This window comes from Colossoma macropomum, unplaced genomic scaffold (genome assembly GCF_904425465.1).
Source record: "Colossoma macropomum unplaced genomic scaffold, Colossoma_macropomum, whole genome shotgun sequence".
In the NCBI taxonomy this organism is placed as follows: Eukaryota; Metazoa; Chordata; class Actinopteri; order Characiformes; family Serrasalmidae; genus Colossoma; species Colossoma macropomum.
In genome coordinates this window covers 18,152,466-18,296,644 of record NW_023494795.1, presented here as the reverse complement: position 1 = coordinate 18,296,644, position 144,179 = coordinate 18,152,466, and the positions used below count along the sequence as shown (strand labels likewise).

General features: G+C 38.7%; 5 protein-coding genes across 9 annotated transcripts in view; 1 reads left to right on the top strand and 4 right to left on the bottom strand.

The window, feature by feature from the left end:
- ppp1r13bb (protein phosphatase 1, regulatory subunit 13Bb) overlaps positions 1-11,107 on the bottom strand; it is a 59,868-nt gene extending 48,761 nt beyond the window's left edge. For all 3 annotated transcript variants that reach the window (XM_036581706.1, XM_036581708.1, XM_036581707.1), the window contains exons 1-2: positions 10,835-11,107; positions 10,033-10,150 (exon numbers count right to left, since the gene is read on the bottom strand). In XM_036581706.1, the coding sequence (XP_036437599.1) occupies positions 10,033-10,041 (9 nt within the window). In that variant the 5' untranslated portion in view covers positions 10,042-10,150; positions 10,835-11,107. The remainder of the gene's footprint in view (positions 1-10,032; positions 10,151-10,834) is intronic.
- A 2,465-nt stretch (positions 11,108-13,572) lies between these two features.
- atp5mpl (ATP synthase membrane subunit 6.8PL) lies at positions 13,573-17,076 on the bottom strand. Its single transcript, XM_036581710.1, has 4 exons — positions 16,973-17,076; positions 15,547-15,670; positions 15,410-15,430; positions 13,573-13,719 (listed from the first exon to the last, which is right to left on the bottom strand). The coding sequence occupies exons 2-4, from the start codon at positions 15,668-15,670 to the stop codon at positions 13,706-13,708; spliced, it is 159 nt and encodes a 52-aa protein (XP_036437603.1). The 5' UTR covers positions 16,973-17,076; the 3' UTR covers positions 13,573-13,705.
- A 3,100-nt stretch (positions 17,077-20,176) lies between these two features.
- Positions 20,177-23,289, bottom strand: rd3l (retinal degeneration 3 like). Its single transcript, XM_036582711.1, has 3 exons — positions 23,173-23,289; positions 21,871-22,179; positions 20,177-20,593 (listed from the first exon to the last, which is right to left on the bottom strand). Exons 1-3 carry the CDS (start codon positions 23,214-23,216, stop codon positions 20,221-20,223), a joined length of 726 nt encoding a protein of 241 aa, XP_036438604.1. The 5' UTR covers positions 23,217-23,289; the 3' UTR covers positions 20,177-20,220.
- A 15,026-nt stretch (positions 23,290-38,315) lies between these two features.
- rtn1b (reticulon 1b) lies at positions 38,316-96,193 on the bottom strand. 2 transcript variants are annotated; one of them, XM_036581704.1, is made up of 9 exons: positions 95,739-96,193; positions 67,195-67,926; positions 64,249-65,091; positions 40,684-40,891; positions 40,399-40,537; positions 40,209-40,278; positions 40,070-40,116; positions 39,492-39,550; positions 38,316-39,374 (listed from the first exon to the last, which is right to left on the bottom strand). In XM_036581704.1, exons 1-9 carry the CDS (start codon positions 95,953-95,955, stop codon positions 39,332-39,334), a joined length of 2,358 nt encoding a protein of 785 aa, XP_036437597.1. In that variant the 5' UTR covers positions 95,956-96,193; the 3' UTR covers positions 38,316-39,331. The 2 variants fall into 2 exon arrangements, with proteins under 2 accessions (XP_036437597.1, XP_036437598.1); XM_036581705.1 differs by lacking the exons at positions 64,249-65,091; positions 67,195-67,926; positions 95,739-96,193 and adding an exon at positions 51,198-51,396.
- A 16,325-nt stretch (positions 96,194-112,518) lies between these two features.
- ppm1ab (protein phosphatase, Mg2+/Mn2+ dependent, 1Ab) lies at positions 112,519-123,151 on the top strand. Of its 2 annotated transcripts, XM_036581702.1 has the most exons (6): positions 112,519-112,953; positions 113,514-114,398; positions 114,704-114,821; positions 119,415-119,526; positions 120,536-120,593; positions 122,058-123,151. In XM_036581702.1, exons 2-6 carry the CDS (start codon positions 113,529-113,531, stop codon positions 122,103-122,105), a joined length of 1,206 nt encoding a protein of 401 aa, XP_036437595.1. In that variant the 5' UTR covers positions 112,519-112,953; positions 113,514-113,528; the 3' UTR covers positions 122,106-123,151. The 2 variants fall into 2 exon arrangements, with proteins under 2 accessions (XP_036437595.1, XP_036437596.1); XM_036581703.1 differs by lacking the exon at positions 119,415-119,526.
- The last annotated feature ends 21,028 nt before the right edge of the window (positions 123,152-144,179 follow it).

Below are 144,179 nucleotides of genomic sequence, written 5' to 3'. Positions count from 1 at the left end.
AAAAAAAGAAGACATACAGGTAAACAAACATCACTAAAGATTTAAAAAAAATAAAAAAATAAAAAAAATCAACTGAATACTGAACTTTAACCAAAACTCTACTAAGGCTGAAAAGTGCAGAGAAAAAGCAGGGTCAAAAATCACAGAGCTCTTTTTCACATGATTTATGAATGATGCATGGTTTCTTGTTCAGATGTCATGGTGAAACAAGAAGCCTTATCTTGAAGAGACAGATTTTAATAATGTATGCCAAAGTAGATTCAGAAGCTAAAATGTTTCTTTTTTGGGCATCATCTGTCTCTTACATGTCCAGTCTAAGTAACTCCCTACTAGCCTTGAGTCCATAATCAATATTATCAAATATCATGATAATTTATATAATTGCTACTCATGTAACTATGACACTGTGACACTGCGATGGAAGAACTGTAACAATGTGCATCATGGAGAACGGGCACTATTTTGCATAAATTTGCACTTGTATTAATTATGCATTTGAAAGCAACTGCACTGAGTTAGCCCCTTCTGTGGCCAAAAACAGCCTCCACTCTTCAGGGAAGGCTTTCCACAAGATTTTGGAGTGTCTGCGGGAATTTGTGCCTTTTCAGTTAAAAGACCATTTCAGAGGTCAGGCACCAGTTGGATGAGAGGGCCTAGCTCACAATCAACATTCCAATTCATCAATTCAAACCGTGTCTTTAAGGACATTGCTTTGTGTACAAGGGCACAGCCAAGGAAAGGGCCCTTCTCAAACCGCTGTCACAAAGTTGTAAGCATATAATTGTAAAAAAGTTTTTTTGTATGCTTTATAACATGAGCATTAGCCTTCACTGGAATTAAGGAGCCTAGTCCAAACCCTGATAACCAGCCCCACTCCAATCGTGGTCTCCAGGCATCCACCAAACACAGATCTGTCCATCAGACTGCCAGATATTGATGCATGGTTCATCACTCCAGAGTCCAGTGATGGCATGCTTTACAACTCTCTAGCCAACAACAGGCACTGCGCATAGTGATCTTAGGCTTGTGTGCAGCTCAGTGAGTGATGCAACAGAGGATGTGATTTTTTTACACACTTCAGCAACTGTATGATCTACATCTTCATGGCTGAGCTGTTGTTGCTCCTAGATGCCTCCATTTCACAATAATAGCACTTTGATCATATAATATAATAGCACAGTTGACCAGGGCAGATCTAGTAGGACAACAATTTCACGAGCTGACTTGTGACCAATGCAACATCTTATGACAGCGACAACATGTTTAAACTCAGCTCTTTAATATGACCACTTCTACTGCAAATGTTTGTCTATGAACATTGCATGGCTATGTGCTTGATTTTATACAGCTGTTAGCAACAAATGTGGCTAAAACACAAACTCAATAATTAGAAGTGGTGTCCACATACTTTTGGCCATATAGTGTTACAACAGTGCACTCCAGAATGTTCATTATTAAGCTGTGCAACATGATTTGTCATTTTTTTTTTTCAAATTTTGTTTAAAATACTGTGAGCATATCGAATCATGAAGCAAGTACCAAGAAAGGAACTGAACCATGGGCAGAGTATATTGTAACCCCCTAAGTCAGGGCAGACATTATGCAAATTACTATTATTTAATTCTCTTTTATGTGCCAGAATATGGGTATTGTTGTTAATTATTAAGTAATAACAGAAGCTAAATTATTAAGTAATTACACAAGCTAGCCCAGGTGGTAACCGTATGGCAATTATATTACCACCAGGGAAAACGCAAGCTATGTGGTAAGATGTATGTAATGCTCACATGTGGTACTCTGTATCCCAATAAGGATCACTATGATGTCATTTATCATGATAATTCTGCAGACAATAATAATTTATCTAAATTTACATTATCACCCAAGCTTACTCTCTACACAAAAAAGGGTAAAAGATGAACTTGACTAAAAATATTATTTAACTTTCTGGATATTGCGGTGCATGATTAAGAACTGAGTAAGCAGACATGTTATGGCACTATAACTAAGCTTTGTAATGGGTTAAGAAGCCAGCTCATAATACCTAAATCAGTGTGTACACTCCTAACGCTGATGAAAACACACTTGAAAGTCATCACTAAATATAATGTAATCACACCTGCATATTAGCAGATCATCTTACCTTCTGTGACTGAACGAAGCGCCTACTTTAACCAGTCTTGTCTATGCCTGTCAGTCATGATGTGTTTTTCACTCAAGTGTTTCACACAAAGTTGTGAACTTACTGTAAGTTTCTAATTATCCACAGAGTGCTCTTGGCTTTCACTGGAGCAAAAAACCTTAGTCAACAGGAGTTCTGGAAACCTGAACCAAGCTAAACATTTACAGGCACCATTTGCCCAAAACGTTTTCTGCCTGGCTAGAAGCTCTGCACCCTGAGAAGAACTGAAAATTACTCACAGCAGTTGGAAAGTGGTGCCAATGACTGGAGCAGTTTGGCCATACTAATGCTCTGAACTGGCACCGAATTTCCATGATGTCCTGCCAAGAGTTACACCACAAGCTGTCACTGCTAGAATGTCTTAGCTACTGTGAAACAGTCTACGTTAAAGTGTATGTATACATACGCTTAGTTTAAAAAATAAAAATACAAAAATACATATCAAAACTATAAACACAATGGGCCTCATTCACCAACCGTTCTTAAGAAATAAAAATTCTTCTTAAAACTCACTCAAGTCATTTTTACATTTTCTTATTTGAGATTGGTTCTTGGGTAATATTAGAATCCACACACACACACACACACACACACACACACACACACACACACACACACACATACTCAGGAGCACAAAGGTGCAAACAATTCTGCAGTTCATGAATCTGACTTTTTCTTAGGACCTTTCTTGAGAAAAAAATTTAAGAAAAAAAACTAGGAAGACTTGGTTTTTGTTGAGAATTTCACAAAGCATTACAGTAAATCTGATTAAAGTCCATTTAACGATATCATGCTCATCTTCTCATACAAAAAATGCACAGATGCCAACATCCAACACTACCTGATACCACCTGACCTGAGCTTAGTGTACTCAACGACTTGAGCAGGCAGTAAACAAGGGTCTGCTTGCACTGCAAAGTACTGCTGACACCATGGCAGTGGGACACAAGTTGTTGGTCACTTTTAATATTCCTGCCTTGGTATATTCCCACCAGACATAGACTGATTAATTTTAGCCTGTTGTTAAGCACAATCACTTCCCCAAAACACGTGTGGATACACGTAGGCTAGCAAAACGGAAGCAAATTGTAGTACCAAGGTTCGCATGTGTTGACTTTACTCTGACTGAATAGAATTGCGAGGTATAAAAGGTTAATGCGTTGACTTTTAAAATTATCTTTGTAAAATAGGCTGTAGAGAGGCCATATTGTCCTACCATGTTTAGAGGATATTCAACTACAGTTCAACCAGTCAACTGGACAAAAAGACTCTAACAAGACGCAAAACTATACTAGTGAGCTCCTCGGAATAGCCCCAGATGTGATTCTTGCTGTTGCGTTACAGAGGTTGTTGTTGAAGGACACAGATGAGTAGCATGGGATCAAAACTACCAAATGTACTTTACTTACAGCTGTACAGAAGACCTTGCATCTCTATGTTCTCTTTGTGATGAAACATTCAGTTGGTTAGTGTTCTTTAAGTACTGACAATATCCACAGCAAGAAGAGAAAAGCATACTGTGACATAATGTGAAGCAATTTATCACAATATTGTAAATTTGCCCATCCTTTCCCTTAGCCTTACTGTTTTAAAAAAATCACAAGTTAATATCCTTTTTTGTTCTACATCCATCTACATCTTCTAACTACAACACTCAGCATGCCATACGCAAATGTTACTAGAACCTTTGCATAGTACGTACCCCACATGCATTAAACAAATAAAAATGTGACTACAAAGATATATAACCAGCAGAGAGTAGTTCTAGCCTTTAAACAAATAAATCTTGCTCTAGAGTAGGGGTGTAAAACTATCTTCCTTCCAGGCCACAGCTATTCAGAGTTTAGCACTCTGCCTTATTAAGCACACCTGATCCAACTCATCAGTTAATTAGCAAGATGTTCATGAGATGAAAAAAGAAAAAAATGCTAATCTCTGTGGAGCTGTGGCCCAAAAGGAATTCAGTTGGACACCCTTGCTCTAAAAACTCAGGAGAAGGCGAGTAGGTACATATACATTTCATTTTGGATAGAATGCCCTTTTAACCCTTGAAGGATAAGCTTGATAAACCATAAGGTCCTTTGCACTAAAAACAAAAAAAAGTCTCTAAAAAGCACAAAGTTAAATCTTCCTGAGCTCATCCACTTTCTTTATTAAAAGGTTTTTTTATTTTTATGAGAGCCAGCATTCATATTTGAGGAGCTACTCAATTCCAAGGTTGACAATTCTGAAGGATGCATTAAGGAAGATGAATGAATTTGTAATGAGGCCAGTGAAGAAGGCTGGGGGCAACAAGAACTTTTGAGTAACTGTTAAAACTAATGGTTGCATATTTGGGACTGGAACCAGCACAAAGTTTTGTAAAACAGCAATAACTTCAGCATGTGAATAGTCAGTTCTTCACGTTAATGGAATCTCAGTTTATTTGTGACAGAACCTTCTATTGGGAAGTTAAAACATCTCTGTTTAAGAACATCAAACGACATCAAACAAATACATTTTATAGCTACATAAAGCTATTTCCCATCAATATTGCTTTGAATGTACTGCTGAAAAAAAGGGAAAGAGATGCCAAAATTAGCCTGTTAGCTTGTTTCTAAGTCAATGGCCATATCAGGCACACAGTAACAGTTCTGCCCAAACTCTTCTTTATCTTTTCAAGATGTAATCTGTCGCAGCTACATCCTGGAAAGTTATCAGCGAAATGGTGAGTATGCCTTCGCCAAAGTCCCCCAACAACAGCGTGTTAGTCAGCGCACTCTTTCCTCAGCTCTCTATTGGCTGGATGAGTCACACGCAAACAGACGAGGAGAAGGGGAAGGGGTGCGCTCTTCAGCTGACTGGCTGTGTGACACTGATGGCACTGTAGTGCTGCAGGGCACAAGCCATAGCACTGTGCCATGTACACTGAACATTTTGACAGCCTGGTCATGTGTCCCTAACTCAAGCTCATTGGTTGTTCAATGCACTTCTGCAAACTTCATTGGCTGCTCTGAGGTCAAGAGGAGATATCATGAGAATGACACGGCTTCAACGGACGGATGGAGCGTTCCAGACAGATAGTGCATCTAAATTCAAAAACAAAAATCAGACAAGACTAATGCCTAAACAGATTACAAGGCATGACTAAGCATTCAAACTCAGTCTTTAAAAAAACATGGACGTGCACAACATACAATTTTAAAGACTTAGAAGGAAACAGATCTAGCATGCCTGTAGATCAACAAACACTAAAACAAATATCATGAGGGTAATTTGATTAAACTCAATTACAAAAATCTATTAAAATGATCTCCATGAATCTGTCCCTCTTGCAGCAAAAAATATCTTAACAGGCAATCATTTATTTGCTCTTTTGCCTCAGTGTTTTTAAAAGAATTCTTCCTCTTTATCTTTTTCCAATATTATACTTTTGAATCTTTGAAAGGCTATTCATAGTTGGCAAAGATTTAATTTAGTACATTTGTATTATTTAGTCTTTTTTAAAAAACTTGTTTACTTAATCGTCAAAATAAATGCTAATCCAGGTATATATATAGTAAAAATTACAACATTTTACAATTATGTCAAACAGTCCTTGATCCTGATTGGTGAAATTATGAATTGCAATTAAGAGACTGTGCATCGCTGTGCAGCATGTTCACTGCAAATCATCAGCGTTTCTCTGGGGTGTACAGTGACTGAACTCTGTAGAACGGAGCATGGACACAGCCTCAATCACAATCAATACTAATTAAACCAGGCACCTCTTGCATGACACTGCCATATCAGATACCATATCAATACACAGAACTCTTGGGCAAATATGCGCATGCACAAAGAGCCACAAATACAACAACAGAATGCCACAAAACACTACTACAAAACCAATGGCACAAGAGAGGCGTTTCTGAGAAAGTGCTTTCCATCACATGAATAGCAGTATTGTCACTGTCTCAATCATGCACACTGAGGTTACTTAAAGTTCTTAACAACAAAACTTTCTGCACTTTTGATTTTCTTCAAAATGTACCCGATTTTTCTACCCTGCATCTTAGATACCAAGGTTAAATGCTGAAACACAGCTGTCATCTACTTAAAACTAACTAAAAGAGGTCTCTCTCTTGCCTTTAATCAAAAGTTAAGAATAGCAATTACACAATACCTGAGAAATCTGGTTTATTTCATAAACATAACACCATTCTAGTGCAGTAGTAGTTACAGATGGTCTTAACGTCCTGTAAAATTACACACTATACACAATAGGAATCTATACACAAGCCGGCTACACTTTTGGTCAAAACCAGTTTCACAGTCAGGTCATAAACATATCCCATACACCCTCACCTGGGGCTCGTCTCACAAAGCACATTCAGCTTGGACAGAGTTCCTGACTAACCTCACAATAGGCCTGTCAACTATTACATAACAGCCTGATTGCAATTATTTAAGCTCCCTGCAAAAATGTTCCCAGCGGTTAGCTTTCACAATCACAAATGTTTACATCTGAGCAAACAGAGAACGAATTGGGTGCATTTTCATTCATTGGGTTGAATATAGGCAGATATATGAAAACAGAAAAAAATATTCAGTGCTTTATTAATACTATATTAACTTTCACACTGTATTCTGCCTACAAGTGACTTACAATATGCATATTTTACTTGTTTTCTATACAGTTTAATAAATATCAGGCAATATGCTATATTTTTATTGGCAAAATTAAACTATTTGAATCTTTCTGGGTTAAACTACATAAAAACTGGGAAGTCTGATGATGTAATTTTTTCCATATTAACATTTTGTTACAAAGTTTTGTGGTACTACACTTGGTATTAAAGTGAAAATTCTAGTATCATGACAATCCTAGTTAGACAGTGCTTCTGTTTAATCGCCACCACTGGGCCCATTTAACTGATCTGCTGGATTTACCCCCGGTGGTTATTAACTGGCACTGCAGGTCTGTGGAGTAAACATCACTTATCGGCTAGTCTTGCTGGCACTCTGTCAGCTACTTGTTAAGAGATTCCACAGCATCGCTGGAAAAGAGCTTTACTATTGTAAAGTTTCAGAGAATCAGTACAACACTGTACACATACAGCGATTAAGACAAAAAGGTGTGGTAAAGGTTTTCCTCCTTTTGAGTCAGCCCTGCATGTTATGCATTTAATCTGAGATTCAAACAACAATGCATGTGTGCAAATACTACACTCAAGCTTCCAAGCATGCATGTACATTCCTTGCTTTTTCTAAACAAATAGCTGGTAGGCAATTCATACAGTATGTAGGTATTTCCCATCATGCACTTCTGCAATCCCAGCACGAGACAGCAATCTAGGTCATGCTGAATGGCTGCTGTGATGAAGCTTCCATTGAGGCCTTTATCAGGGACTGACCTAGAAAGACCTTTGCCATGCAGGGCAGCTGATTGTGGGAAGGCAGCCACTGGGTCAATCACACTTTGATCAGTAAGGCTCAGAGTTATAATAACCAGTTTGTTCTAAAACAGCATAAAATTACACTACGGAAGACTGATATCTGCTTCACTATGTTTAGAAACCTGTGCAAGTATCAGTATCACATAGTTTCAACACAAAAGTGGCTGTGTGAGATAAACCTATAGCAGCGGTGCACAAAATTGAAAATGGGTAGATTTTTTGCATGAAAATTATTGGCAACCGGCAAATTCTCACACAACATGCCCTTTACTCACAATATGCAAAAATTAAGGCATTACATTCATTCAAAGGGAGATAAAATTAATGTTAAAAATCAATGTTTTTAGAAAGCTGACTGTCCGGCATGAAGCTTACCATCATGATTCTCTCATATCTTTGCACACAAAAGAATAAAACAAACAGGTCCTAAAATACTACAGACTTCAGAGAGCAGTGAAGTGTGATAACAATTACAACACCATAACCGTTTTCTACACAAATTCTACACAAAGTTCACAGACACTTTCCTTAGGTTATCCAGAATGAATACAATGTGGACATCTGCACGTGTGTCAGTTAGTGGACCTGCTCTCTCAGTAGGAGGTTGTAAGACATCCAGAGCTGACCCCAAGTTGAACCCCACCACACCAACATTCTCCTTCTCTCACTCCATATGGCTCTCCTTTAATGACAAGCCAGACAAAGAAAATCTTGTTGCTGTAATTACACTCAAAAAAGCATCTCTCAGCTAAACGTCCTCCACTCAGTAAAGCAACAGAATACATAGGTTTGGTCTCTGCACATAGGGAACAAAGGTTTTAGCTTCACTGACGCCTCTTTTCTGGAAACACTTTACACTAGATGTTGAAACACTGCTGTGGGGATTTGATTGCACTCAGCCATAAGAGTATTAGTGAGGTCTGGTACTGATGTTGGATGATTAGTTCTTGAACACCTCTCCAACTCAGACCTCAGGTATGGACTCCTATAGAATATTTATACGGAAAAGGAAATGTGTGATCAGCTATGTGCCTTTAAATCTCTTTGTTTTCCTTCAATTAGGCAGACAGGAGATAAGCCACACATCTGAGTGGCGCCTCAGCACTAGGCTATAAAGATTAGGTTAGATAACTGTTCCAGGTTTAGCCGGGGATTATAACCGACTGGTCAGTCCAGGCCAATTAAGCCTGCTCCACAGTCCTGTAGGTAAAACATCTCCTTCATGTATATCCTATAAGTAGGCTACAAGAATAGGTTTAGGATCAAGATTAGTGTCAAAATCCACTCTACAATAATATAAAAGCTCTGGAAGAATTCACCAAGGTTAATGTTTAATGCATACAGATTCCATCTGAGTTAATGTATGACCTCACATCAATTCACCTGTCTGCACCTGAAAATGCCAGCAGTTCCATTAAGGATGCTAAAAACATTTCATGCCTCCTTCATACCATATTTTTTTCCGGCATGATAATACCCAAGAATTGAATACATATGCTTTCTTTATTACAGCCTCAAAACAAATACAAAACAGACAATCATATACGACACTGAGTTTCCAATTTACACTACTATATATTTATTTACACTACATATTTGAAAGCTGTCAAATATTTCACATAGTTTTTAAAGATAAATTAAATGAAAACAGAAATCTTAATCAAATCTAAAGTCATGGCTCCAATTTGCCTCCACACTGAACCACTCTGTTCACTCTGCAAGTTCCAATATAATATTCCAACAAGTTTTTCTCTGAACAGTTCTGTCCACATTACACATTAATAGTCTCAATGATTCTTGACCTAGGATCGCTAAAATTATCCACTCATTCAGCATAAGACAACACATACCACGTCCCACTCTAATCATAAGTATCATAAAACTAATTACTGTCATTAGTGTCAGGGTGGAGGAAGGGGCGTCTCTTTATCTTGAGGTCAACAGGAGTTTCTTTTGCTAGGACAGTTAATAGCTTAAATGCACAGGACTGTGAACAGAAAAACAGTGGTCTGTTTTAGGTGGAGACATTTTTCAATGACTTAATGACCTGCTGTGGACTTGCGCAGGGGGGCAGTCTAGCGTAAATCTGAGATAATCTTCTTTCAAGACAAGGCTTTCTCTTCTTTAATCTCTTTCTGAAAGAAGAAAGCAAAGGGGAGGATATCACACCTTGAAACCACTAAAGCACATGCTTCCTTTGAGTCTCCAGTCTCCATTAACAAAAGCAATGGTTCATACACTGCTAGCCTCGGAAGAGACTGTGGCAAATCACTGCCAACTGTTTCCCTTTCACACATCACTATGGGCTGAACACTTGATACTGCCAGTTAAAAAAGGCTCGGAGATTTTAAATACGTCCCCTACTGTGTCACAAATAAACACACACACACATATTCATGTGGCAACGCAGGTTAAGAGAGTATTTATACTTACTGGCATCATTTTTCCAAGCGTCAGAGTAACATCAGGACTTTTAAAACTGCTTTGCTTTTACGTTCCTCCTCAACCCCTCTCACTTGCACAAGTCCAACCAGAGATCATCGGGGTTCCTCTAGAAAACAGAAAGAAACAGCTTTTACTGAGATTCAAAACGCTTGCGTGACCACACGCTGCAGCTAAAACTGCGAATGAAGTGGACTGAGCCGCTAGTAAGCAAAGTGGGCCACTGGTCAACTTGGGCATTATAAGGTTAGCCAGGTGCTGTTAACCGTTTACCAACTAGATAAGACATACACCTCACCGCTTGTAAAAAATAAATAAAAAAATAACAGGAGCTTAGCTGCAGAGCAATCACAGATAGCTAGCCTTGTTAAGCCGTTAGACAGAATTTAATAAGCGACGTAAACTAACGTTATCCAGCTATTCCACAACACAGCAGTAACTTACCTTAGGGTAACCTAGCTAACGCCGTGGCCCTGCTTCCTTAGCCAACTACCATTAGCTTGCTAGTTCGATTTAAACCGGCAACGTCGACCTAAACTGACTTTTACAACAGAGGATAACCCAAAACACTCAACTACTTGCGCATTCAAACAAAAAAATTTGAAATTATATCTAACCTACAGAGCATAGCTTTGCTCGACAGGAGCGATGTAACGTTAGCTCAGCAGACCTTTTTGGCTAGCAAGCGCAATAGGCAGTGTACTGTAACCTGAACAAAACAGCTACGGAGCTGTTCATACAAATAAACTAATAGAACCACACAATGTCAAATTAAATTTCTGTTTCTACTTACAAGTCACTCGAGGACACCTGCAGGAATCCTCTTAACCGTAAACCTCGTATCCTTGGTCTGTGACGGCACGGAAAAACACATACAAACGTATTGCTTGGCTTGATAGCAGGGAGAAATCTCGAAGGCTACTAGCAGCAGGCTAACCACCAGCTAGCCAACCCGTTCGCCAGCAAACCAGCGGACCTTGCCTGGATAACCGAAACGGACTACACTGTCACTGCCTTTGGTCTACTAGAATTATGTCTTCTAAAAGAACAACGACGACGCGAGATACGAAATTTGCTTTATCCAACGGAATAGCATGGGAGCCGCAGAAGCAAACACAGCACACTCCCGTTTGTTGGTGTAGTAAAATGATGTCACGACACGTCTGCATGGAATGCCAGGAATGTGTGGCGCTCAGATTAAACCATCCTAAGGATTAACTTAATTCACAACTATTACTCCTTCAATCCATATATTACATCTGTAAACACACTATAACTTTAAGCTTTGTGAGAAATACGGTTGTAGAGAAATGTGATTGCATGTAGCTACTTAACAACACTTACTTTCTCACTCATACAAGCGACGAGCTCATGTCATTTGGACAGTGGCACGTTTTTCTGTTGTACCGACTTTAATTCGGCAGTAAATAAAGTGAACAATTACAGATACACAGGATACATTGGTAGCCGCCGTAACACAATCATTTATTTACAGAATTAACAAAAAAGTACATGCTGTGTTGAACAAACGACCCTCACACAGCCTTAGCTGGTCTTTGTCGTGAAGCAGATCCCTCTGACAATCGTGAGGGGTGATCTGAAAGGAGGCTGCTTAACCAAGAAAAGCAATCAGTCATTGGTCTCTACTCTACATTTCCAAAAGTGTGAGCATCTAATTTCAAAACCACTTGCATTAGTAGGGAGCTTGCTGCTATAAACAGCCTCCACTTTTCTGGAAAGGTAGATTTTGGAACGTGGCTATATGGGGAATACAGCCACAAGGTTGAGTTAGACCTCTTAAGTCTGTAGTGCTGTGGCCTGCCAGGACTGGAGTCTGACACATGCTCTAGAACAGGAGTGTCCAGTCTTAAATGAAAAAAGGCCGGTCTGCAGGTTGTTATTTCAACAAAGGAGGAGTGCATGCGATCAATTGTTTGAAAACTTGAGACCAAGATTTAAGCAATCAGGTGTGCTACTGCAGAACTCTGGTCCTGGAGGGCCAGTGTCCAGCACAGTTTGGTAGTTTCCCTATTCAAAAATACCCAATAAACATGGCAATTAACTGGTGAGTGTAATCAAATGCATTTGAGCAGGTAAATCTGCAAAATGTGCTGGACACTGGCCCTCCAGGAACGAATCTGTGCACCCCTGCTCTAGAATGTCACTGTATGCTGCAGCATTAGGTTTTATCATCACCGGAAAGGGGAAAAATATTTGAGGCAGGAAGCATTTACTCCAGTAAACCCAGAATTGTCTACCACTTGGTGAAGCATGCTTCATCTCCAGTGTACATGCTTCCATTGGTCCAGATTCCAGCAGTGATGTTTTACACCACTCCAGCTGATGCGTGGCATTGACTACAGGAAACCCAAGTCTTTCCTCCAGTGGTAGTTTGGAAATTGGGAGTGAGTGTTTCAAAAGAGGAAAGACAATTTTACATGCTATAAGTCCTTCAACAATCGACAGTCCCATTTTGTAAGCCTGAGTGGGCTACGGTTTCAGTTTTTGCTTTAGATGTTTCCACTTCACAAGAACACTTACAATTGAAGCAGTTCTAACAGGGCAGAAATTTGGCAAACTGTCATTGTATCATGTTGTAAGTCACTGAAGTCACTGAACTCTTCAGTATAACCCATTCTACACCCAGCATTTGTCTGTAGAAACTGCATGGTGGAATGCTTCATTTTAGGCACGTTAGTGATAAGCATGGCTGTAGTAACCAAACCCACAAATCAGAAAGGGTGCACAGACTTTTTGCCATGTTGTGTATTTGACTCTGCCCCAGCGTACTCAATCAGTTATTATGAAGCCTCCATTTGCTACAACTCACAGAATTTAAACTTGTTATAGTGCATAGGTGGAAAAACTCTGTAAGAACAAACTACAAAATGGGAAAATTAAATATTCAAAGATGCACCATAAGAGTGCTTGTTTAAAAAAATGCATGGAGGTTTATTACCTTCCAATTATCCACTCTGTGATTTAATGAATGGACTGGCTTGCTGGTTGTGTACTGTTAAATCACAGTAAGCTTCATGTAAACTTTTAAATTAACATTAGTTATCTGATTCATCAGAGTGAAACAAAGTATGTGCCAGTAAGAAGTACACACGATTCCAGTCTTCAAACAACTATCTGAAGTGTGCTACTATGTGATTGGAATGATAAAACGCAATAAAAAAAATAAAAAAAATCTGTATTTTGGTAAAAAGTTTATCCAACACTGACAAAAGCCATATACTTCAATGTATTAAGGTTATAGATTTTTAAGCACACTATCCTAAAAGCCTGTCTCAGCAGGTATACAGAATTAGGTTTTTGCAATTGTACATTTTTCTTAATTATTCTCAAATACTCATGTCAGACTCCATATTTTAGTACCAGAACTAACAATTAACACCTATTTAGGTACAGGCAAACAACATTTTATACATAATACAACTGTAATACCTCTAGTCTTCCCTGATTAGAACAATAAATCACAGGTTTCCCTGCATGGCAAAATGAAAAGAACACAGACATTCCACATTGTCCATTAGGTGATCCAAACAGAGCATTTTATTAATTTCACAGAAACATACACAAACATCCTGGTGCCAGTGAAGCTCTTCTGGGAGAGATTTACACAGGTATGGGGCAATGGCGACATCATGTGGTGGTCCGATCAGTGTGCAGGTTCTATGGGAATTAAAAAGAATTTTTTTTTAGCCTTTATCAAACTACCTACAGAAGCAACTATGTATTATTGCTGAGGAAATAAGTAAGCTTGTAATTAATTCACTGTTGAACCCAAACCCTCTTACATCACAAAGAGACACTGCTTAGCTGTATGGAGCATAGACTGATTAAAATATTTCCCGAAGTTGTTAGGTTACATCAGCTGCATTTACTCCCCAGTGTACACGTAGATGTGATTAATCTTGGTCAGTCAAACCATATACTTGCTCTGTATTGCTAGCAGCTGAAATATTATTGTAAAATTTATTGTAAATGCAATAAGGATGATTTTTCTAAGCTCAAAAGTCTTCTTTGATCTCAGTTATGCCTGAGTTCACAATCGTATAACTGAAAATGCCAACTACAATAATGCATGTTTTTTCTGCCTGTGGTGTAGGCATTTTTCTATATTCTTATAGTCTTATAGAGACTACTCTATAATTTAGGAAGTATTATTGTGGCAAGAAGGTACTGTGAAAACCTGCCTTTCTTATAACCAAGACATCAAGCACCACATCAACAATGGTTGATGTACGGCAATAAACCTAAGCTGCTCCTAGAATTCCAAGAATTACTAATGAAGCTAAGCTAAGTAGCTATGCATCACAATAGCAGAAAAACACTGAATTATACAAGTATGCAGGTATCTCGCATACAAGTACTAATCTGCTGAAGATATTGGGTATTTGCTTTTACAAATCAAGTAGTGTCAGGGAACGAATTCCATTTCCTCAAATGTTAAAACTATCCAAACACTGTATAAAATTATTTTACATCGCAACCCTCTCATCAAATGGCAGAATTCACATCACACTGAAGACATTTATGCTACAAGTGACTACATTTTGTCATACATGGGTACAACAAGACTAAAACTATGTAAACGAACCCCCACTGCTTCTGTATAATCTGGTTCATAAATACATAAAGGCATTCATGTCATAAACTATAATTACTTTCTTCCTCCAAATGCAGGTGAGCTTTTTTTTTTTAATAAGTTTGCTACTATGATTTCAATTATGTTTTGCCACAATAATGTGTCTTTAAATGACGTGAGGTTTCTGGAAAACTGTATGAACTCTCACCCAAAACACATTCTTTCTAAATCGATTTTAAATCACATTAATGCGCTAAGGAGGGTCTAGTTTGCAAAAGTTATTTCTTGGCAAACTGTTCAAGGGACACATTTATGAATTCCTCACTACTATCAATTTTAAGCTCCCTATTAAGACGTAGTTAAATTACTAAACAACATCTAATCAGATCAGATAAAATATCATCAGAATGTGTACAATTAAGGGAGAAAAAAAAGGTACTCTTTAGGCTAGTGGTCAGCTGATAGAGGAGCAAGTGAGCTTGCCTCTCTATCAGCTGCAAATGATTAATTGGTGACAAATATGGTAAACACTTTTTAGGAGACTGTATAGAAGACGAAATCAAGGGCAAAACTGCAGACCTTCCCAAGGTTACAAAACCAACCACTGCACAGTGTTTTAAGTGGTCTTTGAAGTTCACTGAGTGAGCGACTGCTGGTGCCAAACAGTTACCCAACACAAAATATAAAATAAAATAAACTAGGGAAGCCTTATGTACTTTTATTACTGGTTTGCCAAAAACACTTATTTATTAAAATACAGAACGTAATACTTACTGGACTTCACTGCTTTCTTTCCTACAGAAAAAAACAAAACAAAACAATCATTACAGGTAGAAATAAAATTATGACTAGGGTCAACTTGGCAGAATGAAAATGACAAAACTATTCTTCTCACAATATAAATTACTGACCTCCATAGGAGACTTTGTAGTAAAGGTAAGTCATGATTCCTACACCAACCCACAACTCCTGGTATGCCTTGGAGTAGTAAGGCCCTAGCTTCGTCCACCAGCCAGCAAATACACCACCTGCCATCTAGTGACCAGTAGAGACAGTTGTAGAAAGTGATCAGAAAGAAATCTACAGCAGCTTCTGCTCTCTGTAAATGACCAATCAGTATGAGATACGAAGTTAAAGCAAAAGCAACATCTGGAGGACACTTCTGAGATTAATGTGTGTGTATAGTGTGGAGACGGCATAATGCCACTTTTTCCTTTACCAATACCAGTACTTAAACTTTAGCGCACAAAGCAGATATTTTTGCATTATACTCTACAGAATTTTAAAATGAGTTATATTTGACGCATTTCACTTAAGATGAGCATCGACAAATAGGCTATCATGATAAATCTACACAAATACTCCACTAACCCCACAGAAATAAATACACATCTAACATGACATTTCATGGTGTGAATGTGCTCTACTGGGCCTAGATTTGTTGCAGGACTGGATCAAATTCATTAATTTGTTCCCTCAGATAGCTGGTCCAGCATTTTCTGCTGATATCAGCCCGATACTGATACCCAGATAAACTTACTATAGTACAGTGCCACACGATCATTATACAAGACACAAAAGTGCAGTGTCTGTAAACTGGTGACCAGTTCTAGTTAGTGAGTAATACTGTGTAGCACTTGATATTTTCATTATTCTCTTTATTATCATGTAATATTTAATATTGGTAGCTAATGAAATTTCAATGAAAATGGTAATTAAAATGTTCTTCAGTAATAGACGGATCAGCTCTCTTTGAAGAGACTCTGGCTAAGGTGACAGGGGGTAAACACTTAATTTTAGCAATGTGGGCTACATCGCTGAAACAACAAAAATATTTTTGAAACAAAATGCGTTTAAGCCTGTTATTTGGTGGTAGAAGAATAAGCTGCATATAGCTAAAGTGTCTATTTAACCTTTGTAGCTTAATTCTTAAAGCTACACAACGACTGCTGAAGGACGAAAACCATGTAACGTTAACATAGCTTAGCAGTTCGTTGCCAACAAAACCACAGAAAGGCCAACTGAACAGCCTTTTCACAGTAAAACGCCCGAGTGTACTGGACTAAACTGTTGGTTTTCCGCAATGACAAGAGTCAAATAAACGGTGTCTTCAGACTGAAGTTACTCTGTCTATCGTGTGTTAGTAACAAACATCCCCTCCGCTCACTCGGTCCACTGAGTTAGCATTAGCTCGCTAAGGCCTCGACTGAGTAAGAACTGTTAAAGACAAGGTTTAATCCAGACACAACAGCTTCACTCATTTCAAATGTTTAAGGCATTCTGAGGAAAATGTAATGCACTGTGAATTAATTTCGAGACTGAACTGCAGCGACTCACCTCTAATGTGTGTGTTAATCGCTGTGCTCTGCCCGAGAAGGTCACTGTTCACCGCCGACTGCTGTGAGCCGAAAGATGCACTGGAAGAGCAAAGTGGCGTTCCGGTTAACCGAGCTCAGAAACGCCAAAATAAAAGTTCGCATTAGAAAATTGCAAAATCAATAACGTCTTTGCAATGAACAGCGGGGTCGCACACATTTTATTACACAGTTCATTAGCTGTCTCTTACGTACGAAAACATTTTATTTCTATTTTTGGAGAAAATGTTGTGTAGTTTTCCACAATTGATGAAATTTCTTACTGAGCCACAAGATGGCGGTGTTTACTGAGATTAAACAAAATCTGAGATTAAGAACGATGTATGTCATGCATGTAAGAATAGAATTTGTTCATGTAACAATTTACTAAATAAATTTAAGCACATAATTAAAATTTCTCCAAATTAAACTTCTCTTTTGAATAATCATGTTAAAAAAAATCTTACTAGTGCGATGAAATCTAATGTAAGATAATTCCTATTAGTAAAATGGACGTTTAGAATTTGACTTTTTGCATTTCAGATTTATTTATTTATATATTTACTTTTACTTGTATTAATGTAATATTATCTGCTCAAAATCAAGAAACTTTGGATTAAAAACTGAAACGGTTTACCAGAGAAAACATTAAGGGTGGGGGAACTGAGGGTCAGACAGCAGGGGTCCAGCACAATTTGGTGTTTTCCCTGCTCTGACACTCCACCTAACCTTTGAATCAGGTGTATTTGAACAAGGATATCACCGAACTGTGCAGGAATCCGGCCCACCAGGTTGGTAACAGTAAAAAGGGCAGCATCATTTTCTTGAATAAAAATGATCAAATAGTCTGTATTATGTGTGGTTTCCTCTATAACTAAAACCAGAACCTTTACTATAACCAAAAATGCATGTAATTAGATAGTCTCACACTACTACCAGCGTTTCTTATCCTTGTCCTGGAGACTCACTGTTCTACACATTTTCAACTATTCCCTGCCTCAACACACCTGATCCAACTAATGAAGTGCTTGATAACCGGTTGGTGAGCTGGATCCGGTGTGCTGAGGCAAGAAATAGTTGAATCTCTGCAGGGCATTGAGTCTCCAAGAGTCTGATTAAGAAACGCCACACTGTGCTAATAAATCTGCTTTCCACTTTTTCACTTGTCAAACTGTGGTTCTTCATAGCTTTATATTCAATGAGTCTGACCAAATTATTTTTTGCGCTTTATTTAAATTATCCGATAATTCAGTCAAGGCATCAAAAATGGTAAACACAAGCTTGAAGAATTACAAAATGCATATAGCATTTGCTGAATAGTAGCAGTGTTTGGTCTACGTTCATTCATTTACAATAAAACAGACAATTTATTAGACAAAAAAATGACAAGTGACTAAGAGTGGGCTTTTGAGTAGCAGTCTACAGTATTTTGCTAGTACAAAAAAGCACACTCTGTTTGGGCCTGCTGGTGTTCCACAATAAAAGAAGAAGGTCCCATGGCTCTTTAGCATTGCCTGGACATCCTTGTTGTCCTATGCATTCTTAATTTGCAATTCTAGACCTCCTGTAGATATAATTATAGCCCACCTATCCTCTACACAAAAGGGACAGGTATAACCATTGGTGTACACACATGACAGTATTCTGTGAACTACAAAGCTTGCTAAATAATTCTTGGGTTGCATGCAGAGAGGAAGATCTACTGAGGCATAAACAGAGCTGTGCTCTTCTTTGCCTGCAGGCTAATCTCTGCTCTCTAATCCAGAAACATAACTGTAAACAAGGCAGATTAAGCAGGGCTATTGTGTGCTCATGTTTGTGTTGCTCACAGTTTTCTCCCCCCATCCACACCAAGTTCCTGCTCTTTGGGATGCATGTGTACATTTATGCATATAGAGACCGAACTCTCATTTCTCAAGAAAATATTTGACATAAAGTACTGTGCAAATGTCAGAGGCCATGCACCTTTCATTTATTTAGTTTCCAGTCAAAATAGTCATTAAGTGCAAGTTATTAAGGACATATTTCTGAGGAGATTAAGTACAAATAATTAATTTGCATAAGCAGTTTTCAGGAGGAGTTTCGAACATTGAAGTATTAAAAGATATGGAGAAAATCGAACTTCTGACAACTGTGTGAGACCCAGTGGACCACCAAAACTCACCATCAGATAAATCTTTCATCTTCAAGAGAAAATCAAGCTCCACTCTTGCTTCAGATCTGAAAAAATCCACAGGAGTTTCTGTCCATCCTTCCACTGTGAGAAGCCGATTCAATGCCATGGGGATGTGTAATATTTGCAAATCAAACATAGAGGTCACTAGTGTATGCAAAACAATGGACCGACCACCCCAGAGTCCAGATCTTAACATCACTCTATGTGTTTGGGATTACTTGGATTGTGAGAAGCAGAAAATGCAACCAACTTCTAAGACTGAACTTTGGAGATGTGGACAAATATCCTTGCATGTATCTTTGAAAAACTAAGTGCATGTTTCTCAAGAATGTAAGCTATAACAGGGGCAAGGGTTGACAAACAAAATATTAAAGAATGTGATATTGTTTGTAATCCAGCGTAATTTTCTGTTAAATACATGATTTCTGCTATTTTCCTGACATTGGGGAGAGTTAGGTATAGTGTAGTGGGCAACGCTCTCTGCCTTCTACACTGTAGACAGGGGTTCAATCCACAGCCTGGGCTAGAACCCTAAGCTATTTCAATAAGATTCCTTGGGCAAGACTCCTAAAAGTACTTCTGCCTACCTGTATAAAATGATCAAATTGTAAGTTGCTCTGGATAAGAGTGTCTGCCAATGCTGCAATATGAATCATTTTCTGAGAAATGAAATAAATGAAGGGTGGTCTCTGACTTTTGCGTATACAAAGTCTTTGCAAAAGTTTCATTTAGTTTAAAAGTGGAATGTAATACAAAGCAACAAATTGGCTTCTGCATTTAATTAAATAGACTGTATTAATTTCAAATCTGTATATAAATCTTTCTTAGACCTTGGTCCAGTTCATAACCCTGTTTGGTGAGTCACTATGATCCATTACTGGAAAACCAGTTCCTAATATTTAAAAAACATACCCACGCCTCGCTCTTGTTTGTACAATGACTCATACTACTGGCTTGCTCTCATTACTACAGTCCTGGGTGTGAGTCCAAGGGGTGATTGTGCACAGAGGAAGGACACAGTGGTCACTAGGGTTTCTCTGAGCTATTTATGCCCTTCACAGAGTGGTGCTGTAAGCTTCAGGGCAGTCGTAGGGCAAGGACTGGCAGTAGGGCAGACAGTCTCTTTGGACAGCGTAAGGGCAGGCGCTGCGCAAATGCCTGTCCACATAGCTGGAGATGGTGGGGATCTCCTCTCTATGCCTCTCCTGCCCTTCAGGTGAGGGTGTGGCAGAAGGCGATTTCCTCGAAGGTCGGGTGCTGCCATTGCTTTCTGCATGAGAAGGAGAAATGGGAAGTAGTGCTGGCGGGGGCAGAGGGAGCGGACGCCTGTACTCGTCCTGCCTTCTCAGGAAGTCCTTCAGCACCTGCTTGAAGATGCACACAAGCTCCCAGGGAAGGATGTCATTGTGAGCCAGAATCTCACGGAACCTTGAAATAACATTATTAAAAGAGTTAGTCAGATGTCTTTAATAACGATATGCTAAGGCAGGCCCATATTCTAAAATGTTTTCATGATCATTCTCAAGCCTCTTTTAGTCCCTTTCAGTTAATCAGACTGTTTTTATCACTTGTCTTTAAGACAGATATATGTAAATGACTACAGTTCTGATTGGCTTCCCGGTATTGAAAGAATTATACCAAAAATGTAAAATTAGATTCAGAATTGTTCATGGTGGTGGTGATGGGAACCAGACATCTGAACCATTTAATGCCTCTAAAAAATTCTTCACATAAAGGTAATTTATGAAATGGTTATAAAAAAAAAATTAACATTGTCTGATGTGTGAGACAGAGTGTTTTATGATAGTTTTGAGGTAAGATTTTGCCCCAAATTGTCTTTTTAAAAATCCATTCATGGTGGAGAGGTACATGCAACATAGTCCCCAAATAAAAGGCATACTTTCGGACCTACCACTGTTTACCACTATTTATTTATCAACATTATAAATAAAAACTCAGAAGGTACATGTAGGGTCACTGTTGGTTTTAGATAGTAAATAAAATGGCTGTATTTACGTTATGGTTATTGTGACCCCGGTTCCTATGACCACCACTGTAAAGAAATGTAAGTTGTTAGGTTTCTCTACAATGAACAATTTCACATTAAAACACTCTGAATGATATTGTTTAGATCCCAACTATTGAATTAGGCAGAATGTGGTGAAATCCCCCTTTAAAAATGTGGTGAAACACGAAACAAACTGGTAAGCTTAAACAGAAATCTACAGGGTTGTGGAAAAAAAATTGACCCCAGACACTGCTTTTGGTTATATGGATCATTTGGAAGGTTGAAATGATTCATTTGCACCCTGACAGCCAACAATAGCACATCATTCGAAAGCTGTGTTTTCCCCCACATCTTCTGCTCCAATAACTACAGAATGTCTGCAGTAACAACAGTAATTACTTTGGCTAAAGTGATGCACCCTGCATAGGCGGTCACATATGAATGTGTCCATAGCTGTGACATCACAACCATGATGAATTTTAAAACAGGCTGTTTGGCAGTTTAGCTCCCATATATACAGTGGGGAGTAAAAAGGACATTATATAATTTTACATCAAAGGTTACATCAAACTCCTCTATTTCAGCAAAAACAAGGAAAAGTCATTTTCCATAATACAGGCCCTTCAACTGTACTTATGTTGACATTCTGAGCTTATACACATAATACAGTTATTAACATGTGCACACACATGCGTACCTGGAGAGGACGGTAGCAGTGTGTGAGGGTGGGATGCGGGCACAGAGGCGCTCCAGCTGCCTGCACTCAGAGGCCGGCATCAGGGCGAGCAAGCTGGGCCGGGCGAGAGGGCGTCGGTAAGCCAGACTGCTGCTGTGGGAAAAGCGATGTTGCAGCTCTTCCTCCAAAGCCTGCTGCTCTCTTTGTTCTAACTGCCAGAGGAGCTCCTGCAGCAGCACACGGCCGGGGCCCCCGGGGGCCACACAGCTTGGCCCCTGCTCACCTTCCCCATAAGGCCACTTCATCCACGCCATGAAGGGCATGGTCAGGCTTACGAAGGACAAGAACATGAAACAACCTGATTTTAGAGATATTTAAAGCTCACTCTAATTTTTCGCCAAATGTTTGTACATAATTTGCTTGTTGGTGACCCGGCACTTATATCTAAAACAAAGTGATTGAGAAACTGCCACAACAGAGTAAAACTACAATTTTTATATATTTGTATTTGTTAATTCCACAAGTCTCTAGCGACCCAGAGATATGCTATTAAAAGTTTCACTTTTGCACTTTGCTTTTGCCTTAGGTCAGATATTCCAGTGTCTTTATAATGCCATGTCTGAAACGAATTCTATGTATGTAAATGAGTTCTGCATGCAATACAATACAACTCTTTCTCTTCTGTCACTGTTGGAGAACATAAATGGTGTCTATCCTGTCAATGTGCCTCTAGGTCATGGCTTTCAAGTGATCTAAATCTCGAGCTCCTCACAGGCTGGCGGTCATTTCTCATTAATGCTCCTCTACCTACTCCACCACATTCAGAGAAATTGGTTTTACATCCTCAGGATAGGCTTCTGAAGCGATTCCTCAAATGGAGAAAATAACTCCAGGTCGTTCAAATGTGCTTACATAAGTCTCAATAGCACTGAAGTGCATAAAGTACCTGTAGCAATCAGCTCAAATAGGAAACTCTAAAAATTTAGAGGAAAAGGCACTAGTTACTCCAGCATGGAACAGGATTCAGAGAGGGTGACATGCCAGCAGTGAGAGAGAGAGAGCAGGATGAGACATGAATCGAATGAGACAGGCAGAGACATGGAAAAAAAATACAAGCGAAAAGGTTATAGACAGGAACAGAAAAAAGGAAAAACGTTGACGTAAGTGAATGATGGAAATGTGGATGAAGATACAGGCGCTATGCAGTGTAACACAGTGGAAAATTAAGTAACCAAACGATTGAAAAGTCTCATGTTGTTAGCAATGCGCAGGGAAAGAATTATTGTGTAAGTCATAAGAGTAAGAATAATAAGATATGCTCACCTTGTTGAAGTGAGAGGGTGATGTCCATGATACCGTGACTCCATGTGGCAACCTGAAGATTGCCCCTGTTAGTCCTGGAGGAAGAACAAAAGAAAGCTGGACAGAAAGATGCAGCCGTGGAATAAAAGTGAGAGATGTATTAGAGAGATGTTAAGATAAAATAAGTAAGAGAGGCTGATATGGAAAGAAACAAAAACAAGGAATGGAAATGCTCAAAAGCAAGGAACAACTAAAGAGAGAGAGAGAGAGAGAGAGAGAGAGAGGGAGAGAGAACTGTGGATGGCAGTGCTGGGCAAAGTTGAGAGAGCACGAGTATGACTGCTTCTCCTGCCCACAGCAAACTGCCTTCTGTCTCTCTGCTCTGATAACCAGCCTCCCCTGACCCTGTTTCCACTCAGTCGCACACACACACACGCACACGCACACACAGGCATGCTAGCATACATGCGCATGCTCATACACACACATACACTCATGCACTTTTTGCATTATGTAATTAACCCACTGTAAATCTGTCCACATTTCTCTAATTGTATTTTAATGTCGAGAGTTATTAGTGTTGTGAGAGTTAAAGGAGTTCTGCTTTGTTGTTTCACTCATCAGAGCCGCCCTCAGTTCCCATGCGGCTAAGCCTGCCTCTGACTTACTCCGATTCTGCCTTAGACGGGCCAGACGCCTGTGCACCAAAGCAAAAGTCAATTGCGTAAGACAAAGCCAGAGCAATTTTTTAGCCAGAGAGATTATGCTGAATTATGTAAAGAATTCAAATAGTGTGTTAGCCTGCAAGGTGACCTACAGCCAGGAGGCTTTATGCTAACAAGAAAGAGAGACAGAAAGTGTTTTGAGCTCCAGGCCAAACAAAGACAAAACAGAACGACACTCTGAAGCAGGCCGACTAGCAGGCTATGAGGGAGCATGACTGAATAATCACTGCAGAATAACCAGAGAGCGAAAGAAAACAAGAAACGGGCTAAGGATGGATGTTTGTATGGCTTTCTATACTACACAAAATAAGCTACATAGTGCCCACATTTGCAGAAAACAACAGTATTGAAGAGTCCATATGCTAAATTCTTCTTGTTTTTTTATGTTTATGCATTTTGCAGACATTCTTATCTAAAGAAATTTATAATTTAAGCACACTCTTAGAAGTGAAGGTACCTTGCAGGTACATTTTCATTCATAAAGGTACAAACAATGTAAATGTACCCTCCAAGGTACCACAGCTGTTTTAAGGTCCAATTGTGTATCTTGAAAAAGTTTTTCCTAGTGGAGAAGAATATATTTGTATTTTTTCATTACCTCATGTTTTAAAACAAAACAATAACATAAAAAGCCTGGAGACGAGACGGGGTGTGTGGAGTCAATACACCTTAAAAAATACAATTTCAATGGATTATGGTACAATTATGTTCCCTGACTAAAGGTACTAAGATGTCCCCTTTGAGGGTGCTACCCCAGTGACAAGAAGGGCACTCCCCAAGTGACAGTTTCGTACCTTGTAACTGTCCCCAAGTGACAGTTTCGTACCTTGTTACCTTTCATGTAGCAGATAAAGGTAAATTTAATGTGTTAGGAATCTTGCACAAGGACACAGAACCTCAGTCTGCTGCTTGTGGCCCATATGGGGAGCCAATCTGTGACCTACAGCCCATTCACTACCAGTTTTAACATGACTTCACCATCTTGAGGGGCCGTTCTTTTCTTTATTAGCTCAAGTTTATTAGATGAGCCCTCAGAGAGTCAAAAGATTGAGCGAACATAAATGTCAACTGCAGCAAGAGAACTTGCCCAGAAATCACTGAGACCTGATACATTTTCCTTTTCAAATCCCCCAATAACGGCAGACAAATATTTTTATAAGCCATAGTGCTAAACTACTTTGAAATGCTTTAGATCACAAAGCTGTAACATTTGATCTGCATAGGCTTCAGGTTGCAAACCACTATATGTCTTAGACATGAATGCTCATACAGCTTCATCATTTTGCTCTATGGCTGGTTAGCTTGCTAAAAGCTACATGGCTAACAACAACAAACTGCGCCATGGTGTACATCAAGTTTATATTCAGGCAAAGCAATTGTTCACACATTTTATGCACGTTATGTTCACACACACATTTTCTAAGCCACTTATCCTTCTGGGTCGCGGGCTGGAGACTATCCCAGCAGCCATTGGGTGGAAGGCAGGATACCCCCAGGACAGGTCACCAGTCCATCGCAGGGCAGACAGACAGACACATTCGCATCTAGGGGCAATCTAGCATGTCCAATTGGCCTGACCACATGTCTTTGGACTGTGAGAGGAAACCCACACAGACACAGGGAGAACATGCAAACTCCACACAGAAAGGCCCTTCTTGCTGTGAGGCAACAGCACTACCCACTGCGCCACCGTGCTGCCCATACGTTATGTTCAAACTTCTCAAAAAAAAAACAAAAAAACTGGTTTGAATGAAAAAATTTGCATGGCTAGCCCTTTAGCTCACTGAGGCTGACCTGCTGAGGGGCAGTGTGCTTAATTTTCTCCTCTCTGTCCCTTCCTCTCCTTCTGCCATGAGTGACACACATCTAAGTGATGAGTCAAAGTTGGTGAGGGCATGTTCAAAAAAAAGTATTGAAAAGGGACCCTAGGCGTTTTTAGCACCACACTCTAACCAACTGAGCTAATTGAAGTGAGCTATTTTCCCCCCTGAGGTCTACTTATGACATCTAAATGGTTTTCTGTACCAAAAACAATCATAAATCTCTGTATGCAAGGGACAAGGCCAACAAACAGTATTTGCTGGCCATGACCTTTAGGCCCTCAGAAGGCACTGCATTAAAAACAGACATGATTCTGTAGTGGAAATCACTGCATGGGCTCAGAAAAACTTCTGAAAACACTGTCTATGAAAACAGCTTGGTGCTGCATCCACAAATGCTAATTAAAATTCCTAAACACAAAGAAGAAACCATGTATAAACAGAATTCAGAAACGCCGCTGCCTTCTCTGGGCCTGAGCTCATTTAAAATGGACTGGGGCGAAGTGGAAAAATGAGGTCCGGCGAATCAACATTTGAAATTCTTTTTAAAGAATAAAGACCACTCAGCTTGTTATTTGCACACAGTTCAAAAGCCAGCATCCATGATGGTATAGGGGTGCATTAGTGCACATGGCATGGGTGACTGGCACATCTGTGAAGGCACTATTAATGCTGAATGATATAGACGTGTTTTGGCAACATATGCTGCCATCCAGACGACATCTTTTTCAGGGAAGGCCTTGATTATTTCAACAAGACAATGTCAAACCACATTCTGCATGTATTACAGCAGCATTGCGTCATGTTAAAAGAGTCTGGGCGCTAAAACTGGCCTGCCTGCTGTCCAGACCTGTCACCACTGAAAACATGTGGCACATTATAAAATGAAAAATACAGAGCAGACCTTGAACTGTTGAGTAGCTGTGTCTCCTCAGTTCCCAAATGCTTACAGAGTGTTCTTAAAAGAAGAGGTGAAGAAACACAGTGGTAAACATGCCCCCGTCCCAACTTTTTTGGAACGTGTTGTTGGCATCAAATTCAAAATGGGCATATATTTTTCAAAAAACAATAAAATGTCTCGGCTTCAGCATTTGAGTTGTTGTCTTTGTACTATTTTCAACGAAATATAGGGTTGAAATGATTTGCACATCATTGGATTTTGCTTTTGTTTATGTTTTGCCCAGTGTCCCAACTTTTTTGGAAATGGGGTTGTACCATATTAACATGGTTTACCTGAATGCTCTCTAAAGAAATGAATTCAAAATGGACTGTTTTGCAGGTTAATTTAAGTATGGACTGGAGAATGCATTATTTTCAAACGTTGTTGCTCCAGGCTATAACAGTGTTCATGCAAAAATCATTCAGAGACAGAAAAGCCCCCTTGCAGAGAGCAGTTGGTGGCCATATGGAGGCCTTTGGGTGGCCTGCTGGCCCCTTAGTCCTGTGAGACTCGTAATCAGTGTATTGCACCTGGTGCTGGTTCTGTCAGAGATTGGGTCAGCCGTCAGACCTCTGTCCATTCCATATGAACCAAAACACTCTCTGTCCATCTGTGCATACATTGTAATCAATCAGGATGAGTGTAGATAACAGTTTAGATAAATGGTTGAGCAAAACTGGCAATGTTGTTCGAAATTTGTTCTTGACACTGTTGATTCAGCATCATGATTCAATTAAGGAATGCTGATAAAATGCCAAATAAATAAGATTAAACCAGGAACTAATAATGAATATTGAAAACCTAATCAAATGCCTGTCTATTCAGAGATGTTCTGCTTAAAGTACCTGGTAATATACAAATAATTTACAAGCATGTGCGTTTGTGTGTCTGCACAGCATGAATTGTAAATTATATAAACTATAATAAAGTTCTAATTGTAACTAGAACATTGTGTTTGGCTGGATGCTGAAGAGAATGTATGCAGTGAACATGAAGCACGATGCAGCTGACCTACTTAATCATGTCTTTTAGCACTGTTCCTGCATGTACTACATAAGTAAGCAGGCTAGCGATGTGTCATCCGTCCATTTCTATTCATCTATGTTCCAATCTCTTAATGAGAGAGAGAGAGAGAGAGAGAGAGAGAGAGAGAGAGAGAGAGGAGAGAGAGTGACGGAGAGAAAGAGAGAGAGTGAGAGAGAGAGAGAGAGAGAGAGTGAGAGAGAGAGAGAGAGAGAGAAATGGAGAGAGACTTTGTATGAGTTTTTTTTTCGTCCCACTTAAGCCTCTTTCACAGTTACCAAGTGAAGCATGTTAGTGAATTATCAAACCAGTAAGCAATTAGATAATTTTTAATGCTGTCCTAATTAAGACAAATGGGGGTCAAACTATGTGATTCAAACTGTTCTGTCATTCTTTGACCTCGAACTGCAGGCCACCTGTGAAGTCCTCTCTTTGTTTTTATTTCCATCCAATCTAAACATTCCATAATTTGCTTTTTTTACCCATTAAATCACTCAGGTGGATTTAGGACAATCAACACTTTGGTGATGTATTCTGGGCTGATAATAGTCTTTTCCTGGACTTGTTACCATTTTCACTGAAGAATCATTATTTCCAGGATGATTTTTTCCCCAGATCTGCGTTTAAGCTATGTCTAGTTGTGCCATTATTATTTTATAGCTATAAAGTGAGAATGTGGTTTGCACAATATTGGATTAACTATTTCATCTCCGGTTTGGATTATTTGGTTAAAGCGATAGTTCAGCAAAAATTAATTTTACCCAGTTTTTTCTTAACCCACATGTAGTCAATCAATCAAGACATGTTTGGTGTACTAGAGCTACAAAGCTAATGTAGCTCATGGAAGCTTCTAGCGAAGTCTGTTCACTCGGCGGCCATATTTGCAACTCCTGGCCTGGCAGCTACTTCCAGCCACACAGACCAGACTGCTATATCTTTGAATGGGTTGAGCACTAAACACTCGAAACTGAAGGTCAAATTACAGTTTCAAAAACATATTTGAAATTACTGGTAAAATCTGACAAAAACCTTCATAAATAGTTTGTAGCTTTTGGCTCAATAACACACGGGTTGTTCTGGCTACTGCACTTGTGCAGATCTCCACGATGAGGAGGAGGCTTAACCAGCAAGATGATTGGCTCAATTCATTGAAGCGTGGGACTTTCCCTGTAAACAGATGCCATGTTGAGCATTAAGAGCTATCCATTTATATTTCAACCAGTGACCGGTCTCCTCCCTTATAGCTTCTCAGCAGGGAGTTAGCATTGTGCAAACTGCGTGACTAAATCATTACACACTTATCTCAGACCACATGGAGTTGTTCAGTAATCTCAAATAAATTTGCTTATATGATTTCTGATACTATATGACATTCTGTTAAATCTATTAAAATGTACATAATTACACACATTACGATTGAACTTACAGTATACTGGACACCTTCCCCCAGGTACTCTAGCTCTATAAAAGCATGTATGTCACCATACTGACCTTTATGTTTCTGCAGAGCTCTGTCTTTCTGTGGGTTGGTCATTTATTAGAAGGTTTTATGTTTTTATCCCTTCATAAAAAAAAACAAACATGGCAGCTGAAGAGATGCTCACTGCTTTCACGACCAAATTAAACACTGTCTCTAAATTATCCTGTATGTATATCAAAAATGGTTTTTAAGTATGTCGTTTTAGAAGGTTCTTCTTGTGTATAGTTAAAAAAAGCAACAGTAGATATTTATTTGTACATACACAAATTTTGAGATAAGTTTAACATCCAGTAATCTGGACATTTGAAAGGAGACACATAAAATATACATAAAATAAAATAAAAATATTTATTATCGTCAGTGTAACAGCCCCCCCCATAAAAAAACACAAACACTTCCTGTGTTTACTGTATGCACAGTGACCAACAAAAAATGCTGAATATTTTTTAATTACCCAGTGTAGTTTGTCTGTGATGACACCCCCTTGAGCACCCCTCTTGGAGACTCATGAACATATGATGTTTCCAGCTTCTAAGCTGGGATCCTATTAACTGTTTTGAAGAGCAATCACAATTTGTGTTTTATCTATCCAAAAAAATCAAAACAAAACAAAACAAAACAAAACAACAGCAGGTCAGACCTGTCTGAACTGATGGTAGCACTTGATCTGCCATTATCCTAGAGGTTCACATACTTTTTGCATTAGTGACCTTGATTCTTTAAACCATTTGCTGTTTTTAGAAACTGTAATGTAAATCATGGTATGTGATGAGTTAAAAAGCTCCTTCTTTATTATTATGTTATGAAACTTATTTTTATCATTTGTATTTATTTTTATATTTATATTTTTATTTTTATATTTATGTTTTAGGATCCATTTCTGCAGAGGTCCAGGTAGTTCCAAGAGTTCAGAAACTTTTTCATGCAACTGTACATACAATAAATACAGGGAATGTTAAGTGTTTACTGTGTGTCTTGTTGTATTGGTGATAATAAATATGTTCAAAAATGTTTACTGGTCACTGAAAACTGTATGCATCAAAGTAAAAAAGTATTATGTTACTTAGTATGCAGCAGTGAAAATGTCTTTTACGTGTTAGCTCCATTAGCCTTGACTACATTTGGAGTAAAGGGAAAACTGTGTAAACTGGATTTTTTTACAGAACTGTCATTTTACCACAGCTACCATAATTTTAATATGGTGCTGGTAGAAATTTGTGAACATTTTTGGATTCTGTACATCTTTGCATTCATTTGACATGCTAGTAAAAAGTAACAATAAACTTAAAGCTACACATAACTGTATTGTGTCTGTGTGTTTTGTGTGTCTGTGTGTATTGTGTTTTAAATCCAGCGGGGGAAAATTAGAGTCAGGAGGTTCAGTCAACTGAATGAAAGTTAAGTGTGACTTTGGGTGATCCTGCCCTGCTTAAAAGACATCAACCTCTTCACTAAAGTCAAACAGATGTGTGAGCGCACACCATGCCTCGGTCAAAGGAGATTTCTGGGGATCTCAGATAAACAGCTGTTGATGCTCATCAGACTGGAAGAGGGTACAATCAGAATCAGAATCAAGCTTTATTGGCCAGGTATGCTTACACATACCTGGAATTTGGTTTTGGTTACAGGAGCTCACAGTGCACAGTATCAGACAGACATTTACATGTAGTGAATAAAATTAAATAAATATAAAATAAAATAGAATAAAATACAATAAAATTAAGTAAAATACAATACAAAAAAATAAAATAAAAACATGCATTCCTACCATCACTCACTCATGCATACACACACACACACACACACACACAGTCACACCTGTAACCTTTACATTGTGCAAAGTATGGGTCTGAAGCTAAAGTGCTGAGTGCAGCAGCAGTTAAAGGGTGTATAGTGACAAAGAAAGGGATCAATGAGGTGACAGTCAAATAAGTGGGGTAATATGGCAGGTAAGTTGTAGAAGTAAAGTAAAACAATTTCTGAAGAGTTTGAACTTCACCAACCCACCATTAGCCAGATAAACTACAAATGTAGAAAATTTAGTGGCACTATTACTCTTCCCAGCCCTGCGATGGACTGGCGACCTGTCCAGGGTGTATCCTGCCTTCCACCCAATGACTGCTGGGATTGGCTCCAGCTCCCCCCACGACCCAGAAGGAGAAGCGGCTTAGAAGATGTGTGTGTGTGTGTGTGTGTGTGTGTGCGTGTGTGTGTGTGTATTACTCTTCCCAGGAGTGGTCATCGAACCAAAAAAGTCATCCTGTTTAAAGTTTCCTAAAGACCGTCTGGATGAACCAGAGGACTAATGGAAGAATGTTATGTGAACAGACGAATCAACAATAAAACCTTCTGGATTGTATCAGGAAATTCTACAGGAGAATGTCAGGGCATCTGTCCATGAGCTGAAGCTCATCAGAAGGTGGGTCGTGCAGCAAGTAGTTGTAGAAGTAAAGTAAAAAGTAGTTGAAGTAAAAAAAATAAATTGCATTTTGAAATAGCTAGAGCTTAATCCAATAGATATGTTGTGGTAGGACCTAAAGTGTGGAGTTCTTACAAGAAAGTCCACAGACACGGTTCTTACAAGAAAGTCCACAGACACGGTTCTTACAAGAAAGTCCACAGACATCACTGAGTTGAAGCAGTTCTGTAAGTAGGAATGGGCCAAAATCTCTCCAAGTCAGTAAGCAGGACTGAGCAGTTACTTGACTGATATTTGGCTGTAGTCATTGCAGCTTAAGGGGGTCACACCAGTTACTAAAAGCACAGGTTCACATACTTTTTCCACCAAAAACATTTAATGCTGGATCACTTTGTTCAATAATACAATTAAAAAGTGTGTAAATATATGTGTTATTTGTTTTATTGTGTTGTCTTTATCCATTTTCATGACACTTAAGGTCACATTTATGCAGACATTCAGAGAATTCTAAAGAGTTCTAGCACCACTGTAGTTGCTCTCAGCGTTTGAGTCGTTTAATGATGTATGAAGCACTGAGCAGTAAATAAAACTGTGTCTTTGTCCTCGGTGCCCCTTTAAAATGGAATTATAATTCAGTAGTAAGTAAGACAAGTCTTCAAGCTCAAATGGATAATAGGTTTAAGTTGTTTTTCACGGAAGGTCTTCTCAGATCTGAATGTTTCTTTTACATGTAAAGGTTCTGACAGTGCCATCTCTTGGAAGCAGGCATTAGGGGTTTTATTCGACTGAAGAGTCACTCTTGTTCCCTGCGGGCAGCAGCGCTCTGGTGATATTTGCTCCCCTCTTCATTACACCCAAAGTGGCAGTCTTTGTGTGCGTATGTGTGATTCATCTCTCACTTCTCAGTGACTGGTGGACATTCTGGCTTGGCTCTGTCGCTCAGCGTCATATTGTTGAGGTCACAGTCTTGCACATCCTCAGGCCCAGACTTGTACAATATCACCATGACCTTCCATTCTACACTCACCACAAACGAAGAAACTAAGAAGGCGGGACTAAGTGGCAGTTTTAGGCCACGAGAATGATGGATGGTGATTTGGTTTCACTGGGCTGCAGGCTGCACCTAGCACTCTTTGCCATGACACACAACACACAGGCTTGCATTACGTTCTTGATTAATATCATCTTCGCTAATGTGAAAGGAATTGTTCTGTGAATCAAATCAAATGTACAACATTTACCTTTAATCTAAATGTAGTTGATTAGCCAAGCTATGTTTGATGCCTAAAGTTTGCTTCTTTTCTTTTGCACTGGAGCTACAAGGCTAACTTGGCTAATGAATCAGGCATGCAGTTTGCAGGGAATGAGAGTGGCTTGCATTTGTGTTCAAATTGTAGGTTAACAATGAGTTTGTGAGTTCAGACCATGCCTTCAACATGGTGCTATTATGAGGGAAGACTGACTGGGGGGTGAGGGGGGGGGTACTCTGAGATAGAAGGTGAGACACCCCAAACCACATATATGTGGCAGTTTAGATTCAGTTCATGTGGATATGTTGTAGTCGATATGGGACTCATGGAATATAAAGAGGAAGAAACGAACTGAAAATGGCCAGGACTGTCACTGGGTGAGAAATTAGTCTTTTCAGGAATGTCCCTGCACTCGCTGTCTCCTAGTGCAGGAGCTGTGGACGCAGCCTCTGCAGTCAGTCCACAGTCATCAGGCAGTGCAGACTATGGGGCTATGTGTGTTTATGTCTCTCTTTTTCTTTCCCTCCCACACGCACCCACCGTCACACACAGTCACTCTAATTATGGCTGTCATTCTGTTTGCCAGGGAGGGTGATGTCATTGCCAGTGGCAGGCCAGCAGTGCTGGGACAGTGATGATTTGGGACATTTGTGTAACAGCCTGAGTCGAACACTAGGGGGCCACGTTTACATTTACACAAAGAGTAGGACCTCAATTATTGCTATATCATCCTACTGTCCTTGGGGAGCACAGCCTTCACAGGCCTGCCTAAAAAAATGGGTAAATCTGCGTGTAAGTAGTGAAAACATGCAAGTCATCATCATCATCATCATCATCATCATCTAATAATAATAATAATAATAATAATAATATTAAACAACATGATGATGATTAATAAAAACAAAGACAAAACAACAACAACAATACTAATACTAATACTAATACTACTAATAATAAAGATAAATTATTGAATAAAATACTTGTCATGTGACCAACAGAGTTTTTTTAACCAATGGTAGCTATTTTGAGGTGTTCTGGAAATGTGCTCAAATCATTTGTATTACTTATAATAATACACATTGTAGGTGTTTAATATATATATCTAAAAAATATTAAAAAAAACAAAAATAAAAACTATATATATATATATATATATATATATATATATATATATATATATATATATATATATAGCATTCACAATAAACGGACCAACAGAAACACACTTGAATTAAAAGCTCCTTACATTTAAAGTTAAGAACATTTTGCCTCGTCCTGTAAAGTTACCATTTTGGAGATACATGTTTTTGGACAGGGATGTATTTGTTTCAGGTAATCTGTCCATCCTAATAAGCCCTTCATTGCTGAAATATAAACAGCTGAAGTAGTATAAGTGCGCACATCTTTAGAACAATACAAGCCAATTAAACGTGTTCTAATATGCAGATCTACCTTGTTCATCCGCATAGTGTTTGGCACCCCCTACAGGACAGCCTCTGTAATAGCATTAGAACGGAAATAAGGCCAGAGACGTGTTCTTTTGTTCTAGATGTAGGGTGTGTCAGACGAAGCAGCTGTCATCTGTCAGTCTTTTTGCTTTTGGCCGTCTGTGTCTAAGGCTCAGCTGACCTTTATACGCAGGTACAGCTGCGGCTCAGACGATCGGGCAGGCAGCCTGAGGCCCAGTGACCCACAGTGACTGTCTGTTCGTAAGGACAGTCCTGTTCTTCCTTCTGACTCTCAAACATCATTCCTGTGGTGAAACTTCGGCTGCCACGCGTTGTGTAGAAGGATCACGAATATGGTTGGACATTCCTGTGGCCTTTGCATAGTTGTACTGATGACCAAAGAAAACCTAATGAAAACTAGAATTATGCAGGGAATCTTACTAAAGGATCAACATTTTCATTAAAGGCGTTTCTGGAACTGCACAGGATTCTAGGACGCACAGCAGGCTGTAGTCAGCTACTTTCTATATAGATATCGATTTGCCTTCAGTCCAGCTCTCCGTTTTGCTGCAGCGATTGACCACCTCCAGCACCTCTGCCACACCCTTCTGTCTCAAATCAGGGCGCCATTTTTGTCCTTTTTCTTGATATTCCCTTTCTCCACCAGCAGAGGGAAACAGAAGCTCGACTGTAAGATGAGGCCAAAGGCTGAGGGAGGCTTCATGATTGTGAAGGTTTCATTTCCCTGAGCTTCTATTGTTCTCTTCTATAAGGAGACTGTAAACACACTATACTGATTATGACTAAAATTTATAAGTTAATAAGTTAAATTTATAACTAAATCAGAATTGGGATTCTAAGTGTGAATACAGATGTCATTTTAAGGAGGTTTTTTATGGTAACTTTGATGAAGACAAGCTTTATCTCTGGAAGACTTAAGTTCTGAAGTTCTGCAGTTTTGTGAAGATGCCTTAAGAGCTTGAGAACACATTCTTGAGTCATCTCTCGGGGTGAAAATAGGCAGCTTTGCTCAAAAGTTTCAAATTAAAATAAAACTCCAAACACCAGGATTGGCAGGAAAGGGCATGATTAATTTATTAAGATTAAGGCTTTCCAACAAACAAGTGTTAATCTGAGTTGGCCCAGGCAACAACTGACCAACCCACAAAAACCCATAATTTTACACTCTTTTCTGGGCAAGGAGGGCTCATCACCTGACTACTCATTGCCCCTCCCAAATATTTCATATCTTTTGATTTTCACACCATTATTTCCAAACCTTGGAACACAATTAATAATTATCTATAATATTATTATTAATATTATATAATAATAATAATAATAATATAATGAATAATATCTTCACTTATTATTAATACTCATTATTAATGCCATCATTTTTCTTATCTAAAATTCTACCATTATTTTAAAACCAAGAAGTAACTTAAATAATTACAGGCCAAGGCCACAATCAGTAAATAAGTATAAGTAAATTTTAATTACTTCATGTATCACTTTAATTCAATATGGTTACAACTAAGTCTCTCTACATATGTGCTTTTCTCCTTCAAAAGACATTTTTATATGAAATGAACAGGTTCTTCTCTGTGTGTGTGCCTCCCCCACTTGGGACACGCCACTGCAATTTGCAACACACTCAGGGTCACCCACAGGTGCACACACACACACACACACACACACACACACACACACACACACAGGGAGAAAGCTGCACATGAATTTAAAATGATTAGTGATGATTAAAATAATTTATTACTTTTAATTAGCCTGAAGAATCTTTCATGTTATCTATAATTTTTCCACACATCATTTTGGGGAAGAGTTTCAGGAAAAGAATTTAGATCTGGAAATGTTTGGTTTTGACACACCTTGCTCTAGTAACTGCAGGTCAGTAGGTTACTAGGACCAGGGACAGGAACCGACAGATGTTTAAACTATCAGGTGTATTAGGTTAGTTTTTCCCCTTTAGCCTTCTGTCTTTAAAGCTGACCATCTCCAGCCTCTTTGTTCAGCCTTATTAACTCTATAATGGAAGAGATACTACTTAACTACATTATCTGTATCTTTAAGGGTTACTGTGGAGCAGTCATTCTTAATCCTGGTACTACTATGCTGCACATTTTAGATCCCCTGCTCCCAGCACACCTGATGCAACTAATGATCTAATTTACAAGCCCTTCCCAAGGTGAACTGGGTGTATTAGAGTAGGGAAAATGCTACAGCATTCAGGGCAGTAGTTCCAGGATTGAGATCCACTGCTCTAGAGCATCCTTATCCACGAAGGACCGGTGTGGGTACAGATTTACAAGCAGGAGTACTCCTGGTTCCACTTGTTTAATCAGTTGTTGTCAGTCTTCAAACAACTGATTAGGTATAGAAGGTGTGCTCATGCTTGGGTGGAATGAATACCTGCAGCCACACTAGCCCTTTGCGGGTAAGAGCAGTGGACAGTAACCCTCCTCCTGGACACATGCAGACCACTTTTGTGAAGAGTTTGGTTTCAATCTGCACCTAACACTGATGCTTCTGATCCAGCCAGTAAAGGACTTCTGAAGATGTTTTTTTAGCTGGAGCGGGTGTGGCAGACTGTGGTTGGAACTAGACTCCGCAGGAAGGCAGATCTCCAGGACCAGCGTTGGTGACAGTCCCCCAGCTTTTGCCTTCCAAAGTGTGAGCTGCTTAGGTACAAGAGGACCATTTGAGAGAAGCTCTACGTTCACTTTCATTCATGGATTTCTGTCCAAAAATAAAGCCACACCTGAGCCGTTTTAGATCACTTTATGGCCCTGTCCTCCTCTAAAGAGACCGGACTCTGTCATTTGATCCACAGGCTGGTCAGTCACTTCATGACTTCAGAATAAACGTTTATCCATGACAGTGTGATAAAGCTGTGACTCAAAAGACTATATACTGATCAGCTATAATATTAAAACCACCTCTGTTTCTACACTCATTGTCCATTTGATCAGCTCCACTTACCATATAGATGCAGTTTGTAGCTCTACAATTAGACTGTAGTCCATCTGTTTCTCTGCTTACTTTGTAGTCCCCTTGTACCCTGTTCTTCAATGGTCAGGACCACCACAGAGCAGGTATTATTTGGGTGGCGGATCATTCTCAGCACTGCAGTAACACTGATGTGGTGGTGGTGTGTTAGTGTGTGTTGTGCTGGTATGAGTGGATCAGACACAGCAGTGCTGCTGGAGTTTTTAAACACCTCATTGTCACTGCTAGACTGAGAATAGTCCACCAATCAAAAATAACCACCCAACAGTGTCCTGTGACCACTGATGAAGGACTAGAGGATGATTAACACAAACTGGGCAGCAACAGATGAGCTACTGTCCCTGACTTTACATCTACAAGGTGGACCAACAAGGCAGGAGTGTCTAATCAAGTGAAGAATGAGTGGGCAGTGTTTAAAATCTCCAGTGGGTATGCGGAGCAAAGGATGGACTGCAGTCCATAATTGTAGAACTACAAAGTGCACATATATAGTAAGTGGAGCTTAAAATACAATACACATAGAAGCAAGGAGGTAGTTTTAATGTTTTGGCTAATTGGTGTATACTGTCAATGATTGGTGACCACTGCTCTAGAGTCTCTTAAGACTGATTATCTGGGTTTTTGGTTCCAAAAGGGAATATTTTGGGGATCTTGTGGAATCCTGGTGGGTTGAAGGACAAACTGCTCTACTGCCATGTCTGGCAGCTCCTGGAACAACACAGCATCCGCATCCGTGCCACCTGTTCCTGGCACGGTAGTGCCTACGTGTGGCATTGCAAGCTGAAAGTGGGCGCCATTCTTATGTATATATCGCCACTTTGAGCTATTAGACTAAAATTAGACTAAATTAGACCTATCAGTCCATTAAGTATGTTCTATTTCAATCCAATTCATTTTTCCTTCTTTGTCAGAATGGCATATGTAGTCATAGAATCTGAATGGCAAAATTTCAGTTATTTTTTGTTAGATACAACGAGAATGGACTAAAAGGTGGCTAAATGTGCCACTTATAAGAAAAGAACATAGACAATATACATTTAAGAACATTTATTTCCGCATTCAGTAATGAGTACATTTTAAGTGCAAATAGTTAAGAGTCCATGGCTAAGAAGAACTACACTCAACATAGTACAAAGATGGACAGAATCACCAAGCTGGCATTCGTTCGCTTTACGCTTCCTCCTCCTCCGTCTCTCTTGTTCGTGTGCATTTTACTTAAAAGAAGACTGACAACAGTACCTAAAACCATGAGTCTCTGAAATTCCTGTAACGAGTTATATATATATATATGTAAAAAAAAAAGAAACACACTACAAGTTAGTTTACCATACCTATTCAGAACATTGCTAAATATTTGCTCTTGTGCCACACAAAGAAGGTAAACCTCAGCAGGTCCACGCATCTAGCTGTTATTTAAGTAATATTGAAGTTTATATGTTTTCAGGTATATTGAGAGAAGAGAAGCCCCACCCGACGCCCCAGAGACAAAAAAGCTGCTTTTTTGACTTTTCTTGAAGAAGAAGAGACTATCACAGGAGAGCACTAAAGCTGAAGAGATCCTTTACACACTACAGAGAAACGTCTTCAGCATAGCTGAGAAAGCCAAGAACAAAGAAAACCAGAGGAAAAGAAGAAATGCATCAGCACTTAAGACTCTTGACTTCATGCACTTAATAAGCAACACAAAAAACACATTTTTTTTGTCTTTTTTTTGTTTGTTTTTTTGTTTCAACTTGTTCCTATATTTCATTGATTGTTTTTCTCACTAGAGCTTAGTGCTTGAGTGACAATGCGTTTTGCTTTTTTTTTCCTCTACGGTTACTGGGCAAGGGTGGGACTTCTGAACGGCTTGGCTGTTGCTCTAGACACCACAGTGTGCACAAAGTAGAACTATGCTCCAGTAACTTGTACATTTGCATGTGTATATGTGTGTGTGTGTGTGTGTGTGTGTGTGTGTTGGGGAACCCTCAGACCAACAGTAAGCTCTCCCTGTAATAAAGGAAGGGCTGGTCAGGGCCTCCTAGCGTTCTCCAGCTGCCCTTTAGGCTTTACTCAGCCTTTCGCTTGGCCCCGGGAATCTTCTCCTGGATCCTGTGGAATGCAACACACATGCACACCGTAAGATACAATGACCTTATGTAAGATATGCAAGATAAATATTTCTGGATGAATGTAATGACACAAGCAGAAAGAGCTGACAAGACTTACTTTCCCACTACTGAGTTTACTTGATTTCTTATTAGGCCCAAATACTGGTCAATCTGTGCCTAGACAAGAGAGAGGAAGATAAGGTTGATCTAGACAAGACAACCTAGAGGAACACCTGCAGTAAGAGGGGATGGGGTGGGGATATCGTTGTGTTTTTCTGAACACTGCACACAGTGTTTTTTAATGCCACATCTGGCTGGGCTTCTCCTTCTGACGCACAGCACTTTGTTCACAACAGATGTGCTTTTTGTTGTAGTTTACACCTACACATCATACAAAACCATGGTTTGTGGTTGGCCATTTTGCATGTAAGTTCAATGGACCCTTCCTGTCAGTAAGATAAAACCACAAAATGCACTAGACTTTTTGATGACAGGCTTGCAAGAGTAACAACCAATATGCCTTTCTATACATCTAATTGGTCAGGACAGCAAAAATGTTCATGGCATAGACCACTTGACTGCTTTGAGGTGAACTTTATTCTAACTAAGGTCATCTGGAGTGCCCTGCACAAAACCACAGAAAAGATCACAGTGTGATCCCCTTCTTTATATGGTGTAGTAATATCTGCCTCTTACCTGGTATTTCTCATAGACCACGGGCATGGAAAACATGGACACCACAGCTATTGAAAAGGATTGAAAATGTTCAGTTACACTAATAAATAATGCTGGCTTTTGTTAAGTGAATTAAAGTGAATATGAGTTGAGGTCTCACCCATGATGAGCAGAGTGAGGCCATTGAAGAGTGCTCCTACATAGGTCAACAGCCACATGAGCACTGCAAACTGAGCAATAAAAAAAATAATGTTAGCTAGTGCAAGCAGTGGACTCTCACTTTCCTGATGAGCATTCCTTCATACTGTTGATCTTCTCAGAGTAGACACTTATGGGCTAAGTATGGTTACCTTTAGTGAATCCACCAGGTCCTGCACAAGAAACAGTCGGCGAAGCTCCTTCAGAGTGCTGTTAATGTAGTGCTGGGTGTTCTCTGCATACTTCTGCATCTGATCATGGGACAGTGAAATCTCCATCTCCAGATATGACCTGCACAGGCACAAAAACAGTGTTTTCAATAGTACAAAAATGTATTGCAGATCAATGTATGAAATGATTCTAATATGAGGTTTAACCCATGTTAGGTTGTGCCCCATAATCCCCATATATGCAGACGTATGCCTAAGTGAGCTTACTTAAAGGGGTGTCCCTCATCAGTCTTCTGCACAGCCTGAAGCACAGACTTGTAGACTCTGAAGCTGATGGTGGCAGAGAGGGCAGCTAGGGCCAGGTAGGCTACTACACTGACCACACTGAACTGAGTCAGAGAGAAGAGCAACAGCAACACACTTCCAAACACCAATCCCGTCTGCTTCAGGTCTCGCCAGTACAACAGCGCCATCGCTACAGAGAGCGAGAGAGAGAGAGTAAGAGAGAAGGAGAGAGTGCGTACGTAAGTAAATCAGTGAATCAGCAACTTGCAAGCCCCCCAAAACTATAAGCGAATAAGCTCCATTGCTACACAGAGCAAGAGAGGGAAAGTAATCTCTACTGAATTTCCACAAATACTTCAGAATGACTCATATTATTTCTAGCAATTACATAATGTTTTGCCTGTCAGGTTCTTTACTGTAAGTCTTGTCTCATATTTGAGTCATGACAGCTCTCACTCTGCTGATTTAGATCAGTGGTCGTCAACCTCCTTCTGGATATCTATAACCTTACAGCTTTCACCTCTATCCTAACTCTTACACCCTTGATTCAGCGAATCAAGCTCTGTAGACAATAATTTGATGGATCAGGGTGGATTAGGCTTGTAGACTCTGCAGCCGAACAGGACGGTGGTAGATGTCAAGTAAAAAGGATGATAGCCTCAACCTCAGATGCTCTGTCCACAGATCTAAGATGGTCATAACTATCAGTTTCGTCAGTTACATTTTGATTGGCTATTAGCGTCAATACATATAGAATCATCATGTTTGTTTTATTTGAACTCACCAGGTATTGTCTTGATGCTCATATGTCATTGTTAACCCTTTAAAATCCCAGGCTTATGACATACTAAAGCTTATTATTCAGTAACTTTTTAGACTACAATGTAAACTAGCTGACTTATTCTTGGGTTATAGGAGTGTGCAGTAAACCTTTGGGCCTGTTGGTGGGCCTTGGCCATTTAAGGGGCTAATTTATAGCTGGAAACAATTGAGTTAAAATCTTGAAACACTGAATGGAAAATAGTCCAATTAGAATTTTTTCTCTGTGGTATCTAGTAAATACAGCCATGCAAGCGGTCCCATTGGTTAGGCCTTCAGGAGCTGAACTAAAGGCCTTACACATTAGATTAACCTCCAACACAATTAGGAACTGTCAGTGAAATCTACCAATCATGTTTTGATTTGCAAGAGGTGGCACTAAAGGCCTATTTATACCAAGTATTTTTTTTTTTTTTGCGATTTTGAACTAGTGGGACCTTCACACAAAGGCCTTTTCTTTAAACACAGGAAGAAGATGTTAAAGGAGGAGGAAATTACTTTGGGTAGTATCAACCAAGAAACATTTTTCTTTTGAGCAGCAACTAAGGTTCACGTGCTGAGTACAGTCCGATCCAAAAAAAAAAACATGGGGAGCTCCACTGCCTATTTCAAGATCTAAAGCTGTATTATGAGAGATTCCAAAGGTATTTTTGAATGTCAGTGGGGGAATTTATTGCACTGCTTCTACTCACTGCTCCTCTTATTAAAAGGGAGCAAACAAAGTACAGGGAGCCTTGTACGAAGTACATTTTCTTGGACTGCAACCATGACAATAGATGTCCTGATTGTTTAGCCCGATTTTTAACGCATCCGTACAATGCACCAAATTGCACATTTTCACAGCATTGCAGTCAATCAGTTTTGCCATTAATATGCATGCATTTAACTGAAAATCTCAACAGAAATTAGAACTATTGTAAACGTGTTTTTTGACCCAGTTTTAATTTCATGGTCTAAAATGAAGGCCTTGCTCTGAAAGTCACAGTTCACCACTAATGCATCAGAAAAAAAAAACCTTTACAAGCACTTGACTTCTCTGCAACAACAATGAGCCTTTACAATGAGAATGAAAAAAATATGACAGCATCACTCTTTAAATGTTATTCAAGAGTTTTCTTTGAAGCTTCTAGTAGCTAGTGAGATATCATCACAGATTTGCTGACATATACTGCTTCATTTTTACATTTTAAAGTTTTGTTGACAATCACCCTACATCACGCAAAAATAGCAGTTTGTGGTTGGTCATGTCACGCATCAATAAAAAATGGCCCATTCCTGTCAGAACAGGCATCTTTTGGCCACATTTAGCAGTAAAACCCGACAGACTCTGTCTGGCTTGCGTGACTACGGCTGGCAATCCCTAATCTAAATCATCTTTTGAGTCAGTTCTGCCATGACTTGACCATAAAACAGGAACTGCAGTAAAGAAACTGACAGTTTATGTATGTGCTACAAATAATATGAGTCAGTCTGGAGAATATGTTAAAATCCAAGCAGGGGGTAACTTTTTTATTTTCACCCTACTTCTCCATCTGTCTCTCCATTTTGTTTATCGCTCTCCCTCTCTTTGGCCTCTGCACATATTCCTCAGTCTCCCTTGGAGGAGCCTAATCCTCACCCAAGGGCAGCACGGTGGCCATGGCAACAGACTGGCACCAGGTACTCAGAACTGAAAGCTACCATGATTTAATTTGTGCAGTCCTATACGCCAAAAGTATAAAGATGCCTCTCTTTATTGTGAACCAAAATAAAATTCTCTATGTATTGTCAAAAATCCAAAAAATAGGTGTTCTTTTTTTATTGGCTGGGCAACTGTGAAAGTCATATTTGTAAATGTATCGGATTTCGGTGAAGTAATCAAATCAAATTGTGGTGAAATTTGAGATTTCATGATGCACTGAGCAATTTCCCAAAGAATCGTCATTCCTTTTGAGTTATGTTTCTGCTATGCCCTTTGGGTTGTGACATCATGCCTCAAAAAATGATACAGAAATCTCATGTTTGATATCATAGCACAAAGTTTCCAAATTAGACAGGCCTTTAAAGAAACTGAGGAGCGTAGATTAATAGAAAAAGCCAGCAATGTGGAGAGAAGGACCACGCCTTAACACACAGCACATTAATAGCTCCCCATATGGGCCTCACTTTGTTGTATCCCACTCCCATCCCAGTGTGCTCCCTTTTTCTTTGTTACTATTATGTCATCATGCAGCCTAAAGAACAAATCTGCCTATAGAGTAGAAACCGTGAAAATAGCATCCTATCAAAAATTCACCACATCATAATCAATACTCTGGTCAATAATGATCCATTAGTACTGATAACTATTTAGGCGCAGTAATGATTAAATCACAGCCACTGACCACACATTTCATATTCATTATCTACACACAGATCTGTGCCAATTTTCTGTCTCTTCTAGCCAGCTGAAAACTGGAGCATTATTTTGGGCGATGCTAAGCTACCGGCTAATACAGCTAATGCTCCAGAAACCTCCACAATGGCACCACCTGGGTTTGCACAAGCTTGTCGGGGTCCTTTGTGAGTATGTAACAACAGGGTGTGGTCAAGACCCCATTTTGCATTATGAACACAGACCTAGAGTATTTATTATGTATACAGGATGGGTTATTTTAGCCAATAATGACCTGAAACATGTTTCATTACAATTCATAAACATACACCCATGCACGTGACGTTCAGCTCATACTGTGCATGTCCGTCTTGTAGTACAATGCATGATGCACTGGGAGACAAATGCACATACATGTCAAAACCCATACATCCTCAATCCCAAACACCAATGGTTCTCCAATGTTCACAGCATTTCCCATAATTTCGCATTAAAGTGTGCATGGTAAAAATGTGCTGGTGAGGAGCCTCTCCTCTGAATGGCGCTCCGTCGCCACGGAAACGGGGGGAGGTGGGTGCAGTGGAGTGAGCGCTGATGCAGTTGCCATAGTGACCGCACTCCATCCCTCTCTCTCTCTCTCTCTCTGTCTCTCTCTCAGTCACACAGAAAGATCTGCCTGCCAGACGGAGTAACGAGGTGCTGATGAAGTGAGGGGGAAGGGAAGGATCAGGCAGAATGGAGGATAGAGAAGGGAAGCACAGGGATAGGGAACGAGGGCTGCCTTGACAAGCTAACATGCTAATGCAGCTCCCAATCAGTCAGACAGGGTGGCATCACTAAAACTCTCTTAGGGCATCACAACCACTGACAGTAAAGCTCCGAACTGTCAAAACCTGAACACAGAATTAGCTTATTACAGCTAATCTAGAGCAATTAAAAATGCCCCACATGAAAGACGAAAAGCATTAGTATGTATCCTGGTGCTGACGCTAATGAGGTGCTAAAGGACACAAAAGGTGAAGCAATTATAAAAAATGAGAGCTAAAGGCGAAGCTTTAAAGACTTCAACATTACACAACATAATAACCACAGAATAGAATATATGCATCCTCAGAAAACGTAATAAACTCTCAGCATCTCACATACGATAAAACTATGCAGGAAACAAGATCAGGACACACTGGTCTTTTGTATTAAAGTCTTTCCATGCTTATTCATAAAAACACACAACAATATGCACTAAAATTTCTCTAAATGCTCAGTTGACAGAACATTAAACTCTAGTCCGTTTGAAGCAGTTTAAACAGAAACTGTCCACATATGCTTCTATATATCATAACAGCTATCAGTACTGCAACTTGGAATCATAGCTGGAAGAGAGGACTGCACGCATGCATGCTATACACCTGATCTTCCACTAAAAACATTTCTAACTTTCTGTGTGTTGCTGTTCATGAAGCCAAATAAGTAGAGCACAGACAAATATCCTCATTTATGTTGCCAAATGGCAACAGCATAAACAATGGAACTGCAATTTGCAATGCATTCAGTGGGAGTAAACCAATACACTGCCACTGAACATTGCCTTATTCATTGTTCCAGCCATGTATATAACAACCATATATGCATAAACAGTTTAAGAATACAGAAAAGTATTTAAAATAATTCTATAGAAAACAAATATGTAAAATAACATACAATAATGCCTGTATAGTTGCAGAAATGACATATTGCAGTTTCATTGTTGCATGATGTTGCCAGATGGCAAAAATTATGGTTGATCAGTTTATATAAAACTGACATCTAAACTAGCTCACTGATGAAAAAAAAAAAATTGTAACTTAGCAGAGACTGTGTTTAAATCTTTTTCTTGAAATAGTTGTGTATAAACACGGAACTAGGCATACATACATTTTAAGACTACTTCAGACACTAAACCTCACCAAATGATGTGCGTATGAAAAAAAGAAGCACAGACTGCAACAGAGAGATATATGGCCAAAAAAATAAAGTATAGTTTATAATTTATAAAGTTAACTTTATAATGTAGCTAAGCATAAATAAATAAATAAATAAATAAATAAAATAAAAAATAAATAAATAAAAGACTTGTTGTGATATGACAACACCACGCAATAAAGAAGTAAAAAAAAAAACTTACCACCATGATTACTGTCAATTCCAGTCCTAAAAAAAAAAACAATCAAAACAAACAACACAAGTACCACAGCTACTGACACAACCCAGGCTACCCTACGTTTGCCTGGGTCACAATATTTTTACAATGTGTTCTCACACAGCCTGAAGCACTGCTTCACATTATAGAAGCAGAACAGCCCAATTTCCCTGTCAGCAGAGGGGAAATACTAACCCTTTCAACAGAGCACCAGATAACTCCATCCTTGACTAACATAATTACACCCAACCAATTTGAATGACAACAGCCTTGGCAGGAGACAGAAGGGCTGTAGAGGAACACTCAGAAAACAGCAGCACTCAGCTGCCAGGGATGACATGCTGCTTCAGAGAACCATAACATGTGCTGCAATATCAGATTATAGATTAACAGAGCAAAACAAAGACAATAGCAACTGTGCAAGCAGAGCATCTAAACATGACGTGGCATATTTCTGTTGCAACGCATAAATAAATCAACTTTCCCTGCTGCACTCCACTTCAGCAGAAAGTTAATGCTTGAAAAACTGATAAATTAAACTGAGGAATTTGAGGAAGATTAATATCTTTTATACACGCAACCCACTGCACTACAAATGAAAACATAACTATGTTTCCAGCACCTACTCTTTATAAATAATTCAGCCAAAAGCAGAGTGAGTGCAAATGCTACAACATACTCCATAGGTGGGGTTAACTGTAACAGATGTAGGGGCTAGATTTTACTGTCGCTAAAAGTCGAAACAACATTATTTAAAAATGCAAAACACCATTATTTAAAATAATTCTGTGAGGTTTAAACCAGACGAGTGGTCCAACCTAAATAAATAAAAAAACATTCAGTAAAATTAATTGATCAGTGAAAGAGCATGTCAAACAAGAGAAATGCATGATAAAAAAGCATGATAAAATTGTAATATTCATTTACATTATGTCTATAGTAAATTTTTGATTAAACTTAGACTGTTTTGAATTCACATGGCGGCATTCAGACTTGTCCAGTTAATTCCCTTGTGGGGCCTAGTTGTAACACTGCACCACAGCTAACCATGTGGAGGCTGTACTTTAGTCTGGCTAACTAACACTGTGAGTTATTTATATGCTTCAAAACAGTGCTATACTATAACCTCAAAAAGTAACTTCGAAAAACATAAAAAAAAAAAGTTCTATGGTACAAAAATAAGAGTGCTTCACAAGATATCGGTATGACAGCTGTCAAAATTGGCAGATGATGTTGCTACCAGAATATGAGAACATCACCAAAAGCATGTTGTACTTGAACCTGTTTAAATACATAAATATACATGTTACATTTCACCCAGTGTTAGTTCGTGCCCCACTCTCCCCTAATGGATCTAAATACACACAATTTATCATATATAGTAATACCAAAGGATAAAATGTACAGTTTGAGCACACTGATTAGATGACATTGTGTGAGGAGTATTTTACAGAAGGATATGTAACATTTACTGTGTCTTATAGACCCTTGTTTTTATTCTGTATATTTGGACTTGATGGTTAGTGTACGGAGCTGCCGATCCTGCGATCGAATACCCATTAGAACGAGGTCGTTACATCACCTGTAATTAAATGCCCAGTTTAATCACTACTCCAACCACACATGGGGTTTGAGCTTGGTGCCCTCTATGGGACTGAAGATACTTACTTCTTTCCTATAGTTCCCTATAGTTGCAGAGGAAGACTAGCGTACACATACCATGCATAGCATGCAAAAAGCAATTCTGTCCAATAAGAAAAACAAGTTCTGGCTTTCAGAGCCTGCGGCCAGACACTGCAGCTTCAGTGCTGTATGAATCAGCATGGCATGTTCTGAGCTATGTGTTATGAAATATGAATAGTGTCAATGTTTGCATGGGGGCTGGGAGACACTCCTTCTGCATCGGTGTCATGAGGTTCTGCTGTGTCTTGTGCTATGTTATCATCTTAGGAACGAGCCTACACCCTTAACTGATGGTTCTGCTTTGATCTTGAAAAAACTGTTAGTGACTCTTAAATTGATTTATGGCCAAACATTTCAAACACTATCACCGCTAAGTTCTCCTAAAAATGGAGCTTTCTTAAAAATAGTAGCTCACAGCTTGTGCTCTGACCCACCTAGCTCTGCCACTGGAACTGAGCGCAAAACAATTAATCACGCCAATGTTGTAATAAATGTCCTTATCAATGATTTAGTGTTGAAATTGGTGTTGCGGCTGGTGAGCTCTCCTGACAAACAATAAAGCTGGTGCAAGTTGTTCTGCCTCTGTGGAATAAAACTAGCAGTCAGAGGGTTCCTCCATTTGAATTCTAGGTTAGCTGCTCCCAGTGGAGATCTACATTTAACTGAATTGGGTGAAATCAAAGTCAGTGTGTGCTGCAACACAGCAGTGTGGAGTGCCTGATGTTCTGTGTTCTCTCCATCTGGTGATAGGAGAGGGATCTCTCGGTGTTTGATGCGATCTCCCCTGACGCAGTCTCATCTGATCTACTTTGGTCTCATCCAGTCTGAATTATGCCCACTCTCAGTAAGAATTGATCTGTGGTCACTGGGCTCTAAGAAGGTCCAGGACGATGTGAAGGTCCACTCGTGTTCATAAATAGTGAGAAAATCACGTTTTAACTAACACCACATTATAGAGATGCACTGAATTAAATTTTTTAGACTGATAATGGTAACTGATAATTTACACATTGTTGTAGTTGATACCAGTACTAATAACAACTAATTGCCGTTTTCATATAGGAAGGATGTTGAATGTATGACAGGTTAAGCTTATATAGATGCTTAATGTGGTTTTCCTACAAGAGAATCAACCCTTCGATTTTCCCTTTGTGGGGTTATTTGTGTCACTGAGTGAGTTTCAGTTTAGTTTAGTAAGTTTGAAAAGAATGGAAAAGTCTATTTACTAGTGAGAATATATGTGTCAGTGTATAAGCAAGCAAAAATGATCCAAGTTATCAGCTGTATTTTTTTCCATTTATCAGCAAAATAGGCTACATGAGCTGGTGAAATATCAAAATAAGGTTGAGTTCTGTTACATTTTGTTTTTTATACTGATACCTTAATTTCGATACCAATTCCTGAATGCTGATACTTTTTCCTGATACATTCTTCTTAATTACAAATAGAAAGTGGGTGTGAATTGAACCAGAAATGAGTCTGAGGTGCAGGAATTGGGTGTATTTACTGACCGTGAAAGATTACAGACCAAGAAACGCTGACCTTAGTAAAATGTAAATCAGACACTTAGATCAGCAGTCTAGATTTTGGAGAATGCCTATTGGCTCACAGATGGCAAGAGTGACTATTAGATAATGAAATTTGAATTACACATTTTGAATTTTGCCACCTAGTCCTATATATATCATACACCCCTACTGCATTGTGTGTGGATTCAAAATAAGAATTGTGTCACAAAACACATGGATGATGACCTGGCTCAGTGGTTAGTGTCTTGAATTCTACTGAAAGGATTTTGTGTCCTTTATGAGCAGACATAACTCCATTTGCGCCTGGCACCACTAGAATGGCAGTTTGTGATAGAGCCAAGATCTAAGCTCATAGCCCAGGTTTTTTGGACAGCTTTCCTGAAAATGAAAAGAGGCAAAAACTGCTGATCTAGGATCCAGCTTGATCTCTCTGCTGAGGTATGTCTCTCTGAGGCACAGAATCAATACACAGAGGACAGTCACATCACACGATTAGGCTGATATGTAAAGCTATGGCAAGTTTCATGCATGCAGAAAGGCCTCTAGAAAATGCTACTTCTTTCCTGCTAGGTATTACGTAATACTTCACAGAGAAGGAGGGTTTGGTTTTATTAGCTTTTATGTTTATTAATGTCATTAATGTCTCACTTCTCTAGTGTCAAACTAGAGAAAGTGAGAAAGTGAAATATTTTGACATCTTGACATGCACATGTTAAAAGGGTGTCAGAGATAAACCACTTAGCGTGGCAGCATTGTTGAAAAACACTTTGCGAAAGTATGGAGAGGACACAAACATCCAAACCTGCAAAATAGGTCAGGATTTAAAACTTATGTCTGTGAAATATGAAAGACTGTCATAGTGTTCACATAAAACACTACTGATTATTTATATTCATCTTCTGTAATTATATACAAACTCCCAATTACAGTAGATACCTCACCTATTGCAGACTCCATACATATGCAGGACCTGCAAAGGCCCAAAACTGCAAGTGGACAGCAACCTGACAAAGAATCCAGACAATTCTGAACATCCTTGAATGACACAAATGAGAAATTAGGTGCCAACTCAGGAGCAAAACAAGCCACAGCAATGACAACTGTCAAAAGCCTCCTCCACGGAACATTCTCAGATGGCTGCCTGTCTACTCCAGGATAGTTTGAAGGGATGAGTGTCTAGTTTTCTTCCATAGGCAGCCAGGTAAATAAATGACAGCTAATAATAGCTCTGTATACACACACGCTTATAAACACGCCTGGCAAAGCCGTCTATACAAAAACAATAGGCCGATGGCACTGGAGCTTTGTGCAAATGAAGACAGCCCTGCTATAGGTAGCCACACCCCAAACTCCTCTGGATCACAGCTGCTTGGTCGCCATGGCGTCAGATATGACAGGCAGCCAGACACAAAGCGGGAGGGGTACAGCTAGACAGCCTAGGACAGCTTGATTTAATGAACAACCCTCTAATACAAATCCACCAGCACACCTAACAGGATAATTACACAGTGGAAAATGATTTCACTGTGACAGATGGGAATGTAGAGTCAGGAGAAAATGTGTCATGAAAGGATGGATGCGGAGAGATACTGTGAAAAGAGTGGATGAGTGGGGGGGGGTGGTGAGAAAGGGCGTGCCTGGCTGTTCCAGACCCCCCTCGTTCGGGCCGCCTGTATTTTCATCATGGCGCAGACACTATGCCAAATGACAACAAGCGATGCTGCAACACACCCTATTCAATATTTCACACCTATCTATCTATATAACCTCAAGCATCTCTCCACAATCACCCTTGTCTCTTTCTTTTCTTATCATGGTTACATCAGCCAATGAAGACATGCTCATGCATCCTCATCCTTTCCATCGCTATAGACACCCCCAAGCAGGACCAACCCAATATCTGCCCCTCCCCGCACACCGAACACACACACAGTACCCTGGCACTTCCAGCTGCTCCAGAAGCTCTCCATCTTGGTCGAGTCGGCAGCTGCCGTGGTGCTGGTCTGCATGCTGGGCTGGGTAAGGGAAGGAATGACACTAGGCTATTGCTAACACGCTAGTGCTGCTGCTTCTGCTGCTGCTCCACTGCACTGCTCTCTCTATCTCTCTCTCTCTCCCTCTTTCTCCCCACCCTATACCGGTGCATGAATGACCCAGAGGAGGAGGAGACAGAGAGGGGAGGGGGGCAGGGATGGCTTGTGCTAAAAGACAACAGTGCTGCCGACTGGTGGAGAAGAAACGAGGATGCGAAAAAGAAAGAGAAAAGGAGAAAATAAACGGTTGGGGAGGGCCTTAAAAGATAAGTTGACGCACTGTAATCCATTGAGACTGGGGTGCAAACGTTGCTGTCTAAAATCCTGCTTGTTAGTTTTTGACAATATCTGCAGTAAAGGATTCTTCCTGCAGTTTTGGTTAATGAGGGCAAGCCAATAAGAAAACAGTTAAGCTTATTCTTCCAGCATTCAACCTGCAGGCAGAAGTAAGCAAGAACAAAATTTCCTGTTTTAGTCTCTCTCTTTCTTTTTCTGTGAGATTATAACTAATCCTAGAGGGGATGCTCATTTGCGTGACCTGATGGTAAACCCCAGCACAGATTTCTGCTAATATTTGTGTCTTATTTTGCCCACTAACAGCCATTCTGTCTGGCCATGGCTCTAATCTCTTTCTTTATAATCCAACCCACACATATTCTGTTTTAGATGACTATCCAAGGACCAGTGGACAATGACCAATCAAAATAGTGTATGTAAGTGTGAATGTGTATCACAGTATGTGTAAGGCGACATCATATGGGGTACAGTGAATGATTCAGCAGTCTTGGATAAAGGAAACAGAGCTCACAGCTGCTCATCTTCTCATATAAGCAGTTTAGTGGCACAACTCCATGAGCAAATATAGTAGACAGAACAAAAGGACAGATAATAGATTTCACCTTCTTGTCTAATGCCTATACATACAGCAGATCAATCAAACTATGCTGATCTTATAGATTGAAATGCAATCAATTCCAGCTTGATGTAGGGCAAATAAAAAACGCATCAACCATCAACCTGCCATGACCGCAAAGATTTTACATTAGAGTCAAAGGCAAAGAGGGCTATGATGAAAGTTATGACGCCGATTATAATCACTGAGGAATTTATTATGCAGACCAGGGGGTCACCAAATGTATGCACAAAGGGCTGGTGTGGCTGCAGGTTTTCATTCCAACCGAGCAGGAGCTCTCCTGACATGGCTAATTGCTTGTTGTGTTTATTTAGTTCTGCTTTTGCTTGTGTGTAATGAAAACCTGCTCTTTGTGGACAAGATTGATGACCTTTGATGCAGACAATGACAAAAAGGGCCAGCAAGCAAGACTTGTAGCGGTTTTACTCCAGCTAAATCTATTCTAGAAAGATCACACCACTTGCATCTTGACCCTTTAATGGACGTTGCAGACTATTTTAACGAACTTTCTGATAATGGTGTTAATAGAATCATTCATAAATGTAATCAGGGAGGGGTGACATGGCAAAAATGTAACATCACAATACTTAATGTCAATTTCACCATACAAGATATACATCACAATATATTTCTCACGCTTGAGATATATATTCATAAATAATAGTACATTTTATAACGTATTTTGTAAAATATAATATAAAATAGGATATAGCCTAAAATATTATGTTTTTTATTGTAGTCTTAGTTCAACTTTGTGCTGTAACCTTCAGAAATAAATGATGGTGAGGTTATCCTCTGTCCCTTCTTCACTAAAATTTATTCAGAATCACCACCTAAAACCATCTGAATATAAACCAAACAAAATACAAAATACATCCATTTTAATATTAAACGAAAACTTGATGTGCCAAGTTAAGTCGTCATGGAAAGGATCAATAAGATCCTCAACTGGCAGTGCATGGATTTTAATGAAACATGTAGAGCAGATGTCTCTAACTCAAATTACATGGGGGCCACTATGTGTTTTTTCCAAGAGAGGCTGGTAGACAAAAAGTAGGGAAAAAGTGTCCTGTATTTTTTACCCAAGTAAAACATCAAGTATGCACTTATTTAACCACACCTTAGTCAATACTTATTAGCAAATCTTCTGTCACCACAACTGCTTATGACGATCATGATTATTATTTAGGTCACATTTTTTTGTATGGTCCCTTGTAGATGCTTATCTACGGATACTTAATACAGATATAATAAAGATACAGACACTTAAATCATTAACAAACCTTCTGGTGATGTTCAGTTGATTATCAACAACATTGTGATTAGGGTTAGGGTAAGGAGTAGATGTAGGTTTTGCTTTAAGGTTAAGGTTAGATTTAATAAACTCTTTCACACTGAACTTGAAATTCAGTTGCATTTAGTGGATATTTATTGAGCATATACAAAGCATCTACAGTGGACCATCCAAATAACACCCAACTTCAAGTTCAGTTGCATTTAATGGACATTTAGTTTAATGTTACTTAAAAATATATCAAGCATTTACAAAGCATCTATAGTGGACCATCCAAATAAAGTGTTACCATTACTTTCAGTAGTATCATCATTATTACTGTAACTTTAGTCTAAATACATTTAATAAACATTTTAGCATTCACTTGAATTAAATAAACTAACATTTAACTGTAGAACTGCATGAGAATTGCATTGGCATTTCTGCTAAACACTAGTGAAGTTTGTGCGAGTGAAGTGCTGGGAATGATGTTGGGACTGAGACAAGACAGAGTCCAAATGATACTGAGATTGAGAGCAGAACAAGACCATTAAGTTACAGTGTTGAGACCGAGACCAAGCTTGAGTACCACAACACTAGTGTTCACTGCAATGTTAAAGCTCCCATTGAGACACAACAGGAGACGGTCATTATTGTGATTGCTACAATGAAATTAAGACATGTGACTGAAACAAATGAATACACTGATTGTTATTATTTATAATTTATGCAGTAATTCTATAAGCACTAATATATCTGTGACTTACTCAGGAAGTGTATTGTGACATAATTTATCATGATAATGATGGCATACTGTAATATTGCCCACTCATAACCAGAGAGAGGCAAATACATTCTTGTATGTCCCCAAATCAACTTTAAACAGAGAAATGTTTCTTTAACAGCATCCAGCCTATTCTTGGTCTCTGTTGGTGGTGAGGTGACAGACTGCGATGAAATACGTTTGTGGCCAGAGATTCCCTCCACCATCTGTTACTGGCATATCAGGAGCTTTTATACACTCTTTACACGCAGAGCTGAACACATTTCTGTTTATATTTGACACCACATTTGTGTTTAGTAGCTGAACAAGTCAACATGCTTACTGACCTAAAATGAATTCAAAATCAAAAGCTAAACTCGCAGGAAATTAGCATCCAAATAATAAGACACTGGCTGATATCTTTGATTAATATAAAACAAAGCTATGTATAACGTGGGCATATTGTATACTGTCTAGTAGGTAACTGCAGAGAGATGGAAATGAAAGTATGGACATTAAACTGTGTGCCAGAACCTTAGTCATGGCAGTAAATATCCACTGAAAGTGCTTACAAGAGCAGCGATACTGATGAACTCAGCGGGATTGGAAAGATCGGCCTCCATCAGGATAAATGGCAAGAAAAGCGCTTTTAAACATGAGCCGGCCACAGGCACTCCAGCAATGCTCAAGGAGACAGATGACAGAAAAGCATTCAAATGAGATTAGTTAATGGATTTTCATACCTAAGCAATTACACACCTGGCAGTAATTTGTTTGGTTATTGTGCAACTAGAGGCACTAGAGATGTGGGCTAATGCTGCAGCTTTTATTAAAATGCTTTAATTAGAAAAATCCTTTATTTTATCCTCTTCACATGGTTAATATTCTACATGAATGAAACATCAGAGGCAAAAATCTACACATGCAAAAAGTGGCTGAGAAAAAGGAATGAAAGGTGCGCATATAATTTCATCCATTTTCATCCAAGAGCAACTGAATTGAGACAGCCAAAAAGACGTTAAGATAAAAGAAAGCAATGTGTGCGCACAAATTCATCCAAGACTAATCGATCTTTAAGCTGCTGTGTTCAGATACCTCAGATGTTTCCATTTTTGTGGCCTTTCGATTTCTCTAGACTAAAGCCGCAGCCATAGAGTGAAAGAGAGAGAAAGAGAGAAAGAGAGAGAGAATTTAATTTCCTGTTCGACTCTCTCATTCTTGTAAAATGAAAGTGAGATGAAAACAGGGAGAAGGTTTCCTTACAGGATTCCTCGGTCGTCACTGATTTATGTTTCTGTCATAACACTGTGCAGCTCGGTAGCTCCAGAAGCTTGCTGCATCCTTTTCTCCACTAAAAATATTCTCTTGATACTAGGGGTCAACTGATATGTTTTTTCAGGGCTGACACTGATAATCAGTAATCAAGTACGCTGATAAATGATATTTGAGACCGATATTCATTTACCATAAATTTGATGATTGCAGTGTGAAAATTGACAACTCTTACTCACAATTTACATTAAATTAAACATTAGAATATTATAAAAAACAAAGTGCTTTAAACTTAAGAAAGTATAGGCTGCATAAATAGTAACTTCTTTCAGATGATCAACAGATAAAAAATAACTGTGATATTTGTAAGAAAAATGGAGCTTAAAAAGGTTCAAAAACTTTAAATTCAAAAATGTATACAAATATATTATATTTACACAATTTTTATGTAAAACAGATACATAGTATGACTTACTGACAGTGTTGAAAGTGCATACATCAGGAGAAGAGCTTGCCTTTTCAGTGTATAGCCTCCACTAATCAAATACATAGAACTGTAAATGTAGCACGGTAAAAATATTACAGTAAACATCTGAGAAATAATGAAAATAAGTAAAAATGATTACTACTTTGTAAAAAGCAACAACACTGAGGGAATATGAATTTTAATGTCTTTACTAATTTTGTTGTTCAACGAAAAATGTATTTTGGTGTATTTCCCTTTTTATGGAAAGCATGTGATTCTACAGTCTGTTAGGATTTGCTGCTTGATTTTGTGCTTCATCACGCAAATGTCCCAGTCCGTTCAGATAATCACGCCGGTCATACGGTCGGTCTATGATCTAGAGTACTAGAGTAAGTTGGCCATACAGCTAACAGGCTAAAAGGCTCCAATAATATTCAGAGACACAGTTCGAATTTTACTGAAGTCAACAACCCAACTGTAACATCCAAAGTAAAGCATTTATGTTACTTCATATCTGTTATGAGCTCCAAATGTCTGTCTTTAATCTGCAATAAAGTATTAAATATTCAGCTCTGTTGGCTTACCTAGTGTTGAAATACCCCATTAGTGGAATTTACCATTGTTTTTGTGGCAGCAAAAAGGAAAATTAAAAAGGACTTACAAAGCAAATTTTGCATTTGCTTTGTAAGTCCTTTTGGTTGGCACATGCTCATGATTTTGTGACTATATACCTCTACACTGTGCCCAGCTGCAGCCATTTAATAGTTCTCCACCACCACACAATGGCCACACCCCCAAACCCTCCAATCCACTGAAACAGCCAATGAGAGCAGTGGTTATTAGCATATATAAACAACACCCTGAAAATGATCTTTTCTTCACAGAGGAGTAAATTACAGGGTAAAATACATCATACAAAGACTTATGGTATAATTTGTTTTCAACTTTTTCCCAGTTGTCAAAGACCACAGATAACAATGTCAAATTAAAAAGAAGTAAAATATATTTACGTGCCTCAATTAAAAATAGCTCCCCTACGGGTTCAGTAGCTTTGAAAAAAAAACCAAAACAACAAACTCAAATTGTTCTCGGCTGATACTCAATGTTTCAGTGTTAGTATCAGTAAAGGAAAAGGTACTGTGGCACCTATATGGGATAGAAATGACACTGTGGCGTACTATGCGCTGATATTCAAAGATGTAGTGCTATAGATGTCTGTACTGGTGGAGTGCTGAGCCCTCTGCTGGCAGAAACTGAGGATATAATCCTCAGCTCAGTCAATACAATTTCTCCAGTCTTCCTCTGCCTTCTAGAGTGTTCTAGGGCACATTGAGTTCTGGTCAGGAGGTACAATCTGACTCCAGCCTGCTGCAGCACACTCTGCATAGCACAACCCCCACACACAAATACTATGACGCAAGGGGAAATGCCACAGACATCAACAAGATAACTTGCCTATTCTTTCCTTGTGTCCAAGCAAGGAAGATAACCATACCCCATAGTAGGTCGAGCTGATATAGCTTTGTGTCAGCCAGTGTCACTGACATATGATTGATATTAGGCCTTATAACATGATGACACTCTAGGGCAGAAAACTATAAAAAAAGGAAAAAGGGCAGAAAAAAATGAAGAATCTATTATTTCTCTCCTCAGCCACTGACTGCGTGTTTCAGGATCAGAGAAAGGTCAGTGTATGACAAAAGACTACTGTACAATTCAGTACTCTTATAAGGAACAGACAAGCGAAAAAGCAAACAATAAGATGACCAGCCCAGTCCAGCTCTTAAAACCAACACCTAAAATAGGATTATGAACTCTTACTGCACAGAGATTTTTAGAGAATTTTAGCCAACAAAAGGCTCTCAGCAGCTCAAAACAAAGTTGTGGCACATTACCAGCAATACTGAGAAAACATTTTAAAAATGTAAAAACTACAGATCATATGTTCATCACTTTCTTTGAAGGTGCTATTATGTGTTACTTTCTCTCTTTGCTTGAATTACTTCTTTGATAGAGCTTTCAAAAACAGGGAGCACACATATACTTTGTAAATCATAATGCACTTAAAATTATCACTTAAAATAATTTCAGCATAATGTATTTGGCCTACTTTAAGCGTTATAACCTCTTATCTTATGCTGTGCTAGATGTTTTAGAGGCCGGCCAAAGTCACTAAACATCAATAAAAGATAATAAAAAACTGATTTTGTATTTTAGATGATATGATGTATCATGCTTAATATGAACAGGGACATGTGACGTTAATGGCCAAATCAACAATCAACTTCTGTCAACCACTTAAAATCCCAGGGCTATTACATACCCAGGCTTATTATTCAGTTACTACAGAGACTTCAATACAAACTGGATGTGCTATTCTTAAATTATAGAAGTGTGTAATAAAACTTTAGGCCAACTGCTGAGACCTGGAAAATATATCAGACTAAGCCAGAATGTACCCAGTGCAAAGAATGATATTCTTTCATTACCATCCAAGAACACAACATCCACAAGCTTTGTTTCACTTTCAGTTTGGGAAAAAGCAAAATAGAATAAACCAGGTTTTCTCTAATTCTGCAATCCCACAACCAAATGTTCCAAATGCAATGGTAGCTGTACTGTAATTGCTTTTACTGCTTTTATGAATCATATGTTGATCATGTTGTGGTTACTGTTGTACTGTAATCTGATCTTGAGTTATCCAATCCTTCTGACCTAATCACAAGAAGTCCTCTCCATAATGGATGCTTTGTGTCGGTATCTCTTTTGGCCTTTCCACCCAAAGGATAATTGTGCATTCCAGCACAGAATGCTCACTTTATGCTATTTTAATGTAATCTATACTTCCATCTTTTCACTCTCTTCTCACCCAACCTGTTTAATAATGCTGTACAAGAGCATAATCACAATTTTGCTACTAATGTTGAAGTCATGTTTTTTGATAGCTTAATAGCCTGATCTGAAGACCTTCTGGTCTTACCAATGAAAGAGGAAACAGCCCAAAATAAAATGTCCTTTAGAGTATCATTATGACACAGTGCTTGTGCAAGCAATGTACCCAATTTCCTCTGAAAATTGATTGTTCAGCTGTCCTAACCATAGATAGCCTCTATCTGCAAATATAAAAAGAGCAACAGAACGGAAGTGGGGAAAATGGGTTTGTCCATTTCTTTATAAGAAGTATATTGAAACCTTAAAAAAGCAAGCATTTGTTAAAATGTGGTAGTGATACAGTATGTAACTCCCTACCTGTAAACTCTGAGGAGTTTTGAAATTCTAGTCTTGGCTGATGTTATAACTGTGACCAAAACTGTAGATTTATGACGGGTTAACTTGCTTATGTGATTTCTAAAATTGTAATTTATACAAATTGGACAAAAGTGCCTTGCATGGCTAAAAACAGTATTGATGCTGAATGCTAAAATTTGTTGTAGTATTATAGATTGATATTCCATTTGGTGAAATTTTCCTGTGTGAATTGTAAAAAAAAGAATAATAATAAAAAAGCTACTTTTTGTATATTTTATTTACCCATTTTCCTCAATTCATAAATATAATAAATAAAAATAAATCCTTCTCAGACATAAATATCTAAAAAGTAGCAAGTCGTATGAAGGTCACACAACAACATTACAAATCACTATTAATTGCATTACCACCCATATTAAAAGTCTACTGTCTATCTAACACTGGAAATCTTAGCCATTTTCAGTCACTGAAAATGAGTGTCTACAGGTTTGTAAATGTCTATCCTCATAACAGCATCAACAGTGGAGCCTCTCAACTTTAATAATGAGAAGAAACACCTACACGTACACCGGGAGAGACATGAGCAGTGAGAAAGTCGAAAGCTGAAATTCTAATTGCGTTAGTGCTAAATGCCATCATTTAGAGCTCTCTCAACTGTCTGGCAGCCTCAGGCACTGAGAGAGACTCCATATGCGCACCACTGACACCAAACCACTCTCAAAGAGAGGCAGAAATGGCAGCCTGAGTGGAATTAGCCTAGTACAAAATTAAAATGTTATCACCACCTGCCTGGCTTCTATCTGCTCTTTACTGGATGTGTGATTTCCACTCTTGCAGCTGCAGTGTGCCTGTCTTAACACATGAGGGCAGCACTCATCGGTGAGGCCTTGGAAAGGAAGGAAGCATTGCATTTGGCCTGAGTCATATGGAGATGCTCCAAGCATAACCCACACAGCACACACGCAGACACATATAAATACACTCACTAATATATTTATGTGTAATAAACCTTCCACCAGAATTACGAGTAAATATTTACATACCAGCTACTAACATTTATGACATAAACTCTGTGCAGAGCAGATGGGGTCCATGTCCAGCTCCAATATCTAAACCCAGGCAAATGTTCATCCTTTGGTTTTAAAGGAATACTACAGTGTTATTTAGATTATTTTGGATGGATGGATGGTTGGACGGGCGGACGGATGGATGGATGTATGTATGGATGGATGGATAGATAGACAGATAGAGTTTAACAGTTTTTTTCTGTTTTTTTTTCTGAGTACATGGAAGCATATTGTAATTATTGTCTGTGTCTGAACCGCGTGTTACACTCAGGGGACTTTCTCAGCTCAGAACAGAACTCACTACTGCTTACATACCAACTCCAGCACTTGTAATTATAAGCCAGAGACATGTTGGATGTTTTTCTTTTTTCACACGTTGCATTCCCACTGGAGCACGCTCAGCAAGGCACAAACCCCTACAGCACTGCATGAGGACATACAGAGGTGACTCTGGTGTTCATGATCTAAGAGCTAGTTTTCATTTCACTGGGTCATTTCAAGCTTACAACAATCTGTTTTATCACTGACTCTTGTGTGATTTAAAAGTCTTAAAATATATAAATCAGATGCAATGACACATAAATCAGATGCAATGAGACATAAAAATGTATAGGGTACTCAAAAATAAGTTGAGAAGCAGTAATTTAAAGTAGTTAAATGGTATTGCAATGTTAGGAAAATGTAAATATTAGAAACAGTAATTCAGAGTAGTAATAAGTCAATTCTAGATACAGTACTTTAGACTAATAAAGTGGCACAGCAATGTTAGGCCACTAAATAAATATTACAAATATTACAAATATTAATTTAGAGTAGTACAGTGGCATAGAGATGTTAGTGGGCTTTGCAAATACTAGAAACAGTACATTAAAGTAATTCAGTGGCATAGCAATGTTAAACTAAATAAATATTAGAAAAAGAGTAGTAAAGTGGTATAGCATATGTTACGGGACTATGTAAATACTAAAAATGGTCATTGAAAGTAGTAATGTGGCCTGGCAGGTTCAGGAGACTGTGTATACATTAGAAACAGTAATTTAGAGTATTATAGTGGCATAGCTGTGTTAGGAGACCACGTAAACATTATAAACAGTTATTTAGAGTAGTAAAGTGGCATAAGGATGTAAATTCTAGAAACAGTATTTCTGAGTAATTAAGTAGCATAGCAATGCTATGAGAATAAGAAAATATGTGAAACATTACTTTAGAGTTGTAAAAAACATAGTGATGTTAGTGGACTATGCAAATACTAGAAACAGTACTTCAGAGTAATTAAGTAGCAAAGTTATTTTAGGAAATTATGCAAATATTAGAAACAGAATAAAGAAAGTAGAATAGTAATGTTAAGGGACTATGTTAAATACTAGAAACAGTACTTGAGAGTAATGAAGTGGTGTAGCAATGTTTGGGGGCTATATGAATATTAGAAGCAGTCATTTAGAGTAGTAAAATGGCCTAGCAATGTTAGGAGTAATATTGAGTAGTACAATGGCATATGGATGTAAATTCTAGAAGCAGTACTTGAGAGTAACTATGTAACATAGCAATGTTTGGGGTCTATTTAAATCAGGGAGCTCCTGTCCTGGAAGGCAGGTGTCCAGCACAGTTTGGTAATTCCCCCGCTCATACACACCTACTAAACCTGGCAGGTAACAGATGAGTTGAATCAGGGGTGTTTGTACAAACTCGACACCGGCCTTTGATGACCACAGTTGAACATTCCTGATGCAAATAATAGAAACAGTAATTTAGAGTATTGAAGTGGTATAGCAATGTAATGAAACTATGAGAACATTCATGTACGCAGTATGTAATGTGTAAACATTAAGAGGCCATGTCTTCCTGCTTTAACTACTTAAGCACTATGGTTTTCTGTCTGAACAAGTATAGAGATGAGCTACTGTTATACAAGATCAACAGTGACGCACGCTGCTGACTGCTGGGAAAAGAATGCCTCCCAGAAATTTGGGGCCTATGCATGCATGTGTGTATGTGTGTGTATGTGTGTGTGTGTCTGAGAGAGCGCAAAGCCGTACAGAACGTTTGTGTCACGCAGAGCACAGGGTCCACACCCTAAGTTTATACTCACTCCTTTGTCCTACCCTTATATCCTACCTCAAACAGATGATCTAAGATCTATGATTAGCACTTCTGTTGCTCCAATGCTCTACAAGCACATAGAGAATTGTCCTGAAACCAACTGCAGAACACCTTCCATTACACAAAACAGCATACAAAATGAGACTGAGAGTAAAGATATGTTTTTTTTCTGTAACACATAGCCTGTACTCTAGTAAAACAACCTCGGGAAAAATATAACTCTATTCTGAGGTAAACAATTTCTATTTGAGGTTATAAAATGCAAATTCTTGTTCCTGACCAACAAACAGATCTAACACTAAAACATCATGATACATGCAACTAAACTAATATTGAGGAGGCACCAAAATACTGATTGAAAGAATTTAGTTGCAAATGCAGTATTGTTATTTTCATGCATTTCTGATGACTATTTACTAATGCTAAGCAAGGTTACACCAGTACAGGACACAGCAGAACGGGTTTGCCCATAAGGGTCTGGAGCATTCAAAGCTTCCTTCCTGTTCTCCAAGTCAAAGTCACTTCTTTCCCTTGAGTGAGGAGTGTCCACTTTGCCACAATCACTCCAAATTTATTTTTAGGGTATTACAGACCTCTCAGCCTTAGCTAAGTGCTACATACCCATGACTAAGAAAACAACAAGGGGATGAAACGTTCGGCAGTAATTCAGTTCACCAAAGTAAACACGCACAGGAGTGTCCTTAACATCTATACAACAATTAACCCTTTAAACTGCAGGACATTTAATTAGTTACTGATCTTAAGACATTATTTGTTGACTACTATACATTACTATACACTGTTACGCATATACTATCAACTGGTATGATATTATAATATGCAGTACTGTGCAAAAGTCAGACACCAACCTATATTAATTGAAATTCGTGTCAAAATAGAACTTATATAAAATATATAATATACAAATTTTAATACCAAGTATCATTTGTTTTAATTCACTGTGTCCATTCTTTGGCTTTATTACAGGTTCCATTCTTTTCATGAGACTTGTTTATAGTTTTTGAAAGAAATGGAAATGTCCAAATTTGAGAAAATAGTTGCATTTTCTGCTTCTTCCAATCCAAGTAATCCCAAACACATTCAGTTATCCTGAGCTCTGGACTTAGAGTCCATTGTTCTGAGGATACCAGCAGCCTCTGATTTGCAAGTTTTCTACTTTTTTGTCTATTTCCTTGCCTCAGTAATGGCTTCCATAGTGTTGAGTTGTTTTCTTACAGGGGAAGGATGGACAAAAACACCTGTGGAAAAGTGGAGCCAGATTTGCTCATTTCTCTCAAAGATGAAAGCTTTAAGTACTGTTTATCTGATTTTTCCTCCCATCCAATTCTGGAGGTCTACCAGATCTCAAATAATAATTAAGGATCCCATCTTTTCTTTATCTTTCAATAATGCTTTGAACGGTTTTGTAAACTCCTGTTTTTTCTCTTATTTTTCTTTGATTTTCCCCTTCGTTATGCAGGTAGACTGTCATATATCTAATCTCATCAGAAATATCGGCTGAAAATGAATAACTTGTATTTAATAGTCATTTGAGTGGAAATTAAATCAGTGAAGGGTGGTATAGGCCTGCCTATGCACCATTATATTTTAAGGCTCTATAGTGCACTAAATTTAGTTTATTAAAATGTATGTCATTTCCACATGAATACAATATATTAAATCAGCACAATTTTGTTTTTCAGTTTACTTTTAGTATTTATGTTGATGTAATATATTCTGTTATATTCTTATTATATATTTCATTATTGTGGAAATGATGCATGCATGTTTCCAGTGTATCGTTTTGAGTTCATGGATTGTATCATGAATTCTAGTCTCATAATGCCTTACCTTTCTCTCTGGTCAGGCCTTGGAACAAAGCAGGGGGCGTGGCATGTCTTTCGGAACCACGGCGACTCTGGCTTGATCGTCTCCTCTCCCCAAGTCTCTCCCCAGCAGGCTGCTCCACCTTCAGCTCCGGCAGGTTTGGGCTGGGGGCTGAGGGACTGCTGCCAGGCTTGGGCTTCTCCTCCACACTCGAGCTCTTCTCTTTTGGAGTGATGCTTGGGGCAGGGGCAGAGGGAGGAGGGGTGGGGCTCACTGGGGGAGCAGCACTGGCTGTGGCTGAGGGGGAAGGAGGCTCAGGCAGATCTGGGTCGGTCTTGCCTGGCTTGGCGGTGGTGGAGTCCAGCGGGAATCTCTTGGGGCTTTCTTCCCCACAGGATTCCAGGGCCAGCTCACTGTCAAGTTCAGCCTCACGCTCCTCCCGCAGGATGCTGTATTGCATGGCTGGGCTGGGGGATGTCACAGGGACCACAGCAGGAGCAGGTACAGGGGCTGGAGGGGCAGATGGGGCAGAAGCAGGGGCTGGAGCAGGGGTTTGAGTAGAAGCAGGGGGTGATGGAGTGGTGGTGGGACTTTTGCTGAAGCTCATGTAGCCAGAGCTGGGAGCCTGTGGACTAGGCTCTTCAGATACAAGCTCAATCTCAGAGTCGCCAGATTCTCCACCGCTGGCATCAGCATCCTTGGCATACAAGGGAAGAGAAGGGCTGCTCTTACGCTCCTCTAAGGAACTCTGCTTCAGGGCAGTCTGAGAGGGTGGTAAAGAAGACTCCACAATCTTCTCCTGAGTGGAGCTTACAGTTTTCATTTCGCTGGCCTGAATCACTGGATCAGATGGAGAGTCAGACTCTTCTGTAATGACAGAGAGACAAAGAATGTAGAGACAGAGGTCAGTTTTTGCTGCAGGTACAGAACAGTGTCTGCCTGGTTATAGCCATCTGCTGCGCTAAGACATCCCACTGAGTGAGCATGTGTGGAACCAGTCATTCAAAGAGATGGTGCTTGGCTTCAGCCCAACAGCACACAGACCACAGGCTAACACAAAGCTGCTGCACCATAAGAATCTATACCAGCCATAAACCTTGCTACCACTTACCTTTTCTGATTATAGCTCAAACTATTCAAGAGCTAAAAACACAAAAAAACAAAATGAATCATATTAGTAATGGCCTGCAAAAAGCTTTTAACTACTATGTTAAAAACAGGCATAGCCTCAAGCTTGCTCTCATCTGGCAGGCAAAGGTTTTTTACCATTATTTTATCTTTAATATACTATAACCTACTAATTTTCTTTAACATTACATTTTGTGTGCTTGTAGTGGTTTAACACAAGTATTTGTCAAGTTGTCAGACATAACTGACTATTTGCAAAATTCTAATTGACACGCCTCTCAGCCAATCACAATTGTCTCTAAACATTCCTTCCTCCATGAAGCATAGGAAAACCTTTGGAAAAACTCCTCAAAAACCTGCAGTGAGAATGTTGATGGAAGTAAATTAGTCAGAATTACCAGAATGAGGAATGGTGGAAAGGTGTTACTGAGGAACTTGTGATGCCTGATACACTATTTTGATCATCTTGAGGGTGCTGCTGTTCTTATTTCATTCTTGAAGCTGATAAGGTTTTGGTTTTATCTGTGTGGAAGACCTCACTCACAGCTCAGTGACAGAACTAAAACAAACAAACAGTATTATGCTGGTTCTACGGTAAGCTAAACACTATTGTTTTATTAAAGTTTGGCTAAAGGACCTTGTGTAGAAGACAGTGAGTCCTACTCAGCATCTAACGTAGCTTGCTTCACTAAAATCTCCTCCTTATAAAGCTTAAGGTCAGGTAACTAAACGATTTTCCTGGTTTGATTAATTTAATCATGGTTCCCAGAATCCATTTTGTCCACTTTAAATTGGCCTACATGCATGTTGAATGAAAACTGCTTCAAATGTTCACCTCTGTGTGCTTCTAAAATTTCCTTTGTAAGCACAAGTATTAGGGATGTTCCCCGGTAGTCTGAACTGAAAGTCCGATGAATGTAGCAACAATACGAGGCGGGACTTTCACAGAATTCTGCAGTTTTGTTGAACAAAGCATGTCTATGAGCCTGCGTTGCTTATATTTATCCGTCTTTATTCATAATTTATCCAGAGATTTTTATTGAAAATTTGAACTGAGAATGTGTCCATTGTATTAAATTGTAAATTAATAAAAACTAACGAATCAATTTTTGACCTGATTTCAAAAGCATTGACAAGCTTGTGTCACTGGCGCCAAACTGTGTGTCACGTATTCGGCCAGCCAGCCTCTAAACTACGATTCCCAGAATCCTCCGCTTTATCACATGACTCCAGGAAGATCTTCAGCAGCCTATCACCGCTCTAGCTCCCCTGAATATTGATCATTTTCACCTGTGTGTTTGTCATGTGATCTATCTAGTTTAGTATTTTAGCCCGGGCTTTAGCGTAGGACCGTTGCAAGGTATTGTTTTCTAGTAAAACTACTGAGTGTTCTTTCTGGTTTTTGATCTCCCCTGTTCTGACCTTGTGTTTTGACTTTGTTTCTCGGATTTTCGGATTTGCCCTTTTGTACTGTTGCCTGGATTGCTGGATATATGGTTTTTGACTTTTGCCTGTGTTTTGGACTCTGATCTGCCTAGCCTTATTATGTTTTTGTTCGCCTACTGTGTATTTTGCTGTGACTGTGTACTGACGACGATAACTCTAAGTAAAGCTTCTTCACTTTTTACATCCGCGAGCGTCTGCTCTCTGGTCGCACGTTACACTGTGTACTTGTGGATGGCTGTCGTCAAGCATGATAACTATCAACAAAAGCAGATTATTGGGCACTGAAGCTATGACTTCAGCAAATGACTGGGCATTCCAAAATCAGAGTGATATGTGGGAATAAGAGTCTGCGGACAACTGGACAAATCTTGATTTGCAGAAGTGGGTGGTACTCACCAGTGAGAGGTGGTGTGGAGGAGCCAGGACTTTCATCCTCTGGCTCGGACAGGGTGACAATGGGCACTCCCTGCAGCCCCAGACTCAGGATGCTCTCTTTCTCTGACACTGTGACTGGTGTTGTACGCTGCGTGGCGGTGGGAGACACTGATGGCATCTCAGTCAGGGTGATCTTGACCGGGCTGGCGTTGCCTTCGGCTCCTGGAGAGCGGTAGGGTTGGTAGTCACTTAGCTCGTCATCTGAAGGCTCCTCGACGTAGGGCATGTTCTGTGAGTCCAGTGCTGCCGCAGGGCCCAGGGTCTCCACCTCCACTGGAGAGGGGCTCTTCTCCAGGTAGCGCTCTCTGCCTAGGCTGGGCAGCGGGGCAGAGACATTTCTTATTCCCCAGTCCTCCAGGGGCCGCTGTGGCTCCTCCCTGCTGCTGATGTCCATGTAGCTGTAGGTGGAATCGGAAGGCTTATCTGAGTCACGCAGCTTGTGGGAACTGTATCCAAGCTCGGCACTCGGGGTCATCTCAATGCCTGAATCTGAGCTGAACATGGCAGACTGGGACTCCAGGCCAGGAATGAGGTCATCAGTGCCCTCTGGGTACTTCTGTTCCCCTCTGCCCAGGTCACCCGAGAAATAGGAGGTGTCTTGCTGGGAGGAGTAACTCTGACTGGACAGGAGAGATGTGTAAGGGTCACCCAGGTCACCGATGGATTTCTTCAGCAGGTCTGTATCCAGTTTATCTGTGAGGTAAAAGAGACAGAAAAGATACTGTGAACAAATTTAGGTGTGACTGAGATAAAAAGTGTTTTAATGATACAGACTTTAAAGAGCTAAAAACTTCTAAAAGTGAAAAGTTGTGAAATTTATGACAAACTATATGTCAAAAGTGCAAACTCTACCACATGCATTCACGTTATTAATTATGTAATCATGTATAAAAAATAAGTAAGAGGAGATACAAATATGGGTTGAATATCATGGTAAAGTTATTGCTGCGTGCAGTCTTTGCCACTTTTTGTCACTTTTTGACATTGGAATCAATGGCATTTGTAATTTGTGACATAACTATGTAATTAATTCTGTAATGATACATAAATAATTATGTATTACAAAAACATAGGAAAAAAAAAAACAAAATTAATTCTATACCTCTAAGGGTTGAAATCACAAGCACAAACACTGCACATGAAGCATGTTGTGGCCAATCGCGGAATACAAAACCTAGATGAGAGCGTAAGCAGCGCACTGTGTTTACTTCAGTTTGCATACATGTGTTTGTGTAAGTGTGAGAAACAAACACAGAAAGACAGTATGAAGAGAAGGGGACCTGCTTATCCATGCAGTGCTAACACAGGCCGCATGTGGCTGTGGGAAGACAGACAAGCATTGTTCCAAACAGATCCCACACAAAACCCACACACAGCCATCCAAACACATCCAGTGCGGAGGATATGCACTAATACCAAACCCACTCCATATTCATTTCGGAAACATCATAGACCTGATCTGTGGTGAATTTCCTAACAGCCTCTGACTTCTCTCTTTCAGAGTAGGACACAATTTATGACATCTGTGCAGTGCTTTTAGAGGATGTTTATTTACAGCACTAAATCTAAGTTTCTTCTATATGGGCGTACAGTACAGATGGCACGAAAAATCAAATGGCAGAATAGTCAAACAGGATGTAGTTTTTATATGTAATGCTGATAATGGTAAAAATCTGAAAAAATATGTTTTCTTTGGGGACTATTTTGCCTTACAACGCATCTCTCTGTACCTCTCTGCCATAAATGGATTGAAATACATTTTTAGCCAAAACTTCACCACAAAACAATCATAAAACAACATCTCAGATATCAGGCAGCGTATTCATAGCCTTTTTGTACAAAAGCATTCTGTAATGTAGCATTACACCAAGGCATTAAACTTCTAGACGCCTGGTTCCTATCACCACCACTGTGAACAATTCTGACTTGGCAAGTTTTTCAAGAATGGAGCATTTCACACCAAACAACTCTGCATGGCTTTGTTTACATTTGAACCATTTAAAAATGTGGATTTTTTTTTAAATCAGTATAGCTCCCCTTTAAATTTAGCAAATAAACAGTAATTGTATGTTAAAATGTGCATAAGAAAGTTCTCTGTAGAGTATACATCAACTTAGAAAATCAATAAAACTTATTTTATTGTAATTTGGACAGTGTTCAAACTCTTGTATATGATTATACAGTATTTACATACTGTTAGTGGCCTTTGTTGGTCGAACTGAATTAATGCTTGACTATTCAAATTCTAATTGTGGTTTGAGTACTGATGAATATTAAAAATGCCCGTCCTTAATAAACAGCATAGCAATAAACCAGATTACATATTGAAATAAATTTATAACAAACTGAAATCATGTTACAGTAACAACACAGCCACATTGAAACACTTATGGTAACACTTAGGCTTCTTTGCCTCGGGCAAGTAACATGATCCTGTATGCTATTTGCTCATTGATTGTACAAATGCATCATCCCAAGCACAGGCACGGCACTTTGACCTCTGCCCGGCGACTGCATATAGATAACACATTTGTCATTTACCTCACAAAGCCCCCCACTGAAAGTGCCCTTGAGCACATGCTAGTGAGTTTGACCTGTGTGGGTGTGTGTGAGACAGAGACAGATTGTGTGTGAATGTGTGCATGTGTGTGTGTTTGTGCTTCAGGTGGCCGCTGGGCTCGAGTGCTCTCCAGTGCGGTTTGGCTGGGGCGTGGCAGTGACAGCTCCAGGCAGCAGTCAGTGACGGCACCATCGCCCTCTTCCCTCTGTCCCTCCCCCATCACACTCTTCCTGCTCTCCTCCTCATTTCATCAGCTTCCTTTCTCTCTCTCTCTCTCTCTCTCTCTCTCTCTCTCACTCTGTCAATGTGGCTATTTTTGGCAGATGCACGTTTCCTCTGCTCACGTTTGTCTGCAGGTCGACTGCAGTGGTGTCACACGAGGGCTGGACAAAGTGCTACCTCAGTGTCCTTACACGCAAATCCAAACACTGACAAAATCTGGGAGAAATCTACAAATCAGCTTTTCCATCTGGCTCCTCCATTTACTGGCAGATTGCGGCCTGAGTTTCAGACAATGACAATGACGGGCAGATCTGCTGAGACATCAGCTCATCCCCCCACGTATGTCTAAATGACCCACACCAAGAGCCAACATGGTAACTACTGCAGCAGGACATCCAAAGGCATTATGACTTTTCAAGTAAATAGGAAGTAATTTTGGATCACATTCACACTCAATTAATCTAATAGAGATCCTCAAACTGAAAGCAGTAAACACTGTTTTGTCTGTTTGCTGAGAAATCTTAAAGTGACAGGTATGCATTGATGGAGTTGCGAGTCAATGCCGCTATCCAACATTTTCCAGGTATATATCTGCTGATGCCAATGCTGATAAATAAGTATTTAGAAGAAACAGAAATTGGGTCTAGATTTACAGTTGAATGCAAACTTTTTTCTTAGTCAAATTACATGTTTTGATGTACTAAGTGGCCCTGCGATGGACTGGCGACCTGTCTAGGGTGTTTCCTGCCTTCCGTTCAATAGCCGCTGGAATAGGCTCCAGCACCCACCACGACCAAGAAGAATAATCGGTTTAGATAATATGTATGTGTGTGTGTGTGTGTGTGTGTGTGTGTGTGTGTGTGTGTGTGTGTGTGATTTTTGAAGTGAAAATAAGTTAACCCATCCTCTACAGAGAACAAACTTAAATATGGCTTTTTTCTGCAATTGCTGCATGATTTCTATTTATTTGCTTATGAGTCTTAACATCTTGGAAAAAAAAATAAACAAAATACGAAATGTGCCATAACCTGTGCACAGACCACAATTTAGCATTATAGAGTAATATATAAAATTATTTCTATAGTGTTACAAAAAAAGTAAAATGATTAAAGTGGAAATATTTTAGAGAAGTGGCCCAGTGCCACCTAAATATTCACCTATCAGTCTGAAACATTGGTCAAATCTAAACATCTGTTTTAAGTTTTTTTTCCCCCCAATATCATTGTGCATCCCTAGTGATAGTTCATTGAAAATTCAGATTTACACAGTTCTCCCCTTACCTCAAAGGTAGTTGATAAGACGCTTGGTGTCTCAAGTTTGCGTCTTTAGTTTTGCTCTGGAGCTTCAAGGATAACATAGCAAAAAAGTAACTGAAACTTATGTACACTAACTAGCATTACAGAAACTGCATGCACCTTTCATCATATAGGCCTACTTGCCTCAAATCGTGTGGAGTAAGTAACACATTTACTTATGTGGTTTCTGATAATGTATGACATACTGTTATATATTAAAATGGATGAAAGTACGCTGCATGGATTCCTTTTTTATACCACAGCATGTCACTGAGCATCAGATGCTAATTGGGGCAAATTTTTAATAGCTACATTAGCCTCATATCACTAACACAAAAATAAAGAGTAAATGTGATTGTCTGCTGATCTGTTGATTTAAATCTATCACAGTCATGGCTGACTGCAAACGTTGACAATACTGTTCTTGAACCTGATCATGTGACAAGTAAACAGATGGGGAGGAGGACAGAAATGAGATGGACAGATGAGGAGAGTGAGAGCAATGCCTGTATGAGAGTGTGAAGGTGTACTGGAGATGTTCTGGTTGAGTGTGGGCTACATAAAAAGCCCTGTGATGCAACAGAAAACAAGGTGCATGCTCAGCCTAGGTAACAGGCATGTGCTCTCACAGCCCTGTGAGACCACCCAGCAGTCTTTATATGATCAGTACCTTGTCACAGTAATGATGTATCACTCGAGGCCAGTGTTTGCTTTGTGTGAAACTTGCTGCTGAGCCCTACTCCATTCCAGCAGCCAGTCTGCTCCTCCAGCTCACCACTGCCCTACATACACTGGGTAAAGTAGCACCACTGGGATGCTATTTTTAAACCCTCAGTAGCTGAGAGGTACACGGATCCAGTGGAGAGAATTAGAGGGTGCCAGTGGTAAACCAACCACAACAGGCTGAGTTTAGGCAACCCCTGCCTGAAGGAAATGTGACTAAGAAGGGCGTTGCCGGGGAGGACGTCTCAGAAAGTGGACGTCATGGACCACATCAATCTATGTAAAAGTCACAGTGTACTGGTTTGACAGAAAATAAAATTTACAATGTATTTTCCACCTACCCCCGATGTAGCCAATCAAGACATTTTTGGTATCCAATTTAGTTTAGCACTGAAACTATGTGTCTAACATTGCTAACAAATACTAGAAATCAATAGTCACCCAAATGTTTTCAGTAAATAAGGCTGGGGAACTGATGCCACACTGTGCTACAGTAGGGGATCGACCTGCTATTTTGGCAGGCCTCATTCTTTGTTTACATTTCACAAACATGCAGTTTAAAAGCTTACTGCCAGATTTAACTTGGCTAACTTACTGGCAGATTTCACTCATTAATTGCCGTATTTCACTCAGCCACTTTAGGTCTTTTGCGCCAACACTGCAAACTAGATAGCAAACTAATGACACTATTACTTTGCTATATTATTCCTCACAAAACAGTAAATCACTGAAGGGCAGTCAATCTAAAATATTTACGAAAAACAGAAAAATGCTAACCATCTGGTTCCTCAGAACTTCATCTTGTATCTTTTAGCTGGAAAACAGCAAGTTTGTGGAGTTTCCTATCTGATAAATACTAGAAAATTCATTAAATACTGTTGAAAGTTTTATTCCATTAATTCTACGTAACTGCATGCAAATTGTTGCATCTGCTTTCCTTGCTCTTTGAACTGGAAGTCATGTATATCCGCACACTAGTCAGCTCTGCCAACATGTTGGCTTCATGGGCTACAGATCAGGCCAAATCAAGTAACCAGGTATGAAAAAAAGAGGGAAGATTCAACTACGTAGAACCACCGCCCTACATATTTTAGTGTTTTTTCTGCTTTAACACTCCGACTTTAACTCAGTAATGAGCTGTTAATGAGCTGATTAGCAGGATCAGGTGTGTTGGAGTGAGGAAAACACTAACGCTGGTTTAGACTGACTAACACTGCCAAAACATCAGTCTCTCATAAGACACTTATTACGTCACATTCTAAAGCCTTACACATCCTCAAAACTTCAAACCACGTTGAGAGAAGTTTCTACATCAATCGGCATATTTCACTCAGCCATTGTCTGCTTCTCTTAGTAGAACTACTGAGCATTTCCTGATTATTGTTTTGCCTTCTTGTGTATTTGACCTTGTTTCTGGATTTTCTGACTTTGTCTTTTTGCCTTTGCCCTTTTTGGATCTGATTGCCTTTGTTGTGTTTCTCCTTCTCTGTCTTTTGTCTTTTTTGGATTTGACCTACGCCTGTTCACTGACTATGATTCTTTACAAATAAAGCCTCATTTCTTGCTTTTAACAGTGTCTGGCTGGTTCTGTCACATTACACATTGAGTTTTGAGTTTCTTTTTAGTGTTTAATTTCATTATGTCAGGTAAGAGACAGCATCCGGACTGCTTTGTGACTGGTGACACTTCTGCCTTTTGAGGTTTACCATTTTAATTTAGACAGAGAGTGTATTAAAAGAGAATAATGACTAACAAACTTCACTTCCTATATGCTGCAAATGTAAAAGTCACTCAGTAAATTTTGTACTTCTAGTAGTACTTTTTACACCAATAGAATTTTGACCAGGTACTTTTGTATTACTACTCAAAATCTACTTTTACTAAGGTCATTATTTCTCAGAAGTGACAATCTCTCTACTTGAAAAAGGTTAAGGCTATTGACCCACCTTTGATGGTTTTACCTTTACAAATAACTTGGAAATGTATTGTGGCTTCAGTGTAGAAGAAGATGCAGAAAACATTGTGCATATATGCAAATGCTCTATCATTGAACAGGCACTTCAACAGGCAGCAAGAAATGCCCAGCCCAGTGCCACTGAATAACAGCTAGAATAGCGGGGAAGGTCAGCAACAGCCATACAACTTCTGTCAACAGTAAACACTAAACCCACATTAACTAATCCACAGCCCAACACAATAAAACACAGTCAAGTCAAAGCCAAATCAAAACACAGACTAACTAGGGTCACTTAATCTAATCTAATCACCACATGTCTTAAACTAATAAAGGACAATATTAACAACAACAACAACAGCAACAAATGCCCTCTTAATGGAGGGGGAGGCGGGAGGCACACATAGCACAGCTTTGCATATAAAGGCTCTTTGCAAGCATGGAGCATGCATCGAACGCCACAATATGTATAACATGGTGGAAAATTACGGTAACACTTTACTGTAAGGTACTGTACATAAAGCAGTGTGACACCTACATAACCTTGTCATGACAACTGACATTGCCCTACATTAATGTTTATAAATATTATTCCAAAAGGTGTCATTCGATAGAAAGGGTACTTCTGTCAATTCTGATCAAAGTTAGCTAAAGTAGCCTTTATGACAGATAAGGCCTATTGGAATAAGCATTTATAAACCTTTATGTAGTTACCATGTTGTGTAGATGTCATAAAGCCTAATTAACAGTACCCTACAGTAAAATGTTACCAAAATTACTGCTAAAGTAGTTTCATTAACACAACTTTACTGTATGCCTGAGAAAATATGTTTAGACAAAGTGAAGTCTGGGATGGACTCCAAAATGTTTACAATTACCTCCTGTCAGTTTTGCTCTAGACGCTTACCAACGCCCTTTAACTCCACCCTCACCTTAGTCCTTAAAAAATCAAGCATGGTAGAATCCAGTGGTAATACAATATGCAGTAACACGAAAAGAAATTAAAAAAAAAATTAAACAGATCTTGGAAGTGTTACCTGTTGCTAGTGAAGGGGATGCCGTTGGTGGAGTTGGTGACAAACCTTCTAAACAGGTAATGTAATCACAGTATAAAGTGTTAACTGTTCGAATCAATGGCTGACACAGAGAATTAGGCTGGAACAGCTTTATCAGTTACAACATGCTCATAAGCTAGCTAGGTATATATGGTTCAGACATGACTCCATTTAAGCCATAAATCCCCATGCATACAAGAAGTACACACATTTTTCTGATGTTACTGCGTATTACCCTGCAAACACTTGGGCTCAAAATTTGACTAATGTCCATTTAAAGTCATTTAAAAATAATAAGAAGTCTACTAAAATTCTGCTGATGTTGAACTCCAAGTGAGGTTCAGTGAAATAATTTGACCAAATTCCGAAAAAGAACAGGGATATCAACAACAAACTAGCGTGGTGCGTAAGTGTGAGAACCTGTAAATCTGACTGTGAGCAGAAATGAAACAGAAGAGAATGTGACACGGGCAGCTGCCCGCTCTGGGCCGGGAATTGAGGATATTAGTGTATAAGTGCTATAGATGTTATTGCATTTGCATCACTCCCTCTACTCTCACACCACACACTCTTAAACCCACAACCCACCCTCAACATCAACCCACACTGAGGAGGAACTCATGACTCATCCACATCATTAGAGAGAGAGAGCAAGAGAGAAAGAGAGAATGAGAGAGAATGAGAGGTGGTACCAAAGGTGATGGGTTGTTTCCCCTCAAATTCAGAGAAGAAAATTAAGACAATGATATTCAAAGTGCACTTTAATTAAAAAGAGGTTCTTCAGGGGTTCTTCAGGAAAGATGGTTATATATTGAACTGTGACAGCTCAAAGAACAATTTCCTTGACATTTTCTTTCAAGATTTCCGTTACAAATCAAAGAACCCTTTTTGGTCCCATATAGAACACTTTTTGCCAAGATCGCAGCTTGGATTAATAAATATGCGTATGTAGATTGTGTCTTGTTGCAACAACCATTCTGAAAATAGGTGTGGTTGTAATGACAAACTGGTATTGCCTACAGTCCTATGGTGGACCACGCAACATTGCTTTGTAGAGGAGAGTGGAGTACATTTGGCCCCTGACTCCTTTCATGAATTATATTCATTTTGATATATATATATTTAGCTTGCAAAGTTCATCTGGTTCAAACATCATAGACCTGTATTCAATTCATTGTATTTGTATCAGTCTAACAAACCTTTAGGCAACTAGTCACTCATCTGTTACAATTAACACAGCCTGTGGGGTGAAATGTAACTTTTGCACTTCTTCCATTTTATATAATTTACAGTTTTTTTTATTACATGCAATTATTTAGCAAAAATCTAAACTTATTGAGTTGTGACCCCTGATGTTAGTGAAGATTTCTATTTTTAATCTTCAATTTAACATAAACAAATATACATTGTCAGAAAAAAACAGTGCTGTGTTAATTACCTGTCCAACAGAAAAATAGCCTTGGTTTCACTTTTCAGGCCTTTCAATTCCCTCAGGTTTTGCCACTGCTGGACAGCCACATCAATAAAAATGTGTGTATATATATATATATATATATATATATATATATACAGAGAGATAGATAGATAGATAGATATATAGATATATAGATAGATAGATAGATAGATGGATTTTTTTAGTTTTTTCTTCAGAGATTCAAGGTTTTGGTCCGACAGCGACAATATATTTGTAAAAACAGGGTGCAAAGTTATCAGTTAGCTGTAATTCCAACATTGGACCAATAAAAATATTTCAATTTTCCCATTATCAGCGAATAATATATTATATTGTGTGCCCCACAGCATATGAGAAAGCCAAGACCTGTGACACAGGTGTATGAAGAAAGAAGCCAATCAATCCTGCTTTATCATCTCTGAGTTTTTTCATTTACTAAAAGAAAGTTACTGGCTTGTATATGAAATATGCCCTCTAATGGAAAAGCCCATTCCATTGAGGTGGCACCGTTGCCTGAATTACACTGTTGCCTGGAAATGAAGGATACACACAAAGAACTCAGTGTGATGGGTGTCCTTGGCTGTGTTATCAGAGTGACCTGGTGTCAACAGCAGATCAGATAACAACAAAGAAGATGCCATCAGTGCATATGACCCACAGGTAGGTGAGTGATGTGATGTGGGCAGACCTTTGTACGTACAGCAGCAGAGGACACATGCGTGACCAAACACACAAAAAAAGCATTTTCCAATCAACACTACAAAGAGTTCTAAAACCATGAAGCACAGACTAACAATGTCTTGCACTGTGCAGCTTCAGCTCAGACAGTGCATTAGTTGAGAGTCATACTTTAGTCACTGCGCTACACTAATGTGCTCCGGCTAATCACTCTTCTCCTAAAGTCTGAAGGACTTAGAGGGGAATTACAGTAAGAGGATCCATGAATTACATGAATGAAAAATGCAAGATGTAGAGCAAAACATGACTTCATTGCTGCTTACAACATTTTGCTGTCTGTTCTGATCTTTCAGTGTGGGTGGCCAGATACAGCTTGGAGTTGGTAGCGCTCTGCTGACTTTCAATCTTAGAGATAAAAGGCGAAGAGATGCTGAGGTGAGAAAGATACAGAATACTGAAAAAGAGATGTCTGTGCCTGACAGCAATAAAAAAAGAGAAAGATCAGGGTTGGAAAGAGCAGTGACACAGCTGAAGGCTCTAGAAACTAAGGGCACATTTAAAGCACCAGTGTGGTCAGAGGGGCCGTGGCGGAGAGATGATACAGATTATCCATAACAAAGCCGTGGGTTAAGAACAGAGCAGGAAGGATGTAAGATAACACCCTTTCACCAGATCCAGGAGAAAAGCTGATGAGGCCTCTCAGCATAGTGCTCCCATCGGGGGGTAAAGTGACTAATGCGCTTTCCTCAAGAGATGTGCTATTGTGAGCCTGCTAGCCATTCAGCATTGTGGCTATGCAGATTAGATTAGCTTCATACACTGCCATTGCTTTGCCCAACAGCTGCATAGTTCTACAGTGCAGTGTATCAAACGAAGAACAATGGACCAGGGACCTTATGGAGAACACAATGGTGGGAGGATCAGCCAGGGACAGCAGCTCCCACAAGACTCTACTGGTTCGGTTTTATATAGCTATCTATAGTCTGATCTATAATCATTAGTAGAGGTAAACTATATGTTAAAAAATATAATATTACAATTTTTTTACGATACACGATATGTCATATTTATTTTGTCAGACATCTGATCAGTTATAACAGAGAGAAAAGAGCCCGCAGTGCTGTGAATGTAATTATTTTTATTCAATATTTGGCATACTGCACTGTACTAAATCCAGTTAAACGGAACTAATTTTTAATTTTATAACGAAACATGCAGTTGGGTCAGTATTCTACAAGTACTGTTGATACCCATGATATGTTCAGAAAAGCATATTGTGTACTGTGACATAATGTATCATGATAACAATATTTCTTGCCATACTGCCCAGCCCTAATAACTAGCCTGATCTAAATGACTGATACAGTGTCACTGTCATAAAGACACCTAATAACTGCTTTTTTCCCCATTTTATTTATTTATTTTTTGGTCTACTAGTAAACATGGGGTAAATATTTCACTGTGGATGGATCAACAGAAACACTGGATCAATAGCAGCAACATTAGGGACATAATTTTGTGTTTCCCCTGATGTAACCGATTAAAAAAGGTTTGATAACTATCCGCTGAATTAAATTTGATGTGTATCAACATGAAAAGTAATGTCCAGGGAAGTCCCCAAAGCTTGGTCTAAGAACCAAGTATCTACACTATACTTTGCTCTTCTGATTTCAGGAGATCAAATCCTACAATTTCATGTTGACAAATGCAGAAGCTGTGTTGGATCTTACTACACAAACAGCTTAGCCAAAACTTTTCAACTCATTTTGCGTCGGTTTTCCAGACAGGAATGAAGACTAGCCCTGAATAGCATTTTCCTTTCAATGGAGCATCTCCATTAGAATACTGTGTAGTCCAGGACTAGATACTTTTCTGGGAAACCGACCCCTCATAATTTTCCCATATTCAACTTTCCCTTTCTAGGTGCATGTTTTTGAACCAAAACCCTGGCTGGACTCATCAGAGAGCCTATTGAGAAGGTATAGGCTTACATTTCCGAAAGCATTAGAATATCAAGCGGAAACTTTTTGTTAACATTCCTTCCCACAAGGAGCAACAGAGCACAAGGGCTTCCTTCCTCCAGTCTGTGTTATTTTTGGTTAGTGCTATGCTGGTCTTACAGCAGCACAGAAAGTAGGAGGAAAGGAGGCTGCCTTACTAGCAATAAGGGTTCTATACAGTACCAACAAGGTTTTTTTGGCTTGTAACAATAGTGGAATCCTTTATTGGTGCTATATTTAACCATTTTCAAAAAGGTTCTATACAGAACCATCTACAGCACACTTTCCATCAATCTGAAGGAGGCTTTTATGATGCAAAGAACCCTTAAATTAGGTAACGAGTTCTAGTTTATAAATACAAATTTTTGCTCATATTTATAAGTACAAAGTCAAAGGACAAATTTGGATATATGCACTGGAGGTATATTAAATAAGAAAAACAAAAGCGTCTACATACTTGTTTTCTCTCACGTTATACATCACGATTTTATAATGACATTACATAAGAAAGACTGATGCCTGAACCAATTAATAAGGTTAGTTCTGTTGTCAATCCAGCATACTGGAGCAGTGTATCTCTAGTTTATTTGTGTGTGAAAGAGAAAAAGAAAGAAATAGGGCTTCAGGGCAACTTCGACATGGTCCACAGAACTACCTTATATATTCTTCTTTGAGAAGCCTCTGCTTAGCCATTTCAACTGGCATCAGCCTATCCTTTCAGCAGCCTGGCTTTTCATCCAGTGTATGCACTTCTCTGGGAAATACAGCTTTCTGCATGGAATATTGTGAGCAGTAAGACACGATAGGCCGGCTGTGACAGGGTCAGCCTGCATGACCCTGCAGCAGCAGCCCAGAGGAGATGGCGTCAAGCTGACAGCAAGTTATGAGCCTCTCCTCATTCTCCACAAGGATAAAAGTGTGTGTCTGTGTGAGCGCAGTTCTTCATTACAGAGGATGCAGATGCAGGTAAAAGGCCATACATAAGAACTGCAGTGGAATAGTGTTATGCTTCAACGTTTTCACAGTATGATAAGCCCGTTTATCATGGTGTCACTGCGTCATGGTATTAAGCAACAATTTAGAATGAAGGAATAAAGATGGAAAAAAATATAGGTAATCCTGTACATTTGACAACATACATACATACATACATCATCTAAACTGCTTATCCTTCTAGGTCGTGGTGGGGTGCTGGAGCCTATCCCAGCTGTCATTGGGCAGAAGGCAGGATACAGTCCATCGCAGGATACAGTCCATGCAGGGCAGACATTCACATTCACACACACACTCACACCTAGGGGCAATTTAGCACGTCCAATTGGCCTGACTGCATGTTTTTGGACTGTGGGAGGAAACCGGAGTACCCGGAGGAAACCCACACAGACACGGGGAGAACATGCAAACTCAAGGAAAACGACCCTGGCCGCCCGACCAGGACTTGACCTTTGATAACATATTTTTTATAATAACTTTTCCATGTAATCTCCTATTTTAATGACACATTATACAGCCAAAAGTATGTGGACACCTGACCATCACACCTATATGAGCTTGATAGCCATCCCATTCCAAATCCATGGGCATGAATATGGAGTTGGCCCCCGTTTGCTGCTACATCAGCCTCCACTCTTCTAGGACCTTCCTCAAGATTTTCGAGGGTGTGTTGTGTGACAATGTTAGTAGCTCCAAGCTTAGAGTACCCTAGTAATATCAGCAGAGGTAGAAGTGTAATAAGTGGACTGCAGAGCCAGTCTTACAGTGCTTTGAAGTCCATGCCCATTAAAAAATGCAAAGACTGAGCTGAAAGGGAGTGAGTTTCATCTTAAATCAGTTGAGAACCACTGGTTTAAGGAACTTGCAGGAAAACAATGCATAGATGGCAATAGACGGAAAGTGGTATTTTGAAATAACCATCCGATCATACATGGTGACTAACTGTGAAACCATGACACCATAACAAGCCAACAAGGCTTATAATCCAAATCTAATACAGTTTTATCATTTCACTGTGACAATAAAAAATCCTTATTTGACTACATGCTCAAGCATTGTGATAGCATCAATAATTCATCAACTCACCTCCATGCTGCAATCTAGAGTTAAAATAAATACTTCTACAATCACTTGACAAAAAAACAATATCAACAAAAACGTCTTTTTTGTTTTTTCCTTTCTCACAGGCGAGGGATTACATTAGCACTGGGGCACCATCTGCTAGCCAGCAAAGATTGTGCTAATCTGTATGTGTTTGTACATGACTGGGACAAATGAACAGCACATGGACAGACTACTGTGCAAACATTTTGGTGGGTAGAACTAGTGGCCAGAAATAGCTTTAATTCAGCAGCACCACTTTACTGTAACCTCAGTTCAGGGAGGGACATATTTAAGCAACAGTGACTAAGCATTTGGGTTGATTCAAATGCTTAAGCTTTGGCTAAATGAAAGCATATGGAGACTTTGGGCAAAAATACTATGGTGACTTCAGATAGCATCACAGACAATGCAACTTTAGGAAAAAGAAAGTGTTTGTGTCAGCAGTGTTTGGCTGAGAGCAACAGAGATAACTACTTATTGTAGCATTAACTAAAGCAGCAGCTGGAATTGGCGGGATGGCTGTTTATGAGATTAAGCCCTGCACTGCTGGGCTAATTGTGCTCCTAAGTAATGAGGCTGCACAGTGGGCTCCTCTCTGTTGTCCTATAAAGTGTGATCTTGTTTCTCTCGACACAATTTTTTTTCAGTTAATCTCTCAGAGACAGTTCTGATCGCCAAATCTTGCCTTTTTTTTCTTTTGAGGAGAAATAAAGTATAACATAATAATAAAAAGGAAGGTGTATGACATAGCTGATGTATTATTAGCTGAAAATGAAAAAAAAAGAATTATTATCACTCTGATATTGGAATTGCAGCTAATAATTACTTTTCTACTCATATATGCACTGACACTTGTGTGGGCACCAGTGGTGGTCCTTTCCACTCTTTTCAACTCACTCAAATATAGTGTGGTATATTACAGCATTGCCCTACATATTGAAGATAAGGGGTTCAAGTCCCTGTTCAGGCAGGATAACCACTGCTACACAAGGATCATTGGGCTAGACTTCTAATGTTACATTAATCTACTATTGTGAGTGGTTCTGATAAGATTGCCAATAAAATATTTACATAAAAGAATGTAAAAGCATACAGTAATTGTCATGTCAGATATAGCTCTGTCATGGCTATATAGGACAAATCAATTATTCATCTTTAGAGTTTTAACCGTAAGTGCCTACTTCACTTCATACGTGGATTATAGTGTAAGAAGGTTTTAAAATAAAATAAAAAAATAGGTATGTTAGTAATATCAGTAATATCATCGAACTTCCACGTCTTGTTATTGATTCTGTTTGCTCTCTTTAGGTAGGCTTACGCTGTTTTCCAGCACAGTGTTCATTTACTTGAGTCTTCAAAAGTTTCCAAGGTCCTGCATGTTACACAAAATGAAAATTTCCCGAAGCTTTAAAAGCTTTTGAAAAGCCATGTAAGTCTCTTTCAGTCAGAGCTAATGGTTGTTTTGGAGGCATTTCAAAAAACAGTGAGGGCATTTCATTTTTTCCTCAGATCTTATAGTGTTTGCTCCTTTATTTTTATGCTTTACGGTGTACTGCACATTTCAGTATGTGTGTTAGACAGCACACATATTTGTGAGATTAGGTGACTGTAATCACAATGTATTTCATTACAGCCTGTATTCAAAACCACTGCAGCCTCTCTAATGAATGCAGCTCAATGAAGCAAAGATTCTCAAAACAAAGCGATTCCTCTGTGTAGGTTATGATTCATGGGATGAGAGTTTGAGTGACAACAAGCGCCCACATTAATGGTTGTTTTGGAGTGAAAACAATTACAGGAACACCCTGGGGTATTACCTGTGCATTTTTATCAGCAGTACCTAAGATAGAAAAGCCTTCTAATAAGGGAACTTTGAAAACGGTAGGCTCATTCTGAAAGGTCTAACAACGTTAAAATAGTGTACATTAACTGGGTGTATTTCCAAAACCTCCTCCATCAAGGGTCAGAGACTCTGGGATTTCTATGAACACAGCTTCTTTATCACACTGTCAAAAACAAACATTGCCAGTAAATATGGCAAGGTAGAAGAAAATCTTTACTTACAGAACAGTAGCACTGTTTTCTTCAGTGGGCCACTAGTCTAAGCGCTCGAGTTTTGTTTGCTTGAAAATGAAAAAAGTGTGGAGGAACTGAAGGAAGAAGGAAAGTGTTTTAACATTGCAGGCCGACCTGGGAATAAAAAGACTCCACTTACACTCACTTACTCATTCAAAAGTTTGAACTGCTGTTCAACAACGACAGTGACAAACGTGTAAAATGAAATCAAATCGGCTAGTCCTGAGCAACTTCACAGGTTTTAAATACGTAGTAAGACAAAGGCAATTTGTAAAAAAAAAATAAATAATATGAAATTTTAGATGTCTTAAGAAAAATGATCAGACGCATAGAAGAATCTAAAATCACAGAGAAAGCTATAGTACCGAAAAATGAAGTTATAATCAATTTAACATCCAGAATTCATCATATTTCAAAAGTGGAGATCAAATCTCCAGGCATATAACATGATAAAAATAATGATAACTACAGTGCATTATTTATCATTGAATCACTCCTTTACAAAATTCCTGAAATACTAAAAATGTTTAGATCTGAACATCTGTCAAAAACAACTGTTGCCAGGAAACACAAAGTATTTAAACTCACATTAAGTTATTACTGTACATAAAAAATACTGGCATCCAAGTTAATAATGTTTTAACATGATTAATGATCAATACCACAATTTTTTCCCCAGTTCGACTTTTTCAAACCATCCATGGTTCCAGCCTCAAGCTGCTTTCATGCAGCTACTATGACACGGCAACAATAGCCCTCTCATTCAAATACAGCTCTAATAATGGCTTTCTTGATACAAAAAAATTATTTCCAGCTACTGTCATGGTGACGGAGATCTATGTAAATCAACGAGCAACAAACTTACAAAACCAACAGCAAAGTGGAAAGCTTCACTTCTAAACCATCTTCGGCAGTTTGACTACAAAGCTAACTAATGCTACGTTTATCAGTGGAAAACAACTAATGTCAATGAGTGGTTAAACTATAGCATTTAACTTATTCTGCCTAAATGACGAAGCTGAAGTTGGCTTTCTGTTTACCAGCTTCTTCTTCAAATTTTTCTTTTTCACCTTATATGGCGTAGCAGCTGCGCCACTTAAGTTGGACCAGAATTTCTGCCTTGTGCCTAAATAAAGTAATGATCAATATATCTGTGACTCGCATGTCTGGTACAGTCGATGCATTCAAAATTATTAAACCAGAGGGGACATGTAAACAAATATGAGCTGAACTGGTATCTAACATAGGTTGGGAGCCAAACCAAGTTATTTAGCTTCTCTTTGAAACGTGTAGTGTGTATGTTGTATTGGCACTAGGTTGTGAGAGCATAGAGCACATTGATATGCTGTGAGACGTTATTCACATCTCAAAAATAAGTTCCAGTATAGCTACATACTATTACACACAGTAAACATGCCATATTCAGATTCTCCCGCATGTAATCCAGTTAATCATTAAATTCTTCAAACGATAATACGACAGATATTTATTTGAGTTCATAACACTAAAGTGTGAAATCCCAAAGTTGCAAGCTTATTTTTAACCTGTATTATGTCATGTTATCTTCTTGAGGACTCTTATACAACTACATATAACAAATGTTTAGGGAAATCTTTATTTATGTTACGTATTTCAAAAGAAAATAAAAATAATATTGATTGATATATCAGTGTACCGGATTTTTAAATCCTCATATACTGAAATCGGTATCGAACTTAAAAATCCTTTATGAGTCAGGCCCTTTTCAGTTCTGTTCACATAATGAAAATAATAATATAATAAATACATTCTATTGCAGCTCATTTCATCCACCCATATAGCTACAAGAAAATGTACTCCTTTTAAAATAGAAACAAATTGGTGTTTAGAGTCAAATTTGAGCAAATTAGGCAATTTTAATTGTTTGATAGCTCTAATAAAAAACAAAAACTGTTAATGTGGCAAGTGATTCCTACAGTAGTGTACATGACTCTTAGCTTTGGGAAAAGTCACCAAATAATGAGAAGATAAGGTACAGAACTACACCAGATCAACAAGTTTTGTTTGACCATTACGAGACCCCTTAGTGTCAGTTAAAGGCAGCAATAACTAAAGCATGATGTAATTTCATGTTAATTATTCCTCACTCATAGGTCACTGAAGCAGAGATATTCTGTCAAAAGTGCAGATTCTTTCAATCCATACAAACATTTGTGTTGAAAAACAAAAGAGATGTTTTATCCACAAACTTCCAGATTGTTTATGCCACACTGAACAAATTGTAAAAGGTGGAACCTGTAAATGTAAATGTTAATCATACTGTAGCTTTATAATTAATTGTGCAATTCCATAACATTTCAATATTATAGCAAAACAAGAGTAATAACTCTAGACTTCTAAGGGTTAAAGCCTCAAAACACAGCGCTCCTAAATGATGCATCTAGCTAAGAAGATTGCATCAGTGCATCAGTGCTCTCCTTCACTATGACTCTGCATGAGCAGCGGTTTGAAAAGAAGCTGTGTGTGGTGGCTGGCCTCATGTGTCTTGAAGGAAGAATATGCTTGCATTCACACTCCCAGACTGGCTGGTGTGTGTACATTAGGAAACAAGGATGTGAGAACGGTGACAACTAATGTTATGGAGACAAATAAATTAAAAAATGAATCAACGTTTTCTTGCATGCACGTTTTAACACACTTGTCTTTGTTGTAACCTTGTGTCCTTGAAGAGTATGAGCAAAAACTGGATGGACTGCTTTCTGCAGGTCCATTCTGGTTCACTGCCCCTCTCCTCTCTCTGTCTGTCCACTACATTATTCATGCATAAATGGAGGGGCTTACTAACAGTGGGGGTGAGAGTAGTCCCACAGCTGTCAGTCATCTTTCATATATCCAACAACTGCATCTTCTGCAGCTAAGTAGCTCTGGTGCACTTAAGTGATTTCAGAATCAGAATCTTGTCTTTCATTTTTCCCCTGAGCTCCACTGTTGGGTGTGGTTTATATGCCAAAAGCAGTGATGATTCAGTTTGAGAGACTGATACATACAAATAACCTCACTTCTGATTGACTGCCCTGTTTTGTGAGCTGAAACACCTCTTATAACTTCAATGTGAAAGTGTGGGACTAAATTACTGTACACTGAATTAGAATATAAACATACATGTGTTGGTTTTCATGGCATCACAAAAACTAATTACTTCAAAACATGATGTCTTTGCTGCTTAATTTCCATATGAATGTGTCCAAAAGTATCCAGACACCCCTTCTAATCAGTGAATTCAGCAACTTTAAAGTGCACTCAACTGCACACACACAGTTTGTATAATCTTCATAGCAAAGCACTGCCAACAGAATGGGACAATCTGAAACAGCCGCACGTGAGCCTAAGTTCACAAGGCCCAATGCCAAGTGTTGGCTCAAGGGGTGTAAAGCTCTCCAGCACTGGGCTGTGGTGTAGCAGAACTGTATTCTACGGAACAACGGAGCACCATCTATTACCTCAGGAATGAGCTGGAGTGGTACTTATGGTCCAGAACCAACATAACTTCACAACTTCACTTATCCTCTTGTTGCTGAATGCAATATGGGCCTTACAGCACTGTTCCAACATCTTGTTTAAAGCCTTCCCAGAAGAGTGGGGGCTGATATTGCTGCAAAAGGGGTGATTATTAGCACTCTAGATTTCAGAATAAATGCTGGAAGAGCTGGTGTCTACAAACCTTTGCCCATACAGTGTATGATCTGTCGACTGAATGGCATGTTTTGAAACTTCAACAATGTTTATATGCTATACCGAACTGTTATTTCAAAAATTCAGTTTTCCCAGATACGGACCCTTCACAACCAGTGTGAAAATGTACGTGAATACAAGCTAAGTGCTGCCATAAGATTTTCAAAGCAAATGTGAAAAACAAGGTCTCAGTCGATAAGCATCTGTACATCTGTGCTCCAGGCATGACCTCACATCTCTAAATCAATAGACTTGGCTTAACCCTTGATTTTCTGCAAAGGATTCCGTGCAGTCAATAGTGACGAGACAGAATAAGCCTTCCGGGTGAATTTCTCTCTGAGGTTTTACAGCTCCATCCACTTTTGTGTCAGTCAGGCAGTAACTCAGGAACAGGGAAATAATGCAGATTCAAGCTGGCCTCTGTCACTCAGTAAACAGTCTGTCTGTTCCGCGAGCAGCCGTGATGCTGGGAACTGGCACTGACATTAAACCCCTTACTGACTGTACAAAGTGTTGTTATTTTGCATTTGTGCAGATGAAACTGCAGTTGTGAAAAGTCTAATAACGTTTCTGTTTTCTATGTGTGTCACCTAAAGACCGGCGGCCTGTTTGTATAAAACATCTTAAGCATTTATATTCAGGATGGGCTTAAGGGATACATTTAAAGCTGTTAATTTATGTTTAAATTTGTAACTGTCAAAAACTTGAGTGCAGAAGCATACACTTTAAAGGCTCTAAAACTCAATTTACAATTAGCAACTTTTTTTTACTTTCCACTTAAATATTCCCCTGAAGACGTTTTACACAAAAAACCTACTGTTAAAGGAGAACCTGAGGCCAAAAATCACTTAGGATGTTTTATGCAAGTGACTACAGCAATATATTTCCTATTTGGCAATATCACTAAAGCTACAAATTGTCCATAAAATTCAATTATCTGGATAAGTAACTCTCAATAGATAATAAGGTTCAATTCCTATTAAGACAATTTAGCAAATGTGTTTTTGTCACAGAAGCTCAGTCAAATAAATTCTCACTCAAGACAACTGGAATATTATTATTCTGAAAGATTTCTATCCAGGCATGTGTACCATATTATACCAGTAGGAGTCAACATAGCATTTACAATTGCCTATTCCAACAACTTGATTAAATAGTAGGTCGCCCTGGATAAGAGCCTCTGCCAAATTCATTAATATAAAGGTTTGGTTGCTTTGGTATGGTTTGTTAAGTCTATTTTAATTGTTTGGTCTTCTTTTATGTGTATATGTGTATGAACAAAAACCTCAGATTACTTGATTAATCATCAAAATAACTGGTAGTTCTTCAGCATCTAATACTGTCATTTCTCTGCCTCTTGTTTCTGAAAAAAGGAGGATTTATTTTAAATAAGTAGCATTGTGAGCAAAAGAAGGACTTGACTTCAACTCATTAACGGAGGTCTTGTTAGTTCAGGATACTATTTAAGACAACTGTGAGTTTAACAGTGCTGTATGTGTAGACTACTAGACTCATCAAGCCAGACATTTCACTGTATCCCACCTGACCAGGGTCCACAGCATCATTATCATCTTTTTATATGCTGTGATTAAAATAGCAACAACATAACCAATACATGACATACACTCATCAAGAACACACTTAAAACTATTCCAGAACAGTGTTGTGCTGCTCACTAATTCTGAGTAATTCTCTAACAGCTGATGAGGAACTAGTGCATCACCCGCAGCTCTTTCAGGACTAAAAATAGATGTAATCTTAAAAACACGAAAGCCCTCACAGATAAGGAGACTGTAACCGACTGGAAATAAACTGCAAATTGTTATGAATTCAACATAAACTCAAAATGCATCCTCATCCTTAATATTTAATGTGATCAGCTACTCAAGTACTTCGCTTTACATAGAAAGTGTCTTGTTACTGTAAGTTCCACAGAGGGCTTATAGACAGTTGCAGGAGGAGGGGAGAAAATGCTCCAGGATATTTAGTGCACCTGTGGTAACAGCAGCCATAGTAAAGGTGCTTATCCACACACTGTCATTCTAACTACAGTCAAAGCCAGTGTGACATTTCATAGCATTGCTATAATCCTTAGAACTGCAGTGAAGCTCTGATCAGTTTATTCGCTACTGGGCCTACACAACCACCTTTGATGTATACTGTATAATGGGGAGACATAATCAGTATAATTCTTCCATTAAATATTATATCAACATACAACAATATATAAAAGCAGTAGCTGGGATTAATAACCATACCTGTGGAGCTGCGCTATAATATAAACTATAATCAGTACACTGTGATTAGCAAACTGATGAAGGTTGACAAAACCATAGTAGGACTGGGTGATATGGGAAATATGAATATAGCTTGTAGAAAACATATGATACATCTTTTACCCTTTTCTTTATTCATTTCATTCACTTCTTTTACATGCTTTCCTTTATATTTTCTTACACTGTCAGGAAAGTTAATGAAAGGCTACAATCCAGCCAACAATGTAACCCCTAATTACAAAACATTAGGCATACCACTGGCATAATCTCTAAAAACTATAATCTCAAATCTTTCTAAACTTTTTTTTTAAATAAAACCAAAAGAATAAAGGCCATCACACACTGAATGCATGGCATCACAGAGTGCTGCTATAGAATGCAGGGAGAGCCCATAAACGTCAGGTTCAAGTTCAGTTTTACACTCTACTTACGTAAATTGAGTGAAATAAAGTGTTCAGCATCACTTATCACACTTGGCATCCATTTACTACCTCTCCACAGACTGGCTATTTTTGAGCTGAAAAATATGAGCTGAAAAAGGCTAAGATAGCAATGTCAGTTGAGGTGACTTACCTTTAGCATCTGTCTGTTTATGTAAAAGACTGGATGTCTTGCTCGTACATTTCAAGCCACAAGTGACCTACTGGCCTAGTGGTCTCAATATGGCTTCAAATTAATACAGTAATGGCAAAATACTGCATGGTGTGCTGTGACATGCTGAGAAACTGAACAGTGCTCGGAGTCAAGGAGTGCCAGTGAGCGTCGATGCGCTGTCTTGACACTGGCATGTGTACCTCCATTACAAACATTGGTTTCTGATTTCTGGATGCTACGATGCGCTGTGCAATGCGGCGCATCCAGTGTGCAACGGCCTAAAGGAAGCCCAATCCCATTTCACCGCTTGCCCCTACCTAGCCCTTACTCCTCCGTGTTGCGCATTCACACCTAGGGGTAGGGTGTCCTGGTTTTTGTTGAGAGTGATAGGGTGAAGTGTTAGGCTACATGGCCCTCCAAGCAGGGGTTTTTCAGAGGCACGCTCCAAACTACTACTGTTACAAAATGAAAAAAAAAATGGCAAGATGGCTGGGCAAGTGACCAAAGTAAGCCAAAAATGTAAGGATTTTCTCAGTTAAAAAATTATGATAACCATTGCATTATCTTAGTTTAAAGTTTCTTTAAAGTCCTTTTCTTCATAACAAGCATAAAAAATGTTGTTTCCATAGCTAGCTAGCTAAATTTCCCGTTCCACCTTAAATGGTGGAACAGTTACATTCTGGCACCTCAGGCGTCAGAACTACCACAATGCTGAAGATGGAATGTGAAAATTCAAACAAGAAGCTAGCGAATGGCTGACTTCAGCTTCATATCACTAAAGAATGATTGGTGGGTGATAATATACAATTGTCACATCCCGCCCCTCTTTGAAGGCACATAATGCCATAAATTTTACCGAAGCTCAGCAATGAGGTTGCCGAATTTTACCGCTCCTCTGCTATCACTGCAGTCCAGCCGGGTTGCCTACAGAGCACCGCTAGTAGCCTGTTACACAGAGTAATGTTCTTTTTTGTTTGAGGGTTGTTTTCAATCGCTACCCCTTGTAACTCAGTACCAATGGGCAAGGTGACACTTGAAAACAAGGGGTAAGGGTAAAAATAAGAAATGGGATTGGGCCTAAGAATAAGATGTACAGCTAATTAGCTGTACTCTTCACTCAGCAACTACACTACAAATCTGAGAGCTGATTAATACAGTTATGAAATAGGACATTTGGGCAAATGAGGTGTTAGTGACAGAAAGAATTTTATCATGATATTAAAGTACTCAGTATATTCATGTAGCCTAGTAAATGCGAGTTTGAAATGCCCTAAGCATCATTTATGCTGTACTCAAAGAGCTTTTTTTTCTTTTTCATGCGGAATGATATTCAATTCAATTTCACAGACATTCAGTAATGCATGAGTTATATATGCTCACTAACACCACTGACTGACTTATTCAAAACACAGCACTTTTGTGCCATTTCAAAACAATGTTAAATGAATTTAACTTGACCCTCAGAATTACTGCCACACTATCTTTTTCACCCATTTCAGAACAAGTGCTTTCTGAAGAGCATTTTCCTGCAGTGCCAATATAGAAATATACCTTGACTATGACTGTATTTTAATAGATATTGCTCCTTTTTGATATGAAATACATATAATAATATAATATTTATTGTTATTGTGATAATTTACATCACATTACAATATAGCCCACTTTCGTGAGCATATGGACACTGTGAGTACCTAAAGCAGAAATTCCAGTTGTGGTGATAGGAGCAAGACTCCTGAACAGTTTAAAGTCTCTAGAAGCTCACAGAAAGTTACTGCATTAATTGGTTATGAATATGCTGCTTGATGCCCAGGGCATTCATTTATGATAATTTTGAGGTTTTGACCTCAAATATATTTCTTCATTAATGGCAGAGAGGTGTATTAAATAGAACTATAGAAACCATTCTTACAGCATGAAATCTAACTGTATTTGATTCACAGTGTGCATCGCTCCCTGTACTGAAAAAAAAGAATATTAAAATGCATACTGTGACACTCCTACATTGTGACCCCTGGGGCCGGATTTACGAAAGCTTTCTTAAGAAAAAACTTGCGAAGGTTCTTAAGACAAACACTAAGACGTCCATGTTCAGAATGTTCTTAAATGCAATTTTCGAAAAAAAAAACTTAAGAAGTTCTCAAATATTCTCTGAAGATAATATTAATCATTTTCTTAAGATTTTCTTAAGAAAATCTTTATTGTTGTCTTATGTATGCTATGTTACATTTACCATGTACCATAAACGACATGAGATACATTCTGAACTTGTATTAACAGTTATTTCTGTTATGTAGTTTAAGCGTTTAAAACTAAATAGCAAACAAAAACTAGAGGTGATGGTGGAAGAAACAGCCAACAGCAAAAAAATCCTCATTAGAAAATAAAATAATTATGGGGATGGGCAGCAGCAGCCGACACAGTGTCCATGATAAATTTAGATGCTCACCTTATCAACTCTTACAGCCTGACCCAAGTGTGAGGCAATAGGAAGGGTAAGAAAACATTTAAGAACATAATATTTAAGAAAATCACTTGTTCTTAGAATTATTCTTAAGAAAATAGTTAAGAAAAGAAAATAAGATCATTCTTAAAATGTTATTTGAAGAATAACAATGTCTAATAACTTTTTTCTTAAGAATGAAGTTAAGAAAAAACACACATTTAAGAAGATTTTCTTTCTTAAGACAATTTCGTGAAACCGGCCCCTGGCTCCTATCACCACCACTGTAAAGAAATCTGAGTCGGTAAGTAAAAAAAACCTCTATAGCATAAATAATAATCATAATGGCCATGTGAGTCGATTAAATGCTATGAAATGCCAATAACACATTAAGTCTGGTCTTTATGGGAATACATATAAGCACAGCACCGGCATGGGTAAAAAAAAGACTACAGGCAGAGAGAAAACATTATGATTGAGGCTACAGCCAAAATGCTTTAAGTATACTAAGCTATTGATTAATATCTGTGCTGATCGGAGGCATTTAAAAATGGTGCTGAAGCACAGCTTCTTCTGCTTGTGGTGTAAACTGAGCTTTATAGAGGTCTTACAGTGGCTCAGCACAAACAGTTCACTTAGGGTACAGCCATTTTCATGTAAGACCCCAACTTGAAAGAGCATTACATAACCCTTCCCGCACTGGGAGAATGGGCTATTTTTCTATTCTTTTTCATTTCAGCTAAGCTTTTATGTCTGTGCTCACTTTGTGCATTAGTATATGTTGAACAGATAAAAAATGTACAATATAGTGAGATGTAGCCAAAGTGAGTGAACATGCCCGCATTTCCAATAGGCTCATCAGTTTCCTGTTCAATTGAATCAGTCCTCAAAGATGAGGTTAGACTGCTTAGATTGTCTCTGAGATTACAAGTTAATATTACACAGCAGCTTTATTTATTTTTCAGTAACATGACTGTGCATGTTACTGAAAAATAAAATGTGGTCTAGGAATAATTCTCAATGCACTATCATAAAATAAAAATATCTCAGTCAAAAGTATTGATCATTATGTAGTAAAGTCAAAAAACTACACAGAATGCTGTAAAGTGTTATTCTCTTGAATACAAGTCCACAAAAAGAGAAACAGGAAATATTTTATCTCGTTTTTTTAACAGGAGATGTAGGCTTATTTACAGATGGAGAAAATGCTTTAATAGCCAAACAAAACGTCAGGTCAGCAAGTTACAAATCGTCATGGTTCAGTAAAGAGCCAAACACTGTGATCAGTTTCAGTGGTGGGGTATGACTAACCTGGGATTTTCAATGACAACCCCAATGTCAACACTGTGTTTTAAAACTAGTCCAACTAGTCCAAATCCAGGTTTACGCTTATCTGTGTCTGTTAAAACCAACCGAAAGAGACTAAGGGGGGCAGAAATGAGTTCTCACATTAAAACATCAGGATTGGTCCATTTCAGTCACACATGGTCACATCAGACAAACCCATGCAGTCAAGACTACGATGTAATCTTATGAAACAGCACTCATGCATTTAACCGACTGCACATAGACAGCACCAGAAACAACACAGAGTCACAGTTATGGCTATGGCGGCTGGAATGTTCTAATGTCAAGTCTAGATATGACGGTCCTTCAGGCAATGAGCTAAATGGCACTGGCTAGCTTCAGCATAGGATTTTTCTGAGCACTCACTAATGTCTTACCATATTTCATTTGGATTGTATTTAGTCAATATAAAGTTAGAATTTTAGTTTTGGGTGTACATGTAATTTAACTTTTTTGTAACAGCTTGTAATAGCAATGGCACAGCATCTCTTAGGACGTGAGCTGACTTTCTTAAAAACAGCCTCACTTCTAGTGCTGACCACAACACTATATAGCTTTTTTTCTTGTTAAAACACACTTGATTGACCTCATAAAGGGCCTGATATTGAGGGTGTAATAACCTGCAACTAATATGGGCCAATCTGCATGTAGCCTAATAATGTAACTTCAGAAAAACAGTGAATATTCCTTTATAGCAATGGTTGGCAAATAAAGAACATGCTGATAAATTATGATGTAGGATGTGATTAAGTGAAAAAAAGTCATCATCAGTATCTGTCTTGGAGGACAAGAAGCAAGCAAATCATATTTTCAGATCTATGGAGGTTTGTTTTCCATTAGCCTCCCTCTGTAAGAAATATATGTAGTAGCTCAGCAGGGCTGAGAGCATGGAGCAGCAGACAAGCAGATGGTGAAGTGTCTTGGCAGGACACAGTGGCCTATGTATTAGGACTACAAGGATTGTGAGTAATAACTTTGTGACTTTTATGCTTGAGAAAATCCATCAGTGGCAGCAGGATGATTCAGTGATTCTGAACCACTATCTTGCTTGTTAATAAGGAGATACAACAGTTTTAATATCTGTAAATTGTTATAAAACTTAATTAACATAGTCATTATAGCTAATCGCACAAAAATAGACAAAATGGGGTGCTAAGTCCTCACATATCACACATTTTAAAACATCTTTCAAAATCGTAACAAACTATCAAGCACTGGAGCAGGTGTCTAGGGATTGTTATTCCCCGATATGTCTGTGACTGAATGTAAAAGAGAACAAGGCGGACAAAACGCAGGTGGAAAGGCTGAAACATGATCCGACCGCCATTCCCTTCCTGACAGGACAGGACAGAATGAAGCACTATCCTCTTATTGAATTCTTAGGTCAAAAAAAAACAGTTAAGAAAAAGCTAAAGACACACAAAATTCAGAAATTAACAGCTTTGTAGTTTAAAGAATTCGACTGAGAGGCGTTTATGCTTAAACGTTGCTTAAATGTACCGGGCTGATGCAGACTTTGCACTGCAGGCTAAACGAAGGCTAACGTTAACCTCGTAGCACCTAAACTGTGGTAATTACTCAAAACAGCATCAGCTGACAGTCGGACCTGCAGACTAGCAGGCATGAATCCTTGGCTAAATAGTTCGGCTCTAACAGGCTCGAACATGAACTAAACTGGCAACTAACTTATACTTTCACAGGACAGAACATGCCTACCAGTTTACCAAAATTACAGCCGAGCTATGACGACGAACAGAATCCTCTAAAATAGTTCACAGTTAGCGAGCTACCGTGCTAATGCTTTTCCATCCAAGGGCCTAAGACGAAGACGAAGGGTAAAGTTAGCAAGCTAACTAGCGTTACAGAACAGTCCAACAGAACTGCTGTAGTGGGACGTTGTTTAGTAAATACAGCAGCTAGCCAGCTAAAGGAGTAATGTCACCTGGTGTTTGAAGAGTTACAGAGCCTAAACCAGCCAGCGTGTAAAAGAGTAACAGAACTTAGCCTGTTAGCCAAATGACCTGTAGATGCAGTTTCCATGACAACAGGGAGCGGTTGCCGGTCGCTCTCGGCATGGCTGAAGAGCTGCCCGTCTTCACTCGGCTCGTCTCGCAGCTGCCGCCCATCCTCCGAGTCGTCAAACCGGGCCGCGGCGTTCCCAAACCGATCCATCTTCTCGAAACCGTCTCCGTACCACCCGCCCTCTGAACCTGGCTCCTCGCTGGGCTTCGCGGACATGCTCGTCGCGGAGGTCTCGTCAATGCGCGATGCGTCCCGGACCGGACCGGACCGAGAGGGTTTTATTTAGAGCACGACAGTGAAGGCAGTGTTAAAAAGAGTCAGCTCCACTCGAAGGACAGGCTCCTGTGTCGCAGGTCTGTTCAGACTGAGCAGACTCGCCCTCCCTGCTAGAGGCTCACGCATGTGTGAAAACGGCTTGTTTAGTTCGGTGTTTCGGCGCTGACGTAATGGTGTCCGAGGCTCATGATGGGCGCGGATTTGGGATGGAAACAGTCTGTTAACCGTTTACGGCCAGGACACCGTTAGTTACACCTCTTTTTCTAGTTAAAAAGCACTTGCAATATATATAGAGATTGATAGAAATACCTGAAAATATTAAAGAAGTTCAACAGTATTACAAAGTATTTTGTCCACTCAAGTAATGAGAATTGAGATAAAAATGCCAAAACATACTAGAAATATAATAGAAAATATTAATCGTTTAATTTGTTTGTACCACGTAGAGCTCTAATAACCTACTAAATTGTGTGCATTATTTTTCTGCGTAATTATGACACTAAAATGTTAATGTTCGGAGTTTGAGGCTGTTTCGTGAACGACTCATAAATATTTTCTATATGATGTGGGAAAAGAACAACGTAGAGCCTCAGTAGTGCTGAGGAAAACTACAGTAATGAGTTAGTTATTGTATATAGTTTGTTGTCATACAGTTTCCTTCACATTAAGGATGTTTCACGTTGAGCTATACATACTGATTATTTAGGATCAATTATTATCGCGCTCGCTGATTGAAATTAAGCTGCAAAGTGCTTTTCTGCGCATTTGTTGTTTGTGTGCTCTTTATGTGAAGGAGGTGGCGCCATCTTGCGTCTGTGGGACGCATGACAGCATCCAATATAGTTGCCAATATTATGAGTCAGCTTCTGGGACAGGGATTAATCCAAGTGCTGGACTAAACAGTGTTCTGAATGGCGAATTTTAATCGAAAGAAAAATGTAGTCCAGTACTAGACATAATCCTTGATCAAGAAACTAACCATATAAATATGTTTTTTACATGTCCCTGTAAAAATTCATTGAGGTACCACCGATTTTTCAAAACATCTGCACAATTCAATCGTTAAGGTGTGAACAAAGTCGTTCAGAGTAGTTTAATGTGAAATCGTGTAGAGAAACTCACCATCTCAGATTTCTTTACAGTGGTGATAGGAATAAGGGCTTATGATGACAACAATGCAAATGTAGCTACTTTATTTACTATCCAAAATGACCGATGAACCAATGATACATGTTGAGAATGGTACAATTGTGGTAAATCTGAAAAAACTATATTTTCTTTTGCCTCACAATGCCTTACATGTACATCCCCACCATGAATGTGCTTTAAAATAAATTTTAGTCCAAAACCCAAAATTTAGTCCAAAATTAGTCCAAAATTAGTCCAAAATTTTAAACTATCATAAATCAATGTCTAAGGCATCAGACAACATACATGTAACAATTTCACATAACTTTCTGAGTTTTTAGAGGGATTAACCTCCTCAGACATCTGGTTCCTACCACTACCACTGTGGACAATTCTGATTTGGTAAGTTTTTCTAGAGCTAAGCATTTCACATGAAACCACTGAATGATGTTGTTGACATATTAACAAAATAATTATATGGATTTTTTATTTATTGGTAAAATTCCCCTTTAAGTCTTCAGAAGAGCTGAGTTCAAGAGCTAGTTTGAAGTTTGCTTTTGTTCAACATTGATAACTTGTTGTTTCTCCATACTTGACAGGGCTGTCAAGCACAACGTTCATCCCTGTCACACAAAAGCTTTTTTGGATTTTTTTGTTGAAATACCCACATAAAAGTCATGTAATTCACCGTTTTTTTTTCAGTTTAAGGTATGAGCTTGATAACACTAAGTGTGACAGTCAGTTTAGCCTGAAAAATTCCACCCCATCACATTCCCCTCCGTCTCAAGTTTCTTCACATGAAAATAGTTCAAAATATCATGTCCGTTTGGCACCGATCTCAGCAAATGTCTTTATTATAATGTCCTTCATTAACTCAACACGTTGTATTAAAGCAGGAAAAATCCAATTTGTGCAGTACTTTCATGCTCCAGATTTGTAGTTGGAGGCCCTTGATGTAAAGAGAACTGTCAGTTTATTTTTCTCAGAAGTGATGTCACACATACACTATTATAAATTACATGTCTAAAAGCTTGCTCATGCATTTCCTCTGAGATCAGGGATATGAAAAGAAAGTGTGCCCCCCCCCTTTGCTGCAGTACTAGCCTCTACTATTCTGGGAAGGCCTCTAGGCATTGGAACATTCCTGTGAGCATTTGATTGCATTCAGCCGCAAGAGCTTTAGTGAGGTCAGATACTGATGTTGGATGATTTATTCTGGATTACAAACTCCACGTCAGCTCTCAAAATTATTGGATAGAGTTACATCACTCCAGAGAACGGATTTTCACTGCTCCCCAGCCCAGTTGTGGGGGGCTTATACTCCCCTAGTCAATGTTTGGCATTGGGCATGATGACCTTCAGCTAATGTGCACCTTAGAGTAACGGAATTCACTAATTAAAAGGAGGGTCTAGATACTTTTACATGTACAGTGTATGATGTGTGATTACAGCTCATTATTTTATACAATAAAAGCTCATTATTTTCTTTGGTTTACCAGTTTTATTAACTAGCAGCAGGTGATGTGTTGAAGTTCACAAGGTCATGGTTAAAACAAGAAATTCATAATGCCTCAGTGGGTTCTCTTATGTCTTTTTTTGCTGTGGTTAAACCAGTCCTTTAACACAACTTGAACAAGTAAATGCTTTTAGACTTGAGGCCAGCTTTTAAATAGGGGGCTGTGAGTCACCGTTTATGTGTCTTTGAAAATCAGGGGCATTCCAGTGCAAAGGACTTTCTTCTCAGCGTTTTGAAATGATTGAGAATAGTATTAAAGCAACAAATTAAAACAGTGATGAAAACAAATAAATGGAGGTTGAAGAAAGGTCAGTGTTAAGGCCATTGAAGCCTTTATGATTAGGAAGCTGTTTCTCCTTCTAATGACAGTTACAGTGTACAGTCAATCCAGTCAGTTCGTAGTGACATTTCCTTTGATAGTTCAAGAGCCGATACCTCACATGTATTTATTTATTTACACATTTATGAAATATGCATAATACGTATAAACATTTATGTATTGATGTGTTTACCATTCATTTATATTACATGCTGATTTAATTTCAACAATCTTGGCAAACTGTGAGTGTAAAATATGGGCTTAAATGCAGAAAATATCACCATCTTGCCACTAGGCTCACACAATATGGACCTCTGAATATCAGCATCAAACACAATGGGCTGTCTCCTCTTATAAAGCCTTTTCATCTCTGAAAGCCTTGCATAAATTAACACATAGAAATGTTGTTTGACAGGAACATAAGATTGCTGTATGACATGCAAACATAACAATGTTTTAATGGCCTAGCAATCCTACATGATCTCTATATAAACCATAAAATAAATATTCTTTCGCTGAGATAGTACAGGAACACCTAAAGCTCTTAGGTGCTTTCCAGGGTCAGAGTGAAATGACAAACACAGAACAATAACGAGAACTGCTGCAACAACAATAGTAGCAGCATCAGAAGAGAACAATAAGGCAGATGGGAGCTAATCAGTCGCTTGCGTTTGGAGGATTCAAAGGAAGGAAATGACCTTCAGTGACATCTGATTCATCTCTTCTGAGGAGATATAAATATAACAATAGATGTAATTTGTGTATGGGGTAGCGCTCTACACTGCCTTGGCAACACTGTCTGACTGACTTTATTCAATTGGGAAATCTGTTCTCTGGTCATCAAAATAATTCTGTAAGGTTTTTATGTATGCTTGTAGTGTAATGTTTCATATAAGTGTGTACTCCATTCACACTCGCTGTTCCTCTGGCAACCATTTCTTTCAAGTATATCCCTCTAGAACAGGGCTGCCTAAAGTGTGGCCCATGGGCCAAAGTCTGCCCATGAGGATGTTTGATTTGGCCCAACAGAAAGTTACCACCCAGTGAAGGAGCAAACATTTTTTTATAGTATGTGTTACTTATTAAATTCTTATTTTTCTTTCATAATATTGTATTGTAAAATGCATTTGCTTAAAATGTGTTATGAACAAAAAATTGTGTATGGTACAACATGAATACATCTTTGAAAACTCTGAATACATTAAAATACATTTTAAAAACTGAAATCTAGCCCCCCAAGACAAAAAGATTAAGTGTAAATTATACACTATAGATGAAAGAGTACTCAGTGTTACAGGCCTTAAAATTTTTCAACGGTCTTCCTCAATAATTGTGAGACTGTACATTTTTTTTCTCCATTTTCAGATCATCTTTAAATCCATATCTCTAAATTGATCTTTGGTTAGAGATTATATATTTGGTTAGAGATGATTTATGATTCTTCCTAAGTTCAGTCACATCACTCCACTGCTGCACTTCCTTCACCGGCTTCCTGTAGCTGTACACATCAGATTTAAAACCCCGATGCTTGCCTACAAAGCCAAAAATCGACCAGCCCCCGCCTACCTAATGGCTATGGTCAAAACTCGAACTGTACCTCGAGCCCTTCGAGCTTCAGGTACAGCTCAGCTTGATCCACCATCCTTCAAGATGCGTGGAAGACGAGCACCAAGACTTTTCTCTGTCCTGGCACCCAGGTGGTAGATCGAACTCCCACTGGCTGTCTGAACAGCACGGTCTCTCGCAGTCTTCAAACGCAGACTGAAGATACATCTCTTTTTACAGCACTTAAGTGAGCACTAAGTTAGGTTTTTATTGTAATGCATTGTACTGCACTTATTGAAATGTATTGCCTTGCACATGTTTAACTCTGTTTCTTTTCTTTAGGCATCAACATGGGCTTTTGTTTCTAGCAATATGTGAGCTCATGACTAGCTTTCTCTCTAACCTATTTGTAACTAGCAAAGATACTTTCTTTAGGTAGACAACAAAGCACTTTTTGTAAGTCGCTCTGGATAAGAATGTCTGCTGAATGCTGTAAATGTAAATGTATTTCCATTATTATTATTACTACCACCACTACTACTACTACTACTACTACTACTACTGCTAATAATAATAATATAATAATAATAATGATAAGAACAGCAACAACAGAGTCATAGCATGTGACCTCTCCATTTAGGTCTTAGTAGAGATGACACCAACCAACACTGGGTATCAGTTTTGGGCTGATGTCAGAAGAAATGCTGTATTTGATATTGCAGGGAAAAAGAAATGAACCTTATTCAAATTCTGCCACAATCTTGCCTGAAATAGCACATACTCACATTGCATGATGTGATGCTGTTAGCTGTGTATTTCTTCCTGTTTGAAAAGTTTGGGCATGATCACCTACTATTAGATGTTCATCTTAAGTGAAGTACTTTAATTAAAAATAGCTCATTTTAAAGCTTAGTACTTTCAAAAGACAAAAATATTAGACTGCTATCAGTCTCAAATGATAATCAAAATTTCTTTATCTGTATTGCTATTGGAAAAGAAAAAAGATGTAGAGTGAAATCTCTAATTCTTAGAGATATTTTTTACATTTACATTTACAGCATTCAGCAGACGCTCTTATCCAGAGCGACTTACAAAAAGTGCTCTGTCTATCTAGAGAAAGTATCTTTGCTAGTTACCAGTAGGTTAGAGAGAAAGCTAAACACAGCACAGTGCAATAGTTTTCTAAAGCTTAATGCTTAATGTAGGGTTAAACAGTTGCCTTTCTTGTAATTCAGCACATCAGGTTGTACATTTAAAAATACAATTAGTTTAGATCAGTTTAAATCATATTGGTTTACTATAGCCTTTGGAAAAGCGGTGCTATGTCAGTTATATGGGGCATGTTATTGTAAATAGTAGTAACAAAAAGCACAAGAGCCCCTGAGATCAGTGTGAAACGGTCACTTTGAGTGAGGGCATGTTCTTACATCATCTGAACTCTGCCATGGGCTTCACAGATTCCCAAAGGTCAAGGTCTGCCATCTGCCAAGGAAACTATCCATCAGCCCAGTAGTGTTCAATCAGCTTTAGACCTATCTACTAAACAAATCAGTAAAAATTGGCAAAATAGTAATAAAAAGTCTAGTTCCAATGTTGCTAGTAGTTAGATCAACGATAACGGAAAGTGGTTATCAACCAAAGAAATCATGGATTTCAGTTCAGCTGATGACATTTTGCTACTGTGGCCTTTAGCTAGTTCCTCCAGAGGGCAGAAGTTGGTATCTAAAAGTCACCTTTGTCAAAAAATTGCTTATAGGCTTTCTTTCATCTTCATTTTTTAAAAGAAATGTTTGCTTTGAAATCTTTTCCTTCTGTATAACATACAAACAGAATCTTTGCAAATCTACTATTAAATTACTAAATCTATTCATAGAAAACTTTCACTGTTGTTGTTTTTGTTGCACATGATGTTTTTGATGATTTTCCATGTCATCATTAATGATATTTTAGACTATCAAAATGGCAAAGCAAATGAATAGTCAAGTTGAATGACATCTCATCACAACTGACCACAGCTGTTGGCCACTTCTGTCTGATCAAGTGGCCATCCAACAAGTACATAATCCAGCTTTAGCACACCTCTCTTGGGAGTGGAGCAAATCTGTCCACACTCTTGTAAAAGCATAATCTGGAATGAGCTCCAAATGGGTTGGCACAAACAACGCAGTCTCTGCCCCTGTTAAATCCCTCAGTCCAATTTTATGATCACATGATGATAAACACGATCATTTAAAATGTTATCAGTTACTGCAGTATGATTGAGTGCAAATTTGTACGACAAGCCATAAAAGCACAATATAATGATTTATTTATTTGCACAGAAAAGTCGCACTGTGACATCTTTAATTTGCAGTGTAGAAATGTAGCAGCCCGTTAGGTGGCACTCCTACTCAACTTTGAAGAGTTTAAGAACATGTGAGATAAATCCTATATAACAGGGCAAACCATCTGTCAGAGAGGTTATCCTCTGTCATTTCATGATCTTACATAGCACAAAACAAAGCTGTTAAAAAGCAAATTTGTTGGAGTTTGTGGTTAAAAATCTATAAAAGAAATAAATTAAATATAAATAAAAATATCTAAATAAAATACAAACAAATAAACAAATAAAATATAAATAAATCTTTTTTCATAAATAAATGAATCTATAAATCTATAATCTTTTGTCTCAACACCTCATAAACAGTCTGTAATCCAATACGCTTTTGATGTCTTATATGCTCTTATTTTGACAGAAAAAATATTTTAAGTCAGTAAAATATATGATGAACAAATTGATGAAGTAATTAGTTGTTTATGTGGAAGGCGGTCATGATGTAGGAGCGTATACCCCCACACGCACATCCCATAGCACGATTTGCATTTAACCCCTTTGTAATAACCTCACTTAATAACTGTGAGCGCATTATTTTCCCGCATTAGTGCAAATGAGCCACCGATGGAGTCTCTGTCCTGCAAAGTCGTGTCCCCTGATTCGCTCAGAGCACTGATTATGCAGCCTGAGAGGGGCAGTGGCCAGAACTGATGGCCAATCAAGTGAGCGAGCCGTGAATTAATTCGAGTATGCATGCCTGCACATATGCAATCCCATGCTGAGAGTGTATATGTGTATCTCGCTGGGCCGCTGTTTTCCCCTAATTTAAATGCCATTTGCATCAAGAGCATGAATAGTTCATCATCAGCAGCAGCAGCGCTCTTTCTCTCCCTCCCTGTCGCTCCCCCCCCTCTGTGTCCACTGTGTTGAGGGCAGGGATCATCGTGATCTGCTTAATGGCATGGAATGTGACAGGCCATGTTTACATCTGCTTGGCACTGGAGACCAGAGTAATAAAATACGTGGGGGGAAAAAAAGAATGAAGATGACATATTAAGAAATAATGAAAGATGGAAGTTGAATGACATTTGACATTTTGTAATGATTTACAGATACATAGTGATTTCAAAGATTTGACCACATATATATGCTTCATGTAACAGAGGTGACATGTTTATTTTTCCCTTGGCATCAATACAGCAGGAAATGCCATCTAACCAAATTCTCCCAACTCTTACTTGAACGGTGAACAATCAGGTAAAAAGAAAAAGAAAATCTTATATGGCAATTAGACCTACAATTCTATAGAAAGTCACAGAATCAGAAATGTTGTTTAATGTCTTCTATAGAAAGTTATTACATGAAATCGTTACAATACGCTGACTAATATCTGGACCATTGTTTTAGAATAGTTGTGAGATTAGGTTTTGATATAAAACATTTTTAAAAACCGGGTTCATGGCAGAGAGGTACATGCAGGGCATTGTAAGGCAAAATAGTTCCCAAAGAAAACTTATTTTTTCAGATGTATCACTATTGTACTGATATCAACACTACATCTAAAAACTACACTACATCTAAAGAAGATGTGTAGGTACACTGGTTATTTTAGACAAGTAATAAAATGGATATATTTGCCTCATAGATTTTGTGACTGCTGTTTGCTATTACCATTGTAAAGAAACCAGATCAATGAGTTTCTCTATTATGCAGCATTTTGCAACCAACCAGTGTGATACCTTCACATCTCAATTGATGTGAAATTGGTAGAATTCCACTTTAAGGACTATTTTAAATTAAATTTAAGCAGCCCAGTGATGAAAAAAATGTCCCTACTAAGACCTAAATTACATAGGTCCAAGACATAAATCTGTAAATCTATGCTTCACCACTGACTTTTTTCATTAAATACATGACTGGAATTGTGGTACAGTAAATTATTTGCATTGACTAAACTTGATTTCCGCTATTGTACTTGCAGATTTGATAATCTGGACCTTTTAAAATCAGCACGGAATGGAGAAAGAGATAGAGAAAGAGTAATTCTGGAGCACTGCCAAATGAACAAATACTAGGAATCTCTGCTTTGTCCAATGAGCATTACAACAACGATAAAAAATAAGGTCAAGGATTTGCATGTGCATTTTACTTAAAAATATCAGCGAGGAGCAGTGTCAGTATTGATAATCCTTAGTGTCTTTAGATTGTAATCTGTCTTTGGAATTAAGGACACAGGGACTTTAGGAAATTGCTTAGGGATAAGTTGGAAAATTATCACGTCACTGTGTCAGCTCCAGCCCATGTTACAGTTGTTCACTGTGGGCAGTGATGTTCATTTGGTTTGTCTCCTAAGGGCATGACAACAATAAGGGCTTAGATGTCTCCTTTTGTTTTTAGGATGACGTGCATTGTGTTAGCAGCACAGGGAGACCACTCTGGCCATGTGGAGAAGTCCGCGATACTAATCTCTAATCTCATGAGGAGTTAACATTGCAATATTAGCAACACACTTTAAATTGATTGTTATTTTATTGCTGCTGCTCATCTGCTAACATGGCCTGAATGTATCATTTGTCCAGCAGCCATTATGAGTAAGAAGCTATATGTGTTTGTTTTTACTGTAATGAAACAGTGCATCCGATTACAAGGCTAGCTTCTAAACTCACAATTCATAAATTGTTGTGGATTTCCCAAGGGGGATACTTCATGCACTGCACACATACTTTGTGGTGACTTGGATCAATTTGAGACAATGTTAGCATCTGCTATACAGAACAAAACATTCAGAGGTTATCCATTCATAGTTTACTATTGGTGCATAAAAAGTACTCTTAATTGATTTGTTTTACAGTTATTTCATGTAGACATATAGCGGAACAGATTCTCTTTCATCCTTCAGAGACTGTGTCAGTGAGGGGGAATCTGACAGCTGAGGAATCACAGCAATCTTTATAAACAATGTAAGAAATCTGGGAGCAGTGAGCTGTGACATTGGCAAAGTGGTAAAATGTCATAATCACATAATTCAAATCTCTTTATGGCACATCAGAACAAATGGTCAATTTACAGCATTTTCTAAAATCTTTTGTACTCTGTCACTGTACCCTTGAATAAGGCAATAAGGCATGTCCTCACGTAAATGGCATGAAATTCCATCTCCTGCATTGTGAAGTTTCATGCCAGTCATGCCTCATGCAACTGTACAACTGTTCTTGTCCAATAAAAGGTCCACCTACAGGGACAAGTTGAAAAACAAAGGTATGTGTGTGTGTGTGTGTGTGTGCGTGTGTGTGTGTATGGATAGGTACATATGTGTGTTGAAGCCTCTGGTCTAAATCCTTAGAGTCAACTCAAACTGATGTTGATGCGTCAAGATTTCTTATAATCGTTTAGTCCAGAATAATCTGCTCTGGCCTCAGAAAGAGGCAAACATTGAGACAACACACAAAAAAATAACAGTGGAATGAACTAAAAGTGTAGGAGTATAGGAGATCAGAGTTAGCTATGCCATTGTGATAAACCGTCCCCTTGGAATTACAAGGTTCTATCTGACATTTTTGTCAAAATTGTGTTATTCACATATTCTTATTCTGTAACTTCTTAACATTATGTGAGATAACAAGATACAAAGGTCCTAAAAATGAATAAATAATAAAAATAAATATCATAAAATGTCATAAAAAGCATTAAATTTAAGTTTCTGATACATGTACACACTGTTACAACACTAATAGATTATGAGTAAACTGTTTGTGTTCCTTGAAAATGATTGCTTCTTCTCATGTTTTGCCAGACAGAACCTTATAATTCCAAGCAGAAAGTGAGTTATTACAATAAGAAGGTTCTATCTGCATTTGACCTGTTCCAAAAAGACAAATTTGATAGGATTTCAATATTATACTTTTAGAATACATTCAGGGTGTCTGTCATTTTCATCTATGACAGAAAAATGTTCCACATATCAGTTTTGCTACTTGGAATGCAAAATCTCTGAAGCTCAATATCTCAAAACTGCTCAGAATGCAGATAGAACCTTGTAACTCCAAGGGGGCGAAACACTATATGGCCAAAAGTGTGCGAACACTCTTCCTAATTATTGACTTCAGGTGTTTCACACCCAGTGTTAACAGGTATGAGGTCAACATGTATTCATGAAACCTCCATAGACAAAATAACAGACATAAGCAGAAAAACTGGTCATACAGAAGGACTCAGTGACTTTAAATATGATGCTATCGTGGGATGCCACCTTTGCCACAAGTCAGTTCATGAAATGTTTGTGTGCAAAGCGAGGTCCATAAACACATGGTTTGACAAGTTTGGTGTGGAGGAACTCCAGTGGCCTGCACAGAGCCCTGACCTCATCCCACAGAACATCTTTGGGATGAATTGGAACATTTTAAGCCAGGCCTACTTGTCCAACACCAGTGCCTGACTTCACAAATGCTCAAATGCCAACTGAATGGGCACAAATTCCCACAGACACACTCCAAAATATTGTGGTTTCTCAGAGCAGTGGAGGCTGTTATAGCTGCAAATAGGGACAAACCCCAAATTAATGCAGATGGTTTTGGAATGAAATGTCCAACTTGTATTTATTTTGTACAGTATACAATTCTATAGTGGGGCTACTGACTCCATCTGACAGCAATCCTTGAGTTTTTTTATCAGGGTTGGGAGACGCTTTACTACTCCCACCTGTATAAGTGTTAATCTGGCACTTTACATTAAATGCATAGAAATATCTTTTTTTTGATGGCTCAACCACAGACTAACCAATCACAGACTAATCATCACAGGCTAACCAAACATAGGCTAACCAATTACAGACTAACCAAAGACAGGATAGTCAATCACTGGCCAACCAAGTACATTTTAGTAATCACAAGATAACCTATCACAAGCAACAAAAGGCTAACCACCCAATCACAGAATAACCTGTTGTCAAGATCCTCCTCCTCTGGGTAGACTCCACTTCGAACCTCTGTGGCTCCATCGACTATCCTTCACCACACACATCTGCAGCTTATTTTAAGGTCATTAAGACTAAATATATACCACTTTGTTTTGCCTGCTTGTTGCAAAGTCTCTGTGTTTCCTTACCTGAGTTTTGAGCTATTTTTCCTTTGTTAGTTTGTTCTTGTGTTATGACCCTTGCCTTGTCTTTCTGGTTTTTGAATATGGATATGCCGCTGATAATGCCTGCCTGTGTTTTGACACCTGCTTGTATGGACTGTAAGTGTTGAACTGCCCTGACCTACATGCCTCTGACATTACACCAATCATAAATTTAACAATTAAAGGCTAATCACAGGTGAACCAATCTCTGGCTAATCAATCATATGTTTTTTTTTAATTACAGGCTTATCCATCATAGACTGACGAATCATTGTTATTTATTATTAAGTGCCATCAAGTCTTTTCCAACTCCTGGCGACCATGTGGAGAGTGTTTTTTTTGCAGAATATCCTGTTTTCTGTTTGGGACTTCTGAATAGCTGGTTCATGATTCCTCTGTATCCATCCATTTTATCCATCCATCTTTGACCAATTACAGGGTAACCAATTACAGGCTACCCAGTCATAAGTTAACCAATCTTAGGCTAAGCAATCATGTTGAGTTGTTTTTCTGTTCGTTGCACAAACCTTGTCAAAGAAAAGATGCACACATCAATATAGTTTGCTATAGTTTTATTCCTATGATGGTTTTTAAAAATTAAATTCACTAAATATATGACACAATGAATTTTCATAATTCCACAGGTCCTCAATCAATCCTTGAGGGTTGGCAACTCTGTCTTAGAGTAATTCATGTTAAAAAAATCCATAACGGAAGAAGTCATACTTTGTAATTATATTGTATTTATTACAGTTGTCATTTCTGCAGATCAGTAGCTCTCTGCACTGAAACTCTTGCTGTATCTTCAGGGCTCTCTTATCTTTGTAATCTCTAAAGGCAGAATTTCAGTGTGTTTCAGAAATGTGTAATTCACTTGGTCTGCCTTACCCACTGATTTGGTTGCATATGTTGTTGTAGTAACTGTTATCACCTCAGACAGGTCATGTTTAAATACACAGTCTGGGGTTTCAAAAAGAGGGCACTGCTGTTGTGGCACTTGGCAGTGGACACTTTAGAGACGTCACATGTGACTGGCTATCTGCAGTCTGTCTCACACTACAATGGCTGGTGGAATCCTTGTCCTTCTCCCTCTCTCTCACTCTGGCCATATCTTGGCTGGTCATTGCCTCTATTCCTTGAGTGACCGACACAAACACTGTATCCCCCAGCCTCAACCATGTTTACACTTTTCACCTTATCACCTTATTGGTTGCTCGGAGTAGAAGAGAAATCGTCAAACAAAACCACTGAGGTTGAAATAGCCTCCCATTAACTCTAACCTCTAACCTAAAATCCCAGGCTTTGTACATACTAAGACATGTGTCAGGCTCCATGCTTTGCGGACACTGTAGACTTCAGCACACTGCCTCGTTAAACACATCTGATTCAGCTCATCAGCTATTTAGCAAAGCCTTCATGAACTGAATTCAGAGCGTTAGATGAGGGTAAATGCTAATCTCTGCAACACTTTGGCCCAGAAGGCCCCCAGTTTGACATGCCTGTACTAAGGCTTATTATAATTAGTAACTACTGGGGCTTTTTAATGCAAACTGGCTGAGCTATACTTAGGTTATAGAAGTGTGTAATAAAACTCTGGGCCTGCTGGTGGGCCCTGGCCATTTAAGGGGTTAAAGGGGCATTTAAGCCTAAAACTAACTTTTGTATTGTTTGTCATGTTATGCAGCATTCTGTATTCTGCATCCCTCAGCCTCATCAGTTTCAGAATTCCGCTTTATTTTTATCATCCATCACGACCATAACCAGAATGCGTTACGCAAATACAACCACAAATGCAATCAAGAAACTCTAACTGCTAGTGTAGCCACTGATGTAGTGGCAATGTGATGTCCAGCTGTCTAGCAGTAATATTAGCTATCTGGTTTCCTAAAAAAAATTATAAAACAGACCACCCTAATATATCCACACCAAAGAGCTTGTAGCTACACCATCAGAAATCAGGGATTTACTTGTCTTTAAACTGAAAATCTTCCTCTGGCACCACTGTAAGAGGTAAGAAGACATGTTTACAACAGAAGTAACAGGTAGGTTTTTCATTTTGGCTGGAGTAACATTTTAAAGTTTTTGAGGTAGTGTTTAAACATAGCATGTAAAGAAAACATATGAAGACCAAGTTGCTTTGATTCAAAAATTTTTGAATCAGATTGCAACATAACTACATGGATTACTCATCTGTTTCAATCCTTATATTTTTTTCGCATTACATAGCTCTGTTTTGGGTCTAGTATAAAATTGACCATATTTAAAAGATATAACAACAAAACAGTAGAATGCAATTGGTAACAAAACACAATGAGCATAATACGATTATATATTCAAAACTAGGTAACTAGAACAATAATAATATGTAGATAAATATATAAAATACACTGGAGAAAAAGTAAAGATTCAGAAATAGCTAAACTGTGTATATAATTAATTAAAGATTCAGAAATAGCTCAACTGTGTATTATTAATTAAGCAATTTGTGAATATATTCTTCTGTATCTTTCACTATAATTCTAAGAGAGAGGGAGAGATAGAGATTCTATAATGTCTTTCGATGTATGATAGCTAAAATTCAGGAATGATCCAGAATCTTTGTGTAAATCTAGTTCTAACCACCTCTCTTGATTGAGCATAATGCATGTGGTGTTTAGTGCAACAACCTACTTCGCCTAAGTGCAGACCGCATTACAAGACACTCACTCAAGTCACCCTGTAGACTGCCAATCTTTAATGTAAGACGCTTTTAATTTGGACCTCCAGGCCTGGATGAATTATTTACCTCTGTAATTAACATAAAAGTCAAACTGTGTAGCCTATCTATCAGGACACAAAAGCATACCTCTCTTTCCTGTGGCCTTTGGTAGAGGCGAAACTAGAGCCAAGGCAAACCAAGCAATTTCTTGGGCCCCAGTCAAAGGGGCTCCTAGGCAACAGACGTCAAGCTGAGAATTTTGTCCAAAGCCCATGAACATTAACCATTTTCTTCTTATTATTTTTCCAACAGACTGTAGTGGTAATCATTTTAGGTCTATGGTGGTTTGTTACAGCAAAGACTCTTGTGTAATTAACATACCCCTTTGTGGAACTTCACCATTTCCCAAGCACATAAAGATAGTCACACAAAGTTTTGCATCCACTGAGCACCACAGATAGCCCATGTATGCAGATATACAGCACCAAAAAGTTTGGACACACCGTCTCATTCTGGTTTTCTTCATTTTTACTGCTACTGAACAACAGTGAAGACATCCTAGCTATGAAATAACATATGGTTCTATGCAACAAATTGACAAAAAAGTGTAAACAAATTAAATTATCTTTTACTTTAGCTTCTTTTAGAAATTAGACCCCCATTGCTTTGCCTTGATGCAGCTGATCATTTTCTCAAGTAGCTTCATAAGGAGCCACCTAAGATGATTTTCCAACAGGACTGAAGGAGATACACATATGCTGAAAACCGTTGCAAAACAGCATATGTGACATGATTTGTGAAAATATTAGCATTATATATAAACATGGTATGACATTGTTTGATGCCTTTTATTTTAAAAAGGAGTCACTAAAACATACATAAAGCATAGTTTGCCTTTTTTAATGTAAAATGTTGTACAAAATAAAATAGAAAGCAAAATAATTGATAATCAAAAAAAGAAGACTAATATTAGATGAAATACAAATAACAATAATACAGAGTATGATTGGTCAGATAAATAGCTTTAAACATTTTGCTTAGGTGCCTGAGAGTAATGTTGTACGTAGGCACTGCTTAACTATTTGTATTTGTCTTAGAAACAGATTTCATTTTCAGTTAAGCCTAAGTCTTTAAGATTATGAAAAATGCATAATCAGTTCTGGGTGTCCAGTTTTGACTGTGACGCCACAGGTATATATTTAACTAAAGCTTTAACTAAATGAAACACTACTACACAATGCAAAGCACAAGAAAATGACAGAGTGATAGAAAATGGTTGACATACATTATATGCGTGTCCAGGGGAAATTAAATGGACTGCTGTAACATATCCAAAATGTTATTATTTCAAAGCTTACAACTAAACATGGCAGCTAATGTTGGGAGTGCGTGTGGATTTAAACATGTTCTACCTTAATGGAAGCGGCATTTGGAAAAGAAAACGTTACAGTACAGTCATTGTGTTTTTTTAGGGACTGAGGCTATCCTCAGATTAAACAGACTGTCCGAAGAGGGCCAGAGTCTTTGTATATGTGTATTATTATAAAACCAAGATGTAAACACAAATCCATCTGGCCGTTTCAGTTAGTCCACATAACAGGCGAGTCTAGACGCTGTAAATAATGAAAAAGCCTCTGCTAGTGCTGACGTAGCCTGCTCATAGCAATCCATCTATCCTGTCCGTTTTCAAAAGCCATGTGGAGAGATGCCATCTAGATTTCTCTCAAGAACCTTTATTAACACTTCGTAAACATATACAAATGTCCTAAAACTTTTTTATCTCTCTTAAATAAAGCTACGTCCACATGTTCGTCCACGATGATGTAATTGTAGAAACGCAGCCTGTTGGCGCTGCCTACATACATCCGGGGATTTCGCCTGGTTCCAGAGACGTGCTGGTGTGAAATGAGAGTCAGGACGGAGGATCCCCTCCCTTAGAGCTGCACTGAGAGAAAACCACAAAAAAAACGAAAAAACAAAAACAGAAAAATAAACGAAAGAGCTGAGATGGACCGCGTCGTAATGCTGATATCACAGGGATGCACTACTTAAATATTTTTTTATGGTTTTCTCTTTTGCAGACACAAGGAGAGCTCTCTCCCACCTTCGGTTTTTGAACCAGCCAAACCAGCTAGCTAGTAAATCATCTAGCTAGCTAGCCAGCTGTTTCCTGTGTTGCCGTTTACTTTTGGAGCTAGCTACAAGTCTGACAGCTGGCTTGCGTACTGCTGTTAAGGGTAATTGCCGCAGCGTTTGAGCCTCGGCGTCTTCTCATTCCTCAAAGGCCATTAAGGAGCTTGGTAAGTAACGTGTAACTCTGATAATTTATTTAAAACATACTGCTATGTGAAAGCTAACTAGCTAGCTTCTGCTGTTAGCACTGGTGTGCTAGCAGGGCAGCAGCAGCTACGCGCTCAGTCGGGCGGTATCATAAGTAACGTTGTCCTAATGCATTATGTTACTTTAACACACTGTACCCTTGTACTGACATTAATATCAGTTTGTACGTGTAGTAAGTTTGGTGTTTTACTTGTCGCGGAAGCAGAACATTTTAAGACGCTATCTAGGTTAACTGCTAGCTAACTATATGTCTAACCAGCTTGTATCTAGGCAACGGACGTGTGGGCGTGGTAGTTGTATGACAGGCGTGATAGGTGTTGCTTGAATATTTGTAAAGTTTAATGTGCCCCTGTTGCTTATTTGACTGAAGAACGTCACAGCATTGACCATGATGTCTCCTAATTCTATCATTAAAGTGCATCTACTGCCGAAGTTTGCAGAAAGAAACACAGTCAAGACCAACTGTTGAGCATTTCACTTCTGAGACCTGTTTTTGTCTTTGTCTTTGTGCTTGAAACAGAGAGACACAAAGAAAATGGGTGCTTTCTTGGACAAGCCAAAGATGGAGAAGTTTAATGCACATGGGGAGGGGAACAACCTGCGTTATGGCCTCAGCAGCATGCAGGGGTGGCGGGTGGAGATGGAGGATGCACACACAGCTGTTGTGGGCCTTCCTCATGGGCTTAGCACATGGTCGTTTTTCGCTGTCTATGATGGACACGCTGGCTCTCAGGTGGCTCGCTACTGCTGTGAACACCTACTGGAGCACATCACCAGCAACCCAGACTTCAGAGGTGGAGGCCCAGGTGGAGGGGGCGAAGACGCAGGTGCTAGTCGTTCTGAACCCTCAGTGGAAAGTGTGAAGAGTGGTATTCGCACAGGCTTCCTGCAGATTGACGAGCACATGCGTGCCATTTCAGAACGCAAGCACGGTGCTGACCGCAGTGGTTCGACGGCGGTGGGCATTATGATCTCGCCAGAGCACTTTTACTTTATTAACTGTGGGGACTCCCGGGCCCTGCTGAGCCGTGGGGGTCGAGTCCACTTCTTCACGCAGGACCACAAGCCCAGCAACCCTCTAGAGAAGGAGAGGATTCAGAATGCGGGAGGCGCGGTCATGATTCAACGGGTTAATGGTTCTCTGGCTGTCTCTCGTGCTCTTGGGGACTTTGACTACAAGTGTGTACATGGAAAGGGCCCAACAGAACAGCTGGTGTCTCCAGAGCCAGAGGTGTATGAGATTGAGAGAGCAGAGGCAGAGGATGAGTTTGTGGTGCTGGCCTGTGATGGCATCTGGGACGTCATGACCAATGAGGAACTATGTGACTTTGTGCGTTCACGACTGGAGGTGACCGAAGACCTTGAGAGGGTGTGTAATGAAATAGTGGACACCTGTTTGTACAAGGTAAGGTCTACCAGAGAAGTGGGTTTGGCTAAGAGCAAGAGATTAGCCTGTGGTTTAGTGTGCTGTATATATTTCATCCAAGCAGTCACATTTGCTAGGCCACATTTGTTGCCAACCTTAACCGGTTACTGTGGTGTTTAATTGCTTGACAGTAACAGTTCAAATTAAAATGATCCATTTGAAATGGAAACTATCCAATTATCTAAATGGTCATTATAAAGCTAACGTTAATGAGTTCAGTTTATGCGTTGACATTGTTATTGTGTGACTGTTTTCCTTTTCTTTCTCTCTCTGTTTATGAACAGGGTAGCCGTGACAACATGAGTGTGGTACTGGTATGTTTTCCAGGTGCACCCAAGATCAATCCGGAAGCTGTGAAGAGAGAGGCAGAGCTGGATAAGTACCTGCAGAACAGAGTAGAAGGTGGAGCATCTAAAAAGACTAACAAATAAGTTCTAGTACAATAACAAACTGTAGAAAATAGAGAGAAAGACAGAGAGTGAGAATTCACACTCATCTAAGAGTATGGTAAATGGCACTCTAATTGCCAAATATATGTTGTTTCTGATCCCCATATTTGAGGAGAAATACCCATTAGTATTTTATCATCCCTGTGTAAGAGGCCAGGATCTGGTTTCCCAAATGCATCATAGCACAGAGATCATTGTAAGATGATATTAAACGTTTGATGCTTTTTGGGAAACCCAGCCCTGGTAGGCCTCGTTTAACAGGGTCGATAAAACATTATGGTGCAAGTAGAAGCTCTTTATAGAGGCCTTTGATTATTTATTGCCAAGAGCGCTCACAATTTAAATGTATAATCTTACCAAATGATTTCAGTATAAGGCATTGAGAAGAGTTTTACTCCTGTTTCAGTTCACCATGCCTCTTCACTGAGATAGTGCAATCACATTAAACCAGACAACAGAATGATGACATACCTTTTAGTTACATACTCAAGAAAGCTGCTATGTTTAGAGGTATCTAATATAGAAAACAAACCAAATTTGGAACCACCGGTTTTGTGTTAGTTGTTTTGTGTCAAAAAAAGGAAGAAATGCTACATGTAGTGTATTCTGTTCATGTTAGCGTGTTCTCATGGCCTTATAGTGTCATTCATATTCACTTGTGTGAGCATGTGTTTGAATTTGACACCAAGTTCATTTGCACTTTGCTGAGATTTTACGGTCACTTAAATGTGTTGAAAACACTGAAACAGAATGTCAGAGCTTCACTGCTATAGTGTGCAAGATTACTGACACAGTATGATGTACAAGGTCTGTGAGTGCATTTTGTGCATCTATGGCTCTGACTGCTATGGGTTGCCTTGACACTCATTTTCTGCATGGTTCTGTTTTGTACCTGTACTAAGGAATGCAGTTGCCTTAGCCCCAACATTCAGAGCTGATTGGCTAGCATTTAGCACCCAGCCCACCTGTAATGCTTCAGAGAGTATGCTGAATACCATTGCAACATACTCCGTAGGCATGTATGCTACCAATAGCATGATAATATTGTATGTATTCCTGCATGTAAAGCAGAGATTTTTAGCTAACAACACTAATCAAAAACAGAGAGTGTTCTTAATCTGACTTTAGTCTGACTGGACTTGTTGCTGAGAAAGATTTCTTAATACATACATGTTTGTAACTCTGAGGATTTCATAGATTTGAGCTTTAACACACTATTTGAAAGATTGAAGATGTTTTTAAAGTGCTACTAGAATTGTTTACTACTTATTGCCTCAAAATGACATTTTGTCAACACTCTGGTTTGTTTCTTAATGTAGCTATACAGAGAAAGTTTACATGGAAAAATTCTTGGCACACCCTTGTAATAATGAAACACAACAATTCAGATAGCTCTTTATATATGATCATAATATTCTCCCTGTTCTATCCACAAGAACATAAAAGCTTTGCAAAGTTTGCATTTCCATCACCCTAAGTAATATTTAGTAATACTTGCACTGATTAAGAATATTTTTGCAGGCAAATTTGGCCTTGAAAATTAAACTGATTATTATTATTTGTGCATGTCTCTATGTTTGTGTGCCTCTTTAGTTCATCAGACTGTGCATTTAAATGAAGAATTTGTTTGTGAATGAAATGAATGACAAAACAGTGTGCCTGCTCTCAGAGTGTTTCAGAATGTTGGTTCTTATCTGTGCTTGCTATCGTGTTTCACCATTATTGTGCTGTTCTAACTTGAAGCACATTTTATTAATGTTGTTTTGATTGTTATATTTTCAGTTTTCATTTACTTAGCAAGACTACATGTGCAATGGTCAGCCTTTAACTAACAGACGTTATTCATTAGCTCTAACTGGCTCGTGCATTGTACTTGTTTGTGTGCGTGCAGGTGTTCTTGAAAATAGATTATACCAGTTGTAGCATATAAAGTAAGACACTACAGTGAGGATTAAGTGATTGTGCCTGGAAGTGGCAGTGCGATTAGTTTACAGGTACGCTTTATCCTTATGAAAAAAAGTAGGTACCAAGCAGTTACTTGAATCAAGAACACTAGCTGAACTAAAATGACTTTAATGTTGTGCCATCTTCCTTCCATTATGTCCACTCTAGGGCTTCTTTTGTGGAAATGTGCTAAATAGAATACAGACATCACCAGACATACTACAGATGTCATGAGTCATATAACAGCTGGAAGTGCAGTCAGGGGTCCTGATTTATTGAGTGTGTGTACAATCAGAATTGATTATGAGGTGAGTTTGTGATAAGATTTACTGAATGTGAAATTTTACCATGATTAGAATTCACTAACAACTCTGCAGTATTACTAGGGAGCCAGTGCAAGGTAAATACTATCGTTTCATTCTAAATGAGTAGTTCAAAAATGGATCCATAAATATTTTGGTAAGAAGTAAACTTAACTCTGTGAGTTATTATTTGTAGTATGCACTTAACATTTCTGGACATATTTCCCAATGACTGCTGTTGCTCCTACCAAACATCTAAACTAAGTAATTTCTTTAAACCATAACTCAACAGTTAAATGTGAGAATAAATTAAAGTTCTGTAATGAGAACATGCCCACCATTAAAAACACTCAGGACACATTATCAATAAGTGAATAAAGCTCTATTGATTATGAAAAGAAGAACATGAAACATTTTCCAGGGATGGCATGTATGTTATGTAGTGCATTCATACATTTATGACTTTCCTGTAGCCATTTTTTTCTTTTTGGCTCTTGGTTGCTGTTGCTATAGTGCAGGAACACCTGGGCATTTCAATAAAAGGTAGTAGATGGACTTTGTGTGTGTATGTATGTATGTATGTATGTATGTATGTGTGTATGTAGTAGTAGTAGCTGAGCATTATATGTGCCCATTGCACTTATGCTCAGGTGAAATTTATCAACAGATGAGGCCATTTCTGCACCGATCAGTGTTTTATAAGGCTTTGATAAATCCCACTTGAGATTTCCCTGCTCTTTTTATACTGACATTTCCAATTGCATTTGATAGTGATTGATAAGAGTCCCAGTATGTTTCAAGTCATTCAGTTTGCAGACAGTTTGTGTTTGTTATTGTGGACGTGACACCATCTTGAATTTGCTAGGTCTATTTTTTGAGCAGCCAGTATTCATCCTGGACCCCCTTTATGTTCTTAGTAAACTTATTTTGAAATGATTTAAAATGATTTTGATAAGTTGGCACTAACTATAAAAAAATACCCACTGTATTAACTTCGAGAACATACCGAATAAGGGAATCATTTTATTACGGTAACAGAGACGATATTAAAACTATATAGAAAGGAGCAACATTTTCCTACTTAGTGGAGTGTTGGTACCCATGTGTCATGTACGTCTCTCAGGTTATAACTCGTGAGCAACAGAAGACACTTATATTTATTTGAGTTATTTATTCCTACGCAAATATTTACCTCTTCTGAACTAAACCTTCATGCATTCCGTTTTATTTAGCCAAATAAGCACTACTAATGCAATGACAAACGTTTACTCGTCCCTGTATTTATTGTTGTCTGTAAATTACGTAAAAGTGTCATGAATCTAGTTCATGTAAATTTGACTGAAGGTTTTGTGAGTTGACGAAGCACTTAAGTCTTGAGTCAGTTATTTCTCACACTTCATTTATTGTCAATCATATATCGGTATCCTTCCTGATCAGATTTGTCCAAGGATGGTGAAAAGGGTTACAGTCCATGATCGGTCCTTTCTTAGCCCATCAGGCTGTGTGTTTCTGTATTAGTTTAATTACCTCTCAGTAGGCAACTGTTTTATAGTGCTCATTCTAAACGATTACAAAACTGTATTATAGAAAAATATTGCAACATTAAGGGGAAGAGCACCCATGCTTTATTTGTTTGATTTTTATTTTTGTATATTAGCACCCAAGTCTTGGTAATGTAGAGACAAATTGTGATGTTGTTACTCTTAGATGTTAATGATGATTCAAATAAAAGTTATTTACTGAACCCTTGAGGCTGTGAGCTTTTTTATTTAGACAAAAATGCTCTTTGCACTTCTGTTGCATCAAGCATTAGCCTGTTATTGTGAAATAAAGGGTTGTTGACATTATTTTTATGCATTAGCACTGCAGTAGGCTGCATTTTTTAAAGGGTTCAAGTCCAGTCATCAAACCTGTAGGACAATGAAATAAAAGAGAGACCCTCTGTTTTTGTCAAAATTAAGCACTTTTGCTGTGAAAGCACAGATAAATAAAAAAGGGGAATGAAGAATGAAAAGAAAAAAAGCAACTTTTGAACAGCATTTATTCATGGCACTATAAAGGCGGGTTAAGTGTAGCATGAGTCATAAAAGGCAATCTTTGATAGGCTGCATGATTAGAGCAAGTGGTGAGTCACCCACTAAAGGGTTGTATAGGCTATCCATGTCGTTGCCCACATGAATTTTTTTTTAACGATTTGGCTATTTATATTCAATGCATTTTAGATTTTTGTAAAGATTTATGATATAACAAGCTATTCCCAAACAAACCTGACTTACCCGTAAGTCCTTGTGATTCCTCAGAGCTCATTAAGAAGCAGGGTGTGGAGAGCATACCAGACTTAGCCCATGTGATGTGTGTGTTAGCCACGGAGAGCATCCCCAACCTCCCACCTGGGGGAGAGCTGGCTAGCAAGTGAGTGCTTAATCTTACACACACAAAGTCATGAAATTTTAATTTTTTGTGCATGTAGCTGATAGCTTAAATATGTAATCAACTTTTTTGTTAGTCCTTACTGCAATGCATTTCTTTAAAATTTTATTAAGATCAGTTCAAAAGCTAAAGCTTTTACATTGGCAGGTGATTCACAGTCTGAACCTGATACAGTAGATTTTACCAGGTTGCTCTAGAATACTGTGAAAAACAACACACAAACAAATCTGTGAAGATGTAACTTAAGTTCCTGTTGATAGTTTATTCAAATGCATGGACAGATATGTGTTTGAAAATAACCTGACTAAAATAAAATCAAAGGTCACTTCTTTCACCAGTGCTTTTCCCCTTTTCCTCCACTCTCCTTTTCCTCTCCCCTCATTACCTTCCAAACTGAATTATTCATGTCAAGCTGATGCATTTTTAAACTCTTGCTGGATGAAGAGGTGTCATTTAGATTCACAAAGTTGGCAAAATGACTACCAAGCTCACAGTACTTTCATCAGTCTTCCTTACACTTACTATAATGTGTGCTGTAACAGTCACTCATTGTGGACCTGATGGCGCAAGAGATTTAGAAGCTCTGGGGTGAAAATAATAAAGGCTTTGTTATTATATAGTAAAATGTATCTAATTCTGAGGCATGTGTGTGGTCGGTATACCTTCTCCTCTTACACTTAATAATCCACAGTCAGTTATTTCTGAGAAGGGGATGTTTTGCTGAAGTCCAGGGCAAGAGAATGCTCTCAAGACCGCTATTATCACTTTTAATGCTGACACACAGGAACGGGGGAGAGTTTACAACTAAAAACGCCTAATTGCTTTTGAATTGTTGCAATCTTAATACACAATCGAAGCACTATAATTTGTTAAAATTTAGGCTAAAAAAAACTTTGTTTTTCATAACTGATCAAGATTTACAGCTCTGAAATAAGTAAAAATGCTATACATGTACAGCAACTCACACCCCTTTCCTGTTATGTCCCCTCAGACGCAGCGTTGTGGAGGAAATGTACAATAAACTCAACCCCTACCAAAGTGACAGCACAGTGAGTATTCCCAAGGCCAGCGCATCATCAGTTGTAGTCCTGGTCAAATAAGAAACGTTTCATACTTTTTTCACCTCACATCTTTTATTTAATCTTGCTTCCTGCTAATCAACATCTAAAAGGGGGCTGATACTGATTGTGTTGATTCAAGATGTAATTACCCTACCTTTTGTCATTCTAATCGTTCTCATTAGCCAGCAGCTCTTTTATCAGAGGAGCCTGACCTGCGTTTTTAGTTTGCCTTCTTTGAATCATGTTTCATTGAGGGTTAGGCTAATGTAATGCTGCACTAACTCACCATATGGAATGCATACTTTGGAGTAATATCAGTAATAGAAAATAAATACAGAAAAATATCTGCTAATAGAAATGATCTTAACATTAATACGTCAAGTACCCTGAGTTCTCATTCATGATTTCAATGTTTTAACATACCTGGTGCAGCAGTCATCTAGTCATAAAAGAGTGATGAATTGAATCACATGTGTTAGAACAGGAATATGTACACAGATCAGGCATAACATTATGACCACCTCCTTGTTTCTACGCTCATTGTCCATTTTATCAGCTCCACTTACTATATAGGTGCACTTTGTAGTTTTACAATTACAGACTGTAGCCCATCTGTTTCTCTGCATACTTTGTTAGCCCCCTTTTACCCTGTTCTTCAGTGGTCAGGACCCCCATGGACCCTCACAGAGCAGGTACTATTTGGGTGGTGGATCACTCTCAGCACTGCAGTAACACTGATGTGGTGGTGGTGTGTTAGTGTGTGTTTCACTGGTCTGAGTGGATCAGACAGCAGTGCTGCTGGAGTTTTTAAACACTCACTGTCCACTCTTAGACAATCCTACCTTGTCAGTCCACCTTGTAAAGTCAGAGACTGCCCACAGGACGCTGTTGGCTGGATATTTTTGGTTGGTGGACTATTCTCAGTCCAGCAGTGACACTGAGGTGTTTAAAAACTCCAGCAGCACTGCTGTGTTTGATCCACTCGTACCAGTGCAACACACACTAACACACCACCACCACTTCAGTGTTACTGCAGTGCTGAGAATGATCCACCACCCAAATAGTACCAGCTCTGTGAGGGTCCATGGGGATCCTGACCACTGAAGAACAGGCTAAAAGGGGGCTAACGAAGTATGCAGAGAAACAGATGGACTACAGTCTGTAATTGTAGAACTACAAAGTGCACCTATACAGTAACCCTACACTATGTCAAGTCTGTTAAGTAATCTGCACTATACTCAGTAAACTGTGCGTAGTACTCTTAACATTGCACTACACCCTGTAAACTATGCCTAGTTCATGAATGTGACACTACACCCTGTAAAGTGATGTCTAAAGTGTAGTGCCAGTTCACTAACCCAGCACCATATCCAGTAAACTGTGCCCAGACATAAAAATGGTATAAAACATAAGTGTACACAGTTCTTACAGTTCTCCAACATGCTTTTTCAGTGTGGAGCCAGCAATTGGGCCAATGTATGTGGATCCTCCAGGCTTTGAACAGGACCCACATAACCCTTTTCCTCCTCACACGCCTTTATTATTTTTTAAAGAAGAAGAATAATTCCATGTTGACTCAAGACATAACACCAGGCACTTCCAGTTTTAATTTCAGATATTAGACCACTCTATCAAGTGTCCTACCTCTTAACTACACACCTCACACACTGCCTTAAACACTGTCAACTGCAAAGATGGTAAAATAGACATGAGACTGGGAAAGAAGATGATGGAAGAGTATCTGTTAAAAAGCCAATTCAGCAGCAACTGTGTCATTTGTTTTTGTATTTCACCATATATTTGAAATCTTTTGTTTAGTCTTTATAACTGATCTCTGAAACTTGGTTTCTTATAGCACTTATAGGCATGACTGTACTTTTCACTTATTTTCTTCTAGATCTGTCTCTTTCTTGGTTTTGTGGTAAAAATGTTGGTGAAAAAAGAGTGTCTGTTTTGTCCTTGGACTTGTTGTATGAAGAATATAATGCTCCTCAGTGTTGATGGAAACTCTGATACTTGTCTTTTGTATGTGTATCTCCTCAAATCCTTTTTGATATATATATTTTTTTTGATTTTCTTAAGAAAATAACTCAAGGTTTGCAATGAATACAATAGCCATGAACATTTGCATACTGGAAATCCATTCAAACACTGTGCTTAGTTTCTCAGATTTATTTCTTTTGTACAAGGATTGTTTAAACTACATTGTGTTTATCTGCAGGCAGGTCCTTGAACTTGAGCAAATGTTTAAGCATGTGCTGGAAGCAATTCTGTATACTTCCTAATAATGATGTATATGAATATGCCTGAATGGATGGGCCATCTTATGATCCCTGTGATCTCTCACTGGTGTATGGTAGTTGCACCAACACTTTGCATGCTGTAACTATGTTTGTTTGAAAGTCATTCTGTAAAAAGGGGTAAGTGTTGAGAACTGAGATTTATATTTGCAATCTTGTATAACTGTTGACTCTCTTTTCTGTTTGACATATTTCAGCTAAAAAGGCATTGTAATAGTTACTGGAAATAAAAACCGATGACATACAGTACTGTGCAAAAGTCAGAGACCACCCTTTATGTATTTATTTTTGAGTCAAAATGGCCATGCACAACTTTTCACTTCAACAAATGTAAGTGCAGTATTTAATGTTTCCCCCCTTTACCTTTGTTACAGCTTCCTTTTGTTTCAGGATATTAACTTTGTTTTTGAAAGAAATTTGCAGGAATATTTTTCCACACCTCTGAAGTTCCATCTTAGAAGTTGGTTGCATTTTCTGCTTCTTGTGATCACATTTAGTGATGTTGAGGTCTGGACTCTGTGTTTGTCAGTCTGTTGTTCTGAGAGCACCAGCAGCTTCTTTGTTCTTCTTTTTATTCTATTTTCTATTCTCAGTAAGGGCTTCTTGACAACTACACATCCTTTCAATTTTCCCATTGTATTGTCTCTTCACAGTGGAAGGATGGACAGAAACACCTGTGGGTTTCTTCAAATCTAAGGCAAAAGTGGAGCTTTTGGTGGTCAAGTCTTGTACAGTTGTTAGGAGTCCCATTTTCTCTGTATTTAACAGTTTTTTGAACTCCTGTTTTAGAAACTTGTTTTTTCACTTGTTTTTTGCTCTGTCTTTCCGTTTCCTTATAAGTGGATTATCTTATGTTTGCTGTCCTTTGAAATATCTCCTGATAAATGAATAACTTGTTTTGACTGCAGATGAAGGGTGGTGTGTGACTTTTCACAGAACTGTAGGCGTCTGTAATTTAGACAGGGGAGGGCTAATCAATCCAATTCCAGAATGCAAGCATAATAATCAGACAAAAAGTGTTCTCACTCTTCCATCTCTGTGCTGTTATCAAGGCAAGACAGCAGGCATTTTGGCAAAACATAATTCTTTAACCGTGCACTCCTGTGAAATTTCTACCTCTCTGATAGGTTACCTCTTTTTTTGTAAACGTTGCTTTACTAAACGCAAATGTCTCGATTGATCTCTTTTTAAATGAACAAGAAGCAGCTCTCTTAAATCGACAGTAAACAGCAATATGTCTGACTGTATTTGGTTGTCTGTTTGTTCCTGGCTCTTATCTGCCGCTGGTATAGATGTTGCGGATGAGTACTGGTCAGATAGAAGAGACACCGGGGTCATACTGAGTCTGTTTACTTACCCTTTGCTTTGAACATCAAAGCAAGGGACTTCGACTCACAGTGGATAAAATAGGCACAGCTTCCCTTTGAGTGTGTGGCAGGGATACACACCTGTAATTGACACTGACACTGTTTTTCACAATGCCTAGTATATATGCAAATTGTTCATTAAAAAAGTTATAAATTGATTTGATTTCTTCTTAATGTATAGGCTTTTAGGCAGATGAGCACTTATTAGCATGACTGTACTTTTCACTTCGGTTCTGATTTACAATTCAATTGCAATAATTTTACATTTACTGTTAGGTGTGTGTAATGCAATAAATGAGGTAGATATTTTTTGCCCTCCTCTTCTTTCTCTGTCTTCCTGATGTACTGTTTTCACTGCACTACAACTGCTCTCTGTACCTCAGTATACTGGAACTGTTTGATATCAATAAGAATACTGTCATCTGTTTTGATTGGTTGTATTTTGGTACGTTTATGTGAACTGTGATGAAAAGTGAATGTCTGTCAGTGAAGAGTTTTTGGACCGTTTTTCCAGACCCAGATTAAGCCTAAGCCTAAACTAATTGTGACATTGCACATTTAGTCCAAGACCAGGCTTAATCTTTGTCCACAAAACCAGCCCTATGTGATTAAGAGCATAAAATCTATTCAAATACATTCTTTTTCTTCTCTTGGCTGATTACCTTTGTAATTTCTGGTGGATACAGATCCATAGTGTTTCTTACTAAGCAATGGGTCAGGACTCTGGAGGAAGTATTGAAGATGAATTTGCTTTCATAAGCATAAGAAGCATTCCATGGAAAATCTATAATGTGATATGTGATCGTGTACTGTAAAGTTTCCAAAACAGGAACTAGCCTAGTCGTGGACTACTTATTTCTTTCAGTGGAGAATCTCCTCTCAAAATGTTGTGTAGTCCAGGACTAGGCTTAATCCCTGCCTGGGAAACCAGCCCTACACGTGTAAAACACCTGCTCATCAATGTTTCTTCTGAAATCAAGGGTAGTGATAAGGAGTTTGTCCCTCCTTTGCTGCAGTAACAGTTTCTGTTCTTCTGAGAAGTCTTTACGCTAGTTGTTGCAACATTGCTGTGAGCATTTGATTGTAAGCCACAAGAGCTTTAGTGAAGTCAGGTACTAATGTTGGATAATTAGTTTTGGATGACAAATGCCACTTCACCTCATCCCAAATGTACTGAATGGTGCTTCATCTCTACAGAAGACACAGTTTCAATGCTCAAAAGCCTATGTTTATACACTTCCACAGGGTTATAAATGCTGGGAAGCTTTATTTTTCCCCAGGCCAATGCTTGTCTTTGGGCATGATGACCTTAGGCTCATGTGCAGCTGCTCCAGAATTGCTCCCTTTCTATTGGCAATGCTTTTCTATACAGTTTATACAAGCTGTGCCTGCGTAATTGAATGCCTGTGTCATCAATGGGTGCACTGTAAAGTAACTGAATTCACTAATTAGAAGGGTTGTTCAGATACTTGGATACTTGTCCAGATTTTGGCATACAGTGTATGAAGAATGTGACAAATATATGACAGTTTGTTACAGGCTCATAACCACTAATTCACGGTTGAACATTTTGTCCAATATGCAAGTTAGCACTTATCAAACTACATTTTCTGTGGAATGCTCTTTTAGACTTGGAATCACAACAACTAATATGTGGTTTTACAGTACTAGCACAATTTTACAGCACCAAACAAACATTGAAATGTGTGTGCTTACCATTCTGACTATTTGTATCCACTCTGTACTGAATTTCTTTGTCATTGTCTTATTGGGGTTTTAAACGCCAATAAGGAATGCTAGGTTGTAATTTAAATATTGAATATAGGTGCCTGCAGGCATTAATTCCACGTCGAATATCATTTTCTGATATTGTTAGTAATGTAGAGGTTTCTGACAAGCTTTAATTTAGGTGAAAAAAGTTCAGATTTAATTGACTTTCAATTAAAAAGGCAGTCAAATTGAAGACATTTTTCCTTTAATGAAAATAATACATAACTGCTTCTTATAATGAGGATATTGTGAAAGGATGTTTAATCCATAACCTTTTCAACACCTTCAACACTTTCTGACTTTGTATTTCTGATCTGCTAATCCTTTCACCTCCTTGTCTTTTTATTTTATGTGTACTTTTTTGCAACCAAATAAATTGATTCCAGATGTCTCCTTGTCCTCTGCTAATTAAAAAAAAAAAGGTCATAGCAGACTGAATGAATAGCTGCCAAGGTCATAGCAGTCTGAATGAATGGTTCAGGTATTACACATTGCCCAAAACGATCATAAAACACTGAAATTGCCACACACATAGGTTTTGTTTTGAATGTACTTTTTTTTTTTTTACATTTACATATGTTTGCTTTGCAAAAAGTGCATATACGGTCAGATCTATAAGTATTTGGCCAATGGCAAATGTTTGGAATTTTGCCTTTGACACCATTACAATGGAGCTGTCAATATATGATTGAAGTGTAGACTTCCAGGTTTGATTCAAGGAGTTTAACAAAAACATTGCATTCAGTTTCTGCCTTCAGTTTTGTGTTCAGTAAGTGAAAACCATGCTCACTTGTGTCGAGCTCAGGTGACTGACTCAGCCACCGAAGAACATTCCATTTCTTTGCCTTAAGAAGCTCTTGGGTTACTTTTGCAATATGTTTTGGGTCATTATCCATGTGTACTGTGTATGCCGTCCTATCAGTTTTGCAGCATTTGACCGAAACTGAGCAGACAGTATAGCTCTGTACACTTTAGAATTCATTCTGCTACTGCCTTCAGCAGTCACATCATCAATAAACACCAGTGACCCAGTTCCATTGGTAGCCACACATGCCCATGTCCATAACACTGCCTTCGCCGTGTTTTACAGATGATGTGGTGTGCTTTGGATCATGAGCCCTTCCTTTCCTTATCCATACTTTTCTCTTCCCATCATTCTGGTACAGGTTAATCTTGGTTTCATCTGTCCAAAGAATCTTGTCCCAGAACTGGTCAGACTTTTTAAAATGTTTTCTAGCAAAGCCTAATCTGGCCTTGCTGTTCTTGAGTGTTACCAGTGGTTCACATTTTGAGGTAAACCTTTTGTATTTACATTCATGAAGGAGTATCTTGATTGTAGACCTTAATGATATGAATGTCCTTGACTTGACAAAGTTGTAAAGGGATTTTTCTCCTCCATGGATAGAATTCTGCGATCATCTACTTTAGTTATCTTCTGTGGTCTTCCAGGACTTTTGGCGTTGTTGAGCTCACCAGTGCATGGCTTCTTTTTTTAGTATGCATTAAATTTCTGATTTGACCATTCCTAAAGTTTCTGCTTTCTCTGATTGGTTTGCTTAGTTTTCAGCATAATGAAGGCCCCCTTCACTTACATCAACACCTCTTTGGACAACATATTGAAAGTTCCCTTGAACAGATACTACATACATATTCAACACTTGGAATCAACTCCAGACTTTTTATCTCCTTTATTTGTTAAGATATATAAAAGGAACAGGTCACATGTGGTCATGAAGTTCTTTTTTAGTCATCTGTCCAGTTACTTTTGAGCCTGTGAAGATGACTACATATAAAATAGCTGTAATTCCTAAACAGTTAATGCAGTATTTTTGTTAAACCCCTAAAGCTGAAAGTCTACACTTCAATCACATCTTGACCTTTTCATTTCAAATCCATTGTTGTGGTTTACAGAGGCAAAATGACAAAAATTCTGTCACTCTCCATGTTATGGACACGGGTGTACAAATGAAATCACTATATTTAACTTTCTAGTGGGCTCAGCCTAGCTTTATGCCACTAATGTGTTTGTGATCGATGGTGGTGGATCACTTTGTCTCCTAATCACTGTTCAGATACGCAGTCATAACACCGTATTGATGATCCAACGGGTTAAATGACCACAAACAAAGAGTGTCTGTTTGATTAGTGTGCCGTTTCATAAGGTCTGACCTTGTTTGTTCCTGAACCCTAGCATTTTTTGTCATTCATTATCTCCAGCAGACGCAACTGAAGCATTCTTTTAAAACACATTAAAGATAACCATTAGTAAATGTTTGACTCTCATTTAAGATACCCTATGGGAGATGACCCTCTATTATTCCTAATTTGTTTTTGGAGAATATGTAAATGGGTCTTCCGTGCTTATGCATGCATTGTGCTGTGATGTGAGGCCTCCATTGTTTTGAGTATCACTAATGAGGCTGCAGGATCATCGGGAGTCTGAACCCAGCAGGTCAGCTGACCTGGCTCTGCCTGTCTAATTACAGCATTAGCGGCCTCACTGATCGCCCATGCATGATACTGAGCGCTATCTGGAGCACTGAGCTGCTGCTGCAGCCATATGGTGGCTTAGTGCCGGGCGACTGGCTCAACGTGGCACTGCCCTGGAGCACCCCAGTGAGGGGGAGAGAGCAAAAGAGAGAGAGTAAGAGAGAGGGATGGATGCTAGTGCTAGCTGGGTGCTCCTAGGCACACATGTCATCGTACAAACAAACATGCACAAACACATCTGGTGAGCTGGGAGGGTATGACCAGCTCCTGAGGTTTGATCCTTAGATCTTGTTAGATCATCTGATGGATGTGGGGTGAGTACAACAGCGTAGTCAGAATAGAGCTCCTCTAAAATGTGAATGGTTACATTTGATGTATCAGAACTGAAAATAAGATACTATATGTCTAAAACTAGACACTTGCTCATTAAATGTTCACAATAAGGGGTGTAAATATGGAGATCATCCCTCTTTGCTGCAGTTAGAGCCTCTACTATTCTGGGAAGGCTTAATGCTAGATGTTAGAACATTGCTGTGAGGATTTGATTGCATTCAGCCTTGAAAGCAGGTATTGATGTTGGATGATTAGTTCTGGGTCACAAATGCCTCTTTAACTCAACCCAGAAGTATTTGATGGGGCTCTATCATTCCAGAGTTCTCAGTGCCACTGCTCCACAGTCCGGTCCTGGGGGAGTGTATACCCCTCTTGACAGTGTAATGAGTTTATTAACCCCTTAATGACCAGGGCCCATCGGCAGGACTAAAGTTTTATTACAAACTTATATAACCCAGGAATAGAATTGAAGTCTCTGTAGTTACTGAATAATAAGCCTTAGTATGGAATAAGCCTGGAATTTTAAGTGCTAGACGAGACAAACATGTGCATAGTGCAGGGTTGCCAGGGCTGAGATTGGGAACCCTTGCTTTTAGGCTTATGTGCAATCCTCTAGAGCATACTATTCTATTCATTAAGCTTTTCAAGGGAGGTTACACAAGGAATTGAATGCCTGTGTCAGTAGTGGGTGCACCTCAAAGTAGCCAAATCCACTAAATAGAAGGGATGTCTGGATACTGTTGAACATATAGTATACATATAACCGTATCATCACTCTCAACAAAATTTTTTATTTCCATTTTTGTAATTCTTTCAATTTTTGACATAATTTGAAAATAGCAGCTTCCTTTACGTTGTGTGAACATCACATGATGAATAGGCCAATAGACATGCTCCAAAATTACTTGAAAAAAAGATACAAGGTTTTGATCTGACAGTGATGATATAGGCCTGTACTGTTGTTTTGCTCTTTTTAACTAGGCGCAAATGCTCCCCAGCTTAAAATAGAGGCTATATGACTCCTTAATAGCATGGTAAATTTAATTTGATTAGTGGACTAATCTCTAATCTCTCCCCAGCGACAGTGCTTTCACACGTACTGCATCCCCCTCTGGAGAGTGACTGCAGCTAGACAGCGTTTCAGTGTTTTGGCTCCAGTTCCTAAGTCCCTGAGGGGTGTAATCCATGCCTCTCTCTGCTCTCTTCCCGACTGCACCTCAGGCTTTCAGCACCACAGCAGCCTGTCATGGCTAGAGGGCGCCAGAGATTTTCTCATTCTGCTTCAGCCGTCATCACAAGGCTTTCTCTCTCTCTCTTTCTCTCTCTCTCTCTCTCTCTCTCTGTGTCTGTGTTCCTGTTGCATTGGCTCTCATGTCATTATGTTTCTGAGTTGTCCTCAGGATAGCCTGTGAATTCCTGACCTCCTGAATTGTATTTTTGAGCGTTCTCATTCAAACCCATTCTGTTTACTGTTTTGACAAAATAGTCTTTGGTTTGAGACTTTGGATTTTCTCCTTCGCAGTTATTTCTTAACAAAAGTGAAGAAAAAAATCTTGGCAAATGTATTGTTCACCGCTTTTAGACTGACAACAGTGAAAAGATTTTTAAGTCTATTGTAGTGTTTACACAGGAGCAGGATGAGTAACTATTGTGGATGAACAATAAGTCAGAACCAGCACAAAAGGTCCCCTTTACAGCTTCTCTGATTCTCCCTCAATGACAGAACTGTATACAAAAATGTTTGTACACTGCTCCATTTTTCTTCTTGGAACTCGTAATATCAGGTTGGAGAAAAGCCAGCAAATTAGATTAGTTCAGTCCACCGTTTTCATTATGGCGAACTACTGTTTGAGAGAGTGGGCGAGAGACTCTAATGTGCTGTAATTGATGTTTACTCGGATGCTGTGACTGTAAGTGTTTGCAGAGGCACTGTCCACTCTCCACAGGCATTCTGGGGGTTGTCCGTTGACTTAATCAGCAGAAGAGCTGAAGAATGTTTCGGATAGGACACTGTGCCTGCCTTACTACTCAGGCTTGTGCCTAGCAGTTACGTACATAGACGCAGCTGTGGTTTATCCCTGCTTCTGTTCAGTAATTTATTAATACTCTACCCAGGTTACTGTCTTATGTAGTTTTCTTACTCCAAGAAAGATAATGCCAATATGAATTATACATAAGACAGATTTGTTAGGCTTGTTCATTACTCTAGATGAGAGTATCATTTCTAGTTTGGTAGAAATCATTTCATAGATCTATTTAAAAGTTGCACATCATGTAGTGCTATATAGAACCATTTTTAAAAAGGTTATGTAGAACCATATACAACACATTCTCCATCAATCTGAAGAACATTTCACCAGACGAAGAATGATTTAAGCATGAAAATGTTCATGATTCTATATAAAACCATTGTCTTTCCTATAGAAGCCTTAAAGAACCATCATTTTAAGTGTAGAACTAAAAGTAGGTACCAAAAACCAACTTGAGTAAAAAGCCCTCTTGTACTGAGGTACCATAGGACTGCAGCAGAACGCACATTCAGCATCTATTCACATGGGAACTGAAGTTTGTTAGGCTCCATTTTTCCCTTTATGTGATCCTTTTGGCCTAAAATAAAAGGCTTAAGCTTGAAGGTGACAAGTGTGGGCAATAGCAAAAGCAGTCCATCGAATTCAATTAAACCCCAAAAAGCAATTAGGAACTCAGTGTGAATAAAATGGAACTGAGTAAAAAGTAGCTTACTTTCCTCACAGCCATACTTGAGCAAAAGTACTCAGTTATCATTGAAAATATTTGAATTAAATATTTTCTTAAATACTGGTAACTGAGTTAATGTAACTAGTTGTTGCCCATTTCTGGCAGTTACAATTCAAGTGAAATTAATTTGTGCAAACACTGGGAAGCAGAATTTAAGCCTTGAGCAGGATTCCACACTGTACCTTGAGTCACAAAATTCCATCTGTGCGCATCAAACTGTATAAAGGACGTTCTATAACGATTTTTCACTCTGGGTTATAGCTAAGGGAAAATCAATTTATACGACTTAAGATGCCTACAAATCGTGATCGTTGTGCTTCGCAGCTGTAGCAAATGGTTCTCTTGATGCTGCCAAATTAGTATATCACACATTTCATTTTTTGGCACTTTGCATCAAATGCATTCTTGGTACATCTCTCTTTACTCTCCGAAATGGATAGAGACCAATTACTAATGCAAACAAACAACTGTGCTATGGTAGCATTTTTACCCAGGACTCTGAGCTGAGTGCAGAGATGATGTGATCTTTCCCAGTCTGCCCCCCCCTTCCCCACCCCGCGCTCCTCTGTGCTCTGTAAAACCAGCCGCATCAGCAGAGCTCGGGCCTAGCCGGGGCTGCCTGTGTTATCTAGCTCATGTCATCATGCTCTGTTTGTCTCGTTGAGGCCATTAAGTGTGACTAACGTGGCCGTGCAGCAGTTAGCCTGCTCCGCCCTGGGGCGCTGGGATCTGATGTCAGCCCTCTCTCTCCTGCAGTTTACTTCCAGTCTTGGGATGCATCAAATAATTTTTTAATGGAGGACAGGGAAAATAGCGCAGCTCTGCATTCTTCCTCAGCCTGTGTTTGCGTATGGTTTACATATCTTCACCGTCTATTGATTCATTGTGAGCTGTCTCTCTGCCTCAGAGGCAGATGCTCGCAAGGTCAAAGCCAACACTTCTTCCTCGCAGTGAAAATTTTGAAGGCTACTGCCAAATATGACCTTTAAGTCAGGTGCTAACGGGTTGACTAGCGCTACACTCTACGTTGTGTTTGTGTGTGTGTGCTTTTTATCTTTGACCCTTAGGTAGTGGCACGGAGAGAGGGTCGTCTTTTCTTGCTTGTCCACTACTGTGGCAATGACTGAACAAAAGCAGCCAGAGTGTGACTGGCAAGGCTTTGCATATCTCTCTCTGTCTTTCTCTTGCTCTCTTTCAGTCTTTCTTGTAGAAACAGTTTTTCCCTGACTGTATGACACAGCTCCTGTGCCCACGGCTTTACCCAGTCTAAATTGCCCCGTTCAGATCCCATAACAGTTGACCTCATTTTGGCTCAGTCGAAACATAGGCCGTCTCAGTTGCAGCCATTCTTCTCCCATTCACTTTGGCTGTCATTTCCACTGCTCATGTGCTCTAGCTTTAATATTTGACTCTAGGCTAATAGCAGCTATCGGTCCGGATGATGGGTCCCTGTTGATATGACTAAATGAAATAGTGCACATTGTTTCCTCAACCTTAATTTCCCTGCTTCTGCTTCTTTAGCCAAATGAATTTCCTCGGCTTTAAAGCAATGGTTTAATGGTGAGATGCGACTTTCACCAGTGCTCTGCTTTTAAATAGGGGGATGATTCAGCGCAGGGGCTCTGAGTCTCTCCCTAAAGGCCATCATCCAGACTCTCTCTTGCTCTCTGACAGTGACGAATGGTGCCACAGAGGCGTCTGAGACTCCAGTGCAGGCTCTCACTGCAGTTCTTGCTTGGTAAGGAGGTTGCTCTCTCTCTGCTCTCCCGTGAGTCACTGCGCTCCCATTAAGAGCGTGCGACTCGAACGGCTTGCGTAATGCAGGGCGAAACTGCGACGCAGGCAGCTGACGAGGCCAGTTAGCACATGCTCCGCTGAGCCACAGCTGTGGTCCATCTGGGGCTGGCCGCATTGCAGGGGTTGGCGTTTATCTGTGCTGCCCATATGTGACTGCTGGGCTGCAGTGGGGTCAGGGGCCGTCTGCTAAAGCTCACCGAAGTGCTGCAGCTAAGCAGTTAGTCTGAAGTGGACTACAGGTCTTTTTGTGTGATGGAGCATGGACCACCAAATTGGGTGGGCTGGAAATCCAGGCTGTGATCTGACCTATTTTTAACCTCTTAAAACCTGAAGGCCTCAGTCTCCTAATTAGCTGTCCAAAGGTCAGAAACAACCTTCGTTTTTTTAATTTCTGGTCAAAACAGACATTAAGTACAATTTGTTCATTTTTAGGAGATATTTCTAAGGAGATTAGATATAAGCTAATCCGCTTGTGTAAGGAAAAGTAAGTTGAACAAACAGGAGTTTTCAAAATGGAAATTATTAAAAGATATAAAGATACAAAGAAAATGAGAACTGAAACAAGACCTGGTAGACCACCAAAACTGTCATCATCAGATAAACAGCACTTAAAGTTTCATCTGTGAGAATGAGGAGAAAATCTTGCTTCAGATGTGAAAAAAATGCACAGGTGTTCCTGTCCATCCTTCCACTGTGAGAAGACAACTCAATGCTATGAGTCTGAAAGAATGTGTAGCTGCCAAGAAGCTAATTGCAAATCAAACAAAGAAACTGCTGGAGTCATCAGAACAGTGAGCTGGCCACCCCAGAGCCCAGACCTCAACCATAATCAACTTCTAAGACTGAACTTAGGTTCATGGCAAACTGGTGTAGAAAAATATCTCTGTAGATTTCTCCTGCAAGTCTCCTGAAAAGAATGGAAGCTGTATTAAAGGCAAAGTGGGGACACACTGAATACTGAAACATTTGGTATTATATGTAGTTGTTGAGGCTTATGTGTAATTTTTTGTTAAATATGTTCCCTGCTTGTTTTCTGACAGAGATAAAATGAATAACTTATACTAATGGCTGTTTTGACTCGAAATCAAATAAATGAAGGGTGGTCACTGACATATCCACAGTATGTACATACCTTGCACATAGTTTCATAATAGTTTCTGAGCAATTCACAGTAGTTATTGTGAAATAACACTTACGACAATTAACTGAATAATAACCCCAGAGTTTAATGGGTTAATATGGGCCAAAGAATTATCCCTAGCTTATTATATTAGACCCATATCTTTTTCACACATAGATTGTAGGTATTTATATTTATTATCTCTTTCTTCTCAGCTTACAGTCCTAGTGGATGCACATGTGTAAAAATCAGTGCAATTAAATTAAACTTTATTTTCTTCTTTGTGATTGATTAATTGGTTTAATTGCTCTCTGAAAGCAGTAATACGTCATTTTAGGGGGTCAAAGAGCAGATTAAATACAGTCAGTGAGTGGGCTGTAACAAGAGACTTTTAGAAACAGTATACAATTTTTGTTTGGTTGAGGTTCTGTTTGATTTTGGTGGATGATGTTTGACCTCACCAATTAAAAATATGTTCCACTGTCCATGTGTGGAAGGGCACTGCATTGATGCTATGTTGCTGCAACAGTGTCCTCTAACAAAATTCTAATCCGGCAAAAGAAAATCTCAGAGTTTCTTTGGCTGAAAAGAGGACATTCAGTATCACGCCTCCCTGCTTGATGGCCTTGTCTCCCTGCATAGCATTCATCCTACTGGTGACATTGGGCTTTAAGCAACATTTATTTTTACCTCCGTTCACCTTCATTGTCACTGTTTGTGACCACGTTCCTAATACATGAATATACATGTGTGGGTGGCCTTCACTGGTGCCAGGAAAGGTTCACGATTGACCCCTCTCTGTCACCACCACTGCAGGAAGCATCGCTCTTGTGTGCTTTCTGTCCCTGCCGTGATCATTCAATTAGGGCATCAATACAGATAGGATCCAGTTGAATGCACAGGCTGAGGTGGGATGTGGTCACTAAGGGTCATAAATGTATCATTTTATAGATTTAAAAAAAAAAGGGTTTGATGAAGTATGTAAACGCTGTTATGTTTCAACATGTACTGTTCACTCTTCTACATCAGTGTTCGCAGGTTGGAATCTTTTTTCATTAGTTTAATCTCTTTTAATAATTCTGTTAATTCATTCATAATAATGGATACAGTGTAGATTGAAGTACACCAGAAAAAAGTTGAAGGAGCTTTATTCAACATTTTCATTTTTTTTTTTTTTTGGAGGGGGGGCAGCAGCAAGAACTTGAGCACTCCTTATTGACTCTTTCAAAAGACGTAAACACAGTCTCTGCAACAAACTATTTTAATCAATAGCATTTTTCAGAAAATTTTGATGCATAATTACTTTATATTTGATGGAAAATATAAAATAGTAATTGTGACATCCTAAAGTTTGGACACCCTTTGAGTTGTAAAGTCTTAGAACTTAATTAACTTGTTAGGCCTTGATTGACTCATTAGGACTAGTTAGGCAGGTCAAGAATATGCATCAGCATTAGAACATGCATTAGGAATTGCCAACTGGTGACAATTTCAGAGCATAATAAATTCTCTGACTCTTCAAACCTTGTGCTAACACTCAGCAACCATGAGTCCCTCTAAGCAACTGGCTGAGGTTCTGAAAAACAAGCTAATCGATGCCTACAAAGCACAGAAGGCGACATAAAATACACCAAAGCACTTCCAGCTCACAATTTCCACTGTCTGAAATGTCATGATGAAACTGCATTCAAGAGAAACTGTTGTAGTCAAGGCAAGATCTGGAAGACCAAGAAAACTCTGATAGAACTGCTTGTATGCTTGCCAAACAGACAAAGCAAAACCCCCACATGACAGCAAAGGATGTGCAGGAAGGTTTAGCTGACACAGGAGTGGTGGTGCATAGTTGTACAGCGTTGCTTGCACAAACATGATCTGCATGGAAAGAAGAAAGGAAACATTACCTGGATCCTCATCACAAAAGTCAACATGAAGTATGCAAAACATAATCTAGATAAGCCAGACACATTTTGGAAACAAGTGCTGGAGACTGAAAAGGTAAAAACTCTTTGGCCATAGATCACTAAAAATATGTTTGGAGAAAAAAGAACAGCATTTGATGAAAACAGCACATTAACAACTGTGAGGCATGAGGTGAATATGTTATGATCTAGGGTTGTGTGGCAGTCAGAAGAAGCATTGCACAGGTAGATGGATAAATGGATTGAAACATCAGCAAATTCTGGAAGCAAATGTGACACTAAGTACTGACTGAGAAGGGTGTCCAAACACATTTCAAATAAACTATTTTGCAGAATAATAGTAATTTCAAATTTCAAATTATTTTAAAATTGCGTTTACTTCTCTTTACTTTCACTTCAAAAATCAATGACATATGTGTTGAATAAAGTTGAATAAAATAGCTCAGTTATTTGTTACCACATGAGGTAGTTTAAGGTTATTCTAGAGTTATTAGAGTTTTTTTTACAGTGTGTTGTTCTACACTTTTAAATGCTACTGTATATGGAAACTATGTTACAAAAACAGCCTAATTATAACCAATTGTTTTTGGGATGTCACAAAAACCAATGCATTTATTTTTGCACACACTTGTTTGGCCTACAGCAGTTTAGCCCTGCCCATTCTCACTGAAGTTATAAGGAGAGTTTCAGTTCATTCTGCTTCTTGAACGCACAAGTAGCAAGCCAATCAGAATAGACATCACGTATCAGTCTTACAGGCATGGTCATGGAAAATAATATGTTTGGACATGGGTCATGATTATTTTTAGTACACAAATCCTCACAAAATCATAAGTAGACTTTAGGGGAATAATAAACACTAGGAAAAACTAATAGAATAGAATAGAATAGGATATGAGCCCTATAACTGACAGGCTGCACAGGCTGGACAGTATATGCTCCTCTTTTACTCACTCATTACTGTGAAGGATGGCACAGCCTTTAGTCTGACATAGAACCAATGTGTTCCTAGCATATGTTATACAATATTTAATAATATTATATTTGTTTCAGAGGAAAACATGTAGCACTACATCAAACTGATGGTCGACCTTTTGTATGGAGAAAGTCTGGAGAGGAATTCCAACCAGAATGCAGTAAAAGTACTGTAAAGCACAGAGGTGGACACGGCAATGTCTGAGGCTGTATTTCTTACAGTGCTGTTGGTGAGCAGTGTACAAAGACATTTTCAATGCAAACCTACAGAAAATCAGCACAGAAACTGCTTAAATGATAACAGTCTGAAACACACCAGCTGCTGTTTAAAGAATACTTTGTCAGAAAAAAATGAGAGTCTTGAAATGGTCTGTTTAAAATAAAAGACTTGGTTTGACATTTTGTTTCCTAACACAATGAAATTGTCCAAAAAAATACGTTTTGCAGCCACTTTATTTAAAGTAATAATTCAGCCAAAAATCTATGCAATTTTTCCTTTGCCCCAAATCAACCAAGAAGGTTTGGTTCTTTGATTTTGCACTGGAGTACTTTGAGCATGTGGAGGGCTCATATCAACACTGTTGCAAACCATCGCTTTAGACCTAGTTCTGGACAACAAAGCATTTCACCCTCCCTACACGTACAAAATGTGTAGGTAATTAATGTCAAATGTCTCAATTAATAACATGAATCAACTGTTGATAACACTCCAGACCAACGCAGACATTTCAAAAATTCTACATTATGTTAATTTTGCAAGTAGAACCTGACCTTGAACATTTTAATTGCTGCAGTAGATCCCTGAAGATGGAGCAGTTTGTACTTTGCCTCCAAACACTGCAATTGGTTGTATGCAATGTAGAGTGTACAGACATGTGAGCCACCTTGATCATTTACACAAACCTTTGAATTTTGAGTAGTCTGTTTTTCCATGTTTTGAGTTTTTGTGCAGGTTTCTTTTTAATTAACAAATACATAAAAACATGATAGCTAAGTGACATCAGTGCTAATTCATTCCAAAACATACTAACCTTGCTATAACTCTTGACTTCCCAACAGAAAACATCTCCAAAAAGCTAAACTCATTTTTTCCACTCCATTGTTGTTGATAGTTTAAGGTAAAGTTTTTGAGAGTGAATGTTTGAGGATGGATGAGCATGCTTTCCATATGTGGCCTTGTATTGCAGAGTGGACACTGGAAAAAAATGCATAAAAGGTAAATATAAAATCCTTATATGTAGTGTTAAAGTTTTCTAACCATAATAAAGCTGTTATGGAGAATTTAAAAACTTTGCTGTATGACTGTAGTCAACTACATTCAGCATTCATGTATTGTTTACAGTCTATTTCTTCATTTATATTCTTGTAAATGAGTAATGTGCAATTGTCACATACAATAGTCAACAAAGCATTAAAAATGAATGTGGAGACAAGTTGACTTAACGCTACACACATTAAAAATAAGCACAGTTCACCTTAGTGTTTTGATATGGTTCCTTTCAGGTGCACATTTTGTGCAGCAGTGTGTATTTGAGGTCTGGTATGTAATTGCAATAGATTCTTGTGGGCTCAAATTTGTCCTACTTTTCTATTGTCTGCTTCTTTTCCTCTGTATTTTGTCCTTGTGCCCCTAGGAGTATTAATGAAGAAGCTGGTAAGGTCTTTGTTCAAAGACCATAGTGCAAGCTCAGGTCTAATGGCGCTACCTGTCTTTGTCTGTCAGCATCCTCAACTGAGTTATAGGATAATACCACTATACAAGCTTTGTTGCACTCTCTCTCTCTCTTTCTCTCTTTCTGTCTCTACCCTCTCATGGTGTTTTATTACTTTGCAACACATTTAGAAACATAAGATTTGTCTCTTTTTGGCTCAAGCTACACATTTTATTCTATTAAAATTTTTATCCCTTTTTTCAAATTTGAGGAGGAATTTTGAGAGCATTCACACAAAAAGCTCTTGCAGCAGGTCTCTTTTAAACTGAACATGTACAATACTTTGCCAAAGTCACAGACCGCCCTTCATTTATTTCATTTCCAGCCAAAATGCCCTTTAAGTTCAAGGTCTTAATATTTTAGGAGATATTTCTGAGGAGATTAGAAATAAAGTAATCCACTTGTGTGAAGAATGGGAAAGTCAGGGTAAAAAACAAGTTTTCAAAACTAAAGTTCAAAAGTATATTTGAAGATGTAGAAAAAACGGGACTTCCAACAACCGCAAAAGACCTGGTAGACCACCAAAACTGTCACTATCAGATAAACAGCACTTAAAGCTTTCATCTTTGAGATAGAGGAGATAATCAAGCTCCTGCCATGGGTTTTTTCTATTGATCTTCCCACTGTGAGAAGACATCTTAACGCTATGGGTCTGAAAGGATGTGTAGCTGTCAAGAAGCTGTTACTGAGAAAAGGAAATAGATGCAAAAGAACATTTTGCTGTTGTCAGAAGAAAACCTTGTTTCTCCAAAATGATAATTTTATAGGAGAAGGAAAAAACCTACTTTACTTTTAATGTAAGTCAATGGAACCAGACTTTTTTTCCAAGTCATTTTGGGTCATTTCTTTTAGTCCATTCACCATGAAATTTACACACAATGTAAAGGATAACAAGTGTTTTCAAATTATGTCAAAAACTGAAAAACGTCAAAAATGGAGATACAAGGTTTTCTTCTGATAACAACAATTTGCAAATCAAACAAAGAAGCTGGTGGTGTTCTCAGAACAATGGCCTGGCCACCCCCGAGTCCAGACCTCAACATCACAAAATATGTTTGAGATTACGTAGATCGTGCGAAGCCGAACTACAAACTTCTACTGACTTCTAAGATTGAACTTTGGACGTTTGAAAACATATCTCAACAAATTTCTTTGAGAAACTGAAAACAAGTCTCCAGAGTACAGTGGAAGCTGTAATAAAGGTCATGAGTGAACACACTAAATGCTGACAATTCATATATTGTATTTAGTTGTTGAGGCTTCTCTGTAATTTTCTGTTAAATATGTGTATTGGTTTAGTTGCTGGATATTTTATAAATAAATGTGGTCTCTGACTTTTGCACAGTATGTATTTTACATATGTGTGATCTATACATGCTGTGTTGAAAGCAGTTGAAAGTTAATTAACTCAAATCAAACAAAGGGTTCAAAAGAAACATATTGTATGATGCTGTGACTTCTAGGAGTTTATTTTTGTAATAGTATAATATATGTAAACTTCACAGTAAGTTCCTGTAAAAGTGAATCCTCAAAATCTCAGAAATCCTGACAAAAGTAAAACAGGAAACAAGAATCAGCAGGTTATTGTTGTGAGTACTGCAATAGTTATCCATAAAGTACTGTTAGTTGTGCCCCCATGAGCTGGGGTCAGCGTTGAGAGGCTCTCTGAATAGCAGGCCCTGAGTAAGTGTACTGGATGCACTGTGGCTGTTCTGTCAGCTGTAAATATCACTCCTGGTTGTATACAGTCAAGTACTGGCAACTTCACACCAATTACCTTAATCTGTAATCATTTCAGTTCTAAATGTACTTTAAAGATGTGTTGTTTTGCACTTTCTCTGTTATTAAGGGGTAAAAAAGAAAGAAAAAAAACTAGAAATACAGGAGCATCATAGTTGCTGTAATTTTAATGTTGTAAATTTATGGCTTTTTTGGCAGTTTTTTTTTGTGCCAGTAATTTACCAGTAATTGGCAGCAATGTACTGTACATTTTACAGTGTTTATACAGTGTAGTCGTCATTTGTTTGGGGGAAATCTAAGAGAACTTTACACTGTGGTATTTGTATTTTTGTATTTTGTGAATTACATTTCCTGTTTCTGAGGAAGCTGTACTTTTATTAGCTGCTTTGAATCAGCTCAAAAAGACCAAGAGTGCAGGAGCTCACTTGTGTCTCGGTAGGACAGAAGGGAAACTGCCTGACGGCCCTTCAGCACACGGAGCTGCAGGCTGACTCAGTTTTTCCTTTCTCGCCTCCGTCCCTTTGCCTGATTTCTCACCCGTTCTCTCAGTTCTGTTCTGCGCTTTGTTGTCTCGAAAAAAATATACTCTTGCCTGCGCTGCGCCTGTCTGTTCTGCTGCTGCAGCTTCATTCACTTTTTCAAACTTAGCAGCTTTTTTAAGCGCGAACGCTGTTGACTGCGCTGTACATCAGTCAGCATGTCCAGCGCAGTGACACAGAACACAGTTGGAGGCTGAAACTCTGTCTGGGTGGTCTTATGAAAAAAAACTAAACAAACACAATAACATTATTAACAGAGTAAATGCGAATACTTACATTTACATTACATTACAATTGCGTTACTGCCGATTAATGTGATTTGAATATAAATAAGCAAGTAAGCAAACAAGCTTATTCTCAAATTTGTCAGCAGTGATAGTTCTGCATTTGTCTGCTCACAGCAGAGCTGCACTGGACTTTTGGGGATTCAAATCAATAATCAATAACCGTGTTTTTCCACGTTTACGGGCGTCATTTTTAACACGCAAAAATAAATACAAAAATAAATAAATATATTTTTATATAAACAGCTCGATAACAGTAACTGAGTGTGTTTAGGCTTAGAGATTAAAATATTTTTCACTGATAGCTTTAGCTTTCATAACACAAGGTGTCATCAGTTAAACTGTTGAACCAAACGCTGGTCGAAATTTATCAATGCATCCGTAAAAGCTAGAGAAGTAAAAAACAAACAAACAAACAAATAAACAAACAATCAAGAAAAAACTAAACAAAAAACACAGTTTGACATTTTGCACGTAGCACGCAAATGCTAATGTCAAAGTCTTTGAGTCGTTATTATTATTATTATTATTATTATTATTATTATTAATATTTGTATCATTTACTTAATAAAATACTTAATACTGAAATAAGAAACGTGTCTTGGGGAAACTGGGCCACATATATAGCACCTAATGGTTCATTTAATCACACACACACACACACACACACACACAAAGCGCAGGCCTGTTCAAATGAGTCCAGAAGCGCATCTCTGAGCCCGCTAATGCCAGCTGTTTCTAACAGTGCACTGTAAAGCCTAATTAACTGTACTTACCGAAATGGCTCCTGGAAAAAGAGCGGCTTCATTCTTTTACATTACAACGTAAGTACAACAATAATGTAGGAGCTACTTTTCAGAAAAGGACCTCTTCACCAAAAGGAAAAGAGGGCTGGAGGCCAGGCTGGTTTTAAAGTGGGCTTAGACCGCTACTGTCTTTAGTCTAGACCAGTTTCGTTATGTTTTTTTAATATTGTAGGAGGCACTGAAGCAGAAGTTCAGATGTGGAGAAGATTTTGATGTCGTTTAGAAAATACATAGATTGTGTGGAGGCCATATACTCTGAAGGTGCCCCAATTCACTGATTAATAATAATAATAATAATAATAATAATAAATGTACTATTATTATTATTATTGCTATTACTCTTACTCCTACTATTACTACTTCTACACATACTACTACTACTAATAATAAATAATAATAATAATAATAAGAAGAAGAAGAAGAAGAAGAATAGTAATAACAATAATAAATAAATGGTTATTTCTTTCTTCTGTTAATGACATTTTGACAGGAAAATTCAGGTTTTAAAATTTCCTCCTCAAAATCTTTACAACTGTTTACTCATTTGAGCACCTCATGCAACTAATTCTAGCCTTGAATGCAGCTTAAATTAATGTCCCAGAAAGCCTTCATTATAAAGCCTTTATTTGTGTCCTTTATTTGCATTCTTTTAATAACAGTTGGGTAAATTTGTAAATCCAGCAGTTAGGTTTAATAATTAATTTATATTTGTAATAACTCTAATTCTAAAGCAGTGTTTATCACATCAACAAACATGTCAAATTATATAGTTCCAAAACTGTCTCACTAATGAAATTCATGTAAAAGTTTCAAATTTAAGATGGTCATTTAAACTGTCCAAGAGATGCATGAAAGAGTGCAAATTAGCACAAACTCTTTATCCTCAGTGAATGTGGGTAAATAGTGCACCTGCCTCTTTGGATGCCCATTGAGGTATGAGTACCGGACATGGTGGAGCGTCCGGAGACTCAGCATAAAGACTCTTCCCTTCAGACGGATTTGACTTGCTGCTTTCAGCAGCTGGTCAGTCACTCGCGAATAGAGGAATAGAGGATAGAGGACAGGAAGTTGCTCTTTATTCCCTGAAAGTAACAAAGGAGTGATCTGTGTGAAGAGACATCTTTGAGGTGCCAAACCTTCATCAGCATCCTCTGCGTCTCTGTCTTGGATCTATTAAATGTAAAAGTCGAAAGGTTCTACAACAACCTACTTTTCCATTTCTTCATGCTTGTTTTCACTTGCTTTATGCCACCTTTGACTGTGGGGCTGTTTGAATGAATTTGAACATTTTTCACTTTGTTCCTGAACATAACTTGGCCCTCCCCTGGCTTTGAGGCAAACATATATGAATTCACTGGATGAGAGTGAATTCAGTGAGTGACAACATGATAGATAAGAAAGTCAAAGCTCAACACTGCAAAAAAGAAATTACCAAAAGCACAGTACAAGAGGAGGGAACCTGAAGGGTGCTGTAAAGAGGAGCTGTTTAAATCAAGAGGGGAAAAAAATAGGCTGCCACTTCCATACAGCATATGTGTTAATCTACCACTCACTGAGAGCTGAATTATAGAGGATACTGTAAAGGATGAGCAGCATTTATCATCAGTGTAACCTCAGAGTGCCTGGATTCTCAGCTGGTTTTCATGCTAATTATTATGAGCTACT

What these genes read in the sequence shown, in the direction of transcription:
- rtn1b (XM_036581704.1), bottom strand. Translation starts at nt 95,955, where the DNA reads ATGTCCGCGAAGCCCAGCGAGGAGCCAGGTTCAGAGGGCGGGTGGTAC. An exon ending in GATGAGGGACACCCCTTTAA is followed by an intron (nt 40,538 to 40,683) that starts GTAAGCTCACTT and finishes GTGCCTGTGCAG; the next exon opens with GTCATATCTGGAGATGGAGA. An exon ending in GTAAACTCAGTAGTGGGAAA is followed by an intron (nt 39,375 to 39,491) that starts GTAAGTCTTGTC and finishes TGCATTCCACAG; the next exon opens with GATCCAGGAGAAGATTCCCG.
- ppm1ab (XM_036581702.1), top strand. Translation starts at nt 113,529, where the DNA reads ATGGGTGCTTTCTTGGACAAGCCAAAGATGGAGAAGTTTAATGCACAT. An exon ending in CCTGCAGAACAGAGTAGAAG is followed by an intron (nt 114,822 to 119,414) that starts GTGGAGCATCTA and finishes GTGATTCCTCAG; the next exon opens with AGCTCATTAAGAAGCAGGGT. An exon ending in GGGGGAGAGCTGGCTAGCAA is followed by an intron (nt 119,527 to 120,535) that starts GTGAGTGCTTAA and finishes ATGTCCCCTCAG; the next exon opens with ACGCAGCGTTGTGGAGGAAA.
- rd3l (XM_036582711.1), bottom strand. Translation starts at nt 23,216, where the DNA reads ATGGAGTCACGGTATCATGGACATCACCCTCTCACTTCAACAAG. An exon ending in CACCCTCTCACTTCAACAAG is followed by an intron (nt 22,180 to 23,172) that starts GTGAGCATATCT and finishes GTCCTTCGTAAG; the next exon opens with CCTGACCATGCCCTTCATGG. An exon ending in ACTGCTACCGTCCTCTCCAG is followed by an intron (nt 20,594 to 21,870) that starts GTACGCATGTGT and finishes TGTTATTTCAAG; the next exon opens with GTTCCGTGAGATTCTGGCTC.
- atp5mpl (XM_036581710.1), bottom strand. Translation starts at nt 15,670, where the DNA reads ATGGCAGGTGGTGTATTTGCTGGCTGGTGGACGAAGCTAGGGCCTTAC. An exon ending in CTACAAAGTCTCCTATGGAG is followed by an intron (nt 15,431 to 15,546) that starts GTCAGTAATTTA and finishes TTTTTTCTGTAG; the next exon opens with GAAAGAAAGCAGTGAAGTCC.